This window comes from Macrotis lagotis, chromosome 1, assembly GCF_037893015.1.
Source record: "Macrotis lagotis isolate mMagLag1 chromosome 1, bilby.v1.9.chrom.fasta, whole genome shotgun sequence".
Taxonomy (NCBI): Eukaryota; Metazoa; Chordata; class Mammalia; order Peramelemorphia; family Peramelidae; genus Macrotis; species Macrotis lagotis.
This window is the reverse complement of record NC_133658.1, coordinates 610,174,662-610,296,557: the sequence shown is the minus strand read 5'-3', so window position 1 is coordinate 610,296,557 and position 121,896 is coordinate 610,174,662. Positions and strand designations below refer to the sequence as shown.

General features: G+C 37.4%; 1 protein-coding gene across 3 annotated transcripts; it reads left to right on the top strand.

The window, feature by feature from the left end:
* The first annotated feature begins 266 nt into the window (after positions 1–266).
* Positions 267–102,309, top strand: RALB (RAS like proto-oncogene B). Of its 3 annotated transcripts, none has more exons than XM_074214976.1 (6): positions 267–372; positions 68,226–68,324; positions 78,480–78,643; positions 82,344–82,552; positions 88,375–88,552; positions 90,719–102,309. In XM_074214976.1, exons 3-6 carry the CDS (start codon positions 78,530–78,532, stop codon positions 90,836–90,838), a joined length of 621 nt encoding a protein of 206 aa, XP_074071077.1. In that variant the 5' UTR covers positions 267–372; positions 68,226–68,324; positions 78,480–78,529; the 3' UTR covers positions 90,839–102,309. The 3 variants fall into 3 exon arrangements, with proteins under 3 accessions (XP_074071077.1, XP_074071078.1, XP_074071076.1); XM_074214977.1 differs by lacking the exons at positions 267–372; positions 90,719–102,309 and adding exons at positions 47,547–47,738; positions 83,327–83,423 and having other exon boundaries at positions 88,225–88,468; XM_074214975.1 differs by lacking the exon at positions 267–372 and adding an exon at positions 47,576–47,738.
* Positions 102,310–121,896: the final 19,587 nt, after the last annotated feature.

The following is a 121,896-nucleotide window of genomic DNA, read 5'->3' as shown; positions in this document are numbered from 1 at the left end:
AAAAGGCAAGCAAAGACCCAAACAGGAACTGGGGACTTTGAAACCTGGGCCAGGAGGAACAATGCCTTGGAAGAAAGCCGCACACCCGAGAGATAAAACTTTCTTGGCTCAGCTGTTTGGGCAGTGTTATCTCTGACTGTTTCCTAGTGTGATCTCACATCCTGAGCCCTTCCCTTTTCTCCTTGCCCTCCCAAGTCCGAGGAGGGGGAGGTGGGGAGAAGGGGGGAAGGGAGCATGGGCGGAGTTGCTGGAGGGAGGGAGAGCAGCTCTGAGAAAGCAGCCAGCCTGGGCCCCCGCCCCTGCCCGGGCTCTGTAGCTGCTGCTGTCGAGGAAGCGGCCTCTGCCCGTCCAGTCCAGGCTCCGCTGGGTGCTGTAAGTAAAAAAGCATTTAGGAGGCAGCTTCATTTTGGAGTCTATGACCGTGGGGGCTGTGGACCGCCCTTGCCAGATGTGGTGACAGCTGGTTTTTTCCAGGCTGGCCTTGGGGGGAAAGGAGGAGAGGCAGCTGCAAAGGGAAATCATAGGATTGTCTATATGGAGCATAGATTTCTATCTGGGAGGGAAGGATCCTAGGGGTACTCTAGCCCCAACTGTAGAAGATGAAGGAGCAGGATTTGGAGTCTGTAAGGCCTGCGTTCAAATCCTGCCTTTAACACTGTAGGTGTGACCTTGGACCTTGTGTTTCTCATCTATAAAATGATGAGAATGGATTTGTTAGACTCTTGGCTCTCTTACATCTCTAAATCTGTGATTCCTCTCATTTAAAGATGAGGAAATTAAGGACCAGAGACATTAAGTCACTTGCCCAAGGTCATACAGATAATGGAGAAATGCTAGGATTCAAATGCAGGTCCTTTGACTCAAAATCGAGAGTTCTTTTCTGTTATTTTATGCTTTCTCACTAGGGTCCCCTAGCCCTGGCAGGGGAGGGGGACCAGAATGGGAAGAACAAGATAGAGAAATGTCCTAAATGGGGGTAAAAGAACCACTCCACTGGCATGGAAGAAGACTGGCAGGGGTCTCGTGGAAGGATAAACCAACTGGCATTTTTGGGGACTTTGACTTTTCATACTGGGAGCTCAGAGAAGCTTGTGGTAATAACCACAGGGTTGGCGCTTGGGATGATTGTGAAATTGGTAAAATTTGGCTTTGCCAATTTCAAAATTTCATATATAGCCTTTTAAAGCCCTCTGCCTCCCTGCCTCTGTCTGCATGTCTGTCCCTCTCTGTCTCTGTCTCTGTCTCTCTCTGTCTCTCTGTCTCTCTCTGTCTGTCTCTCTCTGTCTCTGTCTCTGTCTGTCTCTCTCTCTCTCTCTCTCTCTCTCTCTCTCTCTCTCCCCTTTCTCTTTCTCTTTCTTTCTTTCTCCTCCTTGTGATCTCCCATCATCCTGGGAGATAAAGCTGCTGGATTCACACCAAGGAGAAATGGGATAATATATTACACCAGTTCTGGCCTAAGCTCTACTCCCTTGGGTCAGTTTCCCTTTCTGGGCCTCATTTTGTCTTTAGTTGTAAAAAGAAAGGGTTTAAGCAGATAATTTCTAAGTTCTCTTCTAATTCAAATATTCTATGGTGGATTTCTATGGGGAGGGGAAGAACAAGAAGGTTCTTAGAAGTCCTAGCTGTCTTAATGTGGGCTAAGGGCTGTGATGTTGGAAGTGCATAGCTGACCTAGGTAGATTTAATGACGTCCATTTTCAAGCTCCTCATCTCCCTTTCTCCCTACCCCTCAAACTGGCAGAGCCTTCTGGACAGCTGTGAAATTCACTGTGTTTAGGTGGGCCCAGACACAGCTGTGAAAAATATGAAGTTTGTCTTGGTTCCTAATCAGTTTTCCATGTATTCCCCTCCTTTGTATTTCCCCAATCTTCTGCCCTTGCAGAATTCCCTTGCTCTGGGCTTTTCTTCCCTGATCCCCATGCCCTCATTCTTCTGTCCACCCCGGGGACCCCCCTGGGGCTAGCCAATCTCCTCCCACTTACATCACTGTCCCTCCCCTAGAACATTCAGTTCTCCTGCTTTTAAGGCCCACAGTGTATGTATGAGAATATCACAGGCCCACCCAGAACAAAGATAATTTAAACATCAGTGCTTCAAAGATTTCTTATTTCATTCACCATTTTAGATGTTCATAGGATTTAGACCTGGAATTTCATGTCATCTGATCCAACCTTCTCATTTTCCAGATGAGGAAATAGGCCCAGAGGATTTAAATGATTTGCCCAAGATCATTTCGAGAGCAAATGGTAGAATGGAAATTTGAACTCAGGTTTTCTGACTCCAGATTCATGCTCTTTCTAGTGGTCTTTTTACTAAAACAGATAACTTCTGCACACTTTTACAAGCTGATTCTTCATGGATTTCTATGGCTAGAAAACAATAGATCCTGGGGACCATCTCTTGTAATGGGATTTTTAAAAATACTTAGCCAGGTTGCTCATCAGGTGACAGCTACACAGTCCTTTGTCGGACCCTTACTGAAGTCCTTTCCAGTTTGGGATGATCTACTTGAAGTTGTACTCTACTAATCGTAGCTTTTAATGACATAGGATCATTAAGAAGATGGCATTTATAAGTACCAGTGAAATCATGGGTCTTACCTCATCTCTATTTCATGTATTCAAGTCTGTATAATTGAGAGTTATGGTGTAGAAGAAAGGGAATTTGCTTCTATCTGAAAAACTTGTGTTCAAGTCTGACACATAGGTTATGTGACCCTGGGTAAATCAGGGAAGTCATTCACTTCTGTAAAATGAGGATGTCAGCCTGGGTGACCTTTAGAGGTCTGAATCTTCCAGGTCTGAATCAAGAGTCCATACCAACTGATAAAAATCAAGCTTGCAACAATTTCTAGACACCAACGACCCTAACTCTTCCCTGTTGTGGCAGTCAGGCCAGTGAGGTTTCCTTGGCATCTTACGCCATTCCTTTCCCTCAAAGATAGATTGAAAGTAAGAGAATTTCCATCTTGAGATCAGGTTCCCCCCTTGGGAATTAACTCTTAAGTGCGAACCAGTTGATGAAATGGAAATCAATATCATCTTACTTGGTTGCCCTTTAAACTATCAGATCTTTCCTTTGTTGATCCTCTCCAATTTTTTCTCATTTGTACGTATTGTCTTCTGCATTTAGACTGTGAATTTCTTTAGATCAGGGGTCATCTTTTGCCTCTTTTATCCACAGGGCTTACTTAGAACAGTGCCAGGAATATAGTAGACTCTTAAAAATTTTTTATTGATTGACTGATCCCAGGCACTGTCAAGGATAAACTAATTCATCAGTTTAGAGCTGAAGTGGACCTAAAGGCTCATTGAACCCAGCCCCTCATTTTAAAAATCACTCTTCTTTTAAAAAAAGAATCTGATTTTTTTAGTTGCCTTTTTTTTTCATATTACCCTCATTTCTGAATGTGTCACTTCTCCATCCCTCCCAAGCCCAGCAAGCCATGCTCTGAAGCAGATTAATAAAAAAAGGGGGGGGAGCTAACCATCATATCAACTGGGTCTTACCGCACTGATAGGCAGTTATCTCTTTTGTCACTCCTTCAAAGAACTATTTTCTTAACCATTCCCAACCAACTCATTCATTTTATCGACAAAGAAACTGAGGTCCTGAGAGAAAGAGGGAGTTGCTGTAGGATTATAAAAGGAGTGTTGTTTGATAGGGCTGGTACGCTCCTATCCTATCTCATCCCTCAAGGCTATGCTTCCTGTGCCTTCCAAGAAAGCTGATGGTAACATGAATGAATGTAAAGTATTTATGAAGTGTTTTATAAAAGCTGTGCTAGGCCCTAAAATGTGCTAATTAGATCTCTGGATGGGGTGGGGGTGGGGGTTGGGGAGTGGGGGGGGGGCTTCCCAGCCACAGCTGTGTATTTTAGTTATATTCTTTTGGAAACTGGTTCTCCCTACCTTTGGAATAGGAGGATGGAATTTTAGGACAGATAGGAAGGGAGATGGGTCAAGATGATGCTTTTATCACATAGACAGGGGCCAAATCCACTTCCTCAGAGGGCCATTCTGGGTATATGCATGTGTGGTTCTTGTCATCAATGCAATGATTTAGTTCTTTTCAGCAGCTAACAAGCTTAACTGATGGGGTTTTAAGGCCTTTGAGAAATAGGTTAATGAATTAGGATGTTGAGTTAGGAAGGTAGGGTTGGATCCTACCACTATTCCTGCTATGTGATGGGGGGGGGTCAAATAACTTAATCTCTCCAGTTTCAAGTTCCTCATCTGGAAAGTGAGGGTAAGTAATCAAGTATCTAACTCAGAGATTTGTTATGATTTTCAAATTTTCAAGTGATATTTAAAGGTCAAATTGGGGAAAGGATAGATTGACTGATATTTCTCTGAGAAAGATCCCTTTGCCTACCCTTCCCCTCCCTCCAAACATTTTCCCCACCTGATGTCTGAAATTATTATCAGGGAACAGAAATTTTCATTATATAATCTTCTTCAAATAACATTGCTAAATCTGCAGACATTGTACTTTACATTTATACTCAAGTGTAAATGACTTTCCTTTCCTGAGAACAGGACCGGGGAGAAGAGCATAAGGGCACTAGAAGGATTTCATAGAAGGGGAGAAAGAAGTGGGGGAGACTGAAGGAACCCCTACTTCTGAAGACACATAATAGCCACCCTGATCAAATCTACACAAAGAGAGGTTGTAGGCTTGATAGGTACTCCCATAATTGCTAGCTGCTAAATTATCAGCAATTTGCCAGCTGTAGTGCCCAGGTAAATATGGGATGAGCCAAGTGACATGATAGTGGAGGGATGAGTACAGAGGTATATTGTAGCCAATTCTAATGGTCTTATAGCAGATTGTTAAATTTTTAGGGCAATCATTTACAACATGGAAACTGGAAAAGTGTACAAAGCAGGCCTTGATTTATGGTTTTGTTGATTGTCTAGATTTAAGAAAGTGAGAGAGAACATGTTAATGATGCAGATTACACCTAAAAGTGTATTATATATGCTTTTTTTCCCTTTCTGAAGAGCTGGTTGTTTAACATTTATCAGCATACCTCTGGGAAAGTAACACACTGTCTCCTGCAACCATTGCCTCTCCAGTTTCAACCAAATTCTGCCTTTTTCTTTGTCCACCTCATATTGGCTGCTGTATCACGGAGATTTCCTTGAGGGCAAATAGGAAGGGAGATGGGTCAAGATGATGCTTTTATCACATAGACTGGGGCCAAATCCTCCTCCAAATCCACTACAGAGTATTCCAAAGGTTCATAGAATCCTTGAGCCTTATAACTGATAGGATATTAGAAGAGAAGTTCAACACCTTACCTAAGTAGAAAATGAGAGTGATAGTGACCTCTGTCTGACCTGGTCTGAAGAGGAAGACTCAGGACAGTCTAGCCTGGGCTCACAGTCCAACTATCATACTAGATGCTGGCTTGGCAGGGATGGGACAGTGAGAGTCTATCTTTGACTCTAGTATAGAAATAAAGTATAGCATGTGGGAGTATAGGAAAGATCTTTTAAGATGAGGAGAGAAAGGGTAGAGACTCTGACTCTCCATTTCCTTTCTATATATTTTCACAAAATCCATAGTTGACACAATCCCAATTCCATGGTTTTTATGAAAGACAGCTTCCCTAAAAAGCTCTTTGACCTTTCTGTTAACAGCTCTGGGTCATTTGGACAGATGTTCTGGAGAGGATGAATTCTGACAGGGTGACCTCCCTGTTTCCTGCCCATTTTCAGGAAACATCTTCAGTGAACTCTTGAGTCAATCCTTTTCTCTTTACCTCACTGAGTTCCTAATGTTATTTGTTTTTACCAGCCCCCTCTGACTGAACTTCCCTAGTCTCCATAGAAAAGTCCAGAGTCATATGGCATCAAGGCTACAGGAAATGAGGAAGCAGGAGGAATGAAAGGAAATGTCCCTCAGTGGATATTTCATCCTTGATCCTTGCTCCAATTCAGATTTTAAATCCTGAGGATAAGGAGATAGGAAGAGGAAGGAAAACAACCTAGACTTTGGAGAGAGCACTGAAAGGATGATGAAGTCCAGGGGAAAAATCATAAGCATGCCTCACTTTGACCTTTGAGCTGGAATGAACCTTCCAGGGAGATACCAGAGCACTTCAGAATCATAGAATATTAAGGCTAAATAAGGTGGAACTCTGGAGTGAGAACCAGTGGCTTCATGACCATACAATGGTGTGTGGGCTCACCAGGCCCACAGTTCATCCTTGAAGAGCATTCTATCTTGTACAAATAAGGTGCTCTTTTGTCTGGGTGTTTCATCACCCAATTGCCCTTCTACAATCTACCCAGTATCTGTCACTGCTCCTTCCATTGAAACATCTCTGTCCCTTGGGACTGGGCTTATGCAAGGGTAGAAATTCCATCAATAGACTCTAACCATTTCCACCCTATCCCTCATACCTGTAATGCTCTCCCTCTATATTTCCATCTCCTGGCTTCCTAAAATCCCACCTTTTACCAACATCCTTTAATTCTAGTGCCCTGCCTCTGCTGATTACTCTCAGTTTATCCAGTATCTATTTCTCCCATTAGATTGTGAGTTTCCAAGGTGATAACCTCATTCCCAGGTTTGTCCTTACATCTTTACCATCTATTATAGTGTCTGACATGTAGAAAGTATTTAATAGAAGCTTGTTGATACATTGATTTTCATAGTAATATTTTGGCAACATTGATGCTACAGATGAATGAATATTAGACCTGGAATAATGAAACCTGAATTTGAGTTCTGGTGGTTCCAAATTTTAGCTGTATGTCTTTGGATAAATTACTTAGCTTCTCCGATTCTTTTTGGTTTATCGGTAAAAATGGAGGTAGTAAATATTTGGAGCTGTTGTGAGTCTCAAATGAGATGATTTTTATGAAAATGTAAATCCTAAATCTTGAGATTATAGTTTTTATTTTCTGACATTGAGGAGGTGACCTTAATATTGGGAATTTCAGGTCAGGAGAAGAAAAGAGTATGATGTTTCTATGAAAAACATAACAATATAGTTTAGTTAGCCAATCAGTAGACAGTCATTAAATGCCTACTGTTTGCCACACCTGAGCTGAGCTCTGGTTGAAGCAAGAAAGGCAAAAGACAGCCTCTATCCTCAGGAAGCCACAATCTAATGGCAAAGGGGGACAGTAATCAGCAGAGGGAAGGCTTCAAAATTAGGGGGTACTGGTAGAAGGTGAGACTTTAGGAGATGGAAATATGGAGGAGAGCATTATCAGCATGGAGGATAGCGGTGGAAATGGCCAGAGCCTAATGATGGAATTTCTTTCTGCTCTTGCATAAGACCAGTCTTGCCCTGAATTTTCTTGACTGACATAGGCTTGCAGGCACCACCTTCCATTCCTGAAACAAAAGGCAGAATCTGGCTTTCCTGAAAGATTCAGGGATTCAGCATCAGGGTAACCTTGTTTTTGAATCCTGACATTATTAGTGACCATGGGATCCTAGGCAAGTCTTTCTTTGTCTTTACTTTCTTTTAAACTTTGTTTTTATTTATTTTTATTTTTTAAGGCAATGGGGGTTAAGTGACTTGCCCAAGGTCACAGAGCTAGGCAATTATTAAGTGTCTGAGGCTGGATTTGAACTTAGGTCCTCCTGACATCAGGGCTGGTGCTCTATCTACTGTGCCACCTAGCTGCCCCTCTTCAGTTTCTTTATCTGTAAAATGTTTAAGTTGTGCTATGTGATCTCTAAGGTCCTTTCAGCCCCATCAATCTTCTGTAATTCTACATTAAATGATATATGAATGGGATAGGCATATTTAAGAATTTAGGAGAGAGAGAGAACTTTTCATCAGAGTTGGGTTATAGTTGATGATCTTTAAGGTCCCTTCCAACTCCAAATTCAGTTATTTTATCCCATTAAATCAATGTTAATTTAGAAAAGGCTGTATTTGCTTCATTAATTTTATGTAGTGTATTGTGAGGTGGGAGGCTAGTTGGTAGCTTGAGTTAAATTAAAGCTTGAGTCTTTACCACTGTGGAACCTTAGTGATTATTGCTGTTAAGTCATTTTTCCATCACATCTGACTCTTCATGATCCCATTTGGGGTTTTTCTTGGCCAGAATGGTTTGACATTTCTTTTTTCAGCTTATTTTTCAGATGAAGAAATTGAGGCAAACAAAGTGAGGTGACTTGCTCAGGGTCACACAGATCATAAGTGATTGAAGTCAGATTTGAACTCAGAAAGATGAGTCTTCCTGACTCCAGGCCAGGTGCTCTATCCCTGGCATCTTCAAGATGCCTGACCCATAGTAGGTGTTTAAACGTTTACTATTGACTGTTATCCTTCTAATTTTCCTTCACACACTTGTCAGGTTTGAGGGTGGGGAGGATGAGGACAGAGTCTGTTGCTGTTCTACAGGTATAGCTGTTGTTTTTGTATCCTGCCTTTTTCTTGTCTCCTCAGCAGCTTCTAGGCTGTAGGGAAACATAAGACAGTTGGTGGTGGCTTAGGGGCATGGGAAGGGCAGTGGGTTATGCTATATATCACTTATCCTCGGTATACCCCATCTATAAAATGAGAATAATAATAACACCTTCTAGAGTTGCTGTGAAGATCAAGTATTTGTAAAATGCTTTGTAAACCCTAAAGAGCTATTGAAATGCTAACTATTTATTATAATCCTGTCACAGTCACTCTTTAGTTCACAAGTTTGTGCCTGAAGGGTTAAACAAGTCCTGTTTCTTCATATAACAAAAACCCTTCAAAAAGAGCTGAGTCCCTTTCCTGCCTTGTCATGATTATGGATGAATCACCTTTGGACCTGGGAGGCCTATCTCTCTGGATCAGACCCTCATTTTATAAATGAGCAAGAAGAGACCCAAGATCCCATCAGAACAAACAGACGGAGATGAGGTTTGAGTGCAGCCCCTCTGACGCCAGAGATAGTGAGAGCTCTCTCCACTGGACCAGTTGCTTCCTCCACTTGGATATTGAAGAGCCTGCTGGGGGTTTTGTCTCCAGTAGAACATTAACTCCCTGAAGACAGGGATGGTGTTCTCTTTGTCTTAGTCACCCCAGCACCCAGAAAAGTTGCTGGCACAAGATGGAGATTTCATAAATGCCAATTGGTTGACTAAATGATTGCTTGGTTTTGAGGAGACAAAAGATAGATATTATCCAAGATCTGCCTTTAAGTTGAATAGGATCAATCTTTTTCCTCCTTGTGTAGGGACTTTTTTGTCATTTTGGCTATGTAGATCTCAAGTGGTCATTCCAGTGCCATGCAAAAAGTAGGTGCTTGGATGAAGAGAGCATGGACCTGGAGTTAGGAAGTTTCTTCAAATCTGGCCTCAGATACTTCCTAGTTGTGTAATCCTGGGCAAGTCACTTAACCATGTTTGCCTCTGTTTCCTCAGCTATAAAATGAACTGGAGAAAGAATGGCAAACCAGTTTATTATCTTTGCTAAGAAAACCACCTACAGGCTCATGAAGAGTCAGACAAGACTCAATAACAATATCTATCTCTTTTTAAAAATTAATCATGATTTTTTTCAATTAACAAACATTCTCTCCCTCTTCTCTCCCCTCCATTTCCCCAACTGAGCAAAAAATAAAAAGAAGACCTAAACCCTTGCAACAAATACACAGCCAAGTTCCACATAGGGCATGTCCAAACATTCGTATCTCCAGTCTGCATCTTGAATCTATCACCTGTCAGTCAGATTATGAATAACACACTTCATTATAGGTATTCTGAAATTATGGTTTATCACTGCATTGATTGAAGTTCTAAGTCTTTCAAAATTGTTTTCTTCTCCATCAAATCTCTTACATGAGCTCATTTTCTTGTGGTTTGCTTTTTTTTTCAACTTTTCACTAAAAACCATTCAATTAGGGGCAGCTAGGTGGCGCAGTGGATAGAGCACTGGCCCTGGAGTCAGGAGTACCTCAGTTCAAATACGGCCTCAGACACTTAATAATTACCTAGCTGTGTGGCCTTGCACAAGCCATTTAATCCCACTGCCTTGCAAAAACTAAACAAAAACCAAAAACCAAAAATCAACCAACCAAACAAAAAAAAAAAAACCTATCCAGTTAATTGAGCTTCCAGGACAGGCCAGTCCAAGGTCTGGGAAATAAGAGATGATAACTGTTGTTGCCCTCAGCCTTCCCTTCTTGCCTTGGTCTGATGTCATTTACCCTTCTTCATTCTTTTACAGATCATTCACAGTACTCACATCCTCTCCTCTGCCATCTTTCAAAGCTGAATTCAAAACTTGTTCAAACTAAATTGCAAAATAACTAATTAAAATATGCTCCCTGAACAAGTTTTGTGGACTTCCACATTGGGCAAGATCTATATGGAGGGAAGGGACTTTGTATTATAGTCACTGAAATACTGTACCATGGTGGTGGTTGGTGGGTTGTGCCCTGAAGCAAATCACTAAATATGTGAACCTTAGTTTTCTCCTCTGTAAAATGGGGATGATAATTATCTTACAGGTTTGTGGTGAGGTGCAAATGAAAATGCATGTGAAAGCACTTTGTAAGCAATGGAAGACTATTAAAATATGAAACTTCAATGTGTGCATCATGTGAAAAGAAGCAGGGTGGTACATGGTTAGTGGGGCTGCCTGGTCTTGGAATCAAAAAGACATGGATTCAAATACTTGAATGTGAAAAATGCTGACTTGACTTTATGACCCTGGGCACATCCCTTAATTGCTCAATGGCCCAGGCAACTCTCGGAGGTTCTGGGCTACAAAGAAGGGACTGACCTGCCAAATTGGTAAGTGAGTTTCCTCATCAGGTACATTCACTGTATCTTAATAGTAACTACTAGGAGTAGCTCTGAGTGGCTAGCTTTCATGCCATGAAAGTTTTACTCTGTGTGAATAACCCTCATTATTCACTGGAGGGTTCCTGTTTACATAGGAAATGAAAATAAAATAATCTTTAAATTAAAATAACTTCTCAGAAATATCTTTTTCTATATTTTACCTATTCCCCTCCCCTTTTTCTCTCTTCCTCCGTCTGTCTACCTCTATGTATGTGTGTGTGTGTGTATGTGTGTGTAGGTATGTAGTTGTCTATCATCTCTTTGTCTACTTCTAGCTGTCTGTATTTTTGTCTGATTATTCTGTCCATTCATCTATCTAATCTACTTACCTATCTTTTCCTTCTCTTTCCTCCTATCTCATCCCTCCCCCACTTCTTCCCTCTTTTTTAGCTAGATGTTGAAGAGAAGATGCTGCTTTGCATTGGGAAAGGGAATTCTTCACCAAAAGCTCCCTACACGGATGGAATCACACATCCAGCAAAACATAAATATGTATATATATTTTATCATACATTTTACATAAATAAATTGATATTTCTTTATAAAAAGAATGGAAAATTATATTTAATATAATTAATTTCTTATGTACATCTTTTTAAAAAAACTTTATATTAAATCTAACAAGGTGCTTCCATTAGTTCCTTGCTTATAGATCCCCACTCCGACTCTCCTTACTTCAGTCAGGGAACATAGTGGATAGACAGCCAGACTCATCTTCCTGAGTTCAAATCTAGCTGGGCAATTCTGTTTGCCTCAGTTTCATCATCTGTAAAATGACCTGGAGAAAGAAATGGCAAACCAATATCTTTACCAAGAAAACCCAAATGGGGTTATGACGAATTGGACATGACTGAAAAACAACTCAACAACATTATTACTCCTTCTACCACCCAGACACTGTCCCAAATAAAACCCCCTCTTGTGAAAAATAAGTAGAGTCAAACAAATCAAATCTCCACTTTAGCTATGTCTGATAAAGTATGTCCCATTTTGACCCTCTAGTCTGTCCTTTCTCTGTTGTTTAGTCATTTCAGTCATGTCTGATTCTTTGTGGCCAAGAATGACAAATCATTGTTAGTCTTTTGGGGTCATGACTAGCTACTGAACAAAGTTATTTAGTCTCTCACAGTTGTTTACTTTTACCATATTGTTGTCATTATTGTTCTTCTAGTTCTGCTTACTTAACTCCATATAGTTAACACAAACCTTCCCAGAATACATTATTAGAAAGTCAGTTTCATGTGGGAAGGGATAGTTTTGCTTACTATTAATTGTGTCCTGAATGTTTGATACAGTGTCCTATACATAATAAGTGCTTGATAAATGTTCTGTTTATCTATCTTCCTAACCATCAACCATCTATCTAGCTATCTAGTTCTTATCAATCTACTTACCTCTAGCTATCTCTTATCTTCCTATCAATTATCTATTTACCTACTTATATCTATTTATCTATCAATTTATCTACCTATTATCTATCCATCTTTCATTTATCTATCTGTCTCTGAACTTTAATTGGAGATGATACTCCAACTTGACATTGGAGATGATACTCCAAGGATCTGCATCCCTACATATCCCAGATTACACTCTTCTGTAGATTAATAGATGGTCTTCTTGAGTTGCTAAGGCTGAAAATTCCTCATCCTGCAACTAAACTTGTGCTGATCTCTGTCAACCTTCATTAGGATAGTCCTTGGAACAGACACATATATAAAGTTTATCACCAGGACTTATAAATAGTAAAGCCATAATAAATATCTAGCAAATTGAACTGATTGACAGTCAATAGATGGAAATAAGTATTCCACAATAAAATTCTTACAGAGATATGACCCTGTATGTTTTGTAGATGGCCATGGAGAAAATACAGAAATCAACATTTTTCTGAATTCCCAAAATAGAGTTGGGGAAATTATTACTAACAATCCTTTTTTTTCTTTTACTTTGGGTGGAGCAAAATGGTGGAGTGTAGAAGTTTCCCCATTTTCTGAAAGAATTGAGAGAAACTCCTAGTTTCAAAATGACTTGCGCTTTGATTAGTATGACATCACTTCCTTCTAATACAATGTAGCAAAAAAAGTCACCAATGACTCATGATAGCCTCTTGTCTCTTGTTTGCATTTTTTTTCCTTTGCAGAAAAGGAGCAGTTTATCCAGGATGGGGGGGAAGGGGAAGGGGAAGGGGAGAAGAGCAAGAGGAGAGAAGGAATAGGGAGAAAGAGATGGGAAAGGAAGGAGAGATACAAGTGAAGGAGTTAAAAGGGAAGGAGGGGGGAAAAAGAAGAATAAACCGAAGGGAGAGAAGGAAAAAAAGGTGGGAGGAAAGAGGTGAAGGAAAAGTGAATTGCAAATGAAAATGTGAAGCAGAAAGGAAGGATGGAATGAAGGGAGAGAAGGGGATGAAGAAGAGAGAATGAAGATGGTAAGAAAACAACAAAGGGATGATGGGAAAGAAAGGAGAAGAGAAAGAGGGTGAATAAGACATGAGAAAGGGAGAGAAAGAAAGTGATGAGAGTGATGAAAAGAAGGAAGACAGGATGAAAAGATATGAATTAGCATTTTTCTCCTTGGTGAGGATATATCAGTTTTTTGAGTTTAATAATTCTCAATCAAAACAAAACCAACTACATCATCTGTGATATCCCCTTGAGACCATGTCCTGGGATTTAAGAATAATTCTAGAAAATAATCTCAATTCAAATTTTTTGAATTGTTTAATAGATCTCAAAGCACTTTCACATTTGTTATCTCTTGAATCTCTAAAGAGTCTTATAAGAAAGCCAGGTTACATGGCAGATAAGGAAGCCCAGAGAAGGTACCAATGTCCAATCAAAGACTTGTGTGCTCCCTACAGAGCCCAGCAACTGGTACAACTGATATTTCTGGCTCTATTGATTGTGTTGTCCTGGAAATAATCTGCAAGTGACTAAAAGTTATGTCATAGTTGTAAAAAGTTTAATTACTGAATATATAGACCCAGCCTCCATGTCAAACTCGGGCTCAAACTGCCAGAGATAAGCAGTTTTAAAAGCTGGGCACAGAATGATTATTTTCCTTTGGTATTGAATGTTGTTGTAGAGCTGGCAAAGGAGCCAAGGCAAGATTGAGTGGGTGAGCTTGGTTCCCTGACATCTGAACTAGAAGTTTTGGTCTGAAAAACTACGCTCAGAATTGGGAAGAAGAAGTCCACTTGGCTGACTGGTTAAAACCAAGAGAGAAGTTACCTACTTTATCGATTAGAGAGCTCTGTGGCCAACCAAACCAAAGGGGGTAGAAAGAGAGAGAGACAAAAACAGAGATAGACAGAGATAGAGACAAAAAGTCAGAGACAAAGACAGACACAAAGAGACGAGTGTCAGAGCCACAGCCAGAAAGAGACAGAGATTAAGAAACAGAGAGACACAATAAGCAAGTGTCACATGGTCTTAGATTCTTGTGAATTTGGTATAACAAACACCAAAGATAATTTGGCTCAAGGTATCCAAAAATAGTCAAACCACATGAATTCTAATGATCAGAGAACTATCTGAATTATAGAGCGATAAACTTTATAGTGCCCTGGGGGATTTGAAGATCATCTTTTCTACCATCTCAACTGAGCAGGAATGTCTTCTACAGCAGTTGTTAAATACTTATCCAGCTTTTGCCCAAACACTTACTGCGATGGTGAACCCATTACTTCATAAGCATTCCTTTATTTCTACAGTTTTAATAGTTAGATTTTATTTTGAGTCATTAACTCTTTTTTTTTTTAACAATTTCTTTTTCTTTTTTTTTTTTTTAGGTTTTTGCAAGGCAAATGGGGTTAAGTGGCTTGCCCAAGGCCACACAGCTAGGTAATTATTAAGTGTCTGAGGCTGAATTTGAACCCAGGTACTCCTGACTCCAGGGCCGGTGCTTTATCCACTGCACCACCTAGCCGCCCCCCCTACTCTTTTTTTTAGGTTTTGGGGTGAAACTTCCTTTAAGTCTCATAACTATGGTAAAAAAAAACTAAGAATTTTCCTAGATAATGACAACCATAATTCAAGATTGTACTTTAATATTTGTTATTTCTGAAGTAGCTCTACATTTAAACACCAAATCAGAATAAGCACGAGCGATCCCCAATAGAAGAGATGTCCCTACAAGAGACTTGGCAGCTCCAGGTCCCCAAGCATCCCTCTGAGCTCCTACCACAACATAACGATCTGAAAATAGAAAGATCATATGGAATTTAAATAATTCACTCAAATTGTTATAATGTTTGGATGAATTGGACAGTTTAGATCTATGACTGAAGTTAAAGAGCTTGAAAGCAAGAGGCTTTTGGGAAGAGATCTATGTAATTACGCTGTCCTTCATTACAAAGCTGAGACTACTTGTTCTTTGGGAGAAAAGATAGCAAATTGAGCCTGGATAGATCAATACTCTGATTCAAGAGTAGGTCCCTCCCTAACCCAGTCCCATTGTATTCCACTGCTATTATCCCTTGCCATTTTTCTATTTAGCTCTTTCAGTTAAGAGATTTGTGAAAATGGCCTCAAAATTCAAAAAGGTGTTTCTTGAAAAATAATGACCATTTTAACAAAAACTAAGTTCAGGAGATTTGACAAGGAGTCTTATTTTATTCATTTGTTTAAGGCAATAGGGTTAAAAGTGACTTGCCCAACTAGGCAAGTTATCTTGAGGCCAGATTTAAACTCAGGTCCTCCTGACTGTATATACTATGCCACCTAGCTGGCCCCGAGTCTACTTAATGTAATGTGTGCTCTCTGTATAGCAGGAGGAGATAACAGTGTGTTCTTTTTCAACCATTTCTTTTCGCTTTCTAATTTACTAAGTGATACACAGCTATTTATGGATTTCTTTCCTTAAATATTGCCTGTTTATCTCCTTAGACCATTTATCAATTGGGGAATAGCTCTTTTTCTTATAAATTTGAGTCAGTTTTTAAAGTTTAGTCTAGCGGGTTTGGTTTTTTTTTTTTGGTTAACAATATTAGCCTTGACTTCAGTCCAGTTCCTGACTATATTTGCCACCAACTCTGAATTAATTTCAACAGTTACTAAATACTCACATGCAACAGGCAGAGTACATGTGGAGCCTGAATTGATGAGATTTTTTTTCAGTAATATAAAATCTCTAGATATTTGATAAAAACTTGACCTCCATTTCCATGTGTATGTCTTTCAAACAGCTAGTGCTAAATACTGACACCTGCAACCATATCTGTCTTAGTTTCTCCTTGAGGAAATTGAACTGTGGCTAAGGAGGCCAAACTATCTCCAGCAGCAGATGCTACTTAGTGATTACTCCCCAAGTCAGGGGCATAGTTTATATAGACACCTCCCTGTCCCCTTGGAGAGGTAAGAAAGATTGGAAATTGGATGATATTCCTTCATTTAAAAGAAGATTTCTGTGTTTCTCCAGGACAAATTCTGTTTCAACAAATTTCAATGCAACAAAAACATAAGAGGAAGTTGACCACCTACTCAGTGGTCGACTTAATTTATGCAATTCATTCATTCATTTGTTTGTCATACATACATACATACACCATTAATTTAATTTGTGACTTTGGGACCTTCCCCTCCCTGGGTTTTAATTCTCCTTTTTTTGTAAATTGAAGGAGTTGAACAAGTTAACTTATAAGGCTCCTTCTTCTAGCACCTACATTCTGAGACTATCTTTGGGGCAATTCAGGTCTTCCTGACTCCAAGCCACAGCTCTATCCTGAGGTTCTGAATTCAAATCCCACTTCTGATACTGACAAAATCTGTGACTCAACCTGGGAGCTTCAGAAAATTCCCTAGAACTTTTGGAGTCATGGGTAGGTTTTCATTTGTGTGGATGGGAGTCCTCTCTGTGTGGCACACCCCAGGCTGACAGAATCACAGATCCATCACGTATTCCCATATGGAGGGGCTCTAGGGTATCTGGTGCTCAGTGCTGTGGAAACAAAAAAGATTTATTATTTAGTCCTTGCCCCGAAGGTGCTTACAATCTAGATGAAGTACGAGAAAAGTTAAGCAATAATTACAAGGGTTAAGTAAGAGTTGAGTACTCTAAGAGATGGCCCAAGGCAATATGTGATGAATTGCCAAAGGAGTGCTACATGGACTATAAATTTTGTGTAGTCATTTCTGCATTTACCACATCCCTTGCATTTGACCCTTTCCTTTTATTCACATGGTTACTAGCACAGATCAGACCCTTTATCATCTTTCACCTAAATTATTGCAATAATCCCCCTACCTGGTTTCTGTGCCACAAGTCTCCCACCAGTTTTTGGGTTCACAGTGCTGCCAAAGAAATTTTCCTTAAATATCAATCTAAGTGACTCCCTTCCTCTACCACCTCAAGTAGCTTTCTTTCACCTCTAGGATAAAATATAAACTATTTTAGCTTTAAAGATCTTTATGAGGCAGCTAGGTGGCACGATTCAAATTCCACTTCAAGCACTTATTAGTGGTCTGACCCTGGGCATAGCACTTAATCCTTATTGCCTAAAAGGATGGCAATAGCAACACAACAACAAGATGACAACAACACCACCTCTATCACCAGGCCTCAATCAACCCTTTTCAGTCTAGTAGTTTCTTGGATTTTATTTTAATGAGACTTAAATCTCTTTAATGTGTATTCAACTGTTATAATTCTCTCTCTCTCTCTCTCTCTCTCTCTCTCTCTCTGTGTGTGTGTGTGTGTGTGTGTGTGTGTGTGTGTGTATCTATTTTGGAGGACTCTGGGGAATGATGACATTGAATAACATAGCATAGTATGGAAGGAAGAACACGGGGCTGGGATCCAAGATGCCAAATTAGCCATAAAATATTTCTCCCCTCTGGACCTCAGTTTCCTACTCTGTAAATGAGGATGTTGAAATAGACCAGGGGTTCTCAATCCAGTACCTGTGAACTTCTTAAAAATTATTTTGATAAATATTTCAGTATGACTATTTTCCTTTGTAATTCTTTGTCTTGTGCATTTAAAACTGCTCAGAGGAAAGGTTCCTAGGTATCATCAGAATGACAAAGAGGTCCATGACACACAAAAAGGTTAAGAACTCCTGGACTAGATCATCTCTAAGGCCCCTATAGCCTCAAAAGTATAGCATCACGATAACAACAATAACAACAATAATAGCTAGCAATTGGTACCAGGACTTAGGCTAAACACTTCATAAATATTGTTTCATTTGATCCTCAAAAAAAACCCTGAAAGGTAGCTGCTATGTTACTCCCATTTGATAGTTGATGAAATGGAGGCAAACAGAGGTTAAGTGACTTGTCCAAGATCACACACTAAGTGTCTGAGGCTGGATTTGAATTCAGGTCTTCCTGACTCCATGCTCAGTACTCTAGCTACTTTCTATGTTGAGTGACTTCTGTCATCTATTAACAAGATGCATTTCTTTTTGATGATTCTAATATATTCACCATAACTCTTGAGTCTTCATTTTTCATTAGGATCGGTATGCTTCTTTAGTATTGAGAGGTACCCGATCAAATGGAGTGCTGGGTCTAATAAGTATGCACATAAATCATGAGCCATGCTATCAGAGACCCTGCTTTCAGGGCCATGCAATGGAGAGGAAAAATCTAATCTCTAAAAACTGAATTCATTCTCTGCAAGTATCAGTTAAATCTAAACAGGTCTTTTTTCTAGCAATAAATCTTGGAGACTGTTTTAAAACCTTGACCCAGCAATCCCTGCCTTTTAATGGGACTCCTTCTAATGTGTCAGCAAGTGGAAAAAATGAAATTTTAGAGTTTCATTTGGTCTTTTTTTTCCCCCTTGCAAGTACATAAAAATTATTTACAGTCATAGAGGCACTTTCTAAATTGGTTAAAATGGCAATAAACTTCTCAGCTTTGCCTAGGGAGTTATTTTGGATGGTTGAACAGCTCTTGACAATGAATTAGTATCATGAATCCAGTATTACTAGCCTTCCCTGTTGAATTCAGTCAGACAGCTGGTGACTAACTTGTTTCCATTTTTTTTCATTTTTCAATGTAAATGAAGATTTCTTTTGCCCATTAAGAAGAAAGTAATTTGCATTTATAGACTTAGTTTAAGTAGATGAAAATTACACAAAACATCCTTTTAGTTTTAATAATGGGGGGAGTGTGAGGGAGCTCTCTTGGTAGTGAGGAGAAGGATTTTAATAAATTATTAATTATAGGAGCTCAGTGGCATAGTGGACAGAGCAACTGGATTATCTTCCTGGAGTCAGGATGACCACAGTTCAAATATGACCTCAGATTCTTACTAGCTGGGCAAGTCACTTAACCTCAATTGCTTCCCTCCACAAAAATTATTTATTAAATATATTAATATAAGGTTTTCTGTAGGGAAAACATTTTTTTCAGTTAATTGGGACATCTGGGAGCATGACATAATGGGGAAAAATGGGGAGGGGATCCCATTAAATTTGTTGTTGGAGAACTTTGATTTGAATCCTAGCTCTGCTATATTGTGTTTGGACAAATTGCTTCAACTCTCTGGACCTCCATTTTCCATATGTAAAATGAGGGGTGGGACTAGTTGGGCCTTCTTAGGGTACTTCTAGCTTTAAAATTCATCCCCTCTCCTATCTCACAGGAGAAGCTGCTAACTGCCTGCTTCTTTGCCAGATAGAAGAAATTAAATTGTTATACTTAATTTAATTCAACCAATGACTCATTCAATTAGCTCTCAGAGCTTCCTCCTATCTCACTAAACAGTACATCTTGGTCTCATTTCACCAATGAGGATATTTTTCTGCATTATATGGATTGAAGGGAAAAAGGGAGGATATCAGTGTTGTCTCTCTAATGAGATTATAATTTCTCTGAAGGCACTAGGAATGTGAGACTAAATGAAAGTATGGAATATATCTTCCATACCTACCAACAGTGACCAAGACAGTCTTACTATGGTCATGTAATAAATACTAGACAGTTCTTGGTGGATCATCTGAAAATCTAATTTTTATTTCAGTGATAATAGCTTATATTTGTATAGATTTATGAATTAAAAAGCTCTATCTTCCCAATAATTCTAGTAGTGTGTGCATTATGACCCACATTTTTACAGAAGAGAAAATTGCTGAAAGTCAGTCTTATTCTCACTAGAGGAAACACCTGAGACAAGAACCCATCTCTCCTGACTCTCCCTTCAATGCTCTTTTCATTATAAAAAGATGTTTCTCCTATCAGATCATTTGTTATAGTCTGACCTCAATCTCTCCATCTGCAAAATGAGAGATTTGGGCAGGATTATCTTTGCCATCCTGTTCAACTGTAATATTCTATGATTCTCAGAGCCTGAAGTCTGTTTAAAAGAGTTGTTGGGGTCAATTGATACTGCACCAAGCATTGTGGCATTCCTGGGAGTGCATGGATGAATAAATGTGTGTTTGTAGAAAATGGAATGATTTCCTCTAACATAAGTCTTGAACATCCCTTCCCCCAGTCTCAACCATAGTTTTCTCTCATTAATTATAAAGAGATTTTGTATGGCTCTTTGGAAAATTTATCATTTGTTTTAAAAATGTAGAACAAAATTGTATATGTTCAATTATCACACTATCACAGAATTCAGAGTTGAGAGGGAGGTAGCAGCCCTTCTAGTCTAATCCTGTTCCCCATGGAATTCCCATTAGAACATATCTGCTGCAAGTTCATGCAGCCTGTCTTAGGGGTCAGCCACCCCCTCTAGAGGTAGACTGCTCTAATCATTAAGAAGATTTTCCTAAAAAGTAGGAGAGGAAAGGGTTGGGAGAAAGGGGATGGAGGAGGGGGAAGAGTAGGGGATAGAGAAAGGGGAAGATTGTAGGTGAGGGTAGATACAACACATTTTTGAGGAGGGACATGGTGAAAAAAGAGAGAGAATAGAATAAGTGGTAGTGGGGAGGAATAGGATGAAGGGAAATACAGCTAACAACAATAGCAGCTGTGGGAAAAATATTGAAGTAATTTCTCTGATAGACATGATAAAAAATGCTATCTCAAAGACAGAACTGATGGTATCTGAATATAGATTGAAGCACACTTTTTTTCTCCATCATTCTATTTTTCTTGAGGTTTCTCTCTCTCTCTCTCTCTCTCTCTGTGTGTGTGTGTGTGTGTGTGTGTGTGTGTGTGTGGCGGGTTTACTTTTACAACATGACTATTTTTAGTAATGTGAAAATTTTTTTTTAAATTAAGAAAAGGATTTTCCTAAAATCAAGCTCAAATTGAACTCTTTGAATCTTCCACTCATTGCTCCTAATTCTACCTCTTTGGGGTCAAACAGACTGCATCTAATTCCTTCTCCTCCACATGATAGTCCTTCATATATCTGAAGAGAGTTATCAACTCTGCACTGAAACTTACCTTCTCCAGGTTGAAAATCCCCAATTCCTTTAAATGATCCCTCTATAACATGAACTCAGATCTTTTATCATTCTACTAAATACTCTCTTATTTATCCTTCTTAAATTGTGGTTCCCAGAACTGAACACAATCCTCCAGAGGTGATCTGAGGAGGGTAGAATGCACTCTTTACTCCTAAGAGCTGTGCCTCTTCTAAAGTGGTCCAGGATCACAGCCACTGGCATCTACATAGCCCCCTGGTTTTTCCAAAGCACTTTGTAGAAATGATCTCATTATCTTCTCACTGTAGCCTTATGCAAGGTCACATAGGTATACATATACATATACATATACAGGGATTGGACATGATCAGGTCTCTGACTCTGAATCTAATGCTTTTTCCAATTTACTTCAATGTCAAGCCAAGAGACTTCCTTCTTGCCCTTCTCCACTCCCTTTCCCTGTCATCTCTAAATTTATATAGCATCAAATAGAAAAATATGGGGATGATCATTTGAGCTTATCATTGAATTTCATTTATGTTTTAAAAAAAGTTTTTTAAAATTTTATTCTGTAAGCATCAATACCATTCATTTCTCTATTAAAGCTCTATTTCCTTTGCTCTGGGCTTTTAATCCAATGCAGGTGCACTTTGTTAGTGAGTCATTTTATCTAATAAATTCTCATTCACCTAATTATTCCTTACATGCAGCTTCTCATTCTTTTTATTGTTAAAACAAATTAAAAAGGTTTGTTCTTTCTCTTTTCTCATTGTCTCTCTGTCTCTCACACATACACAATACATAATACACACACACAATCTCCAAGAAAATTCACCTGGTTTAGAGGATTTAGACTCAGTCTTCTCATAAGGACTTGATGACTTCAGAGTTTTTGTCCTGTTGGGGGGGGTGGGCTCTCAATGTAATAGAATATAGCATATATAGCATCCTAGAGTTGTTATAGCTATATGTGTATATATATATATTTATATTTATATATGTGTATGTATATATAACATGTATATATATATATATGGAGAGAGATTATAGATGTTATAGCTAGATATAGATATAGAGCTGACATGAAGAGGAACACTAAATTTTCTTTTGGAAGAATAGTATCATGATGTCTTACTTCAGGGTCCTTTGACAGCTACCTCCATCAGTCCACAGCGGCAAGCCATCCTACCTACCCCCAAGATTCTTTATTGGTGTCATTGCTGTCTCAGAACTCCTCTTCCCTCCAAAAATCCTTTTGTATGTGAGGACCCAATTGACCATTCATCTCCTTTGCCTTAGGTCAGACTATGCTAACAATGAGTGCCCTTTCTCAGTCATTGAAGATATTCCTAGATGGATTCTACATAATCCCTACTATTGTGGGGATTAACAATTTCCTTGGGGTAAAAGTACTTATAGCTTTAAAAGACTTCAGAAGATTTTTGAAGCAATAAATGGACATATCAATTATACATTAAAAAGACCTAAGTGATGGAATGGGGCACAGAATGAGGATTAGATGGGGATAATCAGGGAAAGTTTTTGAGAGCCTAAATTTGAGTATAACTAGAACAGAAATCCAGGTGAATTTTCATTCCTCCTATATTCAGGCAGTCAACAAGAACCTTTCCCTTAGGCATTGTTTTCTCAGCCATGTTCTTCTTTATGGTTCCCTTGCTATCATTCTTAGTCAGGCTTATATTACTTTATATTAGTACTACCACAAAATCTCCTTGCCTTCAGTGTCTTGCCCCCTGAATCAATTTTACTCATCATTGCCAGGTTAATTTCCTTAAACTACCCCTTGATTACTTTATTCCAATCAAAAACTTCCAGTCATTCCCTATTTGAGAATCCACTAATCAACAAGATTTTATTAAGCTGCCAGAATGTTGAGAATCAAAGACAAAAATGAAACAGCCTCTTGGAACTTGGATTCTATTGAAGGAAGGTAACATGTACATGTATAAGCCTAAACAAAATACATATTAGATAAATATTCTTAATTATTTTGTTAGGAAGACACTAGCAGCTCTGGGGAGAGGGAAATCAGGAAAGATTCATGTAGAAGGGGGCATTTGAACTGAGCTTTGAAAGAAATTAGGAATTCTATGAGGCACAATGACAAGGAAAAACATTCGAGGTATGAAGTATATAAAGGCACAGAGATGGGAAGATAGCCATGTGTAAGGAATGATAAGAGAGCCAGTGTGACTAAACTGTAATGCATGTCAATCAATCAATCAACAAGCATTTATTAAGTGACTAGTAATATCAGGTAGGGAGTCATGTATTATATGACTAGCAAGGTAGGTTGGAGCCAGATTGTGAAAAGTATTAAATGCCAAAGAGAGGAGCTTAGAGAGGAATCTCTTGGAATAAAAAGTCACTGGAGTTGATTGAGCAGACAAGTGGCATAGTCAAACTTGTATAGTCTGGCACTTACCATCAACTTTTTCAGCCTTATCTTCTATTATTTCCCTTTGGGAATTCTTTACTCTTGGCCAATTAAGTCTTCTCATTTTCCTTCAAACACACTCTTCACTTGCCTACCTAAGATGCGGTTAACTGGGAAAAAATTTACAGCAAATTTCTCCAATAAAGGTCTGAATAGGAAACTAACATAGAAACATAACAAACATAGAACAACAAGAGTCATTCCCCAGTAGATAAATGAATAGGATATGAGCAGGCGGTTTAAAAAAATACAAGTTATCAACAATCATATAAAAGAATACTACAAATCTTCAGTAATAAGAGAACTGCCCATTAAAACAGCTCTGATGTTCTAACTCACACCCATCAGATTAACAAAATGACAAAGATGAAAGTGATAATTTTAGGAATGATTGTGAGAAAGGTACAATAATTCACTAAGGCTGGAGCTATGAATTAATGCACTCATTCTGGAAAGCAAATTACAATTATATCTCCAACTAAATTGACCCCCATCTTCCTCTCCACCTATGTGACTCCTGCTCTTTCAACATGGTCCAGCTCCAGGTGTAACTTGTCTTTAAGAACTTCCTCACAAATACAACTCACATGGGCCTTTTCCTCCTATGATCTAGTAATGCCTTTATTTTTTTTAGTTTTTGCCACTCATTAAGATGTCTAGTTTAGAGCTATTTCCATTAGACCACATATCTTCTAGCACTGCCTAATCTAAGATGGGGAAAAATTGGGCACAATTTCTTTACAAAGTAAAATAATAATAATAATAATAATAATAATAATAATAATAATGAATTTTTCACAATTAAATTTCTGGTTAAAAGGCTGATTTCTTTAGAACAATATTCAACTTTCACTTTATGGGTAGGTAAGAAGTCGTATCTCCCATTATATTAATTACAAATTTAGGAAGATAATGATCAGAATGCTGGGAGACTTGTCCTGGCCTCTGGATGCTTAAAGTCCAGGAAGAGATAACAATGAAATAGTGTTGTAAAAGGTTTATAGTCTTTGAATAGCAATTGGGCAATTTAAGATTGTACAACATTTACTTTCTGGCCACTGAGGAAGTTAATGATTTCTCCCATCCTTTGTTTTTAGATAAATATGCCTGTCTCCTTCAGTTCTGAGTGGTCATTACCTTTAATGGCCTCCACCTATAGGTGGATGGTAAATCCCAGGAAATAAAACTTAAAATGTCTAATCTATATTTTCTGTCAATTTTGTTTGAAACCTATATTCTTAAAGGTTTTACAGTTTTAGGGTTCACACCATTGAATTTATAATTTGAATTTTATCCATTGAAAGAAGATAAATTCAATTTTTTTAAAAGCATAATTATTCATTTTCCTATTAAGGTTATTTTTAAAAAATAAATTTTTAACTGCAAACTTAATAACATCTATATTATTAGAAGGATGTAGATTTCCATTTATTTCTTCAGTATGAAACATTTTTATATCCCCTTAGATAGTGCCCTCTTTATAAAGCCTTGAATGTTGCCATGGCTGAAAAATTCATCACTTGTGTTCTGCCTAGTGAAGTGCTTTTCTAAGGTTAACCAGGATGGTCTTTGGTGAATCTCTGACTTTCTCCACACCTGTACTCTGTACCTTTCCATTTTGGGAGAACTTGCTAGAGCTCATGGTCTGCTGGCACAGCCTTTGAGAACTCGGGATCACCTCCAAGTTCCTGTTGAGACAATCTTTGGGACTTAGCAATTTTAATAAAATTTAATAAGTTAAACTCCATATAAAATTACAAAATCACATCAAGAGAACTTATTTTACAAAGAATATAAATTTTAACAAAAGAATAACAGGGACAACTTATGTACTGGGAGTCTCCTTTTTCATGAATTTGTGTGTGTTTGTGTGTGATGTGTATTGTTTTATATTGTTTCAATTTCTTTTTTCCCTGTTACATTTTAGCAGGAGAGGCAGCTTACTATTAGTAAATGAATAGAGAACTGGCTCTGGAGTCAGGAAGAGCTGGAATGAAGTCCTAGCCCTGACAGGGACCCTGGACAAGTGACTTAACCCATCTCAGTGCTCTAAAACTAGACAAGACTAGGATGGTACACCTGCAGTTAGTGGTCCTGATTTCAATTCTATTTCTTGTACTTAATATTTGTGTCAATTTAGACAAATTACTTAACCTTTTTAGGCCATAGTTTCCTGTGTAAAATGAAGGACTTGCCTTAGATAATCTTCTGAGGTTCATACTAGCTCTAAATCTATTATCTAGAGTTTCAGAATAGTTGATTATTTGTACTAGTAATTAACAGTTAGGTGGCACCAGATCTGGAAGCAGATGGACCTAAGGTCCAGCATCAGACACTTACTAGCTGTGTGATCCTGGGCATGTCATTTTCTTGGATTTTCCTCAGTTTTCTCATTTGTAAAATGAGCTGGAGAAGGGAATAGCAAATCACTCCGGTATCCTTAACAAGAAAACCCCAAATGAGGTTGCAAAGAGTCAGACACAACTGAGCAACAACTAATGGAAAAAATTTCCTACTTAGGAGTTGATTATCAGTGATGTCAAACTCGTACAGGAACAAGTCCCTGTGAGCCACAAGTTGATTTAGAAAAACACAAGTTAACATTATCTATGTTGTGTTGTATTTTTATTTGTTTATTAAATTTTTCTCAGTTAACATTTTAACATTTGCAACAGGGCAGAGGAGCCACATTTCTGTTCTGTATCAATGATGCAACAGTTCAGCCAAAATGAAACAAAAAAGTCAAAATATAGGAGCACAGATTTGAGTTAAAAAAGATCCTAGAGATTACTAAATCTGAGAAAACCAAGGCCTATAGAGTAGTGACTTACACAAGATCACACAGGTTATAAATAATGGAGACAGGGTTTGAATCCAGGATGTATGACTAATGCTAGTTTGCTTTTTTCCATGTAAAACTTCCTTACTTCACAGATCTTTCCATTGTTTCTTGGTACTTCTCATACTTGCCATTTGAATGATGTAATAATAGTCTTTTATATTGCTATACTGAAACTTGTTTATCCACCATGATTTTATAATATTTTAAAACTTGCAAACCACTTTTTTTCTCACAATCCTGTGAGACTAAGAGTGAAAGTGGTTTTATCTCAATTTTACTGATGAAGGAATGGAGGTTGATTAATTTGCCCAATATCACACAACTAGGAAAGGTGATAATTTGAGTTGGAACCCAGTTTTTTTGATCCTATGACTACTACTTTGTTAGCTATCAAATTGACTTTCATAAAGTTTGTTTTTATTTTGTTTTGTTTTTCTATTACAAATAAACCAGTTTGAGAATCAACCTAAGTACAAAGGATTATTACCATGGGGCTACCCACTTGGTGAGTAATTTTTTTTGGGGGGGCATGACAACCCATTAAACAAAGAAAAATACAAAATGGCCCTTGGCTCTGTGCTGTCTTCCTCAGCAATGGTATTAGAATACTAAGAAAAGGAGCAGAGGGTGCTAAGAAATGCACAGTTTTTAGACTGTTTGGAAACCCTGTTTATCTCCTGTGTTAAATAAATGGGGAGAACATGAATAAAGACCTCACAGGTTTCAGCCTGCATCATTGGAGGAATGAATTGAGTAAATATAATCGGTATGTAGCTATGCTAATCAATACAATGATCCAAGACAATTCCAGTGAAAACTTTTATCTCTCTCCAGAGAAGTGATGAACTCTGAGTGTGGATTGAAACCCAATTTTTTTCACTTTATTTTTCTTGTTCAGTGTGACTACTGTAGAAATATATTTTGCCTGATTTCATATGCATAATGGGTATTATATCTCTTCCCTTTTCATTGGGAAGGGGTAATGGTGGAGGGAAGAAGAGAATTTTGAATTGAAAATAACTTAAAAATGTAATAGTTCTAAATATATTGGTACACATAGCTCTTTCCCATCTTCTCTCTCCCTTCCCCCTTTAGTTATATATTTAAGTTAAAGTTTTAGTGGTGGAATTATGAGGCCAGAGGGTATGACCAATTTTGTCACTCTTACTATATGATGCCAGGTTATTTCCATAAATATTAAAAACTTTATGATTACATTATGTGGAGTAATATGGAAAATATGGGATTTATCACTTGAGGATCTTTGGATTTTGATTGTTTGAAGAAGGCAAATTCCTTTTAGCAATATTTAGCAATATCAAGGTTCATTTCCCTATTAAAGTTCTGTTTTCTTGAATCTAGGTTTTTTAAGCCACTGTTGATCAGGAGTGTCTTATTAGTCATTTGTCTGGTGGGTTAGAGATTACTTAATTGCTTCTTGCATGTAGCTTCCCATTCTTTTTTCTATTAAAGTGAACTCAACAGTATACACTGACATTTGCATACATTGACTGAGAAAATGCTGATCATGGTTCTGCAGTCAGGTCAATGGGGGTGATGGAGATGGTTGGTGGTAGTCCTTAATACCACCAAACAAAATTTGAAAATGTCCCTCTTCCTTTACTAGGGTTCCCATTATGTGGCAATTTTTTCCATTGGAGACTTTGATCTCATGATTGTAACTCATGAGATTTGAATTCTCCCAAAATAATTATCAGAATTCTCTGGTATTCAAAATCAAGTGTTGTGCCCTGTCTCCCAGGAATCACACCCTGAGCAGTTGTCTACCCCATTTGAGAATATAAATCATATTGGTCACCTGCAACATGAGAGGTCCTGGATGAAAGCAATGGTTATGATTCTGAAAACCATAGGGGAAACTAAATGAGGATGAAGCTAGAGAGGAGAGTAGATTAAAAGAACAGGAGTTGAAAGTAATTCTATGGTAGCTAGCTTCAGTTGGCAGAATAATGGTAACAATGACGGTTAGGATCAAGATAGAGAAAGCAGTATTAGTATTCTGATTGTGGACTTGGGGGGAGAGGAAATCAATAGGTTCTGTGTTGGAAAAGTTAACTTTCATGAAGCTCCCCTGGTTTTCTCTGTGTGTAGTATATAAAAGGTTTTACAGACCTTTATATTATACATGATCCAGGCTAGACCAACTCTCTCTCAGACAAATTTATTGTGAGGGAATTCTGGGATAAGTTCCCCTGTTCTACCATTGGAATACTTTCTTTGTGTTGAAGCATCTAAGACCCCAGTTACAATATGTATATGATGGGGGCTTTGTTAGTCATTCACATTATAGCATGAATTAATCTATTAGTTTAGCTTCTCTCATCCATCAGAGCCCTGAGAGGATGCATGGGGTTCAGGAGGCAGAGAATCTGTTGGAATGTCCCAATATGGGCTAGCCTGGGAAGTGGGGTCCACAGGAGGCACTGAGTCAAGGAAAGGGAAGTGGTTGAAAGCTGTGGCTGTTGGAGATTCAAACTCTTTGCCTGTCTCTCAGTTTGACCTTGGGCTACCTGGCTGTAGCTCTGTGTGTGAGAGGAGAGGGATAGGCTTTATGGGCAGTCAAACTCTGGCTGGGAGGGTCTCTGATATTTTACTTGGATGTGTGCCTCTTCACTGGTAACAACTTACTTTTCTTTTAAATGAGTTTCCCAGTTGCTGGGGTATTTTTTTAGGGGAAATCCTAGAAGGAAATTACCGCTATGATTCATTATTCAAGGGTGATTGTTTGAAAGACCCAAAATGTCCTGAACAGGTGGACTAATGATAGCTATGTACTAATGGCTGATTTCTTATAAGAAAACAAGCAGTAAGAAGCAGACAATAATAATGAAAAAGTTGGCATTATCCCTTTATCTCATGCTTTCTTGTAAGGAGGGTCTGGGACTTTATGTGGGGGTTGCGGGTAAAAAGAAGGCTTCATTAGAGCAAGGAGGAAAAGAAGGAGAGGAGTTTTCAAGACAAATTTTAATAACCATTGAGCCTCTCCTCCTGACGTTGGTTGGTACAAAGTGTTCTGTAGTGCCAGGGAGAAGAAAAAACCTTTCCACCCTTGCCTTTCCTGAGTGAGAATTCATCCCTTTAATCCCTTTTCCCATCTACATTCTTCTTCTCTTTCCTCTCTCTCTTTCTTCTCTCCTTCTCTAGTTCATTTTTTCTTTGTTCATGCTGTCCCCTGCCCTTCTCTTGTTTCTTTTTCCCTCTTCCTCTCCCTTTTGTTTCTTTCTGTTTATTGTTCTTCTCCCCAAAATCTAATTTCCTCATCTATAAAATGAAAAGGTGGAACTAAATGATCCCAAAGGTCTTTGATCCCTTTCCACTCCTCTCTGTTTTCCTTTTTTCTTCAGATATAGCCTCTACAGATTGGAATGTACAGTCAAGTTGAGAATAAAGACAAATGGAGTCAAATAGGAGTGACCAAGATATACATAGATTATTAAATGTTGACACAGACAAAGGAGTTCAGAAGGAAGGGAGGTCCCAGGGCAGTGGAGTGTGGAGGAAGGCTTTATGGAACTGGGACATGAGCTAGAGTTGAATCTGGATAGGATGAAGGAAAACAAGCACCTCAGAAGAAAGCAGGAACTGGTTATCAGAGCAGAGGACTAATGACGCCAAGCTCATCATTTGATCATGGGGAAGACAATTATGTTCTCTCTGTTCCACAGCTCCAGCCGATACTGAACACCCTTCACCATGTTCAGTCATGGAAACTCGTGCTTTAGCTCAAGAGGGAACTGGGGGAGGGAGGGTCCCTGCCTGGTCTTGGAGAAATAGCTCAAAGCTCCTGCTCTCCTGTTGGCAGGTGGGGTTCTCATTAGAAGGGCATCACAATTACCTTCTTGTAATGCGCTGTGAGTAAACAGATCTTTGTGATGGCTAAAAATGCTGACAGTTTGCATAACACCTTTCTTTAGTGTCCCAGTACAAGGGTGTAAATCATTTACATTCCAACTTATTCACCCAAATGAAAAAGGTAATGAAAAGAACTCACATTTACTTAGTTCTTTACATTTAAACACAACTCAGTGAGGAGGAGTCTATTTAATATGTTAACATTTTAAAACATAATGATTAAGGAAGGGTAATGGGGGCTTTGCCTCATGGTGCTGATCAGGGAGGAAGTGAGCTTTCTCCTTTGTAGCAAACATCCTTGTCCAATGCCTCAGCCTCAGCATCATGTGATACAACCATCTCAGTCTCCTGTTTTCTTTTTTAATTGACCCTCTTTCTGGACTTGCCCTCTTGACTCTACCAGAGTAAGGGGTGACTTGATTGAATCTTCCAAATTATGGGCTGCCCTTTCACCTAGGGCAATGGCATTATCAGTCAGACTGCCCTCTGCCCCCCTCAACTGAATCTACCAAAGGTATATGGATATGGATCTATTTAAAAGCATGCATTTCATTGGCAGAGGATGATTTCTTTTTAAAGAGCTGGGGGGAGGAATAGTGGCTGATCTGCCTGCTAACCCTCAAATTCCTTTTTTGTACTTTTCTTGTGACCATACTACTTCATTTTCCATTATTAGCCCCTTCTGTAATTTCATTAACAGACAGGGGAGAGGAATCAATTTGATTAATGTCCTGAAAACTCCCCACATCTCCACAGTACACACACACACACACACACACACACCAGATAATTTCTAGGAACAGGAATTAGCAGCTGAGCAGCTGAAGTAGTTTCACACAGGAGATGGTAAATTCCTAGAGACCTGGGATTATGTCTTTTTTTATGTCCTATATACAGTCCTATACAAGGCTGGGAACATTGTAGGCACTGATAAATACGTACTTGTAAGAGCACCTAGGTGGCACAGTGGATAGAGTGCCAGGTCCAGAGCCAGGAAGACTCATCTTCCTGAGTTCATATCTGACCTCAAATGCTTACTAGCTTTGTGACCCTGGGCAAGTCACTTAATTCAGTTTACCTTTTCTGTAAAATGGTCTGGAGAAGGAAATGGCAAACCAGATCCTGAAAAGGGTCACGAAGAACAGGACACAACTGCAATGACAGAACAACAAGATAGGAGATGATAGGATGGGACAAGTAACAGAAGAAACTTGCTACCAAAAAACAACCCTATTAACTACTTAATCATAAATCTGGAAAGAAATGTAGTGATCATTTAGTTCTTTTATTACTTAGTTTAGTTAGTTTCTTACTTTCCCAGATGGGAAAACTAAGGCCTAGAATGAAGAAGCAACTGGCCCAAGGTCACAGATATCAGAATTGAAACTCAGTCCAGGCCTTCTGACTTCATCCAGGATTCATTCTCCCATATCATGTTTCAGATTCCTGCAAAGGCCCTTTTTTCTGATTTCTTATTTCTCCTTGGTAGCTAGACTCTTCCAGAAGGTAAAGTGACTTGCCCAACCTCTGGTATACTTTTGGGTTAGAAGTCCCAAGAAGTCTGGCTTGCCCCTATCCCAACCCTTCCAGACCTGCTCTGGGGAATTATTTCCACATCCTCAGCTCCTCCTTGACCTCCCTTTTCTCCCCAGGTCCATCCATGGGTGGCATGGGCAAGCAGGAACTGCTTCTCCTCCCTGTGGGAACCTTAAATCTTCTATCTCTCAGGGTTTCTTTAAAGCCAGCCTTTGGCTGGTTGTGCACCTCCTCTCTTCCTCCTCCTCCCCCTCACCTTGCTTCAGCTGGGGCTTCCTGAATCAGGGAAAGGTGCCAGCTGTATGACCTGGGTTAATCATACCTGGTAATCCCTGGCCCTTGTTTTTGTCTGCTAAGTGTACATGATGATTAACATGTCCTGTCAGCTCCCCAAACCCCAAGAGTAAAAACAAACTTGTGTGATTGATGGACTTTTTGGCCCTTCATTGCCACTGCCCGTCTGGTCTAAGATAGCCCCCCCCATTTCTTTGCTCCCTGTTCCCAGCCAGGGAGGCCCCAGGAGGTAGGGTAGGTCTCCAGTCTCATTCTGTTGTGCCAGTTTTTTGTGGGTAACAAGCCAACTTCACCCAAAAGTAGAGAAATGTACTGGTTATATGGTGGATTTTGGATTCCCCAACCATTCATCCTATCACAAAATCTACTACTCTAGATAACTGAAATTTCACAATTATATTTTTGTTCCTTTGTATTAAGAATTGACTACTCCCCATTCCTTTCAGACTCGACATGGAGTTATCACTTTACCCCTCTCTCCCTTCTCCAGTCCCACTTTCAGCCAGGGAAGAGACCAGGGGTGACTCCCTAGGTGTCAACTTTATGGAGAGTGATTTTATATAGAACAGTTTCACAAAGGTCCCTTCCAAATCTATGATCCTATCTATGACTTAGTTGTATTTTATCCCATTCAATACTTATTGATTGAGTCTTTTTACAATTTTCTTTGTATCCAGTGTCTGACAGGTAGAGGGTACTTAATATTAGTCAGAGAATCTGGATTCAAATTTTCTCTCTCCTTGTATGAACTTGGGCTCACTCAACCTTCCTGGGTCTCAGTTTCCTTATTTAAAAATCAATCTATCAACATTTATTAAAATCCTATTATTTTCCAGGCTAAGCAATTAGGAATATGAAAAGAAACAAAAGTCAATCCCTGCCCTCATTGACCTTATAATCTAATGGGGAAGACACAAGCAAACAAATGTATATGAAATAAGTTAACAGGATAAATAAGAACTAATCAACAGAGAAAAAGCTGGAATTGAGGGAGGGAGAGTTTTAGTTGGGACTCAAAGGAAGCCAAGGAAGTCAAGGATTAATTTAGATGACCTCTCAAGGCCCCTTCCAATTCTATTATTGATATCTCCTAAAGATAGGGGGAAAGGGGCAGAAATTGCAGCTTGGGGCACTTAGGTTAGGTAATAAATTCCTTAGCATTAAATTCATTTTACAGAGAAAGAAAATGAGTCTCAGAGTCTGGCTCCTGGTCACCCACATATTAAGAGATAAAAACTGTACCTGAATCCATGTTTTTTAAATTCAAATCAGTACAAAATCTGGATGTGCCATGATGTCTCCTCATCAAGAAGAGCACCAAGGTCAATCTTAATGGACTTGCTCATTTCATCAGTACAACAATCAGGCACAATTTTAGGGTATCTGCAATGGAGAATACCATCTCTAGCCAAAGAAAGAATTGTGGAGTTTAAACAAAGACCAAAGTCTATTAGCTTTAATTACAAAAGTTATCTTTATTATGTAATTTTGCTATCTCATATTTCATTTTTTCCTTTAGGATATGATTTCTCTCTCAATACATTCAATTTTGATCAATGTATAGCATGGAAACAATGTAAAGACTATCAGACTGCCTTCTTGGGTGTGGATGGTGTGGGGGGGAGGGAATCGAGATTAGGGGAAAATTATAAAATTCAATAAAAATTTAAAAAAAGAAAAGCATCAAGGGAAGGCACATGAGGCACACCTCTATTTTAGTTGATTCAGGGACAGAGGAAGAAATCCAATAAATGCTCTTCCTCTTGCAGATGGAAGTCAGGAAACTTCATCTTTCTAAATTTAAATCTGGCCTGAGACACTTCCTAGCTGTGTGATCCTGGGCAAGTCACTTAATACTGTTTGTTTCAGTTTCCTCATCAGTAGAATGAACTGGAAGAGCAAATAGCAAACCATTTCAGTATCTTTACCAAGAAAACTTCAAATGTGGGCATGAAGTAGTCAGAGATGACTGAACAAAATTCTATCTGCTCTTGCAGCTTTAGAGCCTAATTTGAATTATGTGCCCACAGATGTTGCTTGAAAAATTTTTTAGGATGTTATTCTCTGTGGCACCCCATCCACATTTTGTCTTTTTCCCCCACATTGTAAATGCAACTGGGGAAGTTAAGTTCTTTGGTTTGATCACAAAGTCTCATTTCTTAGGACTCTAATTGAGAAAACTTGTGTAGCCCAAGTGTTGTTTCCCTGTTTGATAGATACGGGAACTAAGGCATAGAGGGTTGAAATGACTTAAGGTCAGAACCAGGGCTATAGTTTGTCTCTGACCTTCTAGTTTAGTGCACTTTCCTTCTGAGATATCCCTCTCAATTCTCTGCACTTGGCCCAATGATATTCTGATATGGGTTGTTTGGACCCTTTGGAACAAAGACTATGACCTAGCTTGTGGTAGGCAATATGGTTTAGAGGGAAAGAAGGCTGGACATTTTTTGCTCCTAAATCTCTGATGCTCACTGACTGTGCCACCTTGGGCAGGTGGCTTTACCTCTCTGATCTTCACTCTTTTCATCTGTAAAATGTGACTAAAGATACTTGCATTATCTGCCTCAAAGGGTTGTTGTGAAATGCTCTATAAATTGTAAAATGCTGGGTAAAAGTGTAAGTTGACAATTTTTTTTTTCTTACTCCTATTTAGATTATGAGTTTTTTTTAGCAGAACCTGTGGTTTGTTTTCTGAGTATCTAGCATATTTTCCTGCTTGTAGCAGACATTTAAAGATCATTCCTTGAATGGAATTGGCTATACTTATCCAATAATAATTCTTTAATCAGATACAATTTGTCATATGTTTAACAAACATGACTTAGGTGGCAATGCCATCTTTTAAATTAAATTCACCAGGGAGGGTCAGAGGGTATGCATATTTTAGTTGCTATAGGACCATAAACATATAGGGGTATCTGAAAGTTTTGTTGTTCATCCTTCATTATCAAAGAAGACCATGACATCAGGGAAGTGATGCCATGACATGCATGTGAAATGGATTTGAGTAAAAGGGTGCTGTGCAATGCCATTAACCTCACTTTCTCCTCCAGAGCCAATTGGATCCAAACATGAATCAGGATGACTGGAGATGACCCTGGATACAAAGCAATCAGAGTCAAGTGACTTACTTAAGGTCACACAGCTAGTAAATATGAAATGTCTGGAGCTCAATTTCACCTTGGGTCCTCGACTTCAGGGCCAATGCTCTATCCACTGAACCATCTAGCTACCCCATCTGAAAACTTTAGCCTATGTGGAAATAGTCAGAACCTAGCTGCACATCCCACTTTGCTTACCAATTCCTGTCACTTCACAATTTTACAAGTCTCATTATTCTTTCTGGGTCACCCTTAAAACAGAATGTAATTAGCTTTGTCTAAAATGGTAAAGTCTACAAAGTTTATCTTGGGGCCTTTCCCAAGTGCCTTTTTGTCTTTTCTCTTCCACTTTCTGTTGTCTCTACTTCTTATTTTCCAGGGTTCCAGCTATCATGTTGAAGTTTGATTTAATTTAATTCAACAAACATATATTAAGCACCTACTGTGTGGGAACACAAAGACAGAGATGAAACAATCCTTGCTCTCCATTCTACTGGAGAAGTACAACATACCCACAAGTTAGTAAATGATGATGATGATGATGATGATGATGATGATGATGATGCTTTGTCCTTCATTCTCAAAGCAGACTGTGACATCAGGGAGGCAATAATAACATATGTGTGAATTGGATTTGAGGGAGGAGATACTAAGTCACCAGCCTCACTTTCTCTCTGGAATCCCCTGAGTCCAGTGACCAGATATAGATCAGGACAAATGGACTTGGCCCTGGATGTGAGACTGAGTTAAGTGACCTGCCTACAGTCACACAGCTAGTAAGAATCAAGTGTCTAAGTCCAGAATTGAACTGACTCTAGGGTTAGTGTTCTATCCACTGCACCACCTAGCTGTCTATGTGGTACCATACGAAGTAATTTTAAGAGGAAGAGTGCTAATAGGGACATAATGAAAGACCTTGGGTAGGAGGTGACAAACTATACATTGAAGGAAGCTAGAAATTCCATAAGACACAGATTAGGAAAGAATGCATTCCAGACTGGAGGGAACATAAGTAAAGTGTGAAGGTTAGAGATGGAATGCTGTGCATGAAGAAAAGCTAATAGATCAGTTGGACTTGATCAAAGAGGATGTCAAGGGGGATTAATATGAATAAACATGGAAAAGGAAATGGCATCTGGATTGTAAAGAGATTTTGTATTTTATCCTAGAGTCAATTAGGGCAGCTAGGTGGTACAGTGGATAGAGTACTGCCTTGGAATCAGGAAGACAAGAATTTGAATCCAACCTCAGATACTTGACTCTTACTGTGTGACCTTGGGCAAATCACTTAACTCTGATTGTCTCCCATCCAGGGCCATCTCCAGTCATCCTGATTCATATCTGTCCACTGGATCCAGATTACAGCATTTCCTCACTCAAATCCAATTCACGTGCTTGTCATGACATCACTTCTCTGATGTCCTGGTCTTTTCCAAAATGAAAGATTGGGGAGCCATTAAGGATTTCTGAGTGTATTAACTTTATACCTGTGGATGTCTGGGGTAACATAGGTATATGTTTCAGGAATATCACTTTGGAGGATGGATCAGAAAGAAGGCAAACTAGAACTGGGCAGCCTAACTAGATATCTTTTTTCCTCTGAACCATCTGAAATCTGATCTTCTGAAATCTAGATATATGTTAGGCTATTTATTAATCCTCTAGAGGTCCTCTCATCTAGAGATCCTAAGATGGAATAGTCACTAACGTACCAAGGAAGTCCCTAATATTTTCACCATAGCATCCAACCTTCCCTATGGATGAGAATTAACTCCAGAAAAAAATTTCCATCTTTTGAAGGAGAAAAGTTGTAGAGATTTGGTAAAGGTTCTGGGGTTTTGAGAGAAAGTACAGATGTTTCTATGTAGAGGAAAGGGAGAGTATAATTCCTTTTTCATTTATAAATTTATGAAAATAAAGTTTGTAGAAATTTTTATAAATATAATGATCAAATTTACATAAATATAAATTTTATAAATAAATAAGGGTAATAGTGAAGGAAACCTTGACTGTTGATTGAGTGATAAGTTGTGGGGTAACCAAAGCCCAGTTTCACTTACTTCAGTCATCAGTCCAGACCTAGTTGCTGAGTACCTACTAGGTACCCAACTAGCTCTGAGCTAGAGACTAACAGAAATACAAGAAGACCCAGTGTTTTTTTTTTTTCTTGGTGAATTTATGTTTTAACAGGTATTAAGATTTCACCCTAGCAAAAGAGAATAAATTGAGACATTGGACTAAGTAGTAAATGTAGTATAAGTGCTTACAAGAGGTCACAGAGGGAGAGGTTAGCTTGGGCCAGAACCTTGAAGAAGGCTTCACAAAACCATGGGGACTTGAATTGGACCACAAAGAAAGGGAAAGACTTGTGTAATTGGGTGGGGTGAGGGTGTCCAGGGAGTAGGAATTCTGACTGGCAGTAATGATTGGGAAGCTCAGGCAGGAAGTTGCAGGGTCAGCCTGCCCTGGGAATACACTGAATACCTAAAGAGGTTTGAACGATTTATCGTCATGAATGTTCAAATCAGATTTATGTCTTGTTGAGGTTGTGTAACCATGCCTTATAAACCTTGTAAATCCAATTGCCCAAGTTTATGGCTGTCACTTGAAGTAAAGAAGGAAATACAGAGCTCCCTAGGCCCCCGACACCCATAGACCTTTTGTGGGAGCAAGCCCCCTTGCATTGGGTTTGTTGAGAGTCCCATGGTGAACAATTTAAAGCCTATGAAGGGAGTGGATTCTTTGGAAGCCCCTCAGAGCTAATATGTCAAAGTAAACTTCCTTCTAGAGAAGAGAAAGTATTAAGGGCTAGGAGAGCCCTAGGATTCCTAGTGTAGCCCAAGGACAGATTTCAGAAATATTCTTTGCATTGAAGTCAGGAGTCTTGAAGTCCATTCTAGGCTCACAGATTGCTTAATCTCTCTGGGTCTCAGTTTCCTTCTCTGTTAAAGTTATAACTTTATATCATGATCAGAAAGACTCTTTGCCATTCTAATTTCTACTCTAGCTTATGCCTGGCAAGCAATATGTTTACCACAGTAGAAGAAACTCGGGGTTTGGAATAAGAACCTGGCTTCAAATTCTTGCTCTGCTACTTACTTCCTGTCACTTTGCAAAAGTCACTGACTTCTCTGGACTTCAGTTTCCACATCTCAAATTTGAGGGGAAGGCACTTTATAAATATTGTCTCATGTGATTCCCCTCAACAAGGTGGAAAGGTGGAGGAATGCTTTTATTATACCCATTTTTACAGTTGTGGAAACTGAGGCTGACATACAAGGGTTAGGTGACTTGCTCAGGGTCACCTGGCTGGTAAGTGTCTGAAATCACATTTGAAATGGGGTCTTCCTAACTCCACACCTAGTACTTGATCTAATTGTCCAACCTTCTTTTGTTGTTAGTTTAGTTGTTCAGTCATGTCTGACTTTTCATGACCCCATGGACCATGGAGTTTTCTTGGTAAAGATACTGGAGTGATTTGCCATTTCCTTCTCCAGTGGATTAAGGCAAACAGAAGATAAGTGACTTGTCCTGGGTCTCATAATTAGTAAATGTTTGAGATTGGATTTGAACTTAGGTCTTCTAGACTTCAACCCTAGTACTTCAGTACTGAGCCAACCTAGCTGCTCCTAATAAGTTACCTTACTTTAATATTCCTGGCCTCCTATAAATCTATGATCTGTTCATAGACTAGCCAGAGGACCAGAAATAAATATATGACCTTATATAGAAATCTGCTATTTTTGTTTTTAAAAAGATCTGAACCTACACGCCAAAGAAAGTAAATACGTCTATGTACGTAGTAGAAGAGAAGAAAAGGATTGTTGGTAAAACTGCCAATCCAAATTAAGGGGTATTTTTTGAATGAGTGAAGGTGTTTGCTAGAAGTGGAGAGGAATAGGGATGACTTGATGAAAAATGTTAACTTCTTTCCATCACAGGAGCCTCCCTGTTCTGTCTCTTGGTTGCTGACACAGTGTTATTTAGACATCTTTGAGCCATGCCCTGGCCTTGTTCTATTTCCTCTGAGTTCCTTTAAAGAGAAGAGGTTATACTGTGATTTGGCTTTCAAAGAGATTACAGATAGAAATCGCACAGAAGGGACTGCTGACCTAGTCGGCAGTGGGAGGGGCACCTGAGAGCCAAATTGTGAGAGGTTCTTCTCAGAACTGACTCAGCTCCTTCCTCCCACTCGGGGGAGTCTTGCCCCTGTTTTAGGAAGTCTTGCTCAGTGTATCTGAGGCCAACTAGGGTGAAGGGGGAGACACAAGGACTTTCTATCTATACTCTCCACACTCAGGCTGTGGAGGAATGAGGATGTGGACAAGAATGAGCCATGAACTTTTTCCCTGAAGTGCTCCGAGTCCAAGGTGTCTAATGATAGTGGGGCAGACCCGGCCCATCTTTACGTCCCTGGTACTTTGCACATTCTGTTGTTTAATTGTCTCAATTATGTCTGACACTTCGTAACTCCATTGGAGTTTTCCTTGGCAAAAACACTGGAGTGATTCCGGCTTATTTTATAGCTGAGGAAACTGAGGCAAATAGCTTTAAGTGACTTGTTCAGGTCACACAGCTAGAAAGTATCTGAGCCTGCGTTTGAGCTCATGAAGATACCTCTTCCTGATTCCAAGTCCATTGTTCTATTTGCTGTGTCACCTAGCCGCTCACAAATAAATGTTTGTTAAATGATTAAAAACAAGCTACTGGTATGAAAGATCCTTGACTACAGAGTTAGAGGAACTGAGTTTGGACTCAGGTTAGCTATCACTACTTGAATGACCTCAGGCAAGGGTCTTGAACTCTCTGGGTCTCAGTTTCTCATCTGTAAAATAAGAGCTCCTAATATATGAACTATATCATATTGATAATCCTGACACTTGAACTTTCTTAAGTCTGTCATTCCACACATAGAATTTATTTGTTGATTAATTCACATTTGATTTATGGCTTCCATGCAGATGCCTCTAGGAGAGGGGTCCCAGAGACTTAGATTCACACTAGAGTGCAAATGACTGACACAGAATCTTTTTTTTTTTTTTTGCAAGGCAAACAGGGTTAAGTGGCTTGCTCAAGGACACACAGCTAGGTAATTATTAAGTGTCTGAGACTGGATTTGAACCCAGGTACTCCTGACTCCAGGGCCGGTGCTTTATCCACTATGCCACCTAGCTGCCCCTTCACAGAATCTTTTAGGTTGAACAAGTTTAATCCCCTTAATCTCCCTACTCCCTGCTTATCCTTCAGGGTCTGATTCATTGCTCCATGGTTGATCTTGATCTTGGTCAAATAACTTTCCTGGACCAGTTTCCTCAATTGTAAATGGGAAGAGGATGCTAAATAAAATGATCTGTAAGGTCCTTTAAAACTCAAACTCTCATTCTGTGGCCTACCCTCCTCTCATCTATGAGTTAGAAGTTGATACTTGAGGTTGCATAACCTTTCTAAACTCACCTTCTAGTCATTGGCTTATCCCTGTGTCAGTAGGAAGCTTAATGTTATCCACAGTGACTTGACTTTCATGTCACAGGATGGGAAGACTTAACCCAAGATTAAGAGGAGATATACTTAACTTGAATATTTCATTGCTTGTCAGACTAGCTCTGAATCATAGTGATTTCGGAATAATATACAGTAGTTGGAGTATTTAAGATAGAAATTACCCAAGGGGGAGAAATCCTTCACCAGAGCCTATTTGTCATTTATTTAAATTAAATGTAGATCTTTCCAGTTTCCATTTTGCATTTGTTTAAGCTGGTTAAGAAGTCAATTCCATTTCTGCAGTTCAAGTAACCAAATGATGTGAGAAATTAGCATTATAGTGATCTTATGAAATAATGAAAGAAACTATATTTTGGGGAGCTAATTTCCTTAACTTCTGCCTGTAAGTCAATAATTCCAACTATTTCAATATATTAAGATATAGCTTTTTTGGGGGGGGCAAGTTTCAATGGAAGGGGTTGAGTTTGCCTACTAGGCAAACTCTTAGCTGCCAGTTTTGGCTACTACAAAAAATTAGGTATACATGGTCTTTTTCCTCTTTTAAAAAAAATCTCTTTGGTGTATATAGATCTAGTAGTGGGTATAGTTGAGTCAAAGAGTATTTGTAATTAATTAATTAATTTTGCATCTGTGGTACAAATTTTGCTTTGCAGGATGACTGATCAATTTACAGTTCCACCAACAGTGCAGAGTAGAATTTGTTTGATGTAAGAGAATGGGTTGCTAGGTGGTACAATGAATAGAGCATTGAGTTCAAATCCAACCTCAGACATTTACAAGCTGTTACCCTGGCAAGTCACTTAACCCTGTTTGCCTCAGTTTCTTCATTTGTTAGAAATGGAAAACTCCTCCAGTATCTTTGCCAAGAAAACTTCAAATAGGGTCATAAAGAATCAGATATGACTGAAAAACAACAACAATGTAAGAGAGGTATAGACTAACTCATATGACAGGTCTAGGGAGAAGAATCAATAAGGACTGGGAAGATTGAGAATAACTCTACTTAATTTAAAGGAAGTAGTATGTCAGTGGACCAGATATGGAAAATATGTGATTGGACTAAACAATTCCCCTATTTAGATTGATATATAAACGTCTAGTTTTGATTTCTTAAAATATTCTAAGATTAGGAAGTATATACTATCCAGGATCCATTCCCTCATATTTTTCTCTAATTGGGACTGACTTCTTTTATGAGATTGTAAACTTCAGGTGGGCAGACTGTGTCTTATCTAAACTTCAAATCTCCATCACCCCCTAACACAGTTTTGCCTGTAGTAGGTGGTTAATAAATGTTTATTGAAGGAATTAATGAATGGGCAAATGGAAAAGAGTTTACAAAACCATTCCCGAGTGTCCTTTTGGTATAGTGGAGAGTGAGTTCAAAGATACTGGGTCTCATTAATGAATGAGAAAAATGAATAAGAATAGGGAGGTTAAGAGGAATGCTGCTTACTTCACAGTTAACCTAGGGCAGACTTGTCATATTTCCAAGATGATTAGAATAAATTAAATTCTTTGGCCATCCAGATAATTTGGGCCCAGCTTTCTCTTTAATCATCCCTTTGGATTTTGAACAGGTGTCAGATGGTGAAGATAGAGGAAGCAGAGCAGGAAATGAAGACTTAAGAATGGCGACTTATAGATCGAGTACATGGATCAATTAGTCATAGAATCAGAGTAGGTCAGAGGCCTGGAGGGAATTTGGAGATGCAATAAATTAAGATTTATTGACTGACTGATTTGGTTATTTGTTAAGCATCTACTAGAGCTGAGACAGCCAAATACACACTCTGTGAATGATATAAATATAAAACAGAAACTCTGGCTGATTGGAGGGTTGCTGGCTGCTCCCAGAACCTCCCCTCAAGGAAAGTGCCTAGGTTAGGCATTCCCCACCTGGTTTCTTTTCAGCTTTCTTTTGTGCATTGTCTAACTTTATTAGATTATAAGCATCTTGAGGGCAGGGATTGTCATTTATATTGGGTTTTTTTTTTTTTGGTATCCTGGTCTCAGTCCTCAGCACATAGTAGGCCTGCTTACTGACTTAACCCAACTCCATTTTATAGAGGGGAAAACTGAAGCCCTAAAGAAATGAAGTGACTTGCTCAGGTTGACTCAGTTGGGATAATAGCTCAGTTTCCCCCTTTCATCTTAATATGCTATTCTAAGAATTCATCAGGTACTTTGTCTTCATTCATCTATTGAGCACCTCAGCTTCTGTGTTCTCAAAGAGGACCGTGCCATCAGGAAAGTGATGCTTTGTCTTGCAAGTAAATGTGATTTAAGTGAGGGAGTGCTGTGTAAAGTTCTCCTTCAGAGCCATCTGGGTCCTATGGCCAGATATAGATAGACCTGGATGACCCTGGATACAGTGGGAGACCTTGGTCTCTTTCAGTTTAAGGCTATTTACTAGTGATGAGAAGACAAAAAGGATAAACAATCTCTGCCCTCAGAGAACATACAATCTATTAAAGAGATATAATATTTAAATATTATAATTTTGGGAGAAAGATAATCAATAATCAGATTATTGATTTCAGACAAAAATCAGTGATCTACTTCATTAAAAGGACTGTTAAATATGAATAATAATAATAATAATGAATGTAATTATGTAATATTAATGAATAATAATGATCTTTTCCTTTAGGATTTTGTTGTCTAATTAGGGAAGACAGGTTTCACAGTCTTGAAACAATTAGAGAAAAATTAGAAAAAGGGACCTTTGGTGGTTCCAGGTGTTGAGTTGGGAGAGTAAAAAGGGGGTAGGCAGAATGCAGACCCTGACACACCTAGTTAGCAATCTGAAAAAAAATAATCATTTTAAATGTTACTAAGGAAGGAATCACTTAAGAATTGCATTGTTTCAGGAAGAACTGGAAAATTCTGTGTCTCTTTGAATTTGTTCACTTTGCTGTCTGAATTTCTCATTTGGCTTTGACAATAATGGCTTGGCTCACATATTTAAATTTGTTTTAGTTAAAATACTTCACAAAGGGAAAAAAAATCCTTTCCATGCTGGCTTTTGATATTTTTTCAATAAATTATGGCGTTACAAACAAAAAAAATGATGGTGTTACAAAAGAGGCAGCATGATTTTTGGAAGGAACCCTAGATCTGGATTTGAATTCCTTTGAGCAAATCACATAACTTTTCTGGGTTTGTTTTCTCACCTGTAAAAATAACCTGGAGTGGGGGACTAGATGCTTCAGGAAGATATGGTTCAACTCTAAACTGCTCCTGCTGTAAACAGAAAAGCTCTAAATCAGGGGTTCTTAATCTTTTTTGTGTCATCCACCCCTTTGGCAGTCTTCCTTCCTTCCATTCTGTCCTATAATAATTTAAATTTTTTTTAAATAATTGAATGATGTACTAAATTTCAGGCAAAGGTTGATGAAAAATAAAGATGTAGCTTTTTTTCCCATTCAAGTTCACAGACTTCCTGCAACCTTCCATGGATTCCTTTGGTCTCATTGGGCTCCGGGTTCAGACCTCATGATCTGAGGGAAAACATTTTTCCAACTTAATTATAGTATTACCCTTGTGGGGTCTATTCTGGACATTGGTAGAAGATATTTAATCAGATATGGAATAATAGATCTTGTGGAAAGAATACTGGATAGAGAATCACCATCTTAGATGATCTCCTTTCTGGGTTTTAGTTACTTTGTAAGGTTTTTCCCCTAGTTCTAACATTCTGTATGGTTCTGGGAGTTTAAAAAGGCAATGGTACTTCAATTTTATAAATATAAATATAAAATTGAACTTGGAGCCAGGAAATTTGGGTTAATTTCCTTCCTTATACATTAACCACGTGATCATGGGCTACCTAACTTTTGAAACCTGAGTTTCCTTATCTGCAAATAGGGATAATAATATTTGCACTAGTTGATTCATGTGGTTGTTGAGGGAAGTGCTGAATATGTCTTATTACACAAGAGTGAGCTTTTGCTATTATAAGAGATGTACTAATACATGATTAACTATCTAGTTAGAATAATGCTTCAAATCTTCCAAAATCCTATGGAATACAAAAAAAAATTTGTCTTTTGGAACTTAGCCAAATATTTAGTTTTGAATACACATAAATGTGTAGTTTTGCATACACTTAAATGTATAGAAACATACACCTAACAGACATATTGCAAACTAAAAGTTAGAAATAGGATGGAGACTACACATGAAAGATCTATGCCTTGGCTGGGAAAGATGGAAGATGAAGATAGAAGTTAGTAAAACATGAGGCCTAAGTGAATAGGAGTGAATCAGAACAAGTTGAGTGATCAGGATAGTAGAATGGAGGAAAAAACAATTTAAGAATATTAATGTTGGGAATTAAAAGTTGTTGACCCTACATACCTTCCTTTTTCCACTTCTTCCTTTTCTTCCAGAACAGATCTATCCCTCCGTTGTTCCATCATTCTCTCCCTCCTACTTCCCTTCCTCCCACCCATTTTCCTTCTTTTGCTTCCTTTCCTTTCCAATCATAACCATATTTTCACTCCTTCCTTTTCTTTCTTTCCCCTCCCCCTTATTTTCCTCCTTCATCATTCCTTCCCTCCCTCCCACCCAAATATAAACTACATTCGAAGTAAATACAAAGCTATTTGGGGGTAGGGTACTAGTAGCTGAGAGAATCAGAGGTTTCATGTAAATGGTATTACTTGGTGGTAGCTTGGGATTTGAAAAGGCAGAGATTGGGGGAGTGATTTCAAGGTATGGGGTTCATTCAGTAGGTGCAAAGGTTTGGAGATAAGAGATAGATCATCCTCTATGTGTGGGGAGATGTTTGGCTGGAATGTGGAGTATGTAAAGGGAAGTACTGTGTAAAATGTTGGTAAAAGTAGTCTGGAACCAGATTGTGAAGGTTTTTAAATGGTCAGTGGATGAGTTGATACTTTATTTTAGCAGAGTTGCTCGAGCCCAGATTTTTCATGGTGAGACCTCTATTTTAGTGAAATCACTATGACATCCATGTAAAGATGAATTGGAGAGATTGTCAAGAAGACCAATTGAAAGGTTGTTGCAATAGTCCAGGTATGAACTAGTGAAAGCTGAATTAGGATAGGTAGATGGTAGGTGGCACAGTGGATCAAGCCCCAGAACTGGAGTCAGGAAGAGGAGTTCAAATCTAGCCAGAGACAGTGGCTTATCAGTATGCTCTTGGGCAAAGCACTTAACCTCTATTTGCTTCAGTTTCCTCAACTGTAAAATGGGGCTAAAAATATTACCTACCTCCCAAAATTGTTGTGAGGATCAAATGAGAGCATTTGTTATTGGCTATGTATTGGTTAATGGCTATGAGGACCTGCCAACTGATCAGACACAGGGTATGAAGGAGACTGTGAAGGATGGGGATGGTAGTATTGAATCTGTTTTTGTTGACAGAGTAATGATATTCTCACCAGGAAAAGGCAAGTCAGAAACTGGTGAATTTTTTTTTTTTTGGTTAAAACCATGAGTTCTGTTTTGGACATTTTGAATTTGAGACACTTATAAGACATTCCATCCAAAAGGCAATCATGGTGTGGGGTTGGAGCTCAGGAGACACTAGCGCTGGATATAGAGATCTGAGAGTTATGTCTGCAGACTTAAGGGAACTCAAAGGAGTTGGTGAAATCACTAAGTAGGAAAATATAGACGAATAGAGAAGAGGGCCCAGGCAGATTCCAAGTTTTAGGTGTCCAAGGAGAGACCTGGGCTATGGCTTTGGTTCGGGTTACTTACCCTCAGGGACTAGTGATGGTCAGTCACTTTACTCTCTGAAACTTTGAGCTGGGGTTAAACTTGTTTTGTTTGCCTCTGAAAGGCAGAAGGATAAGTAGATTTTTCAGAGAAGCAAATTTAGGCTTGATGAAAAGACAAAAATGTCCTTAGAATGGGATGCTTGGGGGAGTAGTGGAGTCTTGACTCAAGGTCTGTTATCTTACAGAGGAATCCAACATTTCTCAAGTCCGACTTCTGAGGTCAGGTACTGAGCAATAACCTTTTAATTCCGTGACTAGATGTCTAGCAACTGAGAGAGATGGAGTTGGGAAGCCGGGGGTGCAAGCCCTGAATACGTTCTGGCACCGATGACGCAACATCAGTACCTCCCCACCCCCCACTTCTGCCTTTTACAGGGATACTCAGCCTTTTGGACAGATTTCAGGGAGTTCATCAACTTGAATAGGAAAAAAAAATTACATCTTTATTTTCACTCTAACTGAAATTTAGCATTTTCTCAACTTATTTTTAAACTTATTCTGAAGGGGCGGCTAGGCGGTGCAGCCCTGGAGTCAGGAGTCCCTGGGTTCAAATTCGGCCTCAGACACTTAATGATGACCTAGCTGTGCGGCCTTGGGCAAGCCGCTTAACCCCATTTGCCTTGCAAAAACCTCAAAAACAACCCCCCAAAAGGGCACGGAAGGCCTTTAAATTGTCGATTGCCGCAGAGCTCGAGGGCCCCTTCCCCGCGCCGGCGGCTCGAGTCACCCCTTCCGGCCCGGCTCGGCGCGGGCTCCGGGCACGCTCTCCGGGCCGGTTTAAACGTAGCTTTCCGTTCCCGGTTCCGGCGGTTCCGCCTCCCCTTCTCTCCTGACTCAGCAGATCCTGCCTTCAGGCCTCCGGCCGGCTCGGAGCCCCCGGGGAGGGAGGGAGGGAGCCAGGCTGCGGGGCGCGGCTGCGCGGCTCGGCCCGCCCTGCGCAGCCCTCGCGAGCGCCTCTCTTCCGATTGGCTGCCGCGCCCGAGCGGGCGGTGCCGGAACGCGGCTCCGGGGCGGGCAGGAGCGGGAGGCGCGTTCTCGAGGGCCGCCGGTTGCCTGGGCGACGGCGGGGGCGCGCCTTCGGGAGCGTGCCCGGGCGGCTCAATGACAATACTGAGGAGGCGGCGGCGGCGGCGGCTGAGGGTGGCCCGGCTCCGGGCGGGGGAGGAGGAAGCGGGCGCCGAGGAGCGCCCGGGAGTCTAGGAGGAGAGAGAGGCGAGCGGAGGAGAGGAGGAGACGGCGCGGAGCCGGCCCGCGGGCCCAGGTAAGGGCCGTGGGGGCGGCGGGGCTCGGGGCGGCGCCCCGCCCCTCCCCCTCCCGCAGCCGCGGGGGCTCCGGGGTCTTCCCGGGTGCAGCTCCGAGGCCGCAGCCGATCCCCGGGGCCCGCCCGGCGCCTCAGCCCCTCCCGCAGGCCCCGGCCCCCCCCCCCCCCCGCGCCTCTCCCCAGAAGCGCCGAGGCTCTACTTCCTACCTCGCCCCGGGAGGCCTCCGCCCGCGGGGCCCCGCCCCCACGGGGCCCCTCCGCGCTCCTCCGCGCCCGAGCCCCGGTCCGAGGCCCCCCGGCCCCCGGGCACGTGCCGCCCTGGGCCACACAGTGCCCGCACACGCGCGTCTTGGCAAGCTTCCTGCGGTGCGGCGGCGGCTGCCCGCCCTCCCGGGGGCGCCGAGGCGGGATGGCATGTGCCTAAAGTTAGGTCTGATAAAATAGTAAACAGACGGGTGTCGAGGGAACTGAAATCCCACCCTCCCGGTTGCTCTTGGGCTTTGTCGAAGCGGAAATTTATTAGGAAAATTTAATGTATCAAACGAGAATTTTAGGGCAAGTTCGCAGGCTTGTAAGTGCTTTGGGCTGCCTTTTTAATGTTTGATGATCTGATGGATGCCACTTAATGGACTATTAATCTCCTTGAATTGATATCCTTTGATGTAACCTCTGCAGTTGGACTGCAAAGAACTTTCAGCTTACTCTTTAAAGGCATTTATTTTTAGTGTAATTTTTGGACCAAATGGGTTATTCCCTGATTGTTCAGAGAGATGGCACGCACCTTGGTCGTGTAAATAAATCATTTTGGGGATATCTGAGATATCTGAGACTCTGGGATGTATTGTCAAGATTTTTGTGTTAAGAAACCTAGTAAAAGAAATAAAAAATGTTCAACAGGAAGTAGAGGTTCAAAGTAGGACGATTGTGGTTGAGAAGTAGAGGACAGCTGCAGAAAACTTTGGCTTTAGAAGAACTGAGTTTGAATTCAGGTTGCATTTTGGGAAAGTCATGCAACCTCTTGGGAACACCAGTACCTCCTCTATCATATGAGGCTGATAGTTGTACCCATTACTTCAAATATGTTTTAAGAAATACGCAAATTTGAAAACCTAAATTTGAATTTGTCATGGGTTTTTCTTTTCTTTTTTTTTTTTTTGGCTAGACAATGGTTAAGTGACTTGACCAAGCTAAGTATTAAATGTCTGAGGCCAAATTTGAATTCAGGTCCAGATTCCAGAGCTGGAGCTGTATTTACTACTCCACCTCACTGCCCCATGTTGTATTCTTTAGCTTGACATTTAAAGTTCTTTACATATTAGTTCCATTCTATCTTTACAACCTTATTTCATATTCCCTCTCTTGCTGCAATGCCTTTGCAAAGATAATTCCTTCTGTTGCGAAATTGGGGAAAGTAGTACTTCTCATAAGTATTCTTTGGCTTCCATTGTTGTTAGGCTTAGCTGATAGTTCTTAGTACTCTTTTCTTCCTCAAATTTTCTTGTATTTATTTACATGAATGAGCATATGTATCTTCATCTCCTTTCTTTCCTCCAAGTAAACTCTCTGAAGGCTACAACTGGATTTTGTTGTTATTGTTGTTGTTTGCTTCTGCTTTAGTACCATCCTTTGCTCATTGTAGAATTATCATCTAGGAGCATTCTGCTGGCTCTTCTACCAGATTTGTGAATTTTCTTGCAGCTTTAGTTCTTGGAATATTACACAAGTGTAGAAGTGATGTATGTTCAAGAAACTTTGTGCAATAGCTGATGGTTTTACTTTTGAAATTATGTTCTGTTACAAGCTTTTATATAATAATAATAATAATAATAAGGAGAATTGAATTGACTTTATTGAAAAGCAACTGTAGTTTCCTTTCTTACCTGGATTTTAAGCCTACTTAAATTTTATGACATTGAAATCACGTTTCAAACAGGATTCTGACTCCAGTATTCTTTGTATAAGGTAGGACAAAACAATTGAATAAATGTTAATGAGAAGAATCCAATAATGCAGGGCCTGACTGAAGGGAGTGAGAAATCTATTAGTAATAACAGATAACTATACTTTATGGTTTGCTTAACAAAATATTTACATCATCTACTTTTTAAATGATAAATACAGAAACTAAGTACGAGGGGAAAAGTTGAATCAAAGTATCCACTCATTCAGAAAACATGATGGATCCTTTGTGGCCTAGTTTGTGAACCATTTGATCTTTCAGCCCAATTACAGATAACTTTATCCTAGAGCTTATCTGACAAATATATATGATTTCTGATCGTAAATTTTTACAGGATGGTAGGTGCCACTAATGAACTACACAATTATGGTATATGTATGTGTTTATACCTCTCTCTATATATGATATATGTATATATCATAAGAATTGGTGACTCAGATGTGTTGGATTTATTGATGAAGAAACAGATGGGATGTCAGAGAGTAAATGCCTAAGGATGATTATGATTGGTTATTAGTGTGACAGTCATTCCATAACTTCTAATTAATCACAACAGTTGTATGTAAAGTGCAAACTGTTGAACAGTCTTCTTGAGTGATCTTCACCAAGGTTTGAAACTATAGAAACCTTTTTTAGGTTTTCCTTTAAAAACAACAACAAACTAACAAGGTAAAAGTGTTATTCACAATTACTATTTAAATTATTTTATAGTTTTTTTATGAAACCTGAACAGAATTATAATTTGTTATTGCTATATATTCTTAGCCTATTAGATAAAAAAATTGGCATTGATTTTAAAGACATTAAATAAAATTATTGCAGCTGAAATAATTGTAAACTTTTTCATCATTAGTATAAAAAAATGGAAAATTAATGCTATTTTTAAAAAGCTGTCTATATTAATGTTGTTTAGTGTGTGACCCCATAGGATTTTTCTTGGCAAAGATACTGAGTGATTTGCCATTTCCTTCTCCATTGGATTTGGGCAAACAGAAATAAGTGATTTGCCCAAGGTCACACAGCTAATATGTACACACACACACACACACACATGCGCGTGCATGTGTGTATAAGTGTGGATATCTATATATGTGTATATACACAGTAGATAAAGCATCTGCATATATATACATCTGTGTATGTGTATGTACATACACACATATACCATCAATCATATTTGAATTAGAGCAAGACTGGTCAACTAAGTAGTATTTATTAGGCCCTTACTATGTTCCAGATACTGTAGTTACACTAGAGATATAAAGGGAAAAAGCAAGAATAGGGTCAAGGAACTTAAATTCAAATGGAGGCAATAACATGTACATATATGCATATGTATATAAAGTAGATTCAAGGTCATTTTTGAGGGAAAGGCACTAACAAATTAGGGTAGTTGGAGAAAGTACTTTTGCAGAAGGTGGAACTATTCTGATACTTGTAAGGAGCCAACGATATAAGAGAGACCAAAAGATAAGAAGAAAACAAGTGATCATTCCAGACAAGAGGGACAAAGCAATGCAATGGTTAGAAGATAGGAGATAGAATGTGAGGAGTAACAAGAAGAAAGTAATGTATTACCCTGGAAAGGCAGAAAAGGCCAGGTTATGAAAGCTTTAAATGCCAAATAGAATTTGTACTGGCTTGTAAAGTAGACAGGACATAAGTAGTTTATTGAGTAGGGGCAGTGACATGGTCTTCAGAAAATGAATTTGGCAGCTATTGGAGGAGGGAGAGATGAGATAGGACAGGGAGGAAGAGGATGAGGTCATGAATAAAGTGTGTTACTGGAGAGAAGGGGATGTAGAGGAGCTCCTCTTTTAGACTGATTACTATGCTATATGTGGTTTTTAAAAATCGATGTTTTATAAAATTTGGAGTAAAAGGGCAGAAATGGAAGGAATTTTAGAAATCATTTAGCCTAATTCATCCCTCCTCTTAATAGGATCCTAGATGGAGTTGGAAAGGAGCCCATAGGCTTTCTAGAACAAACTTTTTCTTTTGAACCTGCCTTTGCAGATTGTTACTTGCTCAATGTCACATAGTGAATAAGCATCTTCTCTGAGACTTTATGAGGGCCTCTGACTCACAGGCAGTGCTTTTTCTACTTTCCATAACCTCCTCTCATTGCCCTCATTTTACATGTGAAGAAAATGAAGCTCAGAGATGGTGATTTGCAGTTACCCAGGTAGTAAGTAGCACTACTGAGATTCATATTCCAGTCATCTGACTTCAAATTCTGTTTTCTTTCTACTATATAACTTTTTTTTTATTGCATTTCCCCTTGTATCCTGAAGGACATATTTGACTGTATTTCCTTACAATCTCATTTCAGTTACTCTTTGTGACCCCATTTTGTTTTTTTTTTCTTTTTTTGGCAAAGTAGCTGGAGTGGTTTGTAATTTCTTTCTCCTGATCTTTTTACAGATAAGGCTGTTTGGTTTAAGTGACTTGCCCAGCTAATGTCTGAGGCTAGATTTGAACATAGGTCTTCCTGACTCCAGGCCTGGAGCTCTATCCACTCTAACTGCCCTCAACAAAATATATTGTATATTTAAGAAAATATCCTTAAACCAGCATTGCTAAATTGAAGGAAAATTTAGTCCTGCTTGGTCATTGGTATCTTACATATAGTACCTTATACACAGTAGATCCTTGATAAGTATCAGTTATTTTTTGTTCAGCCCAGACATTTTTGTACCTCTTCCTTCTTCCTTTTTGCCCTGACCTATATATTTATTTTCATTATTTTTGAGGTTATTGTAAGGAATTAAAGACTGTGCTATGCTTTTTAATGTGTGTACTTTGCAACTTAGTATTCTTTAATTATGGATCCTAGCATCAGTTGCTAATATGATTGCACTAAATAGTCAAATATACAACAACTTTGGAACTTTAAAAAAACAAACTTGATTTTAATACTTACGAATCACTAAACTTAGATATTTAGGTTTTCTAACCCTTTAAACAAGTTGGTATAAAAGAATATCAAAGGGATTTACTTGAATTTTAAACTGTTAACTTCAAAGTTATTTGAAAAGCAGTCATTGGTACCAAGTGGCATTCTGTACTCTGGAGGAAAAAAATTTCTTTTTGATCTTTTATCTTGAAATAGTAAATTCTTACCTCACCAGTAATGCCTCAATTAACAAACCCTTTGGGAATGAATATTCAACTCAATAATAAATTGTGTGTTTGTGATCAGTGACAAGACTTCAGACCACTGCTTCTTTTCCTTCCTCCTCTATGGAAGGTAAACTGGGCCCATCCATATTCAACCAAATTGGAAATGCATTGAATAATTTGCTTAGTCTTCCTGTTTTGTGTCATTCCCCCCATTTGTTGGTGACTAACTCCTACTTTTCAGGAAATAAGGGTTCACTTAGTTTCCTCATTATCACATTTTCCTTAAATTATTTGCATTTGTTCCTAAGACTTTACATTAAATTAAATTTAACTAGGTTTGAGAAAGGGAAGAGATAAGAATAAGAGGATTCAGTTTTAAAATCTACCCCTCCTGGCTTTGAAATTGTTAAACATTTATCCTTTGTACCTTTCCCTGAGACCATAAATAAATTCAAAATCCTGGTGCTTTTACCCAACAGCATCTTTCTAGATAGATCGTAATAAACACCACACATTTATGTACTTTTACATTAAAAAAAATCCTGTTTAATTAGTATGAGTATTATTTTTCTTGTTGTACAGGGCATAAAAAAATCAAATGTCAGTAATTTATTGCTGATTGATTATATTTTTAGTGAAGATGAGGGTTTTCAGTGTGTTACCTCAACCACCACTTGTATTCTACATTTTTAAATCTAATTATGTAAGGTCATTAAAGGAATTTTATGCATTAATATGCAGGTGGTGGGGGATGGAATAAGGAAAATTACTACTAACTTTGGTCCAGAAGATAAACTTTTCTTAATCTGCTGAAGATCTCCTTTTCCCAACTGTCCTTTGTTCCTGGTAGGATATGTTTGCTATAGTGTTTTTTTGGGGGGGAGTGGGAAAGGTGGAAAATAGCTCTGTCTTTTGCACACTGACATCGTGTGGATATATATATATATATATATATTTTCTTTTTCTAAAGTTCCTAAATCAATTTCTAAATTTGACATTCTAAACCTTCCAAAATCATTTTCTTAAACATGAAGGTAAAAGATACATATCTGATTCTTAAAGTATGGAAATATTTTTGCAAAGAAGCAAGCTGGAGAGGGATAATTTAACATTTTGAAAGGCATTGATAATTAGTGATTTCCTGGATTGAAAGGCATCCGGGCCTCATGTCAAAGAAACCAGAATTCAGATGTTCTAGCCATCAGCATTTATTAGCTATGAAAACCTGGGTAAGTCACTTAATTTCTATTTGTCTCAGTTCCCTCAATTGTAAAGGGTAATAATAGCACCTTCCTTCCAGAGTTGTGATTCTCAAGTGAATTCTTTCTAAAGCACTTAGCAATAAGAGAATAAATGCTTATTCTGTTTCTCTTCCTTTATCAAAACTAAGTTGTGCTTAACTGGGGCAGTTTTTCTTAGACTATTCTATTCACAGAAGCTCAGAATAAAGCATTTTGAAAAATGTTATTTCTCTGGGAAGTGGACATATTATTTTCAGTCATTTGCTTGCAAAAGGGAATGGACAAGTGAGATATTTGCTTCTCTAATTTGAGGAATTTTAGACTAAGTTAAAAAGGATCTATAAACTATTGGCTAATAATAAATTGTGTGTTTGTGACCAGTGACAAGAAGACTTCAGACCACTGCTTCTTTTCCTTCCTCCTCTATGGAACGTAAACTGGGCCCATCCATATTCAACCAAAATTCTTAAATATATAATTAAAGGGATAGTCAGTAAGTTTCTAGAAAAGAAAATGATCACAAAGCGTCAACCTGGTTTAATTAAGAATAGATCATAAATCTGGGGCTCGAATAAATAAATAAATAAATACTTGTTATATTGATATAACCTTACTGTACTTTGTCCTGTTTAGTACACATGTGAAATATTATATTCAATTTTGGGTGCAATATTTTAGAAAGGACCTGAATAAGGTGGAGAATGTCCAGAGGGGAGGGTAGCCATGATAGTCCAAAATCTATATGAGAATTGATGGGAAGAACTGGGAATATTTAGTGTCTTACAGAGAAAATTTAGCAGGGATATGGCAGTTACTTTAAAGGATTTAAAAGACTATATTATGGAGAAAGATTGATTTTATTCTCCTTGGTGTTAGAGGGCAGACCTTCATGCTTTGAGTGGATGATACAAGTGAAAGCAACTATTTCAAGAGGTAATATGTTCTTCCTTATTAGAGGTTTTCAAGTAAAGCCATTGGCCATTTATTGTTTGTTTTTGGTTTAGATGCAGTTGAACTAGATGTCCTTGACAATTTAAAAGATTCTGTGATCACTAGAAGAACTTTATTGATCACTTAAAATTATAAAAATTAGAGATTATCCTTTTTTAATCTTCATTTTACAGGTGAAGAAACTGATGAATAAATAATTAACCTCAAATTGTAAGTTCTACACCAGGTATTTTAATGAAGGTCACTAGAGAAACTTAATTAAATTCAAATTTTCTATTTGCCCCAGGTAGTGTTAGCCAAGTTGAAGGAGATGCAGAGAGGAAGCATTTTTAATTTTTTTTCTTAAGTTATATCAGTATGTGGGAGCTACTAAAATGTAAGTGGGGGAAAATATTTGAATAAGTAAAATGACTGGTTTTATTTAGTTCTCATTGTAAATACCATTGAAGATTTGCTATACTTTAATAAAATCTGATTAAGAAAATATTTAGATTAAGAAGTGATTATTTTAATTTGAAGAGGCAATATTATTTTAATTTGTTGAGTCAACATTAAAACTCATGTCATTTCATTCCCAACATGCTATATATCCTAGTACAATTTTAATGTACTTATTTTTTTATTTAATATTTATTCTCATTTTGTACAAATATATACATTTTTATACATTAATAAAATATTCTTGTTTAAGAGTAAACAAAATACCCCTCCCCCCAAAATATAGACTCACTTGAGTGATGAAGTAAAGGGAAGAGAAAAAAAATTAAAAAAATAATAGCAGTAATTGTAGGTATGGCCAGGTGGTGCAGTGGATGGAGCACCAGCCCTGGAGCCAGGAGCACCTGAGCCCATATCCCAACAATCACCCAGATGTGTGACATGCAAGCCACCCCAACTCCACTGCCCTGCAAAAACCAGAAAAAAGAAAAAAGACCCCGAATAAAATAAAATAGTAATAATAGGGGTGGCTGGGTGGTGGACAGAGCATTGGCCCTTGAGCCAGGAGCACCTGGGTCCAAATCTGGCCTCAGACACCCAACAATCACCCTGCTATGTGGCCCCAGGCGGGTCACCCAGCCCCATTTGCCCTGTACTCCCCAAACAATAATAATAATAATAATAATAATAATAATAATAATAATAATAATGCTTCAATCTGTGTTCCAACACCACCAACTCTGTCATGGGTGGATCACATTCTTTATGATAAGTCCATTGCAAAAGTTACTTCCATATTTTTCCACCATTGCCATTGCTGATCACAACTCCCTCCTTTCTTATTTCTCTACTACCATGTACTATATTTTCTCTCTCCTTTCACTCTGACTCTGCTGTAGGATAGCTGAGTGGCGCAGCAGACAGATCCCTGGTCCTGGGGCCAAGAGGCCCTGAGCCCCCATACCACCACCCCTTAGGCCCAGCATCCACCTGGCCCTATGGTCCCAGACAGGCCATCCAATCCCAGCCCTTTGCAAGAAGTAAAAAAGAAAATGTGTTATATCTGACAACTCTCCCCCCATGGTCCATCCTCTCCTCTGTCACTGGCATCCCCCCCCCCCTTCCCCCTTCTCTCCTTCTTACTCCAGATGCCTATAACCCATTGAGTGTGTGTATGTGTGTGTGTGTGTGTGTGTGTGTGTGTGTGTGTGTGTGTATATATATATATATGTATATATATACTGTTTCCTCTGATGAGAGCAAAGATTCCCTCATTCCCCCTTGTCTTCCCCGCTTCCATGTCATTGCAATAGCTCATTGTAATAAAGAAAAATCTTATTATATGAAATATCTTGGCCTATTCTCCCTCTCCTTTTTCTTTCTCCCATTACTCCCCATGTTGACTCCATTTTTATACCATATTTTATCTTCAAATTCAGCTTTCTCCTGTGCTTCAACTGTAAAAGCTCCCTCTACCTGCTCTATTAACTGGGAAGGTTCATATGAGTATTATCAGTGTCATTTTTCTATACAGGAATACATGCAGTTCATCATTAACTCCCTCATATTTTCCCCTTCTCCTCCACTCTCTGTGCTTCACCTGAGTCCTGTACTTGAAGATCAAACCTTCTGTTTAGCTCTGGCCATTCCAACAGGAACATTTGAAATTCCCCTGGTTCATTGAAAGTCCATCTTTTTCCCTGGAAGAAGACATTCAGTTTTTCTGGGTAGTTGATTCTCGGTTACATTCTAAGCTCTTTTGCCTTCCGGTATATTATATTCCAAGCCCCACAAGCTTTTAATGTAGTTGCTGCTAAATCCTGTGAGATCCTGATTGTAGCTCCAGGGTATTTGAATTGTGTCCTTCTGGCTCCTTGTAATATTTTCTCTTTGACTTGGGAGTTCTGGAACTTGGCTGTAATATTCCTGGGGGTTGGTTTTTTTTGGATCTCTTTCTTGGGGGGATCGGTGGAGTCTCGCCATTTCTATTTTGCCCTCTGCTTCTAGGATATCAGGGCAATTTTCCTGTAGTAATTCTTTGAAAATGATGTCAAGGCTCTTTTCCTGATCATGACTTTCAGGTATTCCAATAATTTTTAAATTATCTTTCCTAAATCTGTTTTCCATATCAGCTGTTTTTTTCAATGAGATGTTTCACATTTTCTTTTTCTTTTTAATTTTTTGGTTTTGAAGTATTGAGTCCTGATTTATCATAAATTCATCAGTCTCCCTGAGTTCTATTCTTTGTCTGAAGGATTTGTTTTCCTCAGAGAGCTTTCTTATCTTTTTTTTTTCCATTTGGCCAGTTCTGCTTTTTAAAGCATTCTTCTCCTCAATAACTTTTTGAACTGTTTTATCCATTTGACCTAAGCTGGTTTTAAGCATGCTATTTTCTTCAGCATTTTTTTGGATTTCCTTGACTAGGCTGCTGACTTCATTTTCTTGTTTTTCCTGCATCTCATTTCTTTTCCCAGTTTTTCTTCTAATTCCTTCATTTGATTTTCAAAGTCTTTTTTGAACTCTATCATAGCCTGAGCCCAATTTCTGTTTTTCTTGGAGTCTTTAGATGCAGGAGCTTGTGCTTCCTCATCTTCAGATTGAGTGTTTTGATCTTTCTTGGGCTCACAGGCAAAATATTTCTCAATGGTGTACCTCTTTTTTCTCTGCTTGCTCATTTTCCCAGCCTAAGCCTGGTTTTGGGGTGCTTTCTGAGCTTTTGGGACACTCCCACAAGGGTCTCAGTATGTGAGGCTCTGTCCTCCCTCCTGGTCTGTGTATGGCCATATGCGCCCCCTCTGCCACAGGGATGAGGTGGGGGGGTCCTTGCTGTTCAATGGGGGGCCTAGACTGCTATCAGGATCTGAATGTGGTCAGAGCCCCAGAGTCCTGTTCCAGGGGCAGAGGACAGAGCTCTGCAGTCTCTCTCTCTTCACTCCCCACCCTAGGCTTAGCTTGCTCTTGCCCTGGGGGCTCCTGCTTACCTGCTCCACCTGTTTCTGTTTCCTGGATCTGGGTTGCTTGCTGTGTGCCCTGAGGGCTGGGCTCCATGTGCTCACTCTGGCAGAGGTCCCCCGCTGTTCCCCCAATTTGTTCCCGGTGCTCCCCGGGGTATAGCTCAGGAGACTCCCCCCGCTGCTATGAGCCCGGGTTGCCTCTGGGAGGCTGAAGTTCTTTTGCTCTGGTGGGCCACCCCTCTGGCAGGCTGCCCCTCCGACCCTGGGGAGCAGAGCCTTTCTGCTCTTTTCCAGGTTACCTTGAGTAGGAGAACTGCCTCACTGGGTCCCTCTGTGGGTTCTGTCTCTCGAAAGTCTAGTTAGAGTCCTTAGTTTAGAAGTTTTATGAGAGAGTGCCTAAGAGATGTTCTGCTCTTGTCGCCATCTTGGCTCCGCCTCCTAGACAGTAATCTCTTAATGTACTCTTAATGTAAACTTGTAAAGTCTCTGGATTATGTGCCAGTTTAGGCAAGTTCTAAGAATATCATTTCTTTTTGCTTCATTAAAAAGACCCTCTGACCTCTTGCAAAAGCTTAGACTGATAAGATATTGACTCTTGGACAGGTTTTATTTAACCTGATCAAAACCTCCCCAGAATGTAGAGTGGATCATGCCTGAGTTCCTAGACTGTCAAGAAAACTCTTCCTTCCCTTTTCAAAGAAACTGATATAGTCCTTTGTTGTTAAAAGTCAACACCTTCCCCTTTCTTTCTTCCCTCTACCTGGACCAGCCCACATGACTCTCAGACCATCTGAATAGATTTGGGTTGTTCCTCAGTATATATGAATCTTGGTGCAACAAAGTTCTTATCTATTCTGTCTCTTTTCATCATTCTATTTGACATTGACTTCTCAGAGCATGTAGAGACCATGTGAAGTTGTCACCTTTCACATGCAATCATAACAGTAGAAAGAACACTAAATTTAGAGTCAGAGAATCTCAATTTAAATCCATACTGTGAACTTGGGACACTGAACACTTATGGATCACAATTTCCTTATCTATGAAATTGTTAGAGGGTTGGAATAGATAAACTTTTAAATTTCCTTTCTTTTCCTAAATCCTATAATCCTATATTAGCTGGATTGTCATGGGTGAATCACTTAACTTTTTTGAGACTCAAATTCTCCTTATAAAATGAGAATAATACTTTATAGAGTTGTCTTAAGGAAAGCACTTTAAAATGTAAAACCACATACCAGGAAATTATTTTTATTTAAAAGGTTTCACCATGATGAATTTACATGGTTCTTAAGTGAATTTGGCCTAGGTTTTTAGAGATTAGTCACAGCAATGATCTTCATATTGGGTATAGACATGTAAGGAGGCATATAATATGTTCCATTGGCACACAAGAAGAAAAATTAATACTTAAATTTATATTTAAAAAACAAATTAAGTTTGACTAGTGATCTGTAGATTAAAACTTAAATTCTCAAAGTGAGATTAGGTAATTTGTATCATGTATTATTTTCAGGGTGACCTGAGGAAAGACAGAAAATTCCATAGTTGTGGAAGAGTTGAAGCCATTTACTTTCTTTCAATGTATATGTGTCTGAATAAGATGGTTTTTTGGATTGTATGTTCTAACTTTAACTAAATTAGCTGCTAACAAAATCTATCAGTTAAAAAAGTTTCTAGCAAAAAAACACTAATATTGTGGAGAAGGTGAACATGTGGCAGAGCTGACACTTTTTGCTAGTCACATTACAATTAAAAACAATGACTAATTAGACCTCACAATTTGAAATTATTAAGATTATTTCGAATCTGTATTCATGTCCACTATTATTAATTACGTATCTCATCTTAAATGTATATACATTGTGCCTTGAGGTATTAGCTAGGGATAAAGTGAAGCCACCAGGATTAGCAAGGCATTTAAAACTAAGCTTTTTTTGCCAAAAAATATGTTGTCTGTGAAATCTTTCATAGCCTCACACTTAACTTGGAAACAAAATTTTTTAACCTGTTTAAATTAATCTTCCAAAAGAAGAGTTTCAGTGGATTAATTAACTTGTGGAAAATACAATGATGATTGACTTCCAAAAACAACTGTTTGACATCTGGCAAAATGAAAATCGACTAGTTTTAATAAAAACTTATGCTCATCCTTGGTGGATGGTTTTGAGAAATGAGTATTGTGATTTAATAAGTACACCAATACTTTTTTTCCATTTGAACCTACATATGTAGTATCTCTGTTACACACAGATAAAGCATTTATGTCTTTATATGCTTATTGTGTGCCAGGTTCTGTGCTAATAAGTGCATGGATACAAATACGAAAAATAAGACATTTTCTGCCTCAAGGAACCTATTTTTTAATGGGAGAAAAAAACAGATAATTGCTTTGGGGTGTGGGGGATGAAGGTGGTAATGACCTGCTAGGGGCATGGTGAGGGAAGTGGAATCATTTCCCCTCCTCCCATCTGCCATATATATCTGTTTGGGTTTGTTTTTTTTTTTTTTGGATTTTTCCAAGGCAGTGGAGTTAAGTGGCTTGCCTAAGGCCACTGTGCCACCTGTCTCCTGCCATATATATCTAATCAGCATTTTAATATTGTGATCTTGTTGCTGTCACCTCCAAAGCATCTCCAACATCCATCCCATCATCTCTACTCACATGACCACTGCCCCTGGTTCAGGACCTCAGTACTTTTCACCTGTCTTTGGCTATGGCAGTAGCTTCCTAATTGGCCTTTCCACCTCAAGCCCCTCCCCCTCTCTAGTTCATTCTCCTCTGAGTAACCAGGGTGATATATCCCTTATTCCTATAGTACAGATCTGACCATGTTAGTTTCCTGCATAATAAATTCCAATGGTTCTCCTTTGTTTTTTTTAAAGATCAAATACAGACTCCCATGCTCCCATGTTAGGCATTTAAAACCCTTTACAACTTGGCTCTAACTTGACCAGACCAATTATACATTATACCTTTTCACAAATGCCACTGTCTAACCAAACTGGCTTTCTTATTCTTCTTCACATGAGATATTCCTTTCATCTCAGTGCCTTTCCACAAACTGTCACCGATGTCTGGAATATATTTCTTCCTTACCTCTATCTCTAAGAATTCCTGGTTTCATTCAGTGTTTAAGTCAAACTACTTTTACATGAGGCTTCTCTTTTTCTCCTTCCTGCGCCTTCTATTATCTTTTATATCTTTTTATTATTCTTAATATGTATATTTTTAATCTAATGTAAACTCCTTGGGAGCAGGAACTATTTAATTTTTGTCTTAGTATTCTTAGGGACTAGCACAATGCAAAATAGTTGGCATTTAATAAGGGTTTTTTGATAGATCTGTTTCCTAAGGCTTGGAAGAGTAGAGCCATTTCAAGGACTAAAGACAATGTGATGAAATCACAGCTGTTAGGGTATACAATATTAAATATTAAATACACAATATTTATACAATATTAAATATGCAATTAAATATACAATATTAAAGAATATTGTTTGAAGGGAAATGTTTGTGATGAATAGTTTTATTACTGAGTATAGACTTTTTTTTGGCAAGCAATAAGGCCAACCTTATAGAGGACTGCAAAAAAAAGTCTTAACTAGAAAAGGTTAAAACTTTTGTGGACATTGATTCCAAAATTTGAATTGATAGCCAGTGTCTAAGCTTTTGTTAACTTGTTACCAAGGATATCAGATTATAAGGGAAAGTTTTTCAACTTCTGACTATTATAATTGGGATGAATGGGTTGAATGCAAAATTCTTGAATTTTACAGTATAAACTAGGTTTACATAACTTGATTGACCAAGAAATATTCTACTCTAGGTCAAATTCTTTTTGCTTAGTTGGATATTTCCAGGATCTTAATCTTATAATTAAGAGTTATATGAAAATCTTTTAAATTCTTTTAGTTAGAAAGTTGTCTTTGGAAAAATTCACCAGACTGAGGTTTTTTATTTGCCTAACAAAGAATTACTAGCTTTACTAGGTAAATTGGCTCCTATAGTTGTATCTTGTTCTTGATTCTTTCTAAAGGGATTTAAAGCCTTGAATCTAGGTAAGGAGGAGAAGAAATTTGAGTATATCTTGTGCCAGGTAAATTTTTTTGTGACTACTCTTAGTTCTATTCCTTATGTTTATTTTTTTAAAAATTTCTTTGTGATTGGGGAATGACTTAACAAACTGTGGAATATATATATATATATATATATATATATATATATATATATACATATATATATATAATATATATACGTGTATATATGTATATGTATATGTATTTCATGGAACACTATTATTCTGTTAGAAACCAGGAGGGATGGGAATTCAGGGAAGCCTGGAGGGATTTGCATGAACTGATGCTGAGTGAGATGAGCAAAACCAGAAGAATATTGTACACCCTAACAGCAACATGGGGGTGATGATCAACCTTGATGGACTTGCTCATCTCATCAGGGCAACAGTCAGGGACAATTTTGGGCTATATGTGATGGAGAATACCATCTGTGTCCAAAGAAAGAATTGTGGAATCTGAACAAAGATCAATGACTATTACCTTTAATTTAAAAAAAACCACCCTGATATCTTATTATGTAATTTTACTATCTCTTATACTTTATTTTTTTCTGTTAAGGATATGATTTCTCTCCCATCACATTCAACTCAGATCAGTGTATACCATGGAAACAACATAAAGGCTAACAGACTGCCTTCTATGGGGGATGGGGGAGGGGAGCAAGATTGGGGGAAAATGTAAAACTCAAAATAAATAAAATCTTTCTAACAAAGTTAAAAATTTCTTTGTTATTATAAGTTTGACAATAGTCAACAAACATGAACATTTTCCATCCATATAAAGAATAAAAAAGATCTGTAAATTAAGCCATTAACTTCCCTTTAAGTATTTTTAAAAGTGTATAGCAAATTTAATACAGCATTGATAAAATTTGTGAGTCCTTCGTGTTTTGTTTTTAAAATGATGCTCTTTCTCTCTCCTTCTGCTCTCTCTCTCTCTCTCTCTCTGCCTATCTGTCTATCTTTATCCCTATTAACTCACCCTTGCCTTCCAATAGAAACTTTCCCTTGTATCAAATAAGTATAGTCAAAAAAAAGAAATTCATACTTTGGGTCTGTCTAAAAATGTGATCCTCTAGTCCATCTCTGATGGGAGATAGATGGCATGAAGCCATTATTGATCTTTGCTTTGATCAGAGTTGTGAAGATTTTTCAGACTTGTTTTTCTTTACTTTTCTTTTCTTTTGGTCATTATGGAAATTGTTTTCCTGACCCAGCACATTTCGTCAGCACTAGTTCCCTTGCAGGGAAATGTCAATTATGTAAGTTAGGTTACATAGTTGTTCTTTAAAGATATATATGGAAAGCTGCACTCAAGACTTGATTGATTCAGTGGACTAAGGCTTTTCTGGACATTGATGTAGCTTAAGGATAAAGGAGGTGCTCCTCTCTCAGACTACCAGCTGACCTCCATGGTTGGCATAAATGCAGGGAAATTGTACCCAACTAAATCTCTGATGAGTATTCTTTCCTTGCTATGGTTAAGTAAGTTTTTCATTTGCTCTTAGTTTATGAATTTATCATGTCATTACAATTCTGAACCTGAAGTACCAGACTAGCCTGAATCAGGCCTGGCACACAACACCATTTATTACAGAGTGGTAATATTTCATTACTCCATATGCCATAATTTGTTCAATCATTCCTCACTTGCTTTAAGGAGGAAGGAAAGGAAGGAAACAAACATTCGTTAATTGCTAAGTACTATGCTAAGCACTTTACAAATATTCTCTTTTGACCCTCTCAGTAATGGTGCAAAGTAGGTGTTATTCCCATCTTACAACTGAAGAAAAGAAGGCACAGAATTTTGTTTTTTTTAGGTTTTTACAAGGCAGATGGGGTTAAGTGGCTTGCCCAAGTCCACACAGCTAGGCAATTATTAAGTGTCTGAGGCTGGATTTGAACCCAGGTACTCCTGATTCCCAAGGCCAGTGCTTTATCCACTATGCCACATAGCTGCCCCTATGGCACAGAATTTTTAAATGACTCACCTAGGGTCACCAGGGTTCAGCTAACAAGTATCTAAGAAGTCTCTCAGACTTTAGTCCAGTTCTTTGCTACAACAAAAGAGCAGTTGTGAAGGTTTTTTTTTAAAATATATACAGGTTCTTTTCCTCTTTCTTTGAGCTCTTTGGTCTTGGAGATCCAAATTGTTTTCTAGAATGGTTAAATGAATACATAATTCTACCATGTATATATTCAGGTACACAGCCCTCCAACAATCCTAATTTTTCTCTTTTGTCATCTTTGCCAGTATGATGAATGTAATGTAGAATTTCATAATTGTTTTATATCTGCCATCTTCATTAAACCCTGCTCCTACCCTCCAGCTTCTAATCTTCTGTCTTTGGATGCCTGAGTTTTTGCTTGATGAGCTTTTACCAGATATGGCCTAGATCCAGACCCACCACTTACTTCTTGAGGTCTTCATTGCAGCATGTTCCTTTAAGGACAGTAATAAGATCAATACTACAAAATACCCTTCCTTTTGTGAGTCGAGTTTCTTTATTAGAATGTAAGTTCCATGAAGACAGGACTGTTTAATTTGTTTATTTGTATCCCCAGTGCTTAGCATAGTGCCTGGAACATAGTAACACCTTTAATAGATTCTTCACCATTATTAATGATTTGGAACCTTTTTTTTTATGTGGTTGTTGATAATTTGTGTTTCTTCACTTGAGAGACACCTGTTCATATCCTTTGATTACTTCCTTTCTAAGATTTATGTTGTTAAAACTAGGAAGTATATTATAAATAACAACTCATTATGTCTTTTATAATTAAAAACAATATAGATAAGGGGAGGGAAGAATAAGCATTTTTAAGTGACTGCTACATATTGTGCCTAAGCACTTTATAAATATCAACTCATTTGATTCTCTGAGAAGTAGGTGCTGATTTTATCACTATATTACTTAGGAAAACTTAGGTTAAATAATTTGAACAAATTCATATCAAGTAAGTATCATAGACCAGATATGGATTTAGATCCCCTTGACTCTTTTTTAAAAAAAAATATTTATTTAAGGCAATGGGGGTTAAGTGACTTGCCTAAGGGTCACACACACAGCTAGACAGTTATTATTAAAAAAAATTTAATATATTTTTTATTTATTAAGGGAATGGGGTTAAGTGACTTGCGCAAGGTCACACAGCTAGGTAATTATTAAGTATCTGAGGTTGTATTTGAACTCAGGTCCTCTATCCACTATGCCCCGTAGCTTGACTTTTAAGACCAATGCTTTATCAACTGCATCAATTAGCTACTAGCAAGCAGTCAAGTTTATTTTCCAAGAGATGTGAACTTCAGTATTAGACTCAGTTATAATTTGTCATAAGAGTTGAAGGTAGAGGGAAGGCAGAGGATAAGTTTTATTTTAATTTATAAAAAATAATTTAAGGCTGACCTTTGTATCCTTTTTCATTAACCTATCCTTTTAATTTTAATTTTAGTTTAATTTTCTTTTTAACATGTTTGTATGTTTGTGTGTGTGTGTGTGTGTGTGTGTGTGTGTGTGTATTGCCTCCTAGAATTAGCGCTTTTCCTTCCCAGTTCTTTTTCTCTTCAAACAGTTAACTCAAGCAGCCACAGGATCTGTTTCTAGGTATCACAGTAGTGTAGGACTTCATAACTTTTTCTGAATCCTGAATTCCTTTGGCAGTCTGGTGAAGCCTGTGGGACCCCCTCCACAGTATAATGTTTTAAGGACATAAAGTAAAGGTCATAGGATTACAAAAGAAACCAAGTATATTGAATTACTCTGATATAATTAAAAAAATCAAAACCAAAAACTCATCTAAGGTTATGGATCCCTGGTTAAAAACCCATGAAAACAGTGTCAGAAGTCCTGAAACCTTCTTTAATTTAGCATGCATTTGTGCTTTAATCTGCTAGAATTTATAATTTATATACTTACTTGGATCATTTCCCTTCTTTTTAACTAACATTGAACAGTATTAGACTTGAAATGAAAAATTTCAAAGCCATGGAACGTTAAATATGACATATTGGAGGTGAAAATTTTACATGATGAATTTTTGTTTAATGGATAAACTTTTTTTATAGATTTATTTTATACACTAAAAATCTACCTTCCCCATATACAACCATGTACAAAACTTCAAAATAGTTTTCTAACCTATTTTGCTCACTACACAATTGAAAATCATATATTTAGGTGGCTGAGTGGATAGGGCACTGGCCTTGGAGTCAGGAGTACCTGGGTTCAAATCCGACCTCAGACACTTAATAATTACCTAGCCATGCGGCCTTGGGCAATCCACTTAACCCCATTGCCTTGAAAAATCTAAAAAAAAAATTATAGATTTAGACAAGCTTGTATAATGATTTAGTAATAGGGAACATTGCACATTTTTCAAATATTTAGCTTCTTTTGATCTCTTGGGTGCATATGATATTATATGTTTCTAATTGTCAGTGTAAAACTTTGTTTAGTATATTTGGTAGATAATTGAATTAACTGCTGAGAATTTCCTAACAGCCAGCAATTATGCTATAGTATTACTTCTCAAATATTTTGAGTGATTTGAACACTTGCTTTTAGCCTGTGCAATTCATACCCCTGCCCTCAACCATTTAGGCTAAAGACATCTTAATGTGATTAGTTTCTTACCTAGTGGAAGAATTAGCCAAGGTTAACAATTAGAATCCTAATTTCTAAATATTAGAACAAAAATTAGTAAGTTAGCAGAAGCTTATTAGCAGAAATTTATTTTTAAACCAATTAAAACCTACAGAAAACCAGTAACAATATCTTAAAAATATGGAAGAATTTATTGAATTTTCCATAGAATGACATGTAAAATTTTAAGCCATATACTAAAATTGCAGAAAATGTGAAGCTTTTTAAGGCCATAGTTTTTTTATTAATATTTTTATTTATTTGTTTTTTAACTATATGCAGTTTTAATATTCACCAGTCATTTTTGCAAGGTTTTGAGTTTTATATTTTCCCTCTCCCCAATATAGGCTTTACATGTGTAATTAGATCTATATTAATCATGTTGTGAAAGAAGAATCAAATCCAAATGGAAGCAAAAACTTTAGAGAAAAAAATGACATATAAAACAACTTGTAAAAATTGAAAATAGTAAGCTTTAGTCTGCATTTAAACTTCACAATTCCCTCTCTGGATATAGATGGCATTTTCCATCACATCTTCCAGAACTGTCTTTGATGATTATTCTGCTGAAATGAATGAGTCCATTGTAGATGATCATCGCCCAGTGTTATTAGTGTTCATATTGTTTTTAGTTCTGCTCATTTCATTCAGCTTCTGTTCATCGAAGTCTTTCCATGCTTTCCTCAAGAACTAACCCTCATGATTTCTTATAGAACAATAGTGTTCTATTACATTAATTTTCCACAATTTATTCAGCCATTCCTCAGTTGATGGACTTTCCCTCAATATCCATTTCTTTTCCACCAGAAAAAGAGTTACTATGGATATTTTTTTTTGAATATGTGGGTTTTTACCCTTTTTTGTGATCTCTTTGGGATACAGACCTAGTAGTAATAGTGTTGGATCAAAGGGTATGAACAGTTTTTTTGTAGGGTTAGAGTTGGAGAGAATGGTGGATGGTAGAGGAGAACCTGGTAGAGTTCTGTTCTATTGGAATAATGAATGAATTGTTCTAGTTTGAAGATTTTGAAATTTTTGTGTCAAAAGCTAAATAACACCAAATATTATATTAAACATTTCCCTTAATCATATTTTCAGGTCTTAACTGAGAGAAGAAGATACATTTTGTGTTATTTTCTCAAGGTAAAGAATGAAGACAAATCTATTCTGAAGAAACTGAAGTAAATTTCAGCTATTGTAAGTGTCAATTTTTCTTTTTTCATATCAGTAATTTCATATATATATATATATATATATATATAATTTAGCTCCTCTTCCTTGCCCTTATGGAACAAATTGACTGAGATTTAATTAAATCACTGCAAATGCATTAAGAAAAAATAAAGACTCTTCTCCCACTCCAATATTCTATAGACATTTAGGTAAAATTAATATTATTTCTGACTAAAGTAAAAACATTCAAGAATTCCCTTTTATTTTCTCATTACATCTAGTATGAGTTTGTAACTTTATTTTATATATAAAATGGACATAATTGGCTGTTCAGCCTGCTCTTGAGCAATAAGAAACATTCAGTTAATCTTATGGGGCTTTTTATGATAAAAATAAAATTTTATTTATTAAAAGTTAATTTTATGTATGTTTATTTTCTGAAACTTAACTTTAACATATATTTTCATTTAGAAAATAATTTTCTAAAGAAGTAAAGTCTTTGTTTTAGGCCCAATTGCTTAGTTGTTTGTATCTTCATGTTTGTTCATTTCAGGTTAACTTTAGTAGGAAGAAACTGATTTCAATCAGATTGACTTTATTACTTTAAAATACAGATAAACTCCATTTTGATATGGTTTCCCATTATTTTCTTATAAGAAAATAGCTCATGATTTCGCAGGTTGGTTGTTGTTGTTGTTGTTTAATGAAAAGAAAATATGGTTATCTAGATGGTGCAGTGAATAAAACAGTGATCCCGAAATCAGGAGGACCTGGGTTGAAATCCAATCCCAGATATATGATGCTTACTGGCTGTGTGACCTTGGACAAGTCACTTAACCCTGATTGGCTTGGCGTTCAGGGCCATCTCCAGTCATCCTGATTCAGATTTGGCCACTGGCTCCAGATAGTTCCAGAAGAGAAAGTGAAGCTGGTGTAAACTTTGCACAGCACCCCCTCACTCAAATCTAATTCGTGTGCTTGTCATTGCATCACTTTCCTGATGTCATATCTTCTTTAAGAACAATGGATAAAGATCATTATAAGAAAATAGTGACTGTTAAAAGTTTTTTTCAAATAAAATATCTTCAGTCTTTTAATGGATTTAGTATATGACTAGAGGATAAAGAGAGAGAGACAACTGCATTGAGTGGAGTTTCTATTTCATAAAATCATAAGCTGTAGCTTCTTTTCCTTCTAAGGCTTTTTTTCTATTCTTAAGATATAGAGTAAAAAAAAGTAGAATTTATTAGTAGAAAATAGAGCCTTTTGAAATTTAACAGTTCTAGAACCTCAAAGTTCTTTTATAGTAACCTATTTTCTTCAAATTTTCAGTACTTGAATTTTTTATTTAAAGAGGACTTTTACTTACCTCTTTATCCCTAGAAAAAAGAACGAAATAAGAGTGCAGAAGAAAAAATAGAATAATCTTCAAATAAAACAGCTCATTCCACATGACAGGGAGCAAAGAATCTTGGAATGTAACTTCCATGTGCAAACTTTAGTTGAAATATCTTCTCCAAACTGTCACAAAGATGGCAGACTTAATCCTCAATTGGTCATTTTTATCATCTATGGTAGGAAAAAAGCATGTTCTTCAAATTTGTTGATTTAAGACTTAATAAATACTAAAATAACAATACTAAAAGTATAAATAATTCTGAATCATCTGTAGCAGGCTTCTTCCTTTCCTTTTCTCTCACTTTGCCCTCCCCTTTTTTTTTGGCTTTCTTTAGGGGAAGACAAGGAAAGTAATGAAATGTTGCAATTTGAATTTGTAACATTCATTAATTTCCTTTCTAAGAGGTGGAAGTCATGAGTCACAAATTAGTTTAGAAAGAGAAGATGATCTAAGTAGACTGGTGATTTGTGTTGCTCTGAGAAGGAAACTATTTTATTCACAACCCTTCATTCTGGATTAGGAGGGAACTCTTGAATTAAGGTGTGGAGTAATTAATCATTAAACATTTACTAAATATTTACTATGTGCCAGGCATTGTACTAAGCACTGGGAATATAAAAAGAGACAAAAGACAGTCTGTACCCTCAAGGATCTTAAAATCTAATGGAGAAGTGAACATACCAACAAATAAATACAAAGTCAGCTATGTACAGGATAAAAGGACATAATTGAAGTAGGGAAAGCACTAGAATTAAGAGAGGTTGGATGGGGTGGCTACCTGGGTAGTCGATAAAGCACTGGCCTTGGAGTCAGGAGTACCTGGGTTCAAATCTGGTCTCAGACACTTAATAATTACCTAACTGTGTGGCCTTGGGCAAGCCACTTAACCCCATTTGCCTTGCAAAAACCTTAAGAGAGAGAGAGAGAGAGAGAGAGAGAGAGAGAGAGAGAGAGAGAGAGAGAGAGAGGGAGGGAGAGGTTGGCAAAGGCTTCTTGTAAAAGATGGAATTTGAGTTGTTACTTAAAGGAAGTTGGGAAATCAGTAGGTGGAGTTGAGAAGGGAGAGCATTCCAGTCACAGAAAATACCCAGAGCCAAGAGATGGAGTGTGATTTGGGAAGCTAATGTCACTTGACTGAAAAGCATGTGATAGGGAGTAAGACCGACTGGAAAGGTAGAAGGGAACTTGGTTATGAAAGGCTTTGAATGCCAAACAGAGCATTTTGTATTTGATTCTGGTGGTAATAGGGAGCTACTGGAGTTTATTGAATAGGGGAGTCACATGATCAAACCTATCCTTTAAGAAAATTACTTGGTGGATGGAGGATACCTTGGAGTTGGGAGAGACTCGAGACAGGTAGACCCACCTACACAGCAATACATATGTGAGAGTGGTAGCCCTGTCAGAGGAGAGAAGGGAGTGAATTTGAGAGATGGTGTAGAGCTGAAATTGATAGACCTTGGCAAAAGCTTGGAAATGGGGGTTGTGATAGAGTGAGGAGTTGAGGATGACTCCCAGGTTATTATTAACCTGAACTACTAGGAAGATAGTATTTCCCTCTGTAGTCAAAGGGAAAGGTGAGAAGAGGGCAGGATTTAGGGGGAAAGAATATGAATTTTGTTTTATAACCAATGTAGAGCCAGAGACAATTACTTTGGAGGAAAAAGCATCAAAAATTGGAACCCCAGAACTGGACCCAAAGGAACACAAATCCTAAGGATTCCTTATACATCTGTCATTGAGCAGCCTTGACATATTCTTGGAATTAAGTTATGTGGTATCTGTTGATTTTATTATGGCATCAAGCGTTTTTAGTATGTGCTTTTCCCATGCTACATGGCCTTTGTTCTTATGTATATTCACATTTTACTATCCTAATTGCTTGAAAAGAAGAAAGTTTACTTTAGTTCGAACCTGCTGGGGCCTATTTTAATATATTAGTCATCTCAGTACCTACATTATCATCTAGAAGTATAAAATGGAAGCAGGATCATTTAATCAACAAGCATTTATTAAGTCCTTGCAACATTCCAGCACTGTGCTAAGTGTGGGGATACCAAGAAAAGCAAACAGAGTTCATGCTATCAAGGAGCACACACTTAAGTTTTTAAAAAATTATATTTTATGTATTTCATTCAGAAAATATCTACTTTCTAAACCTTCTACCCAGTTCCTTTCCCCAAATGAGAGCAAAAGAACAAAACATCTTATAAATATGTCTAGTTAATTTAAAAAATTTCTACATTAACATTTCAAAAAAATTTTTTCCCATTTTTCTATCTGTCTCCTTCATCTTTCTACCAGGAAGTGACTGGTATGTTTCATCAGTATTCCTCTGGATTCATTGTTGGTCATTGTGCTTATAAGAGTTTCTTTCAATGTTGTTTATCTTAACCATTTGTTGTTATAGATTGTTCTTCTGATTCTATTTATTATTTCACATAAATCTTCCCTCTTTTACTTCCCAAACAAATCTCTGAAATCCTCTCCTTTATTATTTAAGAGCACAATAATATTCCATTAGTTATATGCTATAACTTGCTCAGCCATTCCCCATTTGATGGATATTCTCTCAAATTCATATTATTTTTGTACATCCTTAAAAGTATGTTTTGCTTAGGATTAATCTCTCCCTCAATCTATCCTCCTAATTTCCCCCTTCTCCTTTTCTCTCCTTTCCTACCTATTTCCCTGTTGTGTGAAATGTTATTTCTGTACCCGTCTTTCGGGGAGGGGTAGTTGTGTTTGTGTGTGTGTGTGTGTGTGTGTGTGTGTGTGTGTGTGTGTATGTGTGTGTTCCTTCCTTTGAAGGAAGTTCAGATGACAGTGAGGTTAAAGTTGGAATGATGTAAATAAAGTTATTAAAATATCTATGCCCTTTGACATAGAAATTGCACTATTACGCTTATAACCCAAAAGAAGTTATTAGAAGAAAGTCACCATATCCACCAAAATAAGAAAACCACAACCAATCCTTGTCTAATTTGACTCTTTTAGTGACCCAGGATATACATCATCTCCCCATTTTAGAATATAAGAAATGAGGGGCGGCTAGGTGGTGCAATGGACAGAGCACTGGCCCTGGAGTCAGGAGTACCTGAGTTTAAATCCAGCCTCGAACACTTAATGATTACCTAGCTGTGTGGCCTTGGGCAAGCCACTTAACCCCATTTGCCTTGCAAAAACCTAAAAAAAAAATATAAGAAATAATAATGACTTATCATTGTTGATTTGTGTTTACTTTTTTATGTTCTCATTCCTGTGTTTGAATTTCAAAGTTTATATATGTAGCTCTGGTCTTTTTTGTCAGGAATGCTTGGAAATCCTTTTTTTTAAAGGTCCATTTTTATCTCCCTGTAGCATTTTGTTTAGTTTTGATGAATAAATTATTCTGATCTGTAAGCCTTGTATGCTTTATCTTCTGGAATATTGATTCCAAGTTCTTCCCTTCTTTATTGTGGTGACTGCTAAATCATATGTGATTTTGACTTGTGTGGCTTTTTGATTTTTGAATTCTTTCTTTCTGGCTATTTGCAGTACTTCTTATTCCTTGCTATGACAAAAAATGCTTCTATAAATATTTTGGTGGATGGTGACCTTCTTCTAATGATTTCTTTTGAGTTATAAGCCTAATAGTGGAATTTCTGAGTCAGAGGGCACAGATATTTTAATAAGTTTATTTGCATAATTCCAAATTGCTCAATAAAATGAAAGCCTCAGATTTCATAGCTTCACCAACAATGCACTAGCTATCACCTCTCCAGTGACTTTGCATCTGGTTGTCATCTTTTCCAATCTGGTGGGTGTGAAGTGAAATCATAGCATTGTTTTGATGTATATTTCTCTTATTAGTGATTTGGGTCATTTTTTTCATATAATTATTGTGTGGAATTCTTCTTTTGAGAACTCTGTTCATATCCTTTAACCTTATTGTCTGTATGTGTGTATGTGTATCTATGTATCTATCTATGATACCATATTCTAATCTGAGAAACCTGAAAGAATATTTCCTCATAAATGACTTCTTAAGAAAGATATATTCTTTGTGCAGAAGCTTCTCATATGATCAAAATTATGTTATCCTACTTAACTGAGAAAAATCACGATCATTATTATGAACTCTCTCATCCTCAGTACTTCAAAAGTCGTATACATCATTTTCCCCTCAAAGTAGCTTTTATGTTTTCATATTTATATAGTACTTTAAAATTTTATGATTTTAAAATTATAAAATTAAAATTATGCTTTTCATGTGTTATTATTTTTTCTCTTAACATTCATTTTTCTTTTTTGCAAGGCAATGGGGTTAAGTGACTTGCCCAAGGTCACACACCTAATAGATGTCAAGTATCTGAAGCTATATTTGAACTCAGGTCCTCCTGATTCCAAGGCTGGTTCTCTATCTACTGCCCCATAACATTCATTTGTTTTTGCAAGGCAAATGGGGTTAAGTGACTTGCCCAAGACCATACAGCTAGGCAATTATTAAGTGTCTGAGTCCGGATTTGAACTTGGGGACTCCTGACTCCAGGGCTGGTGCTCTATCCACTGTACCACCTAGCTGCCCCAACATTCATTTTTTTACAAAAAAATTGAGTTCCAGATTATATCCCTCCCTTCAGTACCACCTCCCCTTTTTATTGAGAAAACAAACTACCATTATGCATACAAAACATATTTCCATGTCAACCATGTTGCCTCCTTCTCAAAAAGCAAGAAAAATAAATAATAAAAACAATGCATCAATCTGTACTCATAATGGTCTCTTTCAGGAGGTAGATTGCAGTTTTCATCATGAGTCCTTTGGAATTGTCTTGTATTGACAAGTGTAGCTAAGTCTTTCACAGCTGATTATTGTTACAATTTTGGTTTTACTGTTTATAGTTTTCTCTTGTTTCTACTAACTTTACTATTTATCAGTTCATTTAAATCTTCGGTTTTTTTGAAAACATCCTACTCATCATTTCTTATAACACAGTGGTTTTCCATCATAATCATATACCATAACTTGTTTAGCCATTATTACCCAATTGATGGGCATCCCCTTAATGTTCACTTCTTGGCTACCACAAAAAGAACTGCTTTAAATATTTTTGTACAAATACATCCTTTTCCTTTGCTCTCTTTGGGTTATAGACCTAGTACTGGCCCTGCAGGTTAAAGGGTATTCACCAATTTATAACCCTTTTGGGCATAATTCAAATTGTTATCCAGAATGGTTGGTGCAGTTCATAGCTCCACCAACAGTGCATTAGTGACCCTATTTTCCACATCCTCTCCAGCATTTATCATTTTCCTTTTTTGTCATGTTAGCCAATCTGATAGGTGTGAGGAAGTGTCTCAGAGTTGTTTTAATGTTCATTTCTCTATCAAATAGTGATTTAGAGCATTTTTTTATATCACTCTTGATAACTTTGATTTTGTTCTTTGAAAATTGTCTATTCCTATCCTTTTGCTATTTATCAGTGGGGGGGAATCCTTATTTTTTATAAATTTGTCTCAGTTAATTATATATTTGAGAAATGAAACCTTTATTAGAGAAACTTGCTAAAAAAACTTTACCCTTTCCCAATCTGAAATCAAAATGATCAATTTTACCTCCTGTGATCTTCTATCTCTTGTTTGATCATAATCTATAAAATTTTCTATGCTTCCCTAATTTTCTTATTGATGTCATCTTCCATGTCTAAATCATGTACCCAATATGACATGCCTAGTTTCTGCCTGACTGTTTTCCAATTTTCCCCAGCAGTTTTTATTGATTAGTGAGTTCTTGCTCCTAGAGCTAGGATCTTTGGAAAACCACTGTACATCTTCACTCAAGTTCTCCCTTACTTCAGAGGTCAGAGTTAAAATCAAAGCCCCTTTTCTTTATCTTTGAACTTAACTCTTCTTGTTTCTTTCAGGAGTTTGCTTCGTAAATTATTCCTTTCTCTTCTGTTTTTTTCTCCCAATAACTCTTTCTGCTTCTTACACACATGTCCCTTCCTCCATTCTTAGAATAGTCTTCATTTGCTCTTGACATTTCCATTGAGCTGTTGTCGTTTTTCACTCTTCCTTTCATTGTTAAGCTCCCAGAGAGAATTAACTTCTACTTCTTCACCACTCCCAACAATCAGCTTTTGCTATTGTGTTATCTCTCATTCCTTAATAAATTAAAAGTTGATTCTGGGCTCCTATATATTCATCCTCCTATCTCTGCTGAGGTGTCTTACATTTTCAACTTCCTGTAGATATCTTAACAGGTCCAAAACTAAACTCATTATTTTCTTCTTTTAAAACCCTCCCTTCTTAAATTTCCTATTAGTATAGAGAGCATCACTATCATTCCAGTCACCCAAGCTCAAAAATTAGATAACATTTTCAACCTTTCACTCTCTTGTTGCCTACCATATTCAGTCAATTGTCAAATCCTGTAACATCTTTCATATATGCCCCCCTTCTCTTCTCTGACACTACCACCATCCTGATACAGGCCCTAATCTCCTCATGCTTAGACTAATGAAATTGCTGCCAGTGGGTCTTCCTGCCATAAGTCTCTCCCCAGTCCTCATCTGTTCTCCAGTATGTCATATTGGTGGTCTTAAAGTCCATCTGACTAGGTCACACCTCTATTTAGTAAACTCTAGTAAACTCTGCATTTTCACTGCCTGTTCTTATGTTTAGAATGCTCTCCCTCTTCAGCCTTGCCTTCTGGCTTCCTTCAAGTCTTAGCTAAAGTCCCATCTTCAAAAAGAGACCCTTGCTGATTTTTCTTAATGTTAATGCCATCCCTCTGAGATTACCTTATTGAGCACAAAGAATAGTTTAAGAAAATGGAGGAGAGATGCAGTAATAAAGATCAGTGATCTGAGAGGAGTTTCATGATTCTAGATCATGAAGGTTGAAGAGTGATGGAGTGGTAGAGTTTGGGGAGAAGCAGACTGCCTAAAGACCCAAGTCAAATCTCCTATGTTGGTAGAGGAATCAGGCATATGATTAGCCTCTGCACCTGGTAGAGATGAACTGACCTGGTCTTCGAAACAAAATGGATAGGGCTTCATTTATTTGGAGCCAGCTAGATGATGTGGTGGAAAGAGTACCAGCCTGGAGGCAGGATGGGAGTACAAATCTGACCTCAGACACCTGACACTTGCCAGTTGTGTGAACTTGGACAGGTCACTTAATTCTGATTGCCTCACATCCAGGACCATTTTTGGTTGTACTGATTCAAATCTGGTTACTGGATCCAGATGGCTCTGAAGGAGAAAATGAGGCTGGTGATTCAGTACAGGTGCACCCCCCCCCACTCAAATGCAATCCATGTGTTTGTCATGGCATTTATCCCCCTGATGTCATGGTCTTCTTTGTGGACAAAGGACAAGTATCATTTATATGTGATATTTAATACAGGAGTTACCAGTCTGGGTTCTTTTTTTTCTTTTAACATGGTAACTACTGTATTTCCCCATTTATAAGACACTCCTAAGTATATGATGCATCTTAATTTGGGGACCCAAAATTTGAAAAAAAAAGTATTACATAAAGTTATTGAACTAAAATTTTATTCATCATGAAATTCAAGGACCTTTGGCTCATAGCTTTTAGGCATCTTTGGGCAAGTCTGGTGTGTAGATGCATGCTTAGTCCATTCCATTTCATGAACCTGAAGCACCAATTGTGTCTCCTGTGAAATCAGTCACTTTTTTCATCAGCACATCTTTGTGGACACAGGAACTTCTTCTCTGAATCAAGCCATTTTGCTGACTTGCCTCTTTTGACCTTCTTCTGCCCTAGCATTTTCAGTAAGATTTCTTCTTCCTGTAGCCAGTCTTGGATTGTTTTCTCAGTTGGAAGAGGACCAAACTGATGTTCCATAGCACGATTTCTATTCTCTTGGGCAAACTAGATTGCTTTGAATTTGAATTCAGCACGTAGGAAAATCTTTTCTGAGCCATTTCTGGGCAGAACATGGCAAAACATAACCAAATATACCAGTAGTAAATGCAAAACAATGAACGCAAAGACAGCAAGCACAAAAAAGTGGGAAGTGCAAGTAAAAAAAAAAAAAACTACAACTATTGTATAAGAAGTTTTTAGATCCCAAATTTTTTGAAGAAGGGTATGTCTTATACTTGGGGAAATAATGGCAAACTTTCATTATCATTAATACTTAATGTTTTAAAAACTTGTCACACTAAGATGAAAATAAAGATTGTTTTATAAATTCACAGTAAAATTACTCTAAAAATATAATGCAAATCCTTTAAAATTGCAGTGTTTGGTAGTGGATTAAAAATATACTCAATTCTCTCCATTTATAACTCACACTCATCAAATTTAGATGGAAGCTTTTTTAGCAAAGGAGTATGAGAGAATAGAGGATGGAAAATGAAGTTGTGTAAATGTTGAGCCTGAGCTAGAGATTCTATCCAGTGGCAGTGATGTAGAGGGGGTGGAATGGGATCTGGAAGTTGAGGCTGTTTGGTCATTCTGACTGAGGAAACATGTGGCAGTTTGGAAGACAGATTTTCCTTGTTTAAACTCTTTCCCCCTTTTCCAGCCTGTTCAGTGAAACAGGCTGGGTGGATCATATATGCTACTGCTTCTCACTTAGCTTAAACTCCTATATTTATTGACTTTCTGAACTTTAGGAAGTTTTTTATTGCTTTCCCAATCTAAAAGTTTAGTTCCTGTTTGGAAATGTGTGGGCTAACCTTCAGTAGAAAGCATGAACTTTATTTGATTTCTGTTGGGTAGAGAACAAAGTGCCTCTAAGTCTTTGTCTTTTTTACCAACAGTTCTTCAACAGCTCCTTGACAGTGCTCAGCAACCCTCAACAACAAGTACAATGGCTGCAAACAAGAATAAGAACCAGAGCTCTTTAGTTCTTCACAAAGTGATCATGGTTGGCAGTGGAGGGGTGGGCAAATCTGCACTTACCCTTCAGTTCATGTATGATGAGGTAAGATGATTTAGTCACAAGTTGTGCTCTTTTACCTGTTGGTACAAATATTCCCCCCTCCCCCTGCCCCCCCTTTAAAAAGTTTTTTCTTAGTCTGTATTTCCCTATGTGCCCTCTAGGGTTATATAACAAATCAACCCCTGTAAAAGGTTCCTGACGAGTGAAAGGTCTGCAGTCTCCTCTGAATCTCATCACGAATAAAATTTAGAAATTATTGGCATCAGGTAGGTGATTTAAACTTTGGCAGGGCTGGGAGGGCCCTGGAGGGGAGGTTTCCTTTTTCTTGCCTTTAGTTTTCTTGTTACACTTTGGTCCTGCTGTTTGTGGAGAAAAGGGAGGAGAGGGAGACAGAAAAACCTGTAACCTTTAGTTTCTAATGCACTGATCAGGTGCTTAGCCTTGTGAAAAGTTAACTGTGGAATGGAGGGGAATTGAATTGAGTTTCACAAGGTCAAGAATCTGATTTTCTTTGCCATAATTATTAGATGTAAAATTTTCTCTACTTTTCTTCCATACAGCAAGAGTGAAGTTTGGCTCTCTGTCTCTTTCCCAGCCTTGCCAAAGTTTAAATCACTTACTTGATGTGGGTGTCATAATCAAAACTGTGCTGCATCTGGTGTGATAATAGATATTATATTGCATACAGTTTGGCAAAGGACCCACTGCTCTGTGCCCCAGATGGAGTGTTCTTTGCTGGTCTATTTAGAAGGGGTAGCTGAACTGCTCCTATGGCATTCTGTTTGCTGGTTAAATACCTTCTTTGGTGTCCATTTTTCCTTATTTTTGTACCACAAGCTAAAATGGAAAGGCAGATATCTACTTGATTGAATGAAAATACTATTTACATAAAAGGAGAGACAGATTTAGATTCTAGAGCAGAAAGATGGTTTTTTCCTTTCAGTGACTTGTATGTTTCTTTAACTTTTTCTTCCATGTCCTGAAGCAGAGGATGGAATGGGGAATCATAAGAGCCCGGTAGATTAAGGAAGGGAATATTCACAGGTTAGCAAATCCACAATTCAGGTGCAGAGCAGAATCTCTGTTAGTGTGTGGAGAACAATGGTTTGGATTCATAGGCTATAATTCCCAGGTCTTCTCTTTTATCCCAGTGTAATCTTAGGTAGATAAGTCACTTTTTTCTCCTGAAACTATTTCTTCATCTGTAAAATGAAAGGGTTGAACCACACTATTGATTCTCAATGTGTCTGCAGACCCCTGGATGTTCTTAAGGTCCTTTGAGGGGATCCTTGAGGTCAAAATTATTTTCATTAAAATATAAAGACATTATTTGTCTATTAAAATGCTCCTCCCTCTTCCAACTAGAAATCTGTGTGAGGCCGGATTTCTTCATAAATTTCAACCAAAACAACATATCACAACAGATTGAATGCAGAAGCAGATCTGAGAATCCAGCTGACTTCTTTTAAGCCAGACATTTGCAAAAAATATGTAAAACAGTGACGCTTTTCTCACCAAAATTTTGTTTTTGAAAATATAGATTTTTCATTAAAATGTTATTTATTTTTGTAATGAATTGATTGTTATTTTAAATGAAATAATAAATATCATTTTTTAGCATTTCCAATTTCTTATATGGTAAATATCAACACAAATATTAAAATAAGCAACTGTTCTTTGGGATTTTCAGGAATTTTTTAAAAGTTTGAGAATTCCTGGATTGGACAATATCCAAATTCCTTTCAGTTCTTAATCCAAGATGATTAAGGCTATGAGGGCAGGTCCTTTCCCTGGCTGCTAAGCCTTACCACTGTGACTGCTTGAACCACAGAGGAATATTTTTTTTATCTTTTGAAGGGGACGATAACTAGAGGAAAAGGAGCAAGAATGGATACAAGTATGGTCTTTTTTTTTCATATTGTGTATTTTATTTTTTTCCATTTACATGCAAAGACAGTTTTTGGCATTTATTTTTTGTAAGATTTTGAGTTCCACATTCTTCTTTCCCTTTCCTGCCCCAAGAGAACAAGTTTTCTGATATAGGTTATATATGTACAATCATGTTAAACATACTTCCACAGGAGTCATGTTATGAAAGAAGAATCAGAAAAAAATGTGAAAAAGCCATGAGAAAAAAAAACAAAAAACAAATCTTAAAAAGTGAGAGTATTAAGCTTTGGTCAACTATTCAGACTTGGAGTCATCTTTCTAACATTTCCCTTCCCTGAAAAACCTAAGAGAACTTAGGTGGCATGGTGGATAGGGTTCTAGGTAGAGGCAGGAAGACTAGTGTTCAGGTCAAGCCTCAGACATTTCCTTGCTGTGGGATCCTGAGCAAGTCACTTCATTTCTGTTTGCCTCAGTTTCCTCCACTGTAAAAGGAGAATAAAAACACCTACCTCACAGAGGAGACAATAGATGTGAAGTGTTTCTTAACCACGAAGCAATATGTAAATGCTAACTTTTAATAGTTTGCTGTTATGCTTTGGTGTATGTTAAGGTTTGGGTAGAGGACAGCTGGTGGGGTAATATGGCAAAGCAATTACAGGTGAAGACTTTTGGAAGGGATAGAGAAAAAAACATAGACAATAGGAGACTTGGGGGTTTTTTTTGTCCCTATTTGATTTTCTGTTACATTCGATTTCTCTTTATGTTTGAAGAAAATCAGACTTCATTAGAATGAAAATGACACATGGAAGTCAGCAGTTATAGAATTTTTGTGAAATATTAGCAGGTGACTGCTTTCTCAGTGGGATTGAAGTTAAGCATTAATTTCTGGGTTTCTCTAGTTATGTGATCCCACACTGATGCCCAGAAATCTGAAGATAAGAATGGTATAATTGTGGCAGTAATGGTTCCTGTAGCAATTGGCAAAGGGGAGGTGGATGTCAGTATGAAGCATAAGTAAACAAAAAAAATTCACAAATTTATAGGTATATAAAGTCTTCAGCTATTATTTAAGAATTTTCAAATAACAACTTTAGAGAGAATCAGAAAGTTTCTTTTTTCCTGTAGAATCAGTCCAGATCATGTTCCCTAACTTTATAAAGTCTCATTGCCTGTTCTCCAACTGAAAAATGTTACCATCAGGATTGTAATTTAGATATCTAAAAGTAACATACATTTTTCATTTAGTAATAAAGTATATCATAGGATCAGGACATCCTGGCTCCCAATCTCAAAGAAATAAACGGAAGTTTAGTGGGAGTTTTTTTTTTTGTTTTTTTCACTAATTAGCTCAAAAATACTTCAATGAAAGTGAAATGAACATGATATTCAAAGGACATTTTTAGCAGTTAACTTTTTTTAAATCATGAGATTTATATTTTTTTATACCTGGTTTATTTGAAACAAGTTCAACAGCAAAAAATGAAGATATCTTTAGTGTGTTTGGGAAGGAACGGGGTATAATTATTGTGCTCCTATAAATCTCAAAGTGCTTTATAAATGTGTGCTTCTTGTTTTTGTGACAATATCAACTTATCCTACCTGTAAAATAAGGATAATAACCTGTCTACTTTACAGAAGTATTAAAAAGACAAATGAAATGATAGATTATGTACTGCTTTGGGGGAACTAAACCACCATATAAATGCAGAACATTAATAATAATTATCCAATGAAGACATTATATAACATATAGTAAATATTTTTAGTTTATAAGCAAAAGTATAAGTGTGTAATAATAAAATTGTTTTTGTAATGTTTAGTTATTTGATGATATTATTATTGTGTTCTTTAGTTTGTAGAAGACTATGAACCTACTAAAGCTGACAGTTATAGAAAGAAAGTGGTCCTTGATGGAGAAGAAGTACAGATAGACATTCTGGATACTGCTGGACAAGAAGATTATGCAGCTATTCGAGACAACTACTTCCGTAGTGGGGAGGGTTTTCTCTTAGTCTTCTCCATAACAGAACATGAATCCTTTACAGCCACAGCAGAGTTCAGGTATGTTTTTAAATAAAAGTGATGTGAAGTTTCTTGAGGGCTTTTTTGTTCTCCTTCCTTATAGCTTAGGTTGATAAATAACACATGCCAATAATATCACACATGTACCCCCCCCCCCCCCCAGTGTCCCAATTATTTACAGAGTATGTGTTGGGACTTATTTTCTAAATAGAAACATAGTCTGTTTTTCTGGTACCAATGCATTAAAGCAGCAGTCTGCATTAAATTCCTTCTGTGGACCTTTTGTTTTTATAGTTACAGATATTTAGATCTTATCTTCTCCAAAAGAATTGGTGATTATATATTTCTGTGACTCTTAAGAGAAAGTAACTGATTAATGTGACACACTTGTTTTAAAAATTCAGTGGAAAATTGGCATTGATTGTATTTTGAAGTTTATTTACATAAGACACTGTCCAGAGAAGGAAAGATTTGATTAGGAACTACAAAGCTTGACAAATTAAGAATTTTAATTTCTTATTTTGAAGAAAAATAGATTACATTAATTATACATTTTAAAAGTTTTTTAAACAAATAGTTAAAAATACTTCCAGCTCTATTTATCTTTTATAATAAGAAATAGTATTTTTGAGATATGTCTCTATTTACCTTGATACTTCCTTCAATCAAAATTATGTATTTCTCTTGAGGAATTATATATTTTATTTGTACTTCTCATAAGTAGTTACCCAGTTTTAAATAAGCTTAAAGTATCTGAAACTCAGAGACCTTAACAACGGACAAAACACCCAGTGTTTTCTTTTCCTTTCTTAGCAAGTTCTGGTCAGAGAGTCAGGTGACAACAAGGGGTGAAAATGAGGAAGCTAATTTTTTTAATCCCAAGATTTGGAAGGAAGCATCATTGAGCCAGGTAGGCCTCAAAGGTCAAATTAAGGTAAATAAGAGAACAAAAGCAAACTTCTTCCATTGTATAGTTTTGAGTGATTAAAATATATTATCTTTTAAAATAGTATATAATACCATACAACTGAACACATCTATTATAATGGACTCTTTCCTCCAAAAGGAAAGAGGCTAGCATAAGATTTTAGTTTGTTTTTTTTTCTTTTCAGGAATTTTCTTTTCAGGAATTTCCTTTCCTACTTCTGTTCCTTATGACCTTGGTTGCCACATGTAACATATGTACTCAGAATTATTTTCACTTTTTGGAGGGTTGCAGCCTTTCCTGTTTTTTTATACTTCTTCAAAAGATAAAAAGGACATGTACAACATTTTATTCTTCTAATCTTTTGTTTTCTCTGGTTCCATTACTTACTTAAAAGGAGAATAGTACTGTTAACCTCTGGATGAAAGACTCTGTCACTCTTTTCCTTTCTAACAAGGTTAACATTAATGTCCTTTAATGGTTCAACATTAGGTCTTTGTTTCACTTGGAGAATTTTGTGATAATGTAAAAGGAGCCTTAAAAAAAGGATAGCTCTGAAAGGCAAGATGAAAGAATGTTTTAGACCTGTACTGTATTCTTAGTACAGGTCTCATTTTATGTTCAAGGGCATATTCATTTAATCTCTTTCATATGTAAAATGGAGATAATACATGCACTATCTTTTACACTGTTATTGTGAATAGAGCTCTAAACTTTGATTCAGAACTAGCCAATGTTTTTGTGATCAAATAGGGACAGGTGGAGATTGGTGTATGGAATGACTCTTAGGCCACTCTTCACTATTAAAAATAAATTGGGCATGGTACTGGAAAATTTAAAATTTAAATTTTGGGGGGGGATTTTGTGAGGCAATGGGCTTAAGTGATCCAAAGTTACATATGGACCCAAGGTCACATAGCTAGTAAGTATCAAGTGTCTGAGACTGAATTTGAACTCAGGTCCTCTTAACTCCAGGACCAGTGCTCTGTCCACTGCTCCCCAGAAAAGGTTTTTTTGGAGGATAGCAAAGAGACATGGGAATGGTTGTAGGCAATAGAGAAAGAGCCAGTATAGACAGAGAGATATTGAAGATAGCTAATGGCATGGGGAGGAGATGGGATGGAATGGGATCACTGATTTGCCATTTTCTTGTGCTTTTTATAGGATGTCATGTTTTGAACCTACTATGATAAAGTCTATTTTTTTAATTATGTTTTTAAGGTGAGCCCATTTCAGTCAGTTTCAAAGCACTTACTATATAGTGGGCGCTGTGCCAGTCATTAAGGATACAAAAAAGGCACCCCTTCAGAAAAAGCCCAAACCAGTTGCTGTCTTCAGGGATGAACATTCCATTTCTAATTTTAATGGGGAAAAACATGTAAATAGGTAAATACAGGATGTATATAGAGTAGGGGGAAGGTAAATTAAAAGAAAAGGAGAAGATCTTAGCAAGAAGAACCAGAAAAGGCCTCCTACATAATATGAAATGTGAGTTGTCTTAAAAAGGAAAACAGTAAAAATGAGATAGGTGTGAGGGGGAAGAGCATTTCAGGACTGGCTTGTAGTCAATAGAATAGTCTCAAAGTGAGAGATGGAGTGTCATCTTCAAGAAATAGCAAGACTACTAATGTAACTAGATCATAGTTGTGGAGAATAAAGTGTAATTAGTCTGAAAAGAGAAGAAGAGGCTTGGATCTGAAGAGTTTTAAATCCTAAACAAAGGAGTTTAATAGGAAATTTATTAGACCCCCATTGAGTTTGGGGATGATGACTTGATCAGATTTATTCTTCAGAGAATCACCTTGTCAATTGAGTGAAGACTTGAAATGGGGAGAAATTTCAAGCAGGAAAACCAGTTAGTAGACTATTTGGCATTAGCCCAAGCAAGAGGTAATCTGGGTCTGAACTAGGATTGATGTTGAAGAGTGGAGAGAAGAGAACATATGTTGAAGATGTTGTGAAGGGAAATCAAGTTTTGTCAACTGATTAGATATGTGGGGTGAGTGAAAATGAGGAGTTGAGGATGACATTAAGATTGTGAGCTTGGATGATTTAGGAGAAGGATTGATCCCATGAAACATTAGAGATAACATAACTCTTTATCAGGCAAATTGCCAGCATTTACATGTTCTTTCTTTTCTAACCTCTGAAGATTTGATTTCATGTGCTTTAATAGAACTGATTTTATCTATTTATAAACACATCACTTAAGGTATGATACACAAGTGGAAAATTCTGCAAGGTATATATTTATATATTTGATTTTCCAAAAATTTGTGTTCAGAAATAGAGGTAGGAATCCATCTGGGATCGCGTCCCCCCCCCAGTTACAGTATCTTGGATAACCTTTGGATTTTTTCCTATTGATGATTTTGTTTTGGTCTGGACCTGTGACTTCCCACACTGTAGGATGTTTCAGTGAGGGAACTTCCTCACAAATGTAGATTTTCAACTACATAGTTTTAAGAAAGTTGCCTGGGGCACTGAAGTGTTTAGTATCTGAGGCAGGATTTGAAATCAACTTATTCAGACTTTGAGTCCAACCCTTATCCACTATGCTGTGATTCTTGTCTCATTTACGATATAAAAATTTTAGTTTCTAGGAGATAAAACATGGTAGATTATAGCTATGTAAATTTTTTAATGTTTAGATATCTTTTGTTTTTATAGCAAAACTTTTTAAGTATGCTGCTCCCTCCTTGTAATAAGTTAACAGTTATGCAAAATTCATCAATATGGTGTCTTTATCTGACAATATGTGCATCATTTTGTATCCCTTAGAACCTTCCCTCTCCCCCTACACTTCTTTCCCAAGATGGAAGTATGTTTTATTGTCTTTTTTTTTCCTTTTTAGAACAAGGTTAGTCATTGAAATTAATCTGAGTTTAGTTTCCTTTTATCAATGTTTTCATTGAAGTTATTATACATCATTTTCAAATTCTACTTTCTGTTCTATGAACTTTTAAGACTGAATTTCCCTCAACTTACTTGTAAGATATAGGGCATAAAGGGACAAAATTTGTTTTGCGTAGAACTTAGGATATATCCCCCCAAAGTTAGAAGACACCTCTTTCTTTCTAATGTTGAAGTTTTCTATTTGAATTATTTTTCATTTTCAGATCTTCCAGTTATTGTTCTATAATTAATTCATATTTATGATATTTATTGAGAAAAATTTCTCTCTCTCTCTCTTTCTCTCCCTCTCTCTCTCTCTCCCTCCCTCCCTCCCTCCCTCTCCTATTTTCTTCAAACTTAAGAGCACTTCAGAGTTCTTCTCCTTCCCCTAATGTCCAATGATATTTTCTTCTGCTCATCCCTGTATAAGAGGTCCCATTTCATGCATCTCCTAAACTTAGCCCAGCCTTCTCACATCTTATCCTGTGCTTTCATATAATATGTCCTCTGCTCAGATTTCCTTTATCATGCCCACCCACCTTCCTGATTCTGATGATACCTTCATTTCTGTGCCTACAGAAATATAACTTGGAGCTTCATGTCCCATTCTCAGGAAAAGCTGACTGTAAATGTCCAACCCTTGGAATTGCCCATCCTCAGAATTCCCACTCAAGAACTTTCCTCCTTTTTGTGAACAACTAGCCACTAAGATTTGCTAAACTTTGATTTAGAGTATTTTTAAATCAGGGATTGATTGAGGGGGGTTGGGAAGAGAAAATTCTAAGCTTGGGGAATAGCCAGTGCAGAAGTATGATCATGGAAGATGGAGCATGATGATGATGAACAGTGAGACTTAGCAGCATGCCTAGAATGGATAAAATGCATGCCAGGAAGTAATATATAAGAAGGTTGAAAAGACAGGAAGAGATTAAGTTGTGAAGAACTTTAAATTCTGTACAGAGAAGTTTATATTTTATCCAATAGGTAATAGCTTCTGAGGTTTGAATTTTAGGGATGCTGTAGTCTAATCTGTGCTTTTTTGGAGGTCACTGTATAGAGGATTGATTGAAAGGAGGGGAAGAGATTTGAAACAGGAAGATTTCATTAGGAAGCTAACAAAGTAGTCCATATAAGAAGTTGAATGAAGGTTTGAGAATTAAGGAATTGGTTATGTAGTTACTGGAGAGAAGGGACACATAGGAGAGATGCTGTGGAGAAAGAATTAATTGTTTATATGGGTGAGTGAGAGAAGAGTTGATGATGATCCTGAGGTTGCAGATTGTGTTTACAAGAGTGCCAGTGCTTTTGACAGTATACTGTATACTGTTAGCTTAGTTTCATTTTTTTTTCAGTCTTAAGGAATACTTTGAGTTTGGAAATTGATATGAAATTCTGGGGCTTCATCTTTACTGCTATGCTAAATGTCTTGGAGAAATTTGATAAGTAATATTGATAAGACTTTTTAAAATAACTTATCCATATACTCTTGAGATACTGAGTCAGAAAGACCTTTGTAATACTGCCATTTCATATTTGAAGCATATTGTGTACCTAAAATTAAGAAAAAATATGAATAAAAGATAATGAAGGTTGCTATATAACAAAAACTTATTTGGGGAGAAAGGAAGGAGCTTTAACTAAGTGCTTGTTGGAAGGAGAATGCCTTCCCCTTTGGTCCTGGCAGATGCTCCTGAGCTTAGAAAGAACTATGTGCCTCCTCAGTCTGCTGCTCCAAGTAAGCTGCCTCAGCAGGATTGCCATGGAGCTCCACCTTGAGGAAGTGTTGAGCTTCCCTACTATTCCAGAGACATTAAAACATTTATTTATTTCTTTATTTGTGGAAATACTCCTTGCCTTTTAATCTGATCTAAATTATGCTTACAATTCCAAGTGCTTGGAATGTGACTACTGCAGAAACTCCTCATCATGCCATTGTGAAGTCTTCATCATTTCCAAGGCTCAATTTGTTGTTGCCTTTATCACTACTGATGTGACATACCACAGTCTTGTCAGCTATTTTATTTTTGATATAATGCATCAGGGAACAGATTCTGCGTGTTAAGGCTGAAGAAGATAAAATCCCTTTGCTTGTGGTGGGAAATAAATCTGACTTGGAAGAGCGGAGACAGGTACCTATTGAAGAAGCCAGAAGTAAAGCAGAAGAATGGGGTGTCCAGTATGTAGAAACATCTGCCAAAACTAGAGCCAATGTAGACAAGGTATGGAATTTCTCTTTTTTTCTTTTAAGGTGATATAAGAAATAATAAAATGATTATCATTTTTAACTTTGTGGTGGTTATAAAGAAACTTACAGAAATTAGAACACAAACACTGGAATATTTCCACGTATTTGAGTATTTTATTATTATTCAATGCTATAAAAAAAGTTAAGATTTTTTTTCCCTATTAAAACATAGGAAAAGAACTAACTCAAAGGTTTTGATTTATATTGGAGAACTTTGGTGAAAGCATATTGAATTTTTACATAGTTACTTGAAGTAAAGGTTTAAATAATCAGTATGTTCTGGGGAAGCTTGCTAAAGAAGTGATAACATATTTTGATCTCTTTTCAGGAGTTAGGGTTAATTCAGTCCACTTCACAGAGGAGCAATTATTATCAAAAAAATTAACCATTAGCTTGGTTTTCCTTGAACTCTGGTATTTTAGTTCTCTTACCCTTACCCAAAAAAGCACTAAAGGTACTTCTTTCTAACTTGATTTCTAAATAGTATCATTCTTAAAGGCCAGGTTCTTTACATTTCCTTTTGGATGGCCAAGGACAATCCAGGATATTAAGATAAATTAAATTTAGGGAAGAGGAGTGAGAAGGGGAGAAAAAAAGTGCTTTTTTTTTGAAGCAGATGTGATTTTATAAAGTCAGGATATTTATCCAGGAAAAAACCCAAACCAGGTATCATCATTTTGCATGGTCTTGTTTTTCAAATTCAGCTATTAACTTAGCAAGTTATTAATCTCTTTATATTAATTTTATTGTGTCTGGACATGGATCAAGTTTTCCCCATACATTTGTATGAACTTTTTTCCATTTGGAGAGAAGTCATCTTCATTATGAAGAGAGAAGAGCTTTTACACACATAAGCCCAAGTATTCTAAACTAGCTGTAAGAAACATTCTGAGGAATAGGGTCATGGGATATTCAGTATTAAAGGTGGATGTTAGTTGTTATATAGTTCCAAACTTTGCTTCCTTTGGAATTAAGTGATCCTTAATTTTAGAGATGATAATAATAGATGTCAGATAATTGACTTTCTTTTAAGCAAATAAGGAAGACTTTCTCAGTATGAAATCACTGATTAATTATGTTTTTATCCACATCTGAAATTTGTTTCTCCCTCTTGGACCAGCTTTACTTGTCAAACCAGAACAAACAGGATCTTGGAAAAGCAGTATTGTTTTCACTTATAAACAATTTATGTGAAAGAGAACTGTTTTTCAAGACAGCTGACAACTGTTTGTGTCATCTGTTTAAATTGAGTCATCCTTTCTCCTCTGTTGCTAGAACAAAAATAACCTGAAATGCATGTTTTGTTATTATAATTCAGATGATAAGCTTGTTAATAATGGGTAGTGGTCTTTTAGGTAGCAGATTTATAGTAAAGAGTACTTCTAAGTCATAAAACTTCTTTAGGTCCTGAATTCTACTGGGGAAAATCTCTTTCTTGATTGACATCACTAACAAAACTCCTGGACTTGTCCAGTGTTAATGTGTTTTAGCTTCTCTGAATCCATCATTGGTCAGAATTTCATCAAAATTCTCTTAGCTTCTTTCAGTTCTTATGTTCATTTGTATTATTGTGGTTGTATATGTTCTGTTTTCTTTGCTCTGTATTAGTTCATACAGATTTTCCCATGTGTCTCTGAATTTCTCATGTTTGTCATTTCATTTGAGTCATTAATATCCTACAGTTTATATGCCACAGTTGATTCAACCATTTCCCAATTGTTGTACACCTAATAATGCTGGTTTTTTATTTCTACTGAAAGTACTGCTATGAATATTTTAATTAAAATTTATGGACCCTTCCTTTAAGTTATATTCCATTGCATTTTATTTTTATGCTTCACAAAAACAATAACAAACTTAATTTAAACAGGTTGCTAAATGACTGGTTAATAGTTAAGAATGTCCCTTTCCATTCTCTTTTTTTGATCATTTATATGATATAAATATCATTCAATTGACAACTATATTCAAATAATTTTCGTTCTTTGCTTCAAGTCCTATGATCTTGGCACAGTATATTTTTACTTTTTCTCAAATTTAATTTTGATTTCTGGTTTAGCATTATCATCCTGATTTTTACTACTTTGTAGAATTATTTTTGGTGAAATGACTTTCTTTTTTCCTCTTTATTCTCCTCCAGGTATTCTTTGATCTAATGAGAGAAATAAGAGCAAAGAAGATGTCAGAAAACAAAGATAAAAATGGCAAAAAAAGCAGCAAGAACAAGAAAAGTTTTAAAGAACGATGCTGTTTACTGTGATTGTTCAGGTGTATCAAATCTGTCAGTTGTCACTGAGGACCCAGGACTGGATTCATGAAAGGAAGACAATTTCTTTAGTTGTACTTTCTTTTCCTTTTATCTGATTCATTATTTCTTTAAATGAAAAAAAAAAAGATTTGTGAATCAGTAAATAGCTGGCAGAAAAAAATGACCTCTTTTCTCTGGAATGGAACTCTCCTTTTTCAATTTTTTTCCTTCTAAAAGCTTAAAAACAAACTTAGTGCCACAGACTGAAAGTAATCCAGTATTAATTTTCAAAATCCTATATTGTAGCTTATGATATGTTTCCAGTTTTATAACATCACCATTTTGGTCAGAAATGAAAGTTTCTTGTTTTCTTTAGGTTTGGGGAAGGAAAACCAGACTTTCTTCTACACACTTGCAATCTTAACGCTTTACCATTTTATTAATGGCAGTCAGAAAAAGCATTAAATTACCAAGCAAGTGTTTTGGTTATATTTAATGACTTAAGGAAAATTGACTAACTTTTATAGTCAGATTTTAGTAGTTTTTCCCAGAAGAATCTGACAAAGTAGCTAAAATGTAAATTTGAGTTGTTTCCAGTAGGTCATTATGAAGTCCATAAATCTCATTCATACATATTTAAGGTATGAAATATAATCTGTTCTGGCTTTATTTTTTTTTAATATTTAAATATTGGCTAGTTGTACCCTTATTGTCTGGTTCTTTCCTAGGGCTCCTAAGACTATGTGGGAACTTTTTAAGAAGTGCACTTTCTCATACTTCATCTTTTGCAGCTTTTTAATTAAAAACAAAACAAAACAATCCCTCAAGACACTTTAAAATTTCATGCTCACGCTAACTTCGCATACTAATTGATATTAACAATTTACAAGCATCATTTTTATCCCCAAAGTAACTCATCATTTTAAAAATTATATTTTCTCTTAGGGCACTGATAGACTCCTGTGTGTGTAGCAAATGTTGCTTGATGTCCTATTATTTGTTTCTCTACCTTGTTTAGTTTAATTACTAATTATTTGGAAGAATCATGAGCTACAGTTGTAACCTAAAATCATGAAGCCAGAGCCAGTGCCAGACATTTTGCTACCTCTCACAGAATTATTCAGTAATTCTAAATTTAAATCAGAATAACAGTGAGGAGAGAGAGAGAAGGTAGGCCACTGCCATGTTCTCTCTGGTTGCAGTTTTTCATATGGTTTTCTTCTGACAAACATAATAACATTTAGAAAGTAATTTTTATTAATGGGAGAAATACGATTGAGTGTAGCTGTCCTATTTGCTGCTGCCATATTCTTAAGTTAAGCAATCATGCAAATTTTATTAGAAGGAAGAATAATAGGGTTAAAAAAAGTCAAAAGTTAACAGCCTTTTCTTTTCATTAAAAATGAGACCTCAAGTGTAGGTGCCAAAAAGACGAAAAGAAAAACACTCTCTATTTTATTGTTAAAGAAATTGTAAAGATTATGATTTTGATTTGAAAAACCATCTTGTATAACTTCCCAATGAATCATGAACCTTTTTTTTTTGGAATAAAAAAACCAGACAAAAACTTCTGTCTTTGGACCTTTTTATTTTATATCTTCTTACCATTCATTCAAACTTATTGTGCAGCTACAATATACAAGGAACTGTGTTAGTGTGATGAAAAGGAGTGAAAGGAAAACATTCTTCCTCTAATTTATTTTCTCAAGCTTGAATCTCTACCAGACTAACTTTATTATTTATGTTAACTCTTTGAAATTGAAGATGGGAAACATTATTACAAATATTAGTGTCACTTTAATTTTCTTAAATCATTCATTGGGCTATTCTTCAAGGTGTTTAAGTTGATTCATTTAGTTTGAATATCTACCTCTTAAAAATATTTATTGAGACTCTTTGATCCAGCAATAACAGTATTGGGTCTATGCCCTGAAGAGATCATGAAAAAGGGTAAAAACATCATGTGTACAAAAATATTCAGAGCAGCTCTGTTTGTGGTAGCAAAGAATTGAAAATTGAGGAGATGTCCATTAGTTGGGGAATGGCTGAATAAATTATGGTATATCTGTGTTATGGAACACTATTGTTCTATTAGAAACCAAGAGGAATGGAAATTCAGAAAAGCCTGGAAAGACTTGCATGAACTGATGCTGAGAGAGATGAGCAGAAGAACATTGTACACCCTAACAGCAACATTGGGGTGACCAACAACCTTAATGGACTTCCTTGCCCCATCAGTGCAATAATCAGGGACAATTTTAGGGGATCTATGATGGAGAATATCATCTGTATCCAGAGAAAGAACTGAAGTTTAAATAAAGACCAAAGATTATCACCTTCAATTTTTTTAAAAAAAGTTGTCTTGAGGTGCCTAGGTGGTACAGTGGATAAAGCACTGGCCCTGGATTCAGGAGGACCTGAGTTCAAATATGGCCTCAGATACTTTCTAATTACCAAACTATGTGACCTTGGGTAAGTCACTTAACCCCATTGCCTTGAAGACAAATAAACAAAAAAGTGGTTTTATGTACTACATAATTTTGCTACCTCTAATATTTTTTTTTCTTCCTCAAGGATGTGTTTTTTTCTCTCACATACAATTTTGATCAATGCATAGCATGGAAACAATGTAAAGCTTATTAGATTTCCTTCTGTGGTGGGGAGAGGAGAGAAGAAAGAAGGGAGGGTCGGGAAAAACTATAAAATTCAAAACCTTAGAAAAAAGATAGAAACTACTATTGTATATAATTGGAAAACAAAATATTTATTTAAAACTATTGAGCTCTCAAACAAATGTAAACACATGGTGAGGAAGTATGTAAATAAGAAAGCAACTTTAAATACATGCTCTATCATTTTCTTATGTGATATTGGGCAAATCACAACTTACATGAACTTCTATTTCCTTATCTGGGTAACAAGGGAATTCTACTTCTAAATGATAGGATTCTCTGAATAGTCATCTAGATTCTCTGATTCAGCCTTTCTCCCCCATTTTATTTACATTACATATATCATTTCAAGGCTGATTTGGAAATAAAGGAGGTTGTGATATATTTGCATTGTAGCTTGGACTGTGGAAATTATTTTTGGTATTGATGTTTTTTAAAAAATCATACTTGGGGACAGCTAGGTGGTGCAGTGGATAGAGCACTGGTCCTGGAGTCAGATGTACCAGAGTTCAAATCTGGCCTCAGACACTTAATAATTACCTAGCTTTGTGGCCTTGGGCAAGCCACTTAACCCCGTTGCCTTTCAAAAACTAAAAAACTAAAATAAAAAATAAATAAAAATCATACTTAACTGAATAGTAGTAACTAGAACTGTTGTCTTAAGACTTTGTATAGATATTAATTTTCATTTGAATAAAGTTAAAATTTGTTTTATTTGCAAATTATAGATAATTAGCCAATGGTCCAATGAATGACATTAGTGTCTAATAATTTAGACTTATTCTCCCCAGTTATTTAGTTCTTTGTATATTTTTGTGAACTGCAACAATGGAGGTAGTATCACATAGACATGAAATATAAAAGTTGTATATGCAATCACATCCACACATCCACATACACACACACTGGGCTGTTACTGGAAGAAAAACAAAATAGGCATATTATAATTTGAATTAAAAGTGACAAATAATGAAACAAATGAATTTTTGTTTTCATTGGAAATTAAAACAGTTAAAAAAATAAGCCATAGAAACTTGAAATTGTAGATAGTTATGTGTTCAAATCATATCTTAAGTCTAAAGTAGGTTCGGCTTTTATGTTTTCAAATACTTGAGTATTTTGTTTTCATTGCAAACCATAGATTAGAAAATATTTATTTGACTTACTTGACCTCATTAAAAATTACATTACATTACAAAAATTACAACATTGCAAAATAATATTGCAGGACTAATTCATAGGACTTTGTAACAGTTTTTATTCTGTAGGAAAACATAGAGCTAAACATAGCCACAATCTAGTATTCATTCTGTTGCCAACAGAGATTGTCTAGGATGTTTGAAAACATACAGTTGTTTGCTCAGCATAGAGTCTTAGTTTTTGGAATTGTTAGGGATCTTTGATTATCTACCAGTCCAATTTCATCCCCTTACAGAAGAGAAAATTGAGGCCTGAAACAATGACGTGATTTAATGTTCAGTATTATACATCACCCTGAAAGGTCAAGTATTCATAAATTTTGCCCAAGCCTCTTTTGAATTCCTTTGTATAATGTATCATCTCCTTATCCTTCCCTCCACCATGAATTTGTAAAATGATATTTGTTTTATTTGTCTCTCCACTAATTTAAATTTATAGAGATTGCCTCTTGCCTCAGATGTCAGGATTTGATTAATGAATACTTATTTTCTTGATTTTACAGACATTGATCATATTTGACATGAGATTTTTGACTCATGTTTTAAAATCTTGTATGTTTTGCATAAATTGCATATTCATTCAGGATTCTTTATCGTGCTCTCTAGTAATATTTATTTTTGCTATTGCAAAGTGAACATGGAAACTGCTGAGTTGTACCACTTGACATGCTGTTTGCATTCCTTCATTAATTCTAGTTTTGTATAGAGCATTTGGAGAAGCTGTTTCTTGAAAATTTCAAAATCATGCTGATTTGAGCAACTTACAGTTTTATACATGGTCTAACCAGATGACTAATTCCTACTACTTAAATAAGAATAAGTGAACAGAAAAAAGTTTCCCACAGGTTCTTTTTTAGTTCAGATGCTAAATCATGTTCTAACATAATATAGCTGTTCATCTCTCTTCTCTTATTTTTGGCCCCTAGTTTCAGTTATAGTATATTTGACATATTGCCAGAATGATTCATTGCCACACAAGTAACACATTAAGTCAAAATTGGCACACCTGGTTGTGTAACAGTAGCAAAGTAACACTAGGGAGGTGAGGACCTGAGGCTTATGTCCAGGTTGGCAGGGAATGCTTGTTAAGGCATTGTGCCTAGCCCTTTTAATGATAGTATTCCCTCCAGCTTCCTTGGGAATGGTAGAAATTGATAAGAGTAGATGTTGTAATCTGTTCTTTTTTTTTTTAATTGCAATATTAGGTGGTCTACCAGGGTTTGAGAAAGTGAAAAGGAAAGGAGAATTAAGGTCTACCAGGACTGACTGTTAGGGAATTGGAATGTTACTCTTCTTCCCTCCTCACCCAAGTACATACAGCATACATACCCTCCCTCTCTCCCACCTCCTGTCCCTCAGGTGAGAGAGTTATGGAGGAGGAAAGGCAAACTGGGGGAAAAGTTTTATGCTTGAAAGTTCACCAAATACAAGTGACCTAGGATAATCTGGATGATACAAAGAGATGATACAAAGAGATGGACTAATTGATCTCTTCAGGTCTGTTGTGATTCAATTCATGATTAAGACCCTTCTGTAGTTGCAGATGGAAAAGATTTTTTTCCTTACTTAGTTAATTGTTTTTATGAATAGAAAATAAATGTACCTTATTATTTAAAAAAAATTTTAAGCCTAATATAAAAGGACAACAGATTTTGGTTAAGTCTACAATCAAGTATGTCGTGAGTTCCAGTTGAACTTTGTTCAATAAAGTCTACAAAGCATTATTAATTAAAATGGAAACTTAAAACTAAATTAAAACTTAACTAAAACAAATAGGAAATTTACAATTAAAACAACATTGTTTATATGTTAGAACAAATTAAGCAGTTAAGTGTTTCATGTAGTTTTTCCAGGTGAGAAAATTAAAGTAGAAGGTTACTATAGAGTGTAACTCTGAATTTAATTTAATATTTTAATAGTTGCATTAAATATACCACTTTTAAATAATGAGAAATTGTAAAGGAACTTTGTTTTTCATAACTGTGGGCTCCTAAAGTATTCAAATGTAACTGAAATTGCATTAATGAAATAAGAAAATTAAACCACTCACTTCATGGACTATGATTTTATCCTCTCTCTCTCTCATCTGTTTATTAAGGGTAGATTCCAGAATCTGTAAGAAGTTTCACTATTATGTGTTGTAATATTGTAGACAATCAATGGATTATATAATCTTAAGATTTCTACCATACTTTAGGCTCAATGATTTAGTTTGTATGGTAAGGACTTATGAATTTCAAAAAGTAAAGGTTACTAAGCTCCAAATCATGGCTATTTTTTAGAAAATAAATCTTTTAATACAGGAAAAATTGAACTACTATGTCTTATATGATAGCAATATCTGCTAACAGAATCAACTTATTCTGGTAGTAGTCTGATAAATGCAATAATTACTCTTAAATGTAGAGTTTTCTTTTGGAGGTATTTGGGCTTTTGTAGTTATTAATCAAGAATTGTATATCTAGAGTTTCAACATATCTGAAGAGATCAGTTATAGGTGAAGATTCAATAATAACTCATGACATAGTAATAGTAGTCATAGTCAAAACCTGTTGTATTTTTATATTAAGCTTAAAATTTTTAAAAATAGTATTCAGTTCTACTTAATTTATAATTGCATGGTCACTTCTAAGTCTTTCTTTGTTGATACTACTCTTTTCAAGGCTGCTTTAATGATCCACATTTCTGTCCTTTGGACTCTCCTGATTTTTCTCATCTACCATCTTCTGTGATTTAATATAACACATTTTGAACTTGTTCTCTCTTGAGGTTTATTTTTCTGCCTTTTTCTAAAGCACTTACTTTTGATGCCCTATTTCCTTTTAAAACAAACTACATTACTGCATTTTTCTAGAGTTATTAATATTTCTATGTGGTAATTTAATTATTTTTATTAGTATAGAATGTAGTCAGAAATACAAATGTGTCTAAGAAAATGTGATAAAATAAATGTAAGAAATAACTATTTCTATTAAAGAGCTTCTTAATTTCTCTATTTGTGCATTAAGCATAATATCATCCATATCTCTTATCTCCCAGGGTTGTTGTTAGGATCAAATTAGGTAGATAATGTATTTGAAATTATAAAGCATAATGCAAATTTCCTGATTGCAAGTAAAATGATTTGATTTACAAAAATTGATTTTACAGCAATTAACAGAAATATTTTGAATTGAGTGAAGGTATATTTGTTGCCCTGTATTAAAAAATTTATTTATTTTCCATAAAACAGCCATGATTTGGAGTCTAATAACCTTTATTGTTTTTGGAATTCATAGGTCCTTACCATACAAACTAAATCATTGAGTCTAGTCTGGTGGAAATCATAAGAGAAATTAATGTGTTTATAATTTTTTACTGTAAGAATTTTCATTTAATTTTGAACATGAAAATTTAATCAGGAAATACTTCTTATCCCTAAGCTCTTTTCTTCGCACAGCCTATACTTGATGCCCTTAAGTGATTTATTTTATAGGCCCATATCCATTTGGTAAACTACAACAATAAAAATAATACTTTAAGGGTCACAACAATATTATGGATTTGTGGATTATTTCTGGATGATAAAGAATAGTGAGTAAAAACAATCTAGGCTAAGTTTGATGGAATTAATGTAATAAAATACATTTGGATTGCCAGCTCATTAGGATTGCCAAGACTGTCCCAATTTCAATGTAATTCCTTATTACAAACAGAAGCAGTGTCCAGAATAATAAATAGAAAATGTTTACTGCCCCAATGAGATACCCCAAAACAAAACGTAGAATGCCTCATAATCGGAGGACAAGTTATTGGGAATAGTGTGGGGGCATTCCTGTTCAGGTTGGGCTTGGACTGTATTGCCTCTGGAGCAGGCTTTTACTTTGTTTGCTTCCTGACTGGTCCCTGCTTCAAGTCCCTCCCTTCTCCAGGATATCCTCCTTACAGCTGCCTAAAGTACAAGTCTGAGCCTGTCATTCTACTCAGTAAATTCCAGTGGCTCCCTATTTCCTTTAGCTTTTTTTTAAAGCCCTTCACAGCCAGGATCCAACCTATCTTTCTAATTTTTTGTACTTGACTTCCCTTTTGGGTCTGTCACATTACCTCTATGGCCTTGGGCAAGTCACTTCACTACTCAGAATCTTCATATACTTAATGAGTTGCTTGGATTAGATGATCTTAAATTTCTTTCCTACTCTAAAATCCTATGATCCCAATTCCTGTATATGATAGGACAGCTAGATAGCAATGTGGGTAGAACATCAGTCCTGAAGTCAGGAAGTTGGGAGTTTGAATCCAGCCTCAGACACTTGACACTAGTTGTGTGACCTTGGACAAATCACTTAACCCTGATGCCTTGCAACAAGGGCCATCTCCAGTCATCCTGATTCCTCTCTGGCCACTGGACCCAGACGGCTCTAGAGGAGAAAGTGAGGCTGGTGACTTAGTACAGCCCCCTCACATCCATTTCATGTGCTTGTCATGACATCACTTCCCTGATGTCATGGTCTTCTTCAGAAATGACAAGCATGATCCTAAGTATAAACAAGTAATTATCTCCACTTTGAGTTCAGAATGTAAATTATATTTTTTTGTGCAAGCATCACACTTAAGAATTTCATGTTCATTTAATCTCTTCTGTTATTTCCTTTTTGTATTTAGCTGTATAAGCTAGATGGTATAGCCTAGGGAATTGGAACTTGTCCTGTTGTTTTAAACTATTTTTTCAACTATTTAAAAAAAAACATTTAGCTCCACCTTGTGGCCATGAGAAGGTGAACTTTTCCAGAAAGCAAGAAAAACACTTTCTGGCTTGTCTTCCCACTCTTCTTATAACATCTGATAAGATATTGTAAACTGATTGTGTGTTGAGAACTCATGACTCAATCACTCCCTTGAAAATGATCCAAATTACGTTGTTTAGTTTAATGACCTGTCTTATATGCTATAAGAAGTTTGTCTGTGTGCCAACATAAAGGGTGAACAATACACAAGCTCCAAAGTTAAATCTTCCTTGGAATACAGCAGACAACATAAGACCCACTGTTTCCAAGGGCCAGTGGTTTCAGCAACATTTTTATGGCATTAATCAATTTGTATTGTAATTTATAGGGACATTGTTCCCACACTGAGTCTTGTTTACTGCAAAATGACTTGGATTTCATAGCCCTTCACCAAATTTAAATATTTTTGTACCAAGGCCATCCAGATGCCAGGGAATTCTTTTTTCTGAATAGTGTTTGTCCATGTTACTATATACCTAAAGAGTTCCTGGGCCTTGATTCTGAGAAAGTTCTGCTGTGATGCCAACAGTGGTATGGTTTTAGTTCCTGCCGTTTGATTGTATTTGAAGGACTGTGCTCAAGCAAGTTAATAGTAAAGGTTCAGTCCCACTGTGCACTGAAGTACATGCCTTTAATGTGAAAACAAATCATCATAAAAATTAGGTTGTAGACATTAGTCTAATTTTAGGAAATTCTGGTTTTTTGGTTAAGTTTTCATCAAACCTTGACTGAGAACAGGGAAGAGAGGATATTGCTGTGAGGAAATGAACTTTAAATATTATAGACCCCATCTCAGCCCCGCCTTCACAACCTCCCCCCCAAACAAACAAACAAAAAGCCTTAAGATTGGAATGGATATAACTAAAGGTTGAAGGGGAACTTGCAACATGGTGCTTGGCCTCGCCCTCCTTCCAGCTCCATTTTGTTGAGGATTGAGAGCCTAACTATTGGATTGAATGTGACTTGGACTGCCATAGATTAGCCACAAAGCACAGATCATTCACTTGTAGAAGATGGAGTTGTGAGTATATGTTGCTTTACATTTCAATGCAGGCTTTTAACAGATGTTTCTATGGCTCTGCCTTGCTAAAAGTAGCTGCATATTTCTTGAATTACATTTTCACACCTCTCTTCCCTCTTTACACTAAGTGGCAGATCTTTGCAGTCTCCGGGCATTGGAAAACATATTTTGGCTCATCTTGAGCTTGAAAGTGGGTGCTTTTGTTATAATCAAATTGTTTTTTCATCCTTTTCTGATTCTGACCTCCACCTGATTTCCCTCTTCCTGCATCTTCTCCTTCCTACCCCCCTTCCCACCTGTATGCAGTGGTTCCCTGGACTGCCTCCAAAAGCACTTTCTTTCATCCCTTGATTGGGGTTTTTATTTTTAAGAAGAAAGCCAAGCACATTTTTAACAGTTCCAACCAGATGGAGGGAACTCTTCTGAGGCAATGCAAAGGTAATAAAACAGGGCAAGCTGATGTGGCTAACTTGATGAAAGACTGTGGGGCTTGCTGCCAGCTCTTTGCTAACCTTGGATAATATCGTCTGTGTAGGAGGTGGTAGTGCCCAAGGCGGTGGTTTCCTAACTTTTTCTTTCCTTAGACATCGGACCAAAATTTATATCTCCCTTTTTTGTATCTCAGGACATAGGTTTCTTATACTGTCAAGCCTTCTGCAGATTATGGCACGTATTAGCTTATGATCTTGGGCAAGATTCAGTTTCCATGAAACCTGGCTCTATCTGTAAAATGGGAATAATATTTGTACTACCTACCTTGCTGGGTTGTTATAAAAATAAAATAATGATGTAACATATTTTGTAAACCTTAGCATAGATGAGCTATTATTATGATTTTGCCGCTATCAGGAAGCACTATGGCACCAGGACATCCTGGGTTCATATTCTTATGAATACAGGATATATGACTCTGGGCAGGTCCTTCAAAGCTCTCAGGGCTCTGGGCAATTCTCTAATACTCCAAGTTGCAGGGAAGGTGCCAACTTACAATGGCAGGAAATTTTCTCTATTGAGTACCCTCTATTAGTGAAATCCCAGGTCTAGTCTCGAAAACTTAACTCGGTCTCTTCCTCAGCCCCCTACTTTCTCTCGACATCATGCATTATCCCCTCTCTTAGTTAATTTTTCTTTCTACTTTTTCTTTACCTTCTAGGTAGCTTTTTTTCTGGGAGTATCTAATGACCTTGAGACACACAGGCCCAGTCTTCATTTTAGCACCCTCTAGCATCCTCTGGTCCTCTAACTCGGCTTTAGTTATCTTTTGACTCCTCCCTTTGCTGGGGACCTAAATATCTGGTCACCAAGTTATATTCTTTTTAAGTGGCCATTCGTGCTGCGTCACCATTCCTGAGGCTACCACTCTAGGTTCTTATTGCCTCACACTGGGATTACTGTAATAATTTCTGAATGACAGCTGTCCTGTCCTAGAGCACTGAGAGGTTAAGGGACTGACCCAGGCTCTGCCAGTATAGGTAAGGACTTCCTTGTTTCCAGTCATTAGACTTGGATGAACTACTCTTTGGAGCCTAAAACATTTTTCTCTGAGGCTTACTAGAGATGGAAAAATAACAATTATTTGTTGTTGATATTCTTAAAATTCATACTTCATATCCTATCCCACCCCACCCCCACCCCCAGTAGTAATTTCATAACTTTGCCTAAGCATTTGCTGAGAATCCATTCTTCAGCCTTCTCAATTGCATCTTCACCAGTTCAGGTCTCTTCTGGTTAGGTGTCCAGTCTGTCTGCTCTCCTTATTAATACTCCCATTGGAACCCGGATGTGATGGATCTGATGTCACTTGATGGAGCAAATCTGTTAGAAAAGCAGTAGCAAACGACCCCCTACCCCCCCCCCCCCTTCCCCACCTATTTGTCTTCTAGCTTCACTCTTCATTCTTAAGATGTTCTGGCAAATAAATGAGTTATCTCTCACCATGTCTTCTGTTACCTTGCTTTCCTCCTTTTCCACTTTTCATTGTTTTAGGAGTCAATACTGTTCATGTTCTTCCACCATCCTCCTCCATAATTCATAAGATTTTATGAACCAGTTTATAGTTAAGGTAATGTTTCCTTTGGCTGCATTATCCCTTGGCCAAGAAGGTAGAGCCAGCATTTACTGGCTGAGGTGGTTTATAGGCTTTTGGGGCATCTTTTTTGTGGTATCTGATTTACGTTGGTTAAATTACTTTAGGAAATGGTTATATTTTGTGTTAATGTCTGTTTTTTTAAATCCATTTATCATTTTTAATGTCAGCAGCTTGTTTAAATATAGGTTTGGAACTTTTTTAATTGCATGGTATATCTTCTCATTTTAATTCTTTCTTCTAATTTAGAATTGGATCATAGGATCATAAATGTATCCCTGTAGGGGATTTTGGAGACATTGAGTCTAATCACCTAACGTTAACTGAGACACTGAAAAGTTAAGTGACTTGCGTGGAATCACATAGGCAAGACAAAGTCTCGAAGGCATGATTTGAACCCAGGTCTTCCTGATTTCAAGTCCAGTGCTCCCTAATCCTTGGTCCAATAAGGTGATGGCTTGACTATGTATAGACAGCTGATGTGGAAAAACTTCTATATTGATAACCCATTGGGAATCTATTGGTGTAGATATGGTCAAATTTATTTCACTACTCAGTTAAATTCAGTGGCTTTTTATTGCTTCTGGAATAAATAAATATCAACTCCTCTGTTTAACTTTTAAAGTCCTTCCCAACTTTGCCTCAGTCTATCTCTCTGGCTTCATTGTATGATACTTCTATCTAGCTCTTGGTGATAGAGCCCTGAGACCTGCTCCACATGGGCTGTAGGCTGTCTTCCATGCCCCCAACCCTGACCCCTGCCTTTGTCTCTGGGAGTCCCTCTCTTCCTTCTTCAAGACAGCTTAAGCAACATCTTCCACATGAATCTGAACCTCATAGTTTCTTGTGGCATCCCTGCCTGTCAAAATACATTGTATTTAACTACTTTGTATTTGTTTGCATGTATTCTTTTTTGTACTTACTCTGAATATGCCTTAATGTGTTCTGTCTCCTTTATGACAAAGCACATTCATTGCCTGGTACTTAGTAGGTGCTAAATAAATGCTTGATTGATTGATGATGGTAGTCAATGGATGCCATATCCATTGTCTCTGGACTTCAACTGTTGTGTGGAATCGTAGGATCAATTCACAGATATGCTGAACAGTGTATCTGTTTACTTTATTTGCCACAGCCTCTACAAAATAGACTTGTTCTGTTTTTTATCGTCTTTGCATATTTGATGACTATGAAGTGAAACCTTAGAGTGCATTTTATTATTAATGTTTAGGAGTGTGATGTGGTTGTTGATAGATTTCAAAAGAATAAAAACAAACAAGTCCTAATTTTTCCCTATGCATCTATTTAGGAATGATGGTTGATATTAGATGGAAAATAGCACAACTATAAAAACCTGTTTTCTGCCAAATTACTTTCTAGTTCTCAAAGCAGTTCTTATCAAATAGAGAATCCTCCTCTTAGTTTGGACTATGGGGTATGGAATACTGAGCTGTTTTACTGTGTTCATTTGCTTCCAATCCATATAGTTTGTTCCACTAATCTACTTTTTTGATAACTACTTGATATACCACTTTGTAGTATAATTTGGACCTAGTAATGCTAAGCCTTGATTCTTAAACTTTTTCATTATTTCCCTTGAAATTCTTGACATTTTATTTATTTTTTTTTTTACAAATTCTGTTTACTTAGTCTCTTTGTTAGATGAGGAGAACGGTACATGGAAAAAACACTAGCACTACAGTCAGAGAACTTTGGTTCAACTCTTTTTATCCCCTTAGTTTTTGCAAGGATGAAGTAACTTGTCCAAGGTCACAGAACTAAGTAATTATTAGGTGTCTGAACTCAGGTCCTCCTGACTCCAGGGCCAGGATGCTACCTAGCTGCGTCTGGTTCAACTCTTGCTTCTAATTCTTACTACTTACATGACTTTGGGCAAGTCACCCATCTTCCTTTTACCTCATTTTCCTTAACAATAAAATGAATTGATTTTCTAATGGTGACTGAGGTATTTTCCAGGTCTAAATCTGTGATCCCATGTAATTAAGGTATTATAGTTCCTTTGTATTATGTCACATGATATAGCTATGAACAATGGCTTTCTTCAATTATTTGTTGTTCTTTATTTGTTTTGTGGTTATATTTATATAAATTCTGAGTATGGTTGAACAGTCAAATTACAAGTATTTTATAAATTTGATAGTTTGAAAAAGAATTTCTCTTTCTCTTTTTTCCTCTTGGAATGGAAAGGATGAAATATAGTAATATATTTATTAAATATGTATATATTCTATATTGCTATATGGAAAAAGTATCATTGTTTACCTAGCTGATTATTTTTTTCATTAAATTTCTGAGGTTTTGTAAATACAATTTCATATCATATTAATCTGCAATTAAAGATAAATTTCTTCCCTTTTTGCGCCTTGTTTTTTATGAAAGAATTATTGTTATATGTAGCATTCTAGAACTAAAATAAATAATAGGGGCAGCTAGGTGACACAGTGGGTAGACCACTGGCCCTGGAATCAGGAGAAACTGAGTTCAAATCCGACCTCAGACACTTAATGATTACCTAGCTGTGTGACCTTGGGCAAGTCACTTAACTCCATTGCCCTGCAAAAACCAAACAAACAAAAAAGCAAATGATAGTGAAAACTATTGAATTTATCCCATTTTTATAATAAAGTAACAAATTTCAACAAGCTTGAATGTTTCAATATTCAGAAAATATTGGTTATATAAGGAACCAATTCCATTATAAAGCATTTTAAATATATATATTGCATTTAAGATAATAATTATAAAACTATATATAATCTTATCTATAATCCCTTATGAATTTTATTCTGCTTTTGTCTGTGCATTTTTAAAAATGTTTCATTGATGATATTTTCTTTTCTATTTTGCATATATCTACTACTCCCCACTAATTGGTTTTCTCATAACCAAAAAAAGCATATTCAAGCTAAAGAGATTCACACATTGACCTTGTCTGAAAACATATTTCTCACTCTGAATCTCTAGTTCATTATGTCTCTGCCAAGAGGTGAGAAGCAGAATTCATTATTCATCTTCTGTAGTCATGATTGGTTTTTGTATTGATGAGAGTGCTCAGATCTTTCAAAGTGATTTTTAGCCTTATCAAGTAACAAGTGTTTATTACTGAAACAGATGAAGTACTAGTGCTAGAGACATCAAGAAAGGCAAATACAGCCCCTGCCTTCAAAGAACATCCATTCTGATGGGAGAGACAAAAATGTAAATAACTATGTACAAGATGTATGAAGACTAGAGAGATAGGATATCCAAGAGAGGATGGCACTAGAAGCTTCAGGAATATGCAAGATATGCAAGAAGAAAGTGCGACTTGAACTGTGTATTGAAGGAAAATGAGGAAACCCAGAGACAGAGGTGAGAAGGGGAGCATTCCAGACATGACAGACTCAGAGGATGAGGCATCAGGTTCATAGAAATAAGCCAGTGTAGTTGAATTGTAGAGTGTAAAGAGAATCGAGAGTGTAGATTACGAAGGAGAGCAGGTTATGAAGAACCTGAAGTAGGCGACATAACCTGGGGGTAATTATCCATTAGAACTCACTGAGAAAGAAAGTGACACTTTAGAGAAAAAAATAACAGAGTAAATAATAGATTTCAATGAGGAAAGACTTGAAATAGAAGAATTAGAAAGCCATTACAATAGTCCAGGTGAGAGGTGATGAGAGGTTAATGACTTTGTGAGTTGAGGGAATAGGTTGTAAATAAATATTGTGAAGATATGGAAGATAATATTTCTGAGTGGGAGTTGGGAATGACACCAAGATTGTGAGCCTGTGTACCGGAGAGGATGGCGGCACTCTTGTCAGAAATAGAAATGTTTGAAAGTGGAGAGAGTCTGGAGGGAAAGATATTAATTTTATTTTGGATGTGTTGAATTTAAGATGTCTTTGAGATATGCAAGAGTTGTCTGGTGATGGTGAGACTTTAGGGCTGGATTTTTAGATCTGGGATTTTTAGATTTTAGAATAGAGATTACAGAACCTGTGGGAATTGATAAAATCTCCAAGTGAGATAGTATAGAGAAAAAAGAAGACCACAATACAGCACCATAGGATTTACCCATGATTACTTATGAAGAAGTACAAGCAAAGGAGACTGAGAGGGTGCAGTTAGAAAGACAGGTAGTGAGCCACAGAAGGGTATAGGACCTCTGGTGTGAGGGCTGCTTTCCACCTTTGATGTCCACCTGAGGCATCCAACTCTCACTTGTGACTCCAAGAAGCTGTAACATGTACAGCAACCACACCCCGGGAAAACCTTTGGGCAGACAGCTAAACTAGGCTGAGGGTAACAGAGAGGTCTCAAACCCATTGGTGAGTTGGGAGGGTGTGTCTACCTCAGCATTGAAGTCTTCCACTAGTAGAGTGGACAAATGAGAATAATTCGTTTCACTGATCATGAAGGCAGTGATTATCTACTGTATCTAGAGCCAGCAGTTTCAACTCTGTCTTGCTAATGGACAGTGATGACTTTGGAAAAGAGAGCAAGGCTGATGACTTCATGCAACTCTGCCTCATTTAAATCCAATTTATGCATGAATCAAAACACATCACTCACACCAATTTACCAATTTGTGCCCAACCTGGGGTAGAGCATTCTGAGCTCATATTGGTCTGATCAACCACAGTCAGACACAATGTGACTCATCTCTAACATAGTGATGTCATTTTGGTCATTTTAAATAGCAAAGGACAAAACCCAGCCAACCAACCATAGCACAAAACCTAGAAAAGAGAAAGTACTTAGGAGAAGAATTCTCTCTCATGTTTTACATAATGATGATAAAGCGACCTCATTATTTACCAAAGACTTAGTCTTTACTTGTCCAAGCAATCCCATTACATCTTCCAACAGATTGCCTTCTCTGTCATTTCTACTCTCTCCCTATCTCTTGGCTCATTCCTATTGTCTACAACTATGCCTCTGTTTCAGCCCCCCTCTTCTGGAAACAACCCCTGCTCCATTCATCTATCCCTGATAATTTAGAGTCCTTTTTCTCCTTGGAAAATGCCATCCACAATGGGAACCTCCACTTTCCTCTCCTTTTACTCTCTTCTACCTTATTGGCATCAGAGCTCATTCCACTGAAACTGCACTCTCCAAAGTTACTAATAATCTCACAGTTGCCAAATCCAACAGCCTTTACTTAATCCTCATGATCTCTCTCTGTGGTCTTTGACCCGTTGGTTACTTTCCCCTCTTCCATACTCTCTTCTCTCTAAGGTTTTTGGGATGACACTCTCTCCTGCTTTTCCTCCTATCAATCTGCCCCTTCTCTGTCTCCTTTGCTGGATCCTTCTCCAGATCATGCTGATCCAACTGTAGGTGTACCTAAGGGTTGGTCCTGGACCCCACCCTTCTCTTCTTCCTCTATACTGTTTAATTTGTTGACTTCATCAGCTCTCATAGATTGAATTTTCATCTCTAAGCTGGTGGGGCAGCTAGGTGGCACAGTGAATAGATAGTCTCTGGTCTTCAAGAAATATGACTTGGAAGTCTAGGGGCCAAGAACAGGCAGGGAGAGGAATGAAGACTGACTTGGGCCCTTCAAATTCACCAAGGGGAAGAGAAGCTTGCCCTTCCAGCGAAGTAGCACAATTTGGAAGCATGGAAACAGGACAGGGCTGAGAGGGGCATGAAGACTAGCTTGTAGAGACATGGAGTGATTCAATGAGATTCATTCTAAAAGGAGCAATGGGTCTGTCTGCCGCCTTTATTTTGCTCCCTTCTCCCCCCACCCACCATCTCTTTGACAAAAGCCATTCTTATGGTGTACATTTTAATTAGTGGTACAGAGTTTCAAAACTGATTCACAAATTGAGCTAAAAGAGAAGCAAATTCCTGGTTATTTGAAGCTCAACAGATGACATGATGGTGGAATTATACCCATTGTTGCAGGATGCCAACCATCTCTAATTACAGTTGGGATTCTGATCAAAGATTTCATTATGACTCAAACACTAAGCAAAAACATATGATCCAATATAATATAAACATATTCTTCCTATATGCTGTCTTGTCATTTCCACTGTAGCATTTTAGTTAATATTGAAAAATAAACTTAGAATTTCTCTGAATCTGCCAGGTCTGAAAATCTGTCTGCATTCATCAAAGGCTAGGCATTTTCCCTGGCTGTCCCCCCATACCTGCAAGGTTCTCCCTCTTCATATCTGCCTCCTGGTTTATCCCACTTCTCTCAAGTCCTGGCTAAAATCTCATCTATGAGAAGACTTTCTAGATTCCTTACTGCTATCCAGTTTATCCTGTATGCATCTTATTTCTACATAGTTGTTTGCATGTTATTTCCTCCATTAGACTGTGAGTTCCATGAGATAAGGGACTGCCTTTTGCCTTTCTTTGTATCTTGGAGTTTAGAATACATAAAATTTATAATGTAGGTTACCTATCCAATATGTAGGCCCTGAAAGGCAGTATGGGATAATGAATAGAAAGCTGACCAGAGCCAAGAAGACCTGAGTTCAAGGCCCACCTCTGACATATTTTGGCTGTGTGACCCTGGGCAAGTCTTAACCTCTCGTTGCTCTAGGAAATTACATTTCAGAGAAGGTGCCAATCTTTATTGGCAGAGGGAGTTTTCTCATTGGAAAGTCCCTGATGTAAGTGAAATGACAAGCACAGTTCCTTCCTATTCGTTTCTTTCTTTTTGATGATACAAAATAGCAATTTCAATTTATGATTTTAACTGATAGAAAAGAATTGTGAGGTATCTGTACTACAATTACTAGTGGTTAACTTTACATACCATGCCTAATACTGAGCTCTTTAACTTTGGGAGATGGGGGAAACCTTGTAAAAATGTTGGGCAAAGGCATTCAAAATGGTCAGGGATTAAAAGTTGGAAAAAGAAGAAAATAAATTAGAGAAAAATGGGATGCTTAAGCTTAAAGCAAAGGATAAACACAGTGTAATCTTTCTACATGAAAACTATCACCCTCCTTTACTGAGAAAATTGAATTTCAGATGTGGTATGTGGGGGGGGGGGAAGGAAGCCTTGGTCAAGTCAACTTTTTCTTTGCTTTATACTACTTAAGGCATCCATGCAAATGAACACTAACCTCTGAACCATAATCTTAAATGAAATTTGCTTCATCCCTCAGATCTCTTCTAGCACTATTCTTACATGATGATTTGCTTTCTTTTTTTAATGCAATTTTTATTTTCAAGTCCAAATTTCTTTCCACTGTCCCACCCTATTCAGAAAGAAAGAAAAATAAAACCTAGTATAAAGATGTATAGACAAGAAAAAAATTCCTACATTATCCCCTTTTAAAAAATATGCCTCACTCTTGAGTTTATCATCTCTCTAACTGGAGGTGGGTATTTTGTTTCATCAAGAATCATCTGGAACTGTGGTTGATCCTTGTGTTGATCAGAGTTCCTAAGTCTTTTTTAAAAAAAAACCCATATTAGTGTTATTGCATAAATTATCCTCCTGGTTCTGTTTATTTCATTTTATATCAGTTCATATAAGTCATTTCAGGTTTCTTGGAAGGCATCCCTTTATCTTTTTTTTTATTTTATAGGACAATGGTATTCCATGACATTCATAAATTCTGACTTGCTCAGCTATTCCTCAATGGATGAGTACTTTCAGTTTCCAATTCTCTGCTACTACAAAAGGAGCTGCTATAAGTATTTTCATATGTTTTGGACTTTTTTCTTCTTCCTTTGATCTCTTTGGGGATATAAACACCTCCCTCCTATGGTTGTTGTGAGGATCAAATGAAGGAATGCTTGTAAAGCACTCTGCAAAATTTTATGTGCTATATAGAAATTAGTTAAATAATAATAATTTCACAATTTTACTGAGCAGAGCTGGTAGAGGACTTAGACTTCCTTTAGGCTTCCACCCTTTACCTACCAGCTCCAACTCCAACCACCACCAAACTCTACTAAAACCAGTATCACTAGGTCTTTGAAGGGATCTAGTGCATGCCAAATCCCACACTTGGCACACACCCTCTGCCCCACCCTAATTTGGTTTATTATTATTATTTTAAATGTGGGATAAGAAATTGGAGCAGAGATTGAAAAACTTATTTAAAAAATAAAAAGGGATTGGAGGTAAATAGAAGCAAAATAGAGTTGACAAAATGGGAGGGTGATTTTTCGAAAACGGGCAAGAATGAAGAAATCAAAGTGGGTTGTGTTTTTATTTTTAAATCAGATTCCCTTTTGCTTTAAGGCAAACTATAAATCCTCACCTGGCATTTAAAACCCTTCATAGTGTGGCTTCCATTTACTTTTCTCATGTTATTATTTATTTATTTATTTATTTTAGTTTTTGTAAGGCAATGGGGTTAAGTGGCTTGCCCAAGGCCACACAGCTAGGTAATTATTAAGTGTCTGATGCTGAATTTGAACTCAGATACTCCTGACTCCAAGGCCAGTGTTCAATCCACTGCGCCACCTAGCCGCCCCTATGTTATTTCATATTTGCTCCCTTCACTCACACTCTCTGCTTCTTAAACTGGTCTATTAGCTCTTTCCAATATAGGGCATTTCCTCTTCTCTTTCCATGTCTTTGTCCAGTTTGTGCCTCATGTCTAGGATCTTTAGTTTTCTTTGAAGCATAGTTACGGTGGCTACTCCTTACTAACTTAAGAAGGACCTTACTCCTACTCTGAGTAGTTAGTACCTTCACCTTCTTGAATTTATTTTTATCTACTTTGTGTAAAGTGTATGTTTTGCCCAAGTATGGGCAAATGGGTTGGTCTAAAGACAACTTGCAAGGAGATGTAGGTATTTCTTGAGTCTCTTTCACCTCTCTTCAAGGGAGACTTTGATTTCTGCCTAGAGGAAACTGAGGCCATAAGAATGGCCCATTTTGCTTTTCTATTGGAACAGAATTATATTTATATGTTCCATTAAACATTACCATTCTAGAGAAAAATTATGGTAGATAAATAGTACAATGGATAGAGTGCTAGACCTAGAATCAGGAAGACTCATCTTCATAAGTTCAGATCTAGTCTCAGACATTTACTGGTTAGGTGACCCTGGGCAAGTCACTGCTTGCCTCAGTTTCCCCTTCTTTAAAAATGAGCTGGAGAAGATAATGGCAACTCTCTCCAGTATCTTTGTCTAGAAAACCTCAATTGTGGGCTTGAAGAGTTCTGAAATCTTCAAGTTCAGAAATGACTAAACAAGGAAAAATTATTTTTTAGCTTCAATCAGTTTTTCCTGGTCACTTTTCCTTAATGGAAGATTGAAGTTGTATCCTCCCTTCTTACCATATACTACTTACACAAAGACCATCACAAATATTAATTGGCAAATAAATTCATTTTTCCAGGATGAGAGCAAACAGCACATAGGGACATTATACTTAAATCTAGATTAGAACCAACCAGGCAATACACAGAGTGAATGAGTTCTCCCATAGAAGCAAGATATCTCAGTTTAGCAGAGAGAAACAGCCAAAGAAAGAGACAGAGACACAAGAGTCCATCACTCTAGAGATTCCCTAAATTCTCTAGTGCAGCAAAATAGAAACAGAAATGTGCTGGAGGTGCCAGGGGCTTTACATATTCACTTCTTTGGAAATCTTTTTGTCCCTCCAGGGATCTCTCTCTAATGGATCTCTTTTCGAAAGTTGGAAGTCAAAAAAAAAAAAACTCTCCCAAACTCTTACCAATTTTCCACACAGGCACAGATATTTAAATAATCATTCTTTTTACAAATAAAGAGAATCTTATGCAAGGACCAGACTTGAACTCTGTATGTGTTACATTTATATTTGCTCAGTTGTTTACCTGGTGTATTCTACTAATTGATTGCAAGCTCCTTGAAGGCAGTGACTTGGGTTGTGTTCTTTTGTCTTTGTATCTGCAGCTCTTACAACAGTACTTTTCTTATAATTGCTTACTTAACCCTGTTTGCCTCAGTTTCCTCATCAGTAAAATGAGCTGGAGAAGGAAATAACAAACCACTCTAGTGTTTCTGCCAAGAAAACCCCAAATGGCATCACTAAAATTCAGACATGACTGAAAATGACTGAACAGTAGCACCAAACATGTTTGTTTAGTTGATTTGAATTGAATTTAGAAGGCTATCATGATAAGTCATAACAATAAAAGAGATAAAGAAATAGTTCTCAAGCTTTTTGATGATTAACCACATTAGCAGAACAGAGAATTTCATAGATTACTGACTCCTTATAAAAAATAAAACCCAAATTTGCCAGGATTAATGGACAGATTAGTGCTGCTTTGTAAAAGATTCCATTCTAGGATTGTCTTGGCTATTGAACCTTAGACCATTCCAAATCATCTTTCTTACTCCAGCTATTACTCTATTCCTTTTATTTCCTTGCTCATTATTGTTTTAAAATACATTTTGTTGATTTTATCTTCATGTCATCATTTCTTTTTTTAATATAAATTTATTTTATCAATGACCAAAAATCTATTTTTATTCCCCATTTTTCTCCATGAGGGGGGAAAAACTACTCTTATAGTCAAACAAAACAAATTTCCTCATTGGTCACATCTAAAAAAATACCCATTTATTGTGTCCATCACCTCTCTCAGGAGGTAAAAATGCCCCGTTTCATCATTGATCATGAAATTGTGGTTGGCCATGATCATAGTTATTTCCAGTCCCCTCTCTAGAGGTAATTCTCTTGTGATGAAGAAATACCTGCAAAAATAACCAATCCACAGTCATCTACCAGAAGGCATAGTATTCCCTCCCATTAGTCCTCTCAGCTATGGGGGAATGACCTAAAATTCATGGGAACTTCTTTTTCAGGTATTCAGATTTTAGTGAGATTTTCTTTTATATTGTTGTCATCATACATAGTCTTGGTTCTGCTTCTTTCAATATGTATTCATTTATTTTTTAATTTATTTTTTTTAGGTTTTTGTAAGGCAAATGGGGTTAAGTGACTTGCCCAAGATCACACAGCTAGGTAATTATTAAGTGTCTGAGGCCAGATTTGAACTCAGGTACTCCTGACTCCAGGGCCAGTGCTCTATCCACTGGGCCACCTAGCCGCCTCAATATGTATTCATTTATACAGATCATTCCACACTTCTTAGAATCCCTCATGTGCATCACTTTTTATTGTACAACATTTTCATTATATTCTTATTCACACTTTTCTCAACCCTTCCCTAAATCAATGGGCACTTTATTTCATTTTTTACTATCACAAATGTTACTTTAAATATTTTGCTTGATAAAGGAATTTGATTTCAAGTCCTCTGTTTCCTTCTGGGTATATGCCCAGTAATGGAATCACTAGGTCTAAGGGTATTGACAATTTATTCACTTGTTTTTGGCAGGGGGGGAGAAAAGGGAGGGGAGAACATCATTCCAAATTGAAGTCCAAATGGTGGACCATTCACAACTCCACCAAGAGTCTAATCACATATTTATATTCCCATCTGGCTTGTTTTTTTAACTTCTAATAACATTAACACAATCTTTCTTCTTTCATACTAAAAAATTTTGAAGTCATCTTTTATTCCTTTTCTTTAATCCATGTCCATATATCCATATCACCCAGGCTTGTAATTTATTCTGTCTTTAAATTTTTTTCCCCTTTTTTTGCATTCTCATCACTATTATTCTAATCTGGCATTCATCCTTGAATTAATAGATCTAATTTCTTACTGTTCTCCCTGGCTTCTCTTTCTGTTTTTTATGCATTTCATATTATGCAGCCAATATTCTTGTGCAAGCTAATATTCTTAAATCAAAATATATTATTATTTATGTGTATGTATGTATAAATCCAATTTTATTTTATTTTCAAGTCTAAATCTCTCCCTTCCATCTGTACCTCCCCTCAATCAGAAGTAAAACCAAAATTCATTACAAAAGATCAGAAAATATTTTATTTAGTCAAGAAAAATAAATTCTTATATTAAGCATGTCCAAATATATATATAGTGTGTATGCATGTGTATACACATGTACATATACATGCTTCCCTACATATATAGTACACTATACAATATATTATATACATATACACGTTATATATACACCATATATACACATGACTTATACACACATATACATATAGATATAGCTATCCATACATAAATATACATATATACACACACAAACACATTCTGGACTCTACTGGGAGGTGGGTAGTGTGTTTTCTCCTGCATCCCCTGGAACTGGACTCACTGGAAACTTATGTTTATCAGAATTCCTAAGATTTTCAGAGTGATCTCTCTTTACTATATTGCTGTTATTGTATAAATTATTTTCTTGGTTCTGTTCACTTCATTTGTTATTCATCATTTCTAATAGTGCAATAGCATTCCAGTTCTTTCAAATTCTCTAACTTGTTCAGTCATTCCCCAATTGATGAGCATCCTCTCCATTTCCAATTGGTAACATGAAAAAAATGCTATAAATATTTAATGTATAAGTGTTCTTTCCCTCTTTCTTTGATCTTGTTGAGGTAATGGGTCTGTAGTACCATCACTGGGTCAAAGACTATGCATGGTTTAATCGTTTTGGGGACATATTTACAAATTGAGTTCCAGAAGGACTGGAGCAGTTTATGGCTCCATGAACTAAACTGATATTCTTTGAACATCACTTTCATCATGCTATTATATACTTATATAATTAATACTTTGCTATTATCATCTACTATATAAAAATCTAAAGTCTTAGAACTGGCTTTCAAGATCCTCTTTAATCAGTTGCATTTGATCTGTCCAGTGTAATGCAGTGGAAAGGTTCCTGAGCTTGGAAAGAAGGAGATATGGGTTGAATTCCATCTTTTCTGCTCATGAACTCAGTAACCATGGATATTTGATTAACTTCTCTGAACCTTCATTTCCTTTGTACTTGTCCCATCTACTTCACAAGATGCCTGTTGAGAGGCTCTTAAAACATTGCATAAATATGAAGCTATTATTCCCATTATTCTCCCCATCACCCTCCCTTCCAGTTTGATCTGCCTTCTTTTTCACCATGCTTATTTCTCCTCTTTCTCAAAATCTCTTCCTATTTCTTCTGACTGCCCAAATTTCATCCAACTCAGGATCCCATTTTTTCCCCCCAAAAGGCCTTCCACCCTGCAGTGATTTCTCTCTTCTCTCAACTTTTATTGTAATTTTAATTGGTGCCAAATATTTTTAAATGTGGGTTAGTCTTGTCTTTCCAATCATAGATAGCAAGGTAGTATTTTTATAATGCCCTAACAAATCTCAAAGTACTATATAAATATGATTTCATTTTATCCTCTCTACTTAGGAGCCAGGCACTTTTATTGTTGCCACTGATTGTATCGAGGAGAAAATACAGTTGGAGGTCAAGTGACTTGTCCAGGGGTCACGTTTGAACTCCGCCTTTCTGACTCTAAGTCCAGCGATCAATAGTCCCCCGGGTCATCTGGACGCTAACTATATTGTAACTTCCTGGATGGTAGTGACCATATTGCTGGACACAAATTAGGTACTTTGGTTTTGGAATCAATTTGAAAATGGCTATTTTTTATTTTTATTTTTTTTAGGTTTTTGCAAGGCAAGTGGGGTTAAGTGGCTTGCCCAAGGCCACACAACTAGGGAATTACTAAGTGTCTGAGGTCGGATTTGAACCCAGGTACTCCTGACTCTCCAAGGCCGGTGCTTTATCCACTGCACCACCTAGCCGCCCCTCGAAATGGCTCATTTTGAGGAATATTACCTCAGTGTCTCGCGGCCTATCGAACTTGTTGCGCCAATTTCAGAAAATGACAAGTGTGCCAATACCATCAGTAATCCGTGGCTCCGTTTGAAGGTCTGGAGGGGAGGGGGGTCCCGCTCTGCAGGCCCGGGAAAAGTTTTATGGCGAAATGATGTTGTGGAAAAGCATCAGGCCCAGCGCAGGGGCTGGTTCGGGGGCTGGCTGGCTCTAGGTGGGCGCCTCCCCGGTCCCCCGGGCATCACCGCCCACGGGCGCCGATCCTGTTAGATAACAGCGGGCAGATCCCCCTCCTTAAAGCAAGAGCCTCGTCCTGCGAGAAGCCGCGGATTCCCGGCGCGGGGAGAAGCAGCCAACGGGGCCGGGCCCGAGGGCAGGCCGTGGGGGCGGGGCGGGGCCGGGCCGGGCCCCAGGGGAGGCCGTGGGGGCGGGGCGGGGCCGGGCCCCAGGGGGCGGCCGTGGGGGCGGGGAGGCCGTGGGGCGGGGCGGGGCCCGAGGGGAGGCCTTGGGGGCGGGGCGGGGCCGGGCCGGGCCCCGAGGGGAGGCCTTGGGGGCGGGGCGGGGCCCGAGGGGAGGCCGCGGGGGCGGGGCCGGGCCCGAGGGGAGGCCGCGGGGGCGGGGCCGGGCCCGAGGGGAGGCCGCGGGGGCGGGGCCGGGCCCGAGGGGAGGCCGCGGGGGCGGGGCCGGGCCCGAGGGGAGGCCGCGGGGCCGGGCCGGCCCTCCACCGGAGATGCCCCCGCCCCCCACGGCAGCCGGGCCGCACAGCCTCCCCCTCCCTGGGTGAGCATGGACGAGGCTCGTTGGGCCTGAGGCCTGTCAGGGCCTTCGGTGCCTTTAGCCGGGTCGTGGCGGGGAGCCGAGGCCTCTCCGGTCCCGGTGATGGCCGCCGCCGCCGCTCTGCTGTCCATTCCGTATCTTGTGCCGTTAGACCGGCGCAGGGACTTCTTGTTTCAGTAAACACGCCCATGTACGTGTGCAGACATAGGGAGCACATGCCATATCACAGCCTGCATTATATTTACAGACATAAAGAGTGATGTACCAGGCGTCCATCTCCGGGGCATTTAAACAAAGAGTGGGCCGCCCCTCAATGCCAGTGTTTCATTCCTTTGGAGAAAACCAGGCGGCTGAAAGATCACTTGGTATTTTGCAGCAGCGTGCTACCCAGGCCGAGGGTCCACCCAGGCCAGAGGCCGGCCTCACAGCTCTTCTCAGGGGGGGTCTTGGCCATCGGGAGCACCCCCATCATTGTTTCCACCACCGGTTAGACCTTAACTGATGGGCCAACTATGGGAAAACTAATTTCCAAATAGCTATGGTCTTTCACATAAGTTGAAAAGGCGTGCAGGCAAACAAGTAAGCAACTTTTAAAATAACCTAATCCATGAAAACAGTACTTTTAAAATGTATAGGCATATATTTTGATCTGTCAGATGTTCAATTTGTTTTATGAACTTGGTAGCCTGTGCTTCTTGAGCCTTGAGGGATATGGCAAGCTACTTTTTTTAAAAAAACAGGTAATATGTTTTAACAATTTTATGTTTTAAAAATCGATCCACCAAATAATACTTTTCAACTCTATAATACTTATACATTTCTTTTTAAAAATTTTTGTGTTGCATTTTAAATTCTTACCTGTCTCTCTCTCTCTCTCCCTCCTGCCCCTCCCCTTCATGAGAAAAGGAACAGATTTGTATCCATGTAAAGCTTACTGTGCATCTTATCTAACTTTCTGGAAATGGATAGCAGCTTCTTTCACAGGTCCTTTATAGTTAATTTGAATATTTATAATACTGAGAATAACAGTCATTCACAATAATTCTTTGAACAATATTACCATATACAGTGTTCTCTTGGATCTACATTCTTCAACACTTTTTTTTTAAAGGAATGTTACCTGCATAATCCTAGGTGTACTTAGCAATGACTTTCTCCTACTTAGCCCAGTTGCTCTTTCTGGTCAGGGCAATATGATCTTTGTGATAAAGCATTCAGTGAGGATAATATAGACTTTGATTATTCTGGGATCTGCCTTTGAACTATTAGATAATCTTGCCCAAATCACTTAAATTCTTTGGGCTGCTCACTTTACTCCATCTTTAGAAGCCAGTAATAATCACTACCTCTGCCCATCCTTCCAAGCATTATGCTTGATATTTAAAAAGAAACTCTTTGTAGAACTGGGGTTACAGAAATCCTAGGTATCATTTAATTACAAGATTAAAAGCACAACAGTAATGGCTTCAGAAAATAGGACTCCCTTACAAATTTCCATGGAAAAGCTAACAAAACTGGGACTAGAAAGGTAGAGCTAATTAAATTTATTTTAGGACCAATACTTTACATTTCTATGCCCTCCAGAGTCTAAAAGAATTGTTATTTGATGTAGATCTCCCAAACTGTGAAAAGTTGTTATAGGATTTAAATGTCACAGAAGCTTTATTTAATATAGTGATGTTTAGGACTAATCTAGAGAATAAGGAGTGTGCAGCAAATTAAAGGTGAAAAAAATTTTGTTTTCAAGTGAAGGCTCACATTGCACATAAAGTAGCCAAGGGTGAATTGAATTCACTTAGTATGACAAAGTTCTCAAAGATTGTTTATGCCTAATTTAATAATAGGCTTTAAAATGTCTTTAACTGAGTGTCACCTGTAGCTCCGTTCATGCCTCTTGACTGCCCACCTCTTCTGTAAATGGCAAGGAAAACTTCAGTCTCAGGAGCAAGTTGGCACTTGCTAGGGAAGATATGTTTTACCTTATTATTGTCCTTGTAGCATCTAGAAAGTTAATCAACAGCACAGAGGGAAAAAATCCACTTTACTATGTTTTTTACATGAGCTCTTTGGAAAAATATGTAAAAAACAGGTATAATGCAGCCGTGGGTGTGGTTAATATGACATCAAGGGCAAGTCCAAACATTGCCCTTTGTCATGGTTTTGGGTTGTGTTTTATTGTCCGTGAGGACCAAATGAAGTGAGGTGAATGTGTTAGATTTCTTGGAAATAGATTTGGTCAGGGAGCAAACCTAGGAATTCTTTTCCTTTTATGGGCTTCCTGACACTCAACAGTAGGTATTCCAAAAAGCATCCTGAGAGAGAAGATGAAAATCATTGACAGCATCCCCTTACAGTAGCCAGGGTCTGATGGTTCAATAAGCAATAATGATTGATAACTCACAATTTTACTTTTAAGGTTTGCAAAAAAACCACAAGGTGGGCAAATCCAAGAATACTTTCTATTTTACAGATGAGGAAACTGAAGGTACAAGAGTTTTAAGTAATTTATCCAAAGTCACATCATATCAGAGATGGGATTGAAACCAGGTCTCCTGACCCCAGGTTTACCACTTTCTTCTTCTCTGTGTTACAAGGAGTCTCAAAGAATGATGGTTACCAAATGTTTAAAGACTGACATTTCCATAAAGGTGCCATATTTTCATGTGATAACCAGTGGAACTAAAATATGTATTGACTTGCTCTAGTTTGACATGGGAAAAGTTCAAAAAAAAAAGGAAAAGAAAGGTCCAGGGAGAATAACAGCAAACAAGCTGTAGTCTGAGCAAGATGTCCTCATTTTCTCTCTTAAAGGGAATTAATGTCATCTAAGCAGCAAACCCCATCACTGAAATGAGGACAGAGACCTAGTCTGTTCTGTGGGTAATGTTGCTGAAAGAGTTTTAGCATGAAGACCCAGAATTTGCACTTATGATTATAACTCTTAATAGGATCTCCATGTCTATCATATAACAATTTAGGTGAGAGGTAAGAGGTGATCATGAGCTGAATAGCTTGCTAAGATTTCTCAAATTTTTCATTTTAATCCCCTAGTGCTAGGACACTATGAAAGGTGATCTGTCCAACTGACTTCCAGCCCTTAATGATTGATTCTAGGGATGCAGTCTTTGTCCCTAATGAATATTTTATTCATGCCATTAAGACAACTTCCATAAGTGGATTTCTTTGGTTCTTAGTCTTTGATGGACATCTCTTCCCTTCAATCCAACCTGCAAAGATGTTTTCATTCCTCCTCTTCTCAAAGACTTCTGGGGACTCCCTCTATTCTTTGACTTTTTTCAAGGCCCTCCATAATCTTGATCTACCCTCTCCATTCAAGTTTATCTCTTACTGTTCATCATAATGACATTGTGCTAATTTCCATCTTTATTTTTGCTGCTGGTCTTTACTTCACCTTGAAATGTCTTTTCTTTCTTCTCCATCTATTCAAACCCTACCAATCCTTCAGAGGTCCATTCAAGCTCTCCTTCTCTCATTGTTACACTTATAACCCGTGCTACCAAATTTGTCATCTAATTATATATATATATGTTAATGTAACATATCATAACTGCATACACACTGCAATATTGTTTATTAGGTTTTCATGGGTATTAGTTTTGCTTCCCTACCCAGACTATAAGATAGGCAGGTATCACACATCATATTTCTGTATCTCCTACAGTGTCTCACAGAATTCTAAGCATGTAGAGTCAACCTTTGACTAAAACTGTTGGCTAACTAATATGCTGTGATGTTTCAGACTCAGGGATCTCAAATTAGGTTCAAGAAATGAGCATTTAAAACTAAAATTGCTTTAGAAGAAGGCAAATGAATAGGAATCAGGGAATCAACACCAATGGATTAGATGTCAGGGGAATTTTTTTTTTACCAGTAGTCTCAAGTTGCTTCACTGTGTGATTTTGACCAAGTCATTTAAGTATCTCTGGTCCTCTGTGAAATAGGGAGAATGATACCAACCTCTTCCCACTTCAGAGGGATGTTGTGAAGATAAAAGAGGTGATAAAGGCAGAAAACATGCTCAGCCCTTAAGAAGAAATCACTTTAATTGTTTATTGGTACTTTTATTATCTTGGAAATTAGACCTCCCAAGCAGACCTTTCCAACACCCTGATATAAATAGTTATGTGTCTATGTGTTTTATGACACATGTATATACATACACCTACACTTTGTATTCTGAGAGCCTGTTCTGCTTCTGTTTCCTTTATGGATATACAACGGTTGATGGATGTGCACCTAGTAATTCCATCTCCTTGCTTGTACAGCCTGTCAAATGCCTAATCCTGAAAGCCTTTGGATTTATTGCTATATGTGACTGTCCTTTGATTAACTCCAGCTACCTTGCCCAGATTGGGCCACATTGCAGGCTATAGGCCATTGGAATCTGTCAACTGCTGTCACTTGCCAATTATTCTTGTCAGCTTTTCATAGTGTCATGTAACCCTGGGGTGGGAGGAGACCCTATGGATTGACATGTCAATTTCCTTTTTTGGGGAAGAACTCATCAAACCTATCCCAAATGGATAAGAATTGATCTTATTTTCAGAGACTTATAGAGAAGTCCCCTATCCAGCCCCAGTAACTCCTTTAAATATAGAATGACTCATTGGTATCAAACAATTCACTTCATTGCCTTGATTCAAAACCTGCCTATCTATCTGCATTTTCCATTGCAACCAAGACAAGCAAGCAGCACCCCGCCCCCAGACTTTGACATTTGATTTTCATCTAACACCTGTGGATCTTAGAGGTAAAATATGTTTATAAGCTATTTGGAGTTCTAGAAGCTACTCAGATCTTCCATTCCACACACACAGCAGTTACTTATCCTTGTTT

What these genes read in the sequence shown, in the direction of transcription:
- RALB (XM_074214976.1), top strand. Translation starts at nt 78,530, where the DNA reads ATGGCTGCAAACAAGAATAAGAACCAGAGCTCTTTAGTTCTTCACAAA. An exon ending in TTCAGTTCATGTATGATGAG is followed by an intron (nt 78,644 to 82,343) that starts GTAAGATGATTT and finishes TGTGTTCTTTAG; the next exon opens with TTTGTAGAAGACTATGAACC. An exon ending in ACAGCCACAGCAGAGTTCAG is followed by an intron (nt 82,553 to 88,374) that starts GTATGTTTTTAA and finishes ATAATGCATCAG; the next exon opens with GGAACAGATTCTGCGTGTTA.